We start from the raw sequence: 144,179 nt of genomic DNA on the forward strand, positions 1-144,179 counted from the left end.
CACAACGCGCAATCTTGGCAGTCGGGTCGTGAAACCCCCCCTTTCTCCTTCTTTTGTGCATTTGACCATGAAATTTACTGCTTACAGGTATATGTCCTTGTGACATTTTGGAGGAATTTACTCTTTGACTTGTTCTCCTGTCTGTCATCCGTCCAGATGTTTTTAGGAAAACAAAACCACTGTCACATCACCGGGCCTTGAGCTATTTTGTTCAGTACGCAGCTCGAGTGAACGACGTCCTGCTAGTTCCACCATAGGTGTGATTGGTCCAGCTGAGTGGTCAGTTTTACATTTGCTAAAACAAACTGTGTAAATCATTCCAATATACACCCTAACCACAAACTTTGTTGTATTTAATTTGGACTTTGAATGCTAGACCAACACGAGGCAGTGCAGGGTAAGGTAAAGAATACAGAATGTTTTAAAAAAAGTCCAGTGTCAAACTATTACCAGTTCTTTTTTTCTTCTTCTTTCAACCCTGAGTCTGAAAGGAAGGGGGAGCTTCTGTAAACATTTAATTTCTATATGTCTTTGTGGATTTAGGTGCAGTCAGTTTTTGATGATCGCGCACTGATCTCAGCTAGTCCACTGTAGCTCTGGCTTTATTACCCCATTTACACTACCCTTTTTTAACTGTGCCGAGAACGGTCCGAGCTCGGTAACTGAGATAACAATCGAGTGTAAATGGATCGCAAACTGAACTGAACCGTGCCAGACACAACCGGACCGTGATAAATCTAGACCAGTTCGATGTGTGGGCTCGGCCCGGTTTTTCAATGGCACGGTTCTCAGATAACAAAGAGCGCATGAGCAGACCACGTCATCTCCTTACAGTCAGCTGACTAATTTTGAGGTTTCAGACATTCATAATAATACTAGCTTCCTTACCGTGCCACACGGTTTCCAGTGATGATTCTGCTTAGCAGTGTGATGAACCTCAGCGTCTGTCGTTGTTTCCTGTGTCTGTAAATCCTTTTTAGACGTTCGTTTGTCTTATTCACTTCCCAAAAGCTGACTCTGTCAAGTAAATTTACCAAATGTTGCCGTCTTCGCCTGACTCTCCGCAAACAACGAAGTATCACAATTATAACCAAGCATAACTTCCTGAATGTTACGGGCGCTGCCATTTTGATTTGCTTGAGTCCCTCCTTCAATCCCAGAGAGCAGTAGTACCATAGATTGTCACTATGAGGCGAGGAACCGTGCTAGGGTGATGTGTGAATGGTCGTCATAACCAAGCTTGGCACGGTTAACTGATCCAAGCTCGGACCGAGCTCGGCATGGATCAGGTTAACAAAGGTCAGTGTAAACGGGGCTTATGTTTAGGGTTGTTGTCCTGCTGGAAAGTGAACCTCCACCACAGTCCAGGACTGATCAATCTCCCCATAAACTCTCCCCCTACCAATGAAAATATTCCCCACACCATAATACCGCCATCGCCATGTTTCACTGTGAGTATGGTGCCACTTGAGTTTCCTCTGTCCCCCACATGGCTTGTGGCAAACTGAAAAACACACTTCTTGTGACTTTATTTCAGCAATGCCCTTCTTTCTGCCATTTTCCTATTAAATACCAATGGTTTTCCTGCCAACAGATTCCCTCGCTTGAGCTGGGGCTCTTTGCAGCTCCTCCTCTTAATAATTAAGATGGAAGGTCTGGCGTGTGAAGGCCTCTGTTTTTTTTTGTTTTGTTTTGTTTTTTGTCAGAGAACATTATTGAACATACAGCATCATTAAACCAAGAATCAAGGCAATCAGATCATGGAGAAAGCTGTGGAAAAGCTTTCTTCAGGCAGGGGCAGGTTATAAATCAACATCACAGGCTTTAAACCCGACTCAAAGCACTGTTCAATCCATCGTCTTAAAACGATAAACCTACCAGGGCATCGTGGGGCAATCGAACGCATTCGTCAGCGAAGCAGCCAAGAGATCCAGTTTGCCTCCGGAGCAGCTGCAAAGAGAGTCTGTTGACAGAGCATGACCCAAATGTGGCCATTATACAGGAGTGGCAGCAAGAAGCCGTTGTGAAGTCAGCGCTCTGGATCAGGTTGGGCCAGAACCTCTTGGCCTCCATGCAAAATGCTAAATTGGGTGGAACAAATCTTACATTGCACCCTGAAAACACAGTGATACGCGGTGGTGGCAGCATCGTGCTGTGGGAATGTTTGTCTTGAGAAGGCAGGTAACCTGATTAGTTGCTGGAAGATGGGTATAGATAAATATTGATCAGTCCTGGAACAAAACCATGTCAGAAATGTAAGGATTTATTCAGAAATGCGTTAGAGAAATCAAAGTCAAACACGGAAATACGTTTAGGGAAAGAAGCAGCAAGAAAACCCGAGTCAACTAAAGCAAATACACTCATAAAATGGGACGACATTTTTCTTTCAGTCGTTTCGATGGCGGGGCGAGCCCTACGTTTCTTCTGTAATGCAGGTATTGTGAGGTTAAGGGCTTAGCGGCGGTGGACCAATCACACAGCGATCTGTAGCGGAACCTCAACCATTACCGGTGTCAGTCTTCACAGCATCATGCCATGGTTATTGTGGCTGGCAGGCCAGAGGAGCGTCTCTGCGTGTGAGTGCGCTGACAGGCCTGTGTGACAGCAGGCTTTACTCAGCGGAGGGGTTGGTCTGGGCCGTCATCGCTGCTCATGTTTAATTAATGAGGAGGCAGCGGCCAAGAGGAGGGGGAAAACTGGCTGCTTCTGGTTTCCAGACATAAATACAAAGCCGGGTCTGCGAGGGAGCCACCGAGGCAACAAAGGAGAAGCGGAGAACTCCGAGGGTGTTTTCTATTTTCTTTTTACGCGCAGGGGGAAAAAAAGACCAAGAGAGTAAGGTAAAAAACGACTGCTGTTTATCATAGAGGCGAGAGGGTTTCCGAGCCGGGCGGCGGCGTGTTGCTGCTGTAAAACACCGGGAGAGGGGCTTGTTTACGCGGCCAGGTGTTTGCGATGATGAACGCAAAACAACAACAACAACAACAACAACAAAAAGAAAAAAACGGCGCACAAAGACAGATAAGCTGTGTTCAGCTTGTCTGTCTGATCAAAACAACATCTGACTCTCTGCTGCTGCTGCGTGTAACGGGGCAGAGCGGCTCCGGCTCTGAACGGAAGCGGACTTTCTCAGCCTGCTTTCTGCGCTCCCTTTTCTGTCTCTGTTGACGCGTCACCGGCGCGGCGCGGCGCGGCGTGGCGCGTCTCGGCTTTCAGATGAACTCCTGTGATGTGGTTGGCTTTGTCGGGGTCTGCATCACTGCCTACAGACGTGGCAGCCCTTCGCGGCACAGCTGTTCCAGGCAGCGTCATGAAAAAAAAAAAAAAAAAAAAAACTCTGGTTCCATCTGTCTTTGTTCTGCAGGTTGCGATCTTCTCTCACTTCTTTATTCTGCCGGGGAAAAAGTTTACGCTTCCCACTTTGGTGCGCTTATGCAGTTTTATAGCGCTGCTGTTGCCGGTGTTGCCTTAAAAACGCAGTTAAAACTAACCCGAACGAAGATGTTAGATTACTTAGGATGAAAGCCTTTGATGCAATGTTTTGTTGCCACCTAATAACGTTAGATGGAGCATTTTGATCTTTACTCAGGTCACAGTTCAGCTTAGTAGCATAAACTCATAAACTTCCTCTTTCTTCGTGGATTTTCTCAGCGGGAACCGACGAGTTAAATGAAGAACAAAAAAAAAAAAGGGGGGGGGGGGATCTACAAAAATCAAAACGTTGATATTTTTGTGGTCAAAAACAAATGAGCAGGAACGTAAACGTCTTGTTTGGTTTTGACAATCATCATCATGCAGCTATTGATTTTATTTCTTTCTAAGAGGTAAAGACTGTGATTTAACACTATTACATTAAACTTTGATATTTGCAAACCGGACAAAAATAACACCATTATCACTTTTACTATAGTTTTTCCACTTCCTAATCCGCGATAGCATCAGTAAATCACAATGTAATAAAGGTCTGATTGAATGCTGCTGGACAGGAAATACAATCGTCAAGGCTGCTGCCTTGCAGCAGGAAGATCCTGTTTGAATCACGGAGTTGGCCTGTGCCTGTGCCTGTGCATGCAAGTGCTCTCTCTCTCCATGGTGGGGGTCCATTCAGCTGCTTATGGAGGGGCTTCCACAGCACATCACTGGCAAAGTGGCATGCCTGGACATGTTTGGAGGCGAGACCTCAATTTTTATTGCCCACCAGTTTATTTCTTAATCCCACACTGTATATGTGTTTCCTTGGAATTGGAGATTAGGATGTGGGAGCTCCTCTCAGCAGCTGAGAGTACCGGTGGCAAAGGTTTTAGACCGGATGCCCATCCTGCTGCAACCGGGGATCGACCCCCGGTGCTCTGCATCAAAGAAACAGACTCTGCCTGCTAAACCACAGAGGAACCTCTCCTGACTGTTAAAAGAAATCGTTGGGTGTGAGTGTGCGCCTGGATGTTTGTCCTGTGTGTCTCTGTGCTGCCCTGTGATGGACTGGCGACCTGTCCAGAGTGTATGTTGGCGACCCCTACAGATAGATACCAGCCGCCCTGTGACCGTCCAAGGACAAGCGGGTCTAGACATTCATCGAGAGACGAATGTCAGTTTAACCGGTGAAGCCTGTAATATGTGATTGGGATAGGTTGATTTTTTTTTTTTTTTTTTAAAGCAGTTTTTGTGTTTTTAGGACTCTGTGTGCAGTGACCTACAGCGGCACTCTAAAAATCAGTGAAAAGAAAAAAAAAGAAAGAAAAAAAAGACTGCGGTAAATCTTAAAGTTGATTTATTGATCATCACTTTTATCATTTGCGCAATACATACTGTACCACAAAATGGTTTTTGTGGTACAGTATGTATTGCATTTTTGCATTTACAAAAATAAAAACCCAAACCACTAGCAAAGAGAAATAAAAAAAAATATATTTTGTCCATATAGGAATAAATGTTTTTAACAAGAGAATCACGTTTTGCATGAAGTCATCATGTTCTCCCTGTGAATGTCTGGGTTCTCTCTGGGTACTCTGGCCTCCCTCTGTCCAAAACAACAGTTCGCTGGTCTCTCTGAAGACCCCCTAGGTATGAGTTGTTTGTCCAGTGTCCCTCTGGGTGGCACCCACCCAGGTAAGCAGTGACAGACAATTCATGGTTCACATAAACAAAGGGATCATTTTGTTTTAAAAGTACTAATCATTGTCCAGATTCTTCCAATCTTTTTACAAACGGGTCTGTTTTGCATGCCCCTGTTCATCTGTATTTGTTTTGTGAGAGGAGATTACATCAGACAATGCCTTTGAGCTGCGAACAAGAAACAGCACCCCCTACAGGGGAAGCCTGCTGAGGTCATAGAACCAAGTGCCTGACTAGTATCAAAAATCTCATCAGTCTTTTGTTTCTCTTCATCAGTGATTTTTTATTTATTTTTATTTTGAATATATAAAGGAAAACCAAACCAAATGTAAACTTCTGCTCATCTGTTTTGTCCAACAAACACCTCCCATTTCATTTTGATGTTTAGTATTTGGGGGTGGGAAGCACATTACCAGTTTCTCATGAGAAAATCCAATTTATTTTATTTGTTTTTACTGGCATTCATGCAGGTCCATTTCCCCGAGAAACAGGAGAATGAAAGAAACCTGTTTTTAAAGAAGCAACATTAAGCAACATAATACTGTTGAAAACAAAGACACGGTGCATTGCGTATAGCTACTTAACTGAAAACGTCAACTAAAAGCTGGGGATGTGAGCTACGCTTACTGCATTAAAAACAGGAACAACCAGTCAGGGTCCCTTGTGCCATTGTCGTTGCATAATTTTTGAAAATACTTTAAAATATATTTTTAATGCTATAAAACCATGTATAATGTGCTCTTTCAAGACCAAATGGCACCAGGTTTATATATATATATATATATATATATATATATATATATATATATATATATATATATATATATATATATATATATATATATTACCTTTTAGTTGTGTTAGGACTCATACAGTACAACAGGTATTCTCATTTATGAGAAATGTAAGAAAGAAAGTAGGCGCAAGTCAGAGGATGAAACAGGCAAAAGTTGCAGAAGAGCAATTACGCTATATATGGAACAACAAATTAAGACGTCACTTAATAACGTTATGGCCTACCAAGCAGAAAAGAGCATTAGCATAGGGTCTCCAGCTCAAACTTTGGGGCAAATTAAGCGCGCTCACTCATTCATTTCTCAGTTTTGTTGCTTACGTGCTCTCACTAGAAATCAATTTATTCATCAAAAACTATTTATTTTCTCTTCATGCGGCTTTAAACTGAATCGGCGGCACACATCGGGGGAACATCCGGCGCGGTGCCCCTGCTGCGCAGCTGTGAAGTGCACACGCGGGGGTTTGCGTGCTTCCACTTGATCGCTCCGGTATGGGAAAATCCGCGTCTGGAGAGAAGTGAGGAATGCCTGAAACTTGGCATGCAGCCACAGCACCAAAGTGCAACTTTTTTTTTTTTTTTTTTCATTTAGGGCTGCAGAAACGTCTTGTTTCCACGGCCCCAGTCTCGCGGGGCTGAAAGTGCAGATTTGTGGGAGTGTGCGCGCACGCAGCTGGAAAGAGATGCGTCTGCGGCTGAAAGCAGGGAGGGAAAGCAGTTTGTTGAGAGACAGGAGCTCAGACATAACCATTTAACAGGGTTCCTGTTGAAGGCCAGCCCGGCTCTTTGAGAGCCCACTGGCAGACTCGCTGTTCTGTAAATTGCCATTTCTAGGTCAGTGTTATCCAACCCCCCCTTCCTTTCTCCCTCTCTTCTCCTTGCTTCACCGCAGCCGTCTGTCTAACCAAGGCCAGCCCACGCATTAATCTGCTGTGCCGGTGTAAAGCGTGGAGCGATGACATGTGGTGACTGTATTAACCAGCCGTGGAATTACAAGCAACCACAGATGCACAATCTGTCAGAGGGCAGTGTGTGTGAAAGGCCCGGAGGCTGTTTGCGTCCAGCATGAATCGCCTTACATTGAAATCAGATGATGGTCATTGTATAGAGAAAAGCGATTTCCTTTACATGTTCTGTGAGCCTGGGGTCACTGAATGGTTGAAGCTTTTGTTCACTTTTCCACAGCATGGATGAGAGCAGCTGCTGATGTGATGAGTCACACCTTGTGACACTATAAGGCAGAAGCCCTGAGAGTTGAACAGGGAAGATGCCGCGCCCGAAACAAATGTATTATTCCTTGGAATTCTTGGGGAAAAAAATAAAAATTATTAACCCACGGAGCATTAAATGGCAATGGTTAATTAAATCGGAGTTTCCTACTCAATTTCCCGTTTGGGTTTTCTGAAAAGTTTTGACACACCAATATAGATTTAATATATTTCCAAATCAGTTTAGGAACTTTAATTAACAATGTTCAGAATATTTTTTTTCTGGGCCCTCGTGAATCTTTTATATTAAAGAAAGAGAGTGAGTCAGTGCCTCGATGCAGTCGAGCGTGTTTCATCAATCTGAATAATGAGCAGAAGCTGACTGCATTGTGTCTGAATGCATGTTATTGACTTTGAATCTGCAGATATGATTGGATTTCATTGACTGTATATAAATGGTGTTTTCGTAAAAAAGGCCTCGAGATGACATTTCGCATGAATCGGCACTATATAAGTAAACTAAATTGAATCGATAAGATGCTGCAAAAGAGGAATCTGCTCATTTAAAACAAGTCAAAAACGATCGGGAGTTGAAAATATTTTTTGGGCCCCAGTAAAAACTCATACATGGCTCCCTTGGGCCCCAAATAGGCGAAAGCTAAAGAAAAATGTAATCAAGTTAGTTTCTAATTAAGGATTTTATTGTGTTTTTTTGAAGGTTTTAAAAAAATTCAGAACCATTTTGTTGTGAAAGTTCCCCTTTTTGTTAAGTGAAACATATGCAATATAAAATGTAAGGTTGAGAGTAAACTGTTAGGGGTGTGTTTTATCCAATAATTAATTTTTTTTCCTATGTCATATTTCAAGAAAATACAGCAGAGGGGCTTAATTTTGATCTACATTAGTGCTGCTGTTAAGAACAAATGCTAAAATGCAATATGTTTTCTTGTAATAATGGAAAAATCGTAGAGCTGCAGTTATTATTTTTGCCTTACATTTTCAAGAAAGGCTAAATTGATTGATGGCAGCGCCATATGTGTTTTCAGTTTTCAAAAATACATCTTAAAAATGTGAATGTTGTCACAAATCTCTCTCATTTGAAGACGTTATTTTCCTTACAAACTGAAGGATAAAGGACAACCCGCCTGCATGTCTCACCTGCAGCACCAGTTACATTTCTGACTTTGTTCCAAGGAGCGCAGGGCAAGAAATTAAATTTGCTCCAATTTAAGACAGATGAAAAAGATCCCCCAGCAGTTATAAAGGCCTTTTAATAAAGCTTACAACCTCCTTAAGTTTACTTGATTTCCTTCTCAATATGTTGCTGTTCCAAAAAAACACCCAGAGTCCAACATCATCCCCATATTTACTGTTCTTTGTAGCCCAAGAAAGCCCTCATTCATGTTGTTGTTGTTGTTGTCCTGAGACTTCAGGACTTCAGATACTGGCTGATGTTTAACAGAGATTACACCAGTAACGTGTTAATGACTGAGCTGGATTCAGGCAAAGGGACACAACACAAACCGATACTGTGCTTCATTCCAAACTAAGAGATAACATTGTGTCATTCATCAGGGTTGTTCTAAACTCAACACAATACTAATTTGTGTACTTAGAGATAGTAAATAATCCCAAAGGATTATCTATTCACTGCAGATTGCTAGTAGATTTGTAAACTGTAAAAACAACCTTTTTATGGCTTTATATAATTTCACATTATGATGAAAAAAGGAGAACCACACCACACTGTGGAATAGTATAGAAACATTTACTCAAAGGAGATTAAAATATATCTACACAGCTGCAACAGCTGTCATGATAATTACTGTTTATGCATTTTATTCATTTTTGATCGTCCTATAAACCTGGAGGGCGTTTAAAATGAATTGAGATCCAACATTACGTGCTGACGGCAGCAGATTTTTGGGTTTAGCCCATAGGACAGTGGTCAGCCAAAGCCACAGTTTCAAAGAGGAAGTTATTTCCAGTGAACTGTCTGGGTTATCCATAAATTGACGTCAGAGTTATTTTCACATATGTTTTCCTGAAGTCCTGGTTTGTGGTTTCCCTCTTTCTTCACCAGTCAGATGAATCCTGCTGACTTTTCTGCTGTGGGAGATCACCTACAAATCAGGTGGACATTAGTCAAGATGGCTGTGTCGTGTGTGCATTTGTAGTAAACTGATTTTCAGGTGCTTCTCGGCTGTGAAAATTCACAAAGCCTAGTTTCACATAAACATCGGGGTTCATGTTTGACTCAGAAACTAGTTTGTTTATTCAAATATTTCTGATCTTGGTAATTTTAATTCAGAGGCTCAGCTTTAAGGTAATGACCGCAGCCCCTCTAAAATCTCTTTTATACAAATTTTCCAACTGTTCATATCTACATTCGTTTTTTAGTTGACAAATGAGCAAGAAATGCCTTAAATTATACTGTGGGAAGAACTACAATGTATAAAAAGTATCTGTTTTTTTTTTTTTTTTTTTTTTTAGAAATTAGACTTTACAAGAGTTGTACTGCACATAACTTTTAAATATATGCTTATAGAAAAACGAGTTTATGTAAACCATAAAGTTACAACGCTAGGTTTACAGGTATACTTTATGGTTCTGGGAGTTCTTAAGGGAGTTCTTGATAAAATGTCTACTTCAAATGCCAAAATAAAATCTTGATTAAATTTAGAACTGAATTTTAACCGTAAGATGCATATTTTGATCAGAATTTGACTTTTAACTATTTTACAACATCAATAAATAATGTATAAATGTAGTAATGTAACAATATTGATATTTAGATCAATATGTTGTAAAAAATAAATCATTTAACAGATGCCTACATATTTGAAGAATAGACTTTTGGGTTATTTCCTCTACCAGTTTTTAAAGAAGTAAACCAACAGATGGTACATAAAACAGCAACAACAATTATTATAGCTATTATTTTCAGTGCAACATGTTCGGCTCCCTACGGGGTCCCGTGCTGGGTAGGAGACCCTAACTCAGCGTCTTAGTGCCTGCTTTGCCTTTATTCATAGTACTGGCCTTTCATCAGCCTTACTGGGGTAACGAAGTGAAGTTTTTGGGTGTTTGTGTACTTTTACAGCCTGACAAAGCAGGATTATCTCAAAAGAGTCGACTCCAAACTCATTTCACTGTGGCAATCAGACTTAAATCAGAGGAACCTGGACTTTTGCTCCGTTTTTCTGAAAACATTTCGAAAAGTTTTCAAAAACACTGAGCGGCAGTCCGGTTGCCTCCGATTTAGGTCTGTTTGCTGCTGCCATGATAACTGGGAATTAGCACAGGCACATTTTACAGTGTTTGCTCATGTTGTAGGAAACAGTTCATTGTCAGTCTTTGATAAAAGGGTCTAAATGTTAGTGCTGAGTAAACGTCTATATTAGGTTTTCAGTAAAATGTCGTCCAGTTGTTTTTACACCCAGCTGTCCATACATTCCCGGCAATCGGCCTTGTGCCGGAACAAAAGGTTGGCTGTGTGCTCTTTCTTCACTGGGAACATTGCCGCCTCTCTCTCTCTCTCTGATAAATCTCAGTGTAATTCAGGAGGCTGGAATAAGAAATACTTCATCTTTGTGTACACTCTGTTCTCTGACGGAAATAACACGGCTCTCCAAGGACCTTCTCATTTGGCCCCGTGCTTAATAAACAGTAATAACAAGCTAGGAGACAAAGAAATGTAAACATGTCACCAAATGAAGGCTCCGAATTAACTTAATGATGGTAATAAACCGGGCTTTAAATGTTGGTCATAGCGAGTTGACTGCCAACAAGCAGCACGGAGGGCTGTCAGAGAGGCTTTAGTAGTTGTAGCTTGATAAGCAGCTTGGGACAGCTCCAAGTCAGGCCAAATTATGTTCGTTGAACCTACGGGCGAAATATGTTAAAGGATTAGCTCAGTTAGTGACGACAACCAGCAACAGCAACACCCTCCCACTGCAGCTGGACAAGGTTTTTAAATGCCTGCCCTCATTTCAGTTGGACAAAGTCAAAATGTAGTATTAGGCCTGATGAAGTAATTTAATAATAATAATAATTGAACTTTATTGATCTCACAACGGAGAAATTCACTTCTGCATCTTAACCCATCCCCTTGGGGAGCAGTGGGCTGCCACTGTGCAGCGCCTGGGGAGTAATTGGGGGTTAAGGGTCTTGCTCAGGGACCCAGAATGGCAGCTTGTGGGAGTTAAACTCAGAACCTCTAGGACCGAAGCTTTGTGCTCTAACTACTAGGCCACCACTAATTTAAAGACACAACATCAGCATCAACATGGCTATCCGTAAAACAGCTCATCTTTCTTTTGACAACGGAATCCCCTGAAAATTAAACGCAGGAAATTCTACGTTTGATAACATGTAATGATTATTTGGAGGATTTCTACCAAAATTATCCATAGCCGTCTACCGAATAATGAATATTCTTTCATTAAACCAAAAAATAAATAAAAAATGTAGGCCTATTTATAAACGGAAATAAAACTGACATGTCTAAAGGGATATCTAAGCAAAGAAAATGTTCTATTGCAAAACAAAAATGTTTTTGTTTTTTTAATTACAAAATGCTAAAAAATATTTGTACCATTATTAACCAATTGAGTTTTTGTTTTTATTGACAGTGCAGCAACACTTGCTGGTCATCTTTTTGCATGCTTCCACTGGTGTTTTGATGATTCATCCTGAGCAGAAGGCCGCTTGCATTTGAAGTTAGAAGGCCTCCTTGCCATCACCCTAATCTTTAGCTCCAGCCGCAGATTCCAGTCGGGACTCTGCTTGGGCCATTCCAAAAGGTTAACATTACTTCCCATCCGAAGAAATAAGCTGTTAAGATTACTTCAACCCTAAATCTGCAAAGGATATGAATAACTTTGGGCTTACCTGTAGATCTTAACATGAATAACTGTTGATTGATTTGGTAACCAGATATAACTCGGATGTCGTGATTGCTCACTCTGCTTGTATTTCTCTCCCTCAGACTCAACCGAAAAGGAGCTTAGACGGCATGCAAAGTTGTGAAATTTCCTCAGACAGCACTGATGATCCTCTTAGTAGCGGCCTTCGCCCTCATCGACAGCCTCGAATAGTAGTAATCGGTGCTGGCTTGGCCGGCCTTGCTGCGACAAGAGTCCTACTGAAGAACGGATTCACGGATGTCACGGTCCTAGAAGCGTCAGACCACATCGGTGGGAGAGTTCAGAGCGTTAAGAACGGTGAGAGGACGCGTTGCTGAAACACAAGAACTGTTTAGGATTATCTTCTGTAGAGTTCTACTACGTCTGTGAAGGTTGATTGATGAGAAGTGGTGTGTGTGGCTGTGGACATGTAAACATGACGGCTGTGAGGGTGTTGGTCATTTGCTATTTGGTGCATTTGCTGTTTTGTTGTTTTTGCACTAAAATAAATCCGGAAACTTTTCGTCCATTCCAAGAGTGTTTTTTTTAAACCCGCCTTTCCGTCATTTGATGTCAGGCTTATGAGTGATGATTTAAATGTAAAAACTAATTCTACACAACATAATGACAGACTGCTGCAAGGAAGTATGGTGAAATGACTCCAATAGATATTATTGCCTATTTTGGTTTGATTACTAGTCATATTTTCCTATTTCATAGCTTACTGTCTAAAAGGGAGACCAGAGCCCCAATCAGTGGAAATTAAATGGAATATATTCTTCAGGTATAAAACTATACAATTAACATAAATTACAAGGAACAATTTAAGATTTATATTATTATATATCCCCATAAGCTATCAAGAAAAGAGCAATGGCCTGATTTATACACAATGGTTAAGAACAAGGATACGAAAATGGTTTATTTATGGGGTAAATTGAACATTGAACACTGTTTCACGGTAGGTTTTATGCTTATTTGGAAAACAGTTAATCTAGTTGGTCTTCTATTCACACGGTGGACTACTTCACCGAACATTTGGAATTGGTTTTAAACTCACATGTTTTTTCTAGTGCTGCTGGGTTTACCCCTGAGAAGTGGCTCATATGCAGGTGTTGTGTCAGAGGAATAAAAAAAAAAAACTGGCTTTGGATTTTTCCCAAAAAATAAAACAAAAACTTTCAGGTGGAAAGAACCACCAAGTACAGGGTGCCCTCTGCCCTCAACAATATGGGGGTTGTAGTGACAGTTCATGTATGGAAATCTCCCTCTAGTGTGTTAAAAACAGGGTGAAATGTCCCCATTTTGTAAAGACATTTTTTTAAATGTTACAAAATGTTTTCATTTTTATTTATAGCCGTCGTGTCCAATTCGAACATTTGAGCGCCACACCCTTTAGTTGTTTTTCCTGTTGAACACACCTAAATTAGAACGAAGGGATCTTTAGCAGAGCTTGATGATAAGAAGGGCTGCAATTTGAAACTGTTGTGACAGAGCTCGAAAACATCCGAAACTTAATAGGCCACACCGGATCTAAGGATATAGATACTGTAGATGAATATTAAAAACAGCATATAGTATATCAAAGGTATTCCAGTGAGCTTTTTGTTACCCCGAGTCTTTATAAAGTATATGCATCTCTGTTTATTCAGAGGTTACAACTACATCTGAATAAATTAGAATACCATCAAAAAGTTAAAGCGTCTCTGTTATTGAACTCAAAAAACGCATTTCTGTTCTGGTTGTAGGAAGAGCAACTTTGGAACTTGGAGCTACCTGGATTCATGGTGCCAATGGGAACCCAGTGTACCACCTGGCAGAGGAAAATGGGCTGCTGGAGCACACCACGGACGGAGAGAGGAGTGTGGGACGCATCAGCCTGTACACCAAGAACGGCGTGGCTCACTACCAGACCAACGTGGGCAAAAGGATCCCCAAGGACCTGGTGGAGGAGTTCAGCGACTTGTACAATGAGGTGAGGGCACGCAGACATGGATAGGTGCACATCTGAATTCACATTTCCACGCACAAGTTGTGCTGTGCAGGGTTCAGACTGGAAAGCAACAGAAGAAAACTGTCAGCTAATATCTAAAAAAAAAAAAAAAAACATTCTGCAGGCAGTCACATTGCAGTAAGCAGATTATAGGTCACCAGTTACTTTTACAGTAGGTGACTGTGCTGCGAAACACTGTCAAATCTTTAAACCTTTGTCTAAAGTTTAAAAGGGAAAGTTTCCACAGACGCCACTTGAGCAAGTTTGGCAAAAAAAAAAAGAGAGCTTTAGCAGCAGAAATCTGAAAATGTATGAAAACCAGCCATGTACTGGCAAATAAGGGTATGTTAATACATTTTTCTATTTTTGGAATGAAAGCTGACACGTCACACTCTAGAGCGATAAAAAAAAGATAATACATTTGACAAAGTAATCCTCGCACTAAGTACGTGGCTGCTACCCTTTCCTTTGTGCATTTAATGGAGGATTTCTGATGTATAAATAGGTCATGTCTGAAAAAGCAATTACAGAGAGGAGCTGCCGCGTCCACAGACAGGATTGTGGTTGTGTTCATGGTTGTACGCCATCTTTCCTTTATCCAGTTTATTAAATAGGGGTTTGAAAAAAAAAAAACACATTTTAAAATATGGTTCCTGGAAGCAAGACAGCATCCGTCTGGCAGCGTTAGCCCATCGTCTGATGGTTCAGGATGTTATTGTTCAGTCTAACATGAACAACCTGGGAATAAAATAAAAAAAACATTTTTATATAACATTCAGGGTATCTATACATTTTCATGTCACAATTCCAGACTTTTCCAGACTCACATTTCCAATCTTCTCTCTATGTTTGAGCATTTTTGAAAGACTATAAATACATGGATGGGTGGATAAGTCAATTAGTGAAAGGGTGGATGGTTGTCTTTTTCCATGCTTTAGGTGGAAAATGATTGAATCAAGATCCAAACCGTTCCAGACTGCAAAGGAACCCAGGCTATTGTTAAAGCAACAGCGAATTTGGTCACATTTATTAAAACGTGTATGTAAAAAAATAAAGCTGTGAATCCGATTTCTGTTCTCCTTTAATCCTCACACTGGTCTTTAAAATAATAATAATAAAAAGGTTACATCAGCTTTCCAAAGCCTAATCGCTTTTTTTTTTTTTCATTTTCTCATGAACACAAATACAAAAACCATTCACAAAGTGGATCTTTGCTTAAAAATCCAAACATAATAAACAGTATTGTCAGGTAGTCAAATACCTAGAATTTCAGTTCTGAAGGTTATTATATCACCACATCACCATTTGGGACTGAACTAAAGTATAACTTGCCTGTGTGTGACACATCTGCTGTATGCGGGAGCCAGTGATTCAGGTTATTCTTTGAAGTGAAATCCAGTTTCATTAACTAGAAGTTGACATGGTACACCATGAACTGTTTTCTCTTGAAACATGTTGATGCATAACCGATTCTAGTTCAGAGAAAAGGTGTGTACAGAGGTCTAAATCAGTGTTCGTCATGTATCCTGTCTGCGTATCAGTATTTCTGTTGTTACAACTAGACTTGAGTCGGAAGGACATTTTCACTGCCTGACAAATGTGTAAAAAGAACACAAAGTCATGGTATCAACACAAAATGTTGACCCTACTGTTGTCCTCTTTTTTTTTTTTTTTTGCTGCATTTAATCTCCTTTAGGTGTACGAGCTGACTCAGGAGTTCTTCCAGAACGGGAAGCCAGTTTGTGCTGAGAGCCAGAACAGCGTTGGCATTTTTACTCGAGACCTGGTGCGGAAGAGGATTATGGTGGACCCCGATGATCCCGAAAGCACCAAGAAGCTTAAACTCTCCATGCTTCAACAGTACCTCAAGGTGCGTTCGGGTTCCTCATATTCGTATCGCTGTTTTTTTTTTTTTAACAGTGCCTTTCTCTCCTCCAGTGTGTCCATTCTTTTCTTAATTTCTTAATTTCGAAACTTATGAAGCTCCATTAAATAGAACCTGTCTGACAATATTAGGTTGGCCCAAAATATCTTAAAAAAGAAACAGCTTGCCCCAATTTAACAAGACCATAAAAACAGATGAAAAAGGGCTGCGAAGATTCATCCAAGAGATCACAGATGAACTCAGAACCGCATCTAAAGCACTGCAGGCCCCACTAGCCTCAGTTAAAGTCAGTGTTCAGGAGGTACATTCACACCGAACACGAACAAGGCAAATTTTTTCGTTTTGATTGTTGAACTCGGATCCACCATAAACGTGCATCCACCGCGCCTATTCTCAGTTTCGTGTAAAACACATCGTTCGTATTGCCGACCATTAGTTGGCTCCTGATCCCGCCTTTACAGGGATAACATGTAAATCACTTGCTCCACTTGCCTCGTTCACATTCGGTGTGAACGGACCTTAAGAAAGAAACCGAAGACAAATGGCACCAATGAGGACAAAAACAATACAAATGACAGAAGAACATCTCGATGATCCTCAAGAATTTTAGGTACACGTTTATGGACTGATAGACCTGGATGTGGTATTTAAAATCAAACCAAAATATACAGGAAAGTAAACTTTCTGATTTTAACATTGGGGGTAATTATATTTTCCATGTAGGGCCAGATTGGTTTGGTTACTTTTGTTTGTTTGCTAAATTAATGAAAGCATTACTTGAAAACTGTTTTTTGTATTTTTGCTGGCTTTGCCTGATATAAACATTTGCTTGATGATCTGTAAAACTACAAAGTGTGACAAAATAGAAGAAATCTGTAAGTGCTCTAATACTTGTTCCAGTAGATCTTTTACTCTTTGGTGTTTCCCGTGTGCACACAACATCATAGTTTTGTTGTTTATCACTTGGAACAATGCATGTGTGTTCCAACAAGTTTGAATCTTTTACTTTTGGCCTGTGGCTGTCATGGTAGAAATGTCATTGCTTTCCATTTTTCGTAATAACCGTACAGTAGCTTTTCTTATGTTGTTTCTTATTCTCATGTTTTTTTTTTAATATTTTACAAACGTGGGTATCTGCGTGCTTCTATATGCTTTTCACTTTGCAGCTGGTACAACTAAGTCCCCCACTGTGGGACAATAAAGCATATTTCTATTCTATTGTTGTCAAAGGGATTTAGCAAGTTTGTGCTTGATCTATTCGATTAAATCCTACATGTGGTCTCTCTTTAAGGTGGAGAGCTGTGAGAGCAGCTCTCCCAGCATGGATGAGGTGTCGTTGAGCGAGTTTGGGGAGTGGACAGAAATCCCCGGCGCACATTACGTCATTCCCGAAGGCTTCATGAAGATCGTTGACCTGCTGGCCCAGGACATCCCATCTCACACCATCTGCCTATGCAAACCCATTCGCCGCATCCACTGGAACTACTCTGCCCAGCATCGGGAGGTCATCGGCAAAAGCAGCGACACCAAGAGGGACGACAACCACAACGACAACAACCACGGCCGCCGGGCGAACGAGGACCCCCTGATCCTGGGTCAGCCTATCTGGGTGGAGTGCGAGGACGAGGAGTGGATCCCAGCAGACCACGTCATCATCACGGCTTCCCTTGGCGTGTTGAAGCAGAACCACGAGGTCATGTTCTCCCCGTCTCTCCCCGAAGACAAGGTGCTCGCCATCGAGAAGCTGGGCATCAGCACCACCGACAAGATTTTCCTGGAGTTCGAAGAGCCCTTCTGGAGTCCAGAGTGCAACAGCATCCAGTTCGTATGGGAAGATGAGGCTCAGCTTGAACAGCTGGCCTACCCCGAGGAGCTGTGGTACAAGAAGATCTGCAGCTTCGATGTCCTCTACCCACCTGAGCGCTACGGCTACATGCTGAGCGGCTGGATCTGTGGCCAGGAGGCGCTGCAGATGGAGCGCTGCGATGACGAAACAGTGGCTGAAACCTGCACCGAGCTGCTGAGGCGCTTTACAGGTCAGGGCACGCACATGGAAGCAAAAACGCAGCTGGGCATTATACGATGTTCTGTTTTCTCCCTATATGATGACATAATCTAAGACTAGCACAGTAACCTTAGATAATGTAGAGGCATAATTTCCGCTTAGTGACTCATATAAGGTGTGACTGGGTCATTTTCAGAGAGGCGTTGGTGTAAACTGTGTGATCTAAGCTGATCTAGTGAAACAGTATTCTAAAGATGAAACAGCTGAATGAAAGCTGCAAGTGCTGGGCCCTAAGAAAGTATTTAAAATGTTTTTTTTGTTTTTCATATTGCAATCACAAACTTTAATGTATTTCACTGTGGTTACATAGACAGACATAGGGTGCCTCATAACTGTGAAGTGGAAGAAAGATCATACATAGTTTTTAACATTTTTCACAAAAAATAACTGCCTTCAGAAATCCCTAAATTATTAAATAGAGCCCAATTGGGTGCAATTTAATATATGTATATATATATATATATAAACGATGTTATGTGATGGCGCAGGTTGGAGAATCTGTTGGCGTGTCAACTGTCAGTGGCACCCTCCATAAATCAGGTCTTTATGAAAGAGTGGAGAGAACGTTGTGAGAAGTCCTGTTTACATTTGCCACAAGCCTTGTAGGAAACAGCCAACCTGTGGAAAAAAGATGAGACCAAAGTGGAACTGTTGGCCTTTTTACAACACTGTGTGGTACAAAATTAAAAGTGCACAGCCCTCTGAACACGCCCGCCCTGTGGTGAAACATGGGGCATGGCAGAGTCACTCAGTGGTGAGGATTTTCTTACGCGAGGACATGGAGGTTGTTCAGACTTGATGGGATGATGAACTAAATACAGGGCAAGTCTGAAAGAAAATAAATCTTTTATAGGCTGCGAAAGAGAGAAAGGCAGCTGGATGTGCTGGAATGGCTCAGTCCGAGCCTAAAACACATGTAGAATGTGACAGGACTTTAAAATGAACGCACGCAGATGTTTATCCAAACTTCCTGACCTTGAGATGGCTTAAAAAAAAGGAAAATATTTTATTCTCTGAATGTGTAAATCTAGTTTCAGATATCCCCCTAAAGACTTGAAATAGCAACTGTAGGGAGTGAAGGTTCTCCAGTGTATTGACTCAAGGAAGCTTAGATTAATTTTCCTTCCACTTCTCAGTTATTTACAATTTTGTGTTAGGCTGTCCCACATAATCTCCATAAAAGTAATTAAAGTCTGTTGTAGTAGCAGGAAAAATTGTAGAAACGTTCAAGGAGCATGAGCACTTCAGCGAGACACTCTAAATGTCTGATAAAGCAGGTGCTAACCGGTCCTCTGTCATCACCACAAACAGAGCTGAACACCAAGTATTTATCAATTAGATAAGACAAGCCTTCCACTGTACTTTAACAGAGGAGGGGAAATACCGGGAGGAGTGGCGTAACGGCTCCGAGGTGATTGCAACAGAACATGTAACTTGTTCTCCGGGCTGATTTACTGTGTGCTGGTTGGCAGTAGATCAGGAAGGAAGTGCAGAAAACGTATGGGCTGCTGCCTATGAACTAGGTCAAAGTCCCAGTATAGAGGCTATGAGGGTCACTCCGTGCTAAAGTTAGCGCCCTTCCCACTTATGTACAATGTGAATCACACCAGAGAAAAACATTCCCACTCCCACACCCACATGCATGTCTCATGATTGCTGCGAGGACTTTGAATGGACTTCCATTCATTTTCCATTGATTTCTATGACATAACTCTGACCCTAATCATTACCAGTAACACACCCAGCCTGATCCCAAGACCCCTACCTAAACTCAATCCAGACCTTAGACCTAAACCTAACCCACTTTTTGTCCACTCTGCGTTGTGAGATCCAGGCAAAATGTCGTCAGAATGCTGAATGTCCACGCAACGTCCTTCTGCTGTCAGAAGTGGGCCCACAAGGATAGCTAAACATGCGTGCGCACACACACACACACACACACACTCCTCATTTAGGTCAGTGTGTTGTTTTTTTTTATTCAGCTGTTGTTAAGTAGCCTTACAGGGGCCTCTGTAAGCACACAACGATCCAAGGATACGACTTCAACTCCCAACTTCATCTTTCTTAGTTGGAAGGAGTTTGATCATCAGATGTACTGACATATTAGGGTTAAAATACACTTAATACAACAGAGTAACAGTACAAAAAGCAGTCTCCTCTGTCATGAAGCATGTTTTTAGGAATGTTTAAACATTTTTGGTCAAAGAATCAAACATATGGTAAATATAACTCATCTTTTTTTTTTTTTAAATTGAACTGTTTCTCTTGTACTTCAATCATTTTTGTGATCTGCAGCTCAATTGCAGGTAGTCGTTACTGATTCTGTGTTTCAGGTCTTTTGGAAGCCAACATTAAGGATTGTTATTTATATGACATTTAAACCATGAGTACTGTTTGTTTTCCAGAAGTTATTTCCCTTGTTAATGTTTATTAATATACATAAAACCCTACGCCTTACCTTACCAGCGCCTGAAACGGCCCCTCTTTTAGTTCCAGATAGCTCTCTTGTATGGAAAGCAAACTTTAAATTATTTGTACAAACTGTCTGTAGTTGACGTCTGTGGGCTATGGTGACGGTAGAGGACCTTGTTGTAGAGGTCACCCCTAAAGGAAGAGCCTTGCTGCCAGACAGCATAAAGAAGGAACTTCTGCAGAGGAGGACTAATAGTAATATCTCAATGGTAACTAGTAACTGGTATTTTGTGATCGTTATATAATTCATAGAGCATAAACAACTTGATTATTGTTTAAGTCCTGTTGAACTTACTATTGTATAATTTAGAATGAGGAGACAAAACTTAATAGTAGTAGGTTTTGGATAAGGGGTAGGATTGAAGAAGTTTGTACATCTCCCCAGTAGGGCTGAACGTTATGGACCAAAAATAATATCTGAATATTTTTAAGCTGAATGACGATGTTTATCCCGATATGTTTTCCTTTTCATAAAATAATTATAAAAAGGCATCTCTGATTCTAACATTTAACCCAAATGTCTCACAGGAACATTTCTAACAAACAGCTGTAGGTACATATGTGAAACAGCTGAAAAATAAGATACTGGAATACAAATATAACTGTAACACAACATAGACCATCTCGATATAAATGATATAGTCTCAATTTATATCTCTCTTTTTTTTAATCCCAGTATTTTTTAATCTTGATTATATTGCCCAGCCTTACTCTCAACTCAGTTTAAAATATTTAAATTACAACAGTATTGTTCAATTGTTTTTCTTTTCCTCTTGCTTTGCAATGCATTTTATGGGTATTTATTATTGTTGGGAGATTATTTTGATTATTTTTTTGTTGTTGAATGTTTGAAATATGCTGCTTCACTAACTCTTTCCTTTCCCGTTGCCTGTCGACAGGGAATCCTGACATTCCGAAGCCCAAGCGCATCCTGCGCTCATCCTGGGGCAGCAACCCCTACATCCGAGGCTCCTACTCCTTCACCAGGGTCGGGTCCAGTGGCGAAGACTGTGAAAGGCTGGCCATGCCGCTGCCTTATGCAAACAGCACCAAGGCTCCAGTAAGGCAGCTTCACAAAAACAAATATTAGTTCACTGCTTTTCTCATTTGCCCTTAAACACACCCCTTTTTACCCTTTATGTCACGTTAAAACCTTTAGTGGGTTTTATTTGGATTGTTGTGACGGACCAGGGCGAGACATGGCATAACTGTGAAATGGAGGGAAAGTATTACACTGGTTTCTTAGCAGTAGTCACCTAAATACTAAATGGAGTCTGGCTGTAATTTAAGCTGAGTATAAACCCAGCTGTTGTGTGAAGGCCTCAGAGGTTTGGTAGAGAACATCGGTGAACAAACAGCAGCATTAGAGATCAAGGAGCACAACAGACAGGTCAGAGATAAAGTTATGGAGACAAGCAAATAAGACATGGTCGTCCACCCTAAACTGGCGAAGACAGTTTTAACCAGGGAACAGCCAAAAGGTCTACTGTAACTTTGGAGGAGCTGCAGCGACCCATAGCTCAGGTGCAATACTCTTTTGATGGGACAGCTCCAAAATCTGGCCCCTATGGGGGAGTGGTTATTTGGACAGCCAAGCCATAGGAAGCCCTGTTTAATGTTTGCCACAAGCCAGATAGGAGATACAGCAAAGGTATGGAAAAGACAGTGAACTGCTCAGGACAAACCAAAATGTAAATGTTTGGTCTACACTCAGAATGCTGTTCTCTCACATGAACGCATCGTCCTCATCACATGGTGTTGGCACCATCATGTGGGAAAGCTTGTCAAGGAACTTGACTAGATTTTTGTTGGAAAATGGATTTAGGCACATACAGGACAATCCTTGAGTAAAACCCTTCAGAGGCTGTAAAAGTCTGGAGAGTGGGGCAGAAGTTCATCTCCCAGCACCACAAGCACCTTTAAAATACAGCCAGAGCTACAAGGCAATGGCTTCAAAGCGTACCTATGTGTAGGAATGGCCGAGTGAAAGCCAAAAACTAAAACCAGTTCAAAATCTGTGGAAAACTTGAAGATGGGCATGTAGGACTGTCTCCATCCTATCTGACCATGTTGTCAGATTGGATGGACATAATCTGACAATCTGGCTATTTAGCCCAGGAAACAAGTACAAACTTCTAGATGTTTAAAGTTGATGGAAACATTTCTCAAAAGACTTGCAGGAGGGATTGCAGCAAAACATTTCTTCACCAGAAATTGATTCAGGGGTGCGGGTAGCCTGAATAAAAACACACACCACAACTTTCAGATTTCAGACATTTTCCTTCCATGTTACAATTATGTGCCACTTTGGGTTGGTTTGTAGAACAAAATGCATGTTAAATACATAGAAAAACCCTGGCTGCAACGTGACAATGTGGAAAAGTTCACAAACTCTTCTGAAAGGCTCTGAACTAAGTTATTTTGGCCCCATTCCTTTCGGATGTTGAGATACTGAACTGGGTAAAATGTATGAGTACATCTGATATACAGCAGTTTCTACCGTCACACATTTAAATCAAAATACAGGTGCCTTCAGTGTGGCCATACATGCTGATTGTTACCCAGAAGGCTGGGTTATGAAACCTGATGATTCTGGGTGAAGGGGAAAAGGAGCTAGAGGCTTGTGGGATGGGCGTTCTTCATGTACACTTGACACTGCTGAAGGAACAGCATGACCTCTCTCTGCTGAGAGTCCTTCAGACCAGCCAAGCTGAAATCACACTCAGGACAGCTCCAGCAGCGCTTCAACGTGCAAAGTGCTAACAAGGGAAACATAAATAGAAGCCAGTGCCTAGGGGAAGGCCAAAACCATGTCAGGATGATACTGACGGATGTTGTTTTCAACCTGATTTTGTTCTCTTACATGTTTTCCCTTTTGTCTCTCCCCTCCCCCGCTTTCTGTTGCTCCTTTCTTAGCCGCTGCAGGTCCTGTTTGCTGGAGAAGCCACCCACAGAAAGTACTATTCCACTACCCATGGTGCTTTGCTCTCAGGGCAGAGAGAGGCCACCCGTTTGATCGAGGTGTACCAGGACCACAAGGCCTAAGATATATATATATATATATATATATATATATATATATATATATATATATATATATATATATATATATATATATATATATATATATATATATATAACTGAAATTAAGCCTCGGACTAGTGAAAAAAATACAAATAATTGAGTTAAAGCTTTCTGTCTTCATGATTAGATTCCACTTATAAGCATAGCTTGGGCATTATTACGCTGATAACAAATGAGTATTTTTCACGTACTGTAGATTTTAAAATCATGCTAAACCTTATTTGAAATGTTCTGTCTAAAAGTCATCAACGGTGCTGTAATTTCTTGTCTTGGCCATTCAGTTATGTTCTTAGTTGTTTTTTTTAATCAGGAATCTAATGTTCATAGCAGTAGCATCTTTAATTTACAATTTTTTTATAAGTGCCTTCTGTATTTAATATCATGTTTCTTCAAAAAAAAAAAAATACAAAAAATAAAGGAGATACTTAACAACATTGTGCAAATTTTAACAAAATAAAAGTTCTATGATCCTCCATCAGCTTCGTAACTCTTTGTAGCACGAAACACACATCCGAGGTATGAAAAACATTCTCTTTCACTAAACAGTATTGTCTAAGGGTAATCTCTGACCCTGAGTTTGCTTTATATCCTGTTAAAGTTTACTTGAAGTACTCCTAAAAAGGAATGGCCGCTGGGTACCATCCTTTCCTGAGAAGTCATGAAAACATTACTTCAGTGAACAAATTAAATTGTTTTATTTCTACTTTTTTTATTTTTATATGTGCACGTCAAAAGAAAAAAAAAACATGGGAAAAAAAATAAGTATTTTTAGAGTACTGTCATTAAACCACCAGACACTAGGCTAGATAAGGAGGTGTGTTCATCTTGCTATGATGCATAGTCAGAAGAATACTAGGAAAGATTAAAAACATCGCTAAAGCTAACAAATAGAGAATAAAAGCATAAACTGGCATCTTGGGGTCTCCTTGAAAACAATCAGACACCGTCTATCTACCAATTTGTTTTTATAAAGCATGCTGGGATTTCTTTCCCCATTATAAACAGAAGAGTGGAGTTTCTCAAATTCTGTGGGGACCTTACCTTCAACTTTTCCTTTGGTACGGGTGGAACAGACAAGGAACCTGTGTAATAGCACTTCATGCACAATATTAAGTATGTTGGAGGATGTATAATGCTGTGGGTGTGTTCTTTAAAAAAAGAAAAAAAAAAAGAAAACAATAAAAACTGTGAATTAAACCCTTAAATGATTGTTTAGCATCATGAAAACATTGAAATGCACTAATAAGTTTAATAAAATAGTAAAGGGTCTGAAAAAGTTTTTTTTTTTTTTTTCTGGTCATGCTGAACACTCAAAGTGATTTACGCTGGGGCCAAATTCAACTGTTGCACTCACAAACGTGCACACATTAATACTCAGATACATACATGTAAGTAACTTACGGTTAAATACTTTAATCACATTGAGACGTGGCAAGTGGAACAAAATCAACCAAAAAAAATGGCACAAAAACGACATATATAACAGATATAGTATACCCTTTTAAGACGAATAATGTAGAAAAGACAATATCCTTGATTTTTTTCATAGAACCCTGAGATAAAAATTTACCAGGCATTGAAACACGAGTTAATGCCAGAAATGGTCTGCATTCAGAAATTTTTTTGACTTACCAACAGTTAATACTTATGGTTATTAATAACAACATTTCAGTTCTAGGTGAAAATTCTTCTCCATGAAGCCACTGCAGCTCCAACATGAAGAATCCCTGAACCTTTGTTTTTTTGGGATCTGAATGTTTTCATGGCTGGATCTGCTATAAATTTTCCATCCGTGGAAAACAAAGTAATGAATGGTGAACGACAAAGATGGGAATTTCTAAAGAAGCTAAACTGAAGCAGAAACGCTAGTTTAAGATTACAAAGAGAAGAGTAATACAGGGATATTAGAAGATAAAATGCTGTTATAAAAGAACCGGCTTTTCTTGAACTGAAGAACAAGTTCAGGAAAAGCCTCATCGAACAGCAGAAACTGAAGCAGAGGATGGCTGAAGAATCTGAAGTTTAGGAGGGCCGACAGTCTGAACTAGATAGAATTAAATATCAGATTTTTGCTCGTTTCATTCAAATCCATATGAAAAAAAAATTGCATGAAAGAAGTTTCATGTCACAAAAGTTTAAAAGTTCTAAAATGCAGAAATCACACATGTGAAAGAGATAGAAATTTGGACAATTAAATGGACAAAATAGCAAAACAGTTAAAAATAGATAAATTGTGGCAAATAAATCTGAATGTGAGATTGATGAAGTGAGTGTGATTTAAAATGGGCAGAAAATATATTTAAAATTACAAACTGTATTTACCTGGTATGAGACATAGAACTGGCTGTCACTTGTGTTATATTTACATTACTCATATTGCCAGATTACATTTCATGTCCCTCTTGGTTTTTGGCATTCGGCCAACTAAAATAAAAGTCAACAAATAAAGTTTGTTTTTATAGCACCTCAAAACCAGTTGCTTCATACATTTTAAGGTTTACTGAAGCACTAACAGGAGGCTCTCCTCTCCTTTCTCTCCTCGCCAGGGAGAGAAAGGAGAGGAGCGTCGTTACATGCATAAGTCACAAACACGGAGGAGCTAAAGGAGATATTAGATGACCTATGTGTGATCAGTTCGAAAGCCTCCCAAAATCTAAATTTGTTAACCCTGGTGGTCCTGCTCTGTTATCTCAGAGCATCCAGCTTCAGCGCATTAAGGAGAGTTTAGCCTGTATTTCATGTGTCTGCCGTTCAGGCAGCTGTCACATGTTAACAGTATTCCCGAAAACACTGAAAGAAAACCCTAAGATGGACGTCACGGCAGAAAGTTTTCTCGCAAAAATATTTCCATTTCCATCTGTGCAAAGGTCCACTAAATCTGAGGCCCTGACCAAACCAACATGGTTTTACACGCCATACAAACCATTTTGTAATTTTATTTAGAAAAGACGTTGATTTACTGTAAAACTGCAAAGTTTTAATATTTTCTTTACAAAAAGCAATCTGAAAAGTGTGGCATGCATTTGTATGAATGACCCGGGTCAATTTTGTAGAACCACCTTTTACTACAAGTCTTTGTTGCAGCAGCAAAAAAAGCACACCTGATTCAGTGAAAGCCAGTTAATCAACCCCAGAAGGTGTTTGGACCAACATCTTTTCTTCAGGAAAAGGGAAAACAAATATGTGAAGCAGTGGCAGCGGGTGAAAAAAAATCTTGGTGGGGCTGCCAATAGATTTCCCTGCCTAACCCAGTACATGCATTTAAATTAAAAGTCGGAAAATTACTACGATTCCACAATAAGTATTTAATAAAAAAAAAAAAACATTGTTCACAAAGGATTATTTTCGTGGTTTTGTCTTATTAATCCTTTTCACAGACTCATGCCAGAGGGTTTGCGTACATTGTACATGTACGTATATTATTACGAAACGAACGTTTACGTCTTGACTTAAATATATATCCAAATTTTTTATTTATATAATTATTTAGGTAGAACAATGACTAGTACAAAATTAAGTTGTATTTACCGGAGATGAAGTGTAGACTGCAAATTCTGTCATGGTATGATGGCTCCCATCATACCATGACATGGTATGATGATTGGGATTGTCTGCCTGCATCCTTTTCATTGAAATTATCCATTTCTTTCTTCTTTCTTCGTCCTTCGGTAAACAAAAGAAACGTACATCCGACGATTTGGAATGCCTCTGTGTGCAACAGGGAGCGCAACAAGTAGTAGGCATTGTTTAGATTCCAAAAATAAACTAAAAGCACACTCTAATTCACCCGTTTTGTCACGCTGGTAAGTGAAAACAGTACTGTTTTTGCCTACCCACGGGACCCGGATGTAGCGCGGATATAGCTCGTGACGTCACGCGTGAAGTGCACCTATCACTGTGCAGCTAGGGCTACGACTCCAGGAGCCCCAAACCCATTCATTTTGGCGATGCTGATTGGCCAAATATTTATAAATCTTCCCTAGCAACAGTATACGATTGGTTATTTCGCTACACTTGTAGGGCTCCTTGAGTCACAGCCCCACAAGTGTAGAAGAAGAGAAATGATACGTTCTGTTGGTGGAAATGCGCTGTTAAATGAGAGTTAATTGATATAGTCAATTAGTAGAAGTGTTTCAATAATTCTTATGACATGTAGCCGCGTACTATTAAGTAAAAACTGACATTAATAATACTTTTAAAATCTATATATATTTTGACTTTTCCCCTCCACATCTAGGGAGGGCAGCGCCCGAGCGCCCCCTATGGGCCAGCCGCCACTGATGTGAAGTATCGCTGGCAGGGCCTCAGACACGATTCAAATATACTTGATGCCATTTATAAAGATTCACAGAAGAAAAAGAGGAATTACAATTTTAAAGCAGTTTTATTGATGACATTAAATGAATGAAAATCCATCTATTGCCGTCATCATCGAAGGCTGTCTTTTTGGGAAGGTTTGTCATTTTCGTCAAAACAGAAATCGTGTTGTCACAGGAATTTGGGTGAGTCGCCTGCTGATGGCAGTAAGAAACAAACAAACTAGAAAAAAAAAACAAAAAAAAAAAACGCATTGATAATTGCCCCGTTAAATGTTGAGGTAATGTGTAAAACACACTTCAGATGAATGGGCAGAGTACAATCATTCATACATAAAATATATACAGAGATACATTAGCACTCACACAGTTTGTTTTCTATTGCACGTCATGATAAAACTTGTAACACTTGAGTAAAAAAAAAAAAAAAAAAGAAATGTTACAGTTGAAAGATGATGCTCCAGACTGTAAACAAGATGGAAGTCAAGAACGCAGGTTTTTCCAGTGTCACTGGCCCCTTTACGCTGCAGTTTTAGGGTCCGTCTTCACAACTCAGCGAGTGCACCGTGGTCGTGAGTATGAAATTTACGGGGCAGAAGTCAAACAAAGACGGCAGCAAAAATACAAAGATAAGGTCATACTGGCAACCTAAAAAAAGCACTTAAATGTATTCGAAAGCGTAGTAGTTTCCTGTGTGGGAGACGTTGCCTGTTCTCTTACAGATATATGCGATTTATTACCGTTATTTCCCAACAATCGAGCAACAGACATCCCAGAAACATCTGTCCAAACGGACGGCCGAGAGGCCGGGAAAAGTGTCCGAGAAAGAAAAGTGCATAATCTTTTTTTTTTTTTTTTTTAAATACCCGAAAACATTAAAAACACTCTATAATAAACATCTGAAATAGTTTTTTTTTCTCTATAGTGCAACAACAGACAGGATCAAATGAAGATTATTATTAATCTGCAGGCAATCAAAGCTCTTTAAACATCTAATAGTTGTTCTTTTTTTTTTTTGCCACAGTAGCAGAACAGTTAAAAAGGCAACTCAATGATTGATGCATGAACACAAACATGCCAACATTATACTGTACACAGCGCTCTTTTTATATAGAAATAAATAGCTGAATTATTATCTTTATCCTCTTCTTAAATAATCTCCATCTCTATATGAATCTGATGCACATTTAATATAAAGTATCTAGTACACAACTGCAATTTCAACACTACTGTTAGACATAATATTATTCTCTATGTGTAATCCTTTGTTGGACTCTAAATGAAGACTTGTAAACTTCAGCTTTTCCGACTCGTCACCTCAATATAATAACATCAAATGTTGGTCTTTTTTTCCGGATTTTTTTGTTTTGTTTCTTTTGTTTTTTGTCTTTTATCTACAAACATTATATACAGAGTAGCTGATAACGAATGCCAGGATTGTCTAAAACTTAAAATCAACAAGTGCTTTGGGGGGGTGGGGGTCTCTACAGTGAAGTTTCTCTCCTTTATTGTGAACCTTCCTCCTTCAGCTAAGCCAGCAACCAATCCGGGTCAGAGTGGAGTGAAAGCAGGGAGATCGCGGAGGAATGGAGAGTCACAGCTAACATTTCCAACAAACACATCGTCTAACGTTTGTTCATGGTGTGCATTAAGTGCAGGGTTCCTACACACTTTTTGTTCGAAATTTTCAAATTTCTCATTCGACTTTCAGTCCATTTTTCACGTGAAAGTACAAACACTTTAATAGGATGCGATTCGATTTTTTCAAGCCTGTTTTGGGTTCGGTATTGATGCGTTCTAAGCTTTAAAGAGGCCTGCTCGCGTATCTTGACTATAAAAAGAAAACACACACACACAAAAAAAAACATATATTCGCCTTCAAATAAAACAATAAGCGTTCATCCTGTTTGTGATTCCTTAGTGTTTTTTTTAAAGACTCAAGAAGTTTACACCGTCTGCAATCCGCAGATATAAACATTGCTGTGCCGTCTGCCAGCAGAGTCGAGGAACTGCCAGGAAGTAAGATGGCAACAATTGACGCCGCTGCTGTAAGAGCCAGTAGACCGTCCTGCGATGCCTCGCAGTAAAGTGACAGCTCGATGTGGCTGAAGACCAACCCCACCTACAGGGTTAGGGTTACTTCCTTCTTTTTGCACCTCCGCTGGGTGCTGCTGACTCGCTCGGCTCCATTCCTTCTCCTCGTTTACTCATTGTGTGGCACTTCTGGTCACGGCGTCTTGTTAGGGTAAATGTACACGAAAGTGCTTAGATTACTAGCAAATGGAGCCAAAACAAAGTGTAAAACACAGAAATAATAGGGCTGGCTAATTTATATGCACCTTTATATGCAACGGGAGTGAGCTGCCGGCGCAGAAAGTCGTAAAGTCGTAGTACGTGACTAGGCCCCTTTAAAAGCCTCAAAACACATCTAACCCAGAGTCACAGATAACAGGCACTGGACTGTATGAATATGCACATGTTGGTGGGCATTTCATTTAGCTACTCAAAAAAAGTCTGATTTATTTAGAAATTATGCAGAAACAATTGTTTTTAGACAATCATCCTGCGATAGCAAGATCTTTGTCATCATAATGATTTCATAATCTCAATATGGAGCTGTAATTTTATACAGATAACAAGACTTGAAGCTTGTACTGTCATCATGACTGTCATTGCTAATTTCCTTTAAGATGATGAGTTTCTGTTACGATAAGAGTTTCAATATTTTGAAGATCTCCAGATTGTTTTGCTAATATCTACATTTTTCTTTGTCTTGAGATGACCAGATTTTGAGCTGATCCTATTTTTTTTTTTTAGCAAAAATCTAAATGCTTTTTTCACTCCAAAAATCATCCAGCCCTAAGCAGCTATCAAAGTCCAATAGGTTATTGCAAAGGGAACGTGGTGATGGTGAAACCCAATGAGTCACTCTGAAAACTTTGTTCATAAATAAGGACATAATGTTTATAGCGGCACAAGTACTTTCCCACGCCTAATACTAGTTTCTCCATACTAATCAAGACTTTCAGAACACTAATAGCAAACTCCATACCTGTGGAGACTGTGTAGGAACCCTGTAAGCAACCTCCAGCACAGGAAAAGCAAGCACCGCCATGTTTTGCCTGTAGACTAATTTATTTTTAATCTGCTATCAGATTTTGTGCATTTTTAGTGAATAATAAAATATTGCACGTTATCGACGAAAAACAGTGCATCGGAATGCAAAACTTTTTGGTCCAAAGTAGGGATTACATTCTGCCAAATAATAATAAAAAAAAGTATTCACCTCTTCTTTTTTTTTTAAGGCCTAGTAAACACACACCTATAAACACTCAGAACCTCTAGTTCAAGAGGGGGCCATCGGATGAACAGCTTGATTTGTTCTCCACCATAGTAAAGCAGCACTAGAACCAGAGAAGGAACCCAACAGTGCTGTCTTCAACCTAAAGGGTACTGCTAATCGTAGTTTGTTGAAATTTCAGCCACATCAGGTTCCCCATTCAGAGCAGAGGGAAGGCTGGAGACCTGACCTGCTGCGTCTGAATCTGAAGGGAAACGCTCCCCCCCCCACAATCCCCTCAGGTGTAGGGGTCCGCCCCCTTCACCCCCGCTGTGATGCTGGGTGAAAGAAAACATCAAAACAGGGCGAGACGATGTCAGCCAATGAGCATAAATTAAGAGAATAGCCCCTGTGATGTAAATGGCACTGTTCAGTATGAATGCAAACACTACAACACCTGTACACACCTGGATAATTTTGATTTATAGGAAACACAACACTTTATATTCAGTTGGAGCCGCATTCTGCTCACGGCGAACTCGGGTCCAGCGGTGATTTATGTGGGCGACTTGCCCGGTCCCTCTTCCTTGTCTGATTGGCACAACGGAGAAGGAAACTCTCACTGGAATGACGGTGAACGTCGTACAAATGGCACCGGCGACTCAGGATGCTCCATCCTGTCCTCGTGATGCAAACAGGTCCAGAGACTGCGACAGATATCAAAAAACGTCGGATCCAGATCGGTTGACAGGGGTACGCGCTTACAAGGAAGCAGGGGATGGTACTGGAGGCAAAACCCAGCGCTGCCATGCATTGTGAAGATACCAGAGTGTCTGTGGGTTACAGGGCAGTGGCCCCCCCCTCTTCAGTGCCTGGAAGCAGTACGTGTACACAAACTGGCATTTGGCAAGTTTCAGGGACAGGGCGGGATACGCGTTCGTCTCTCCATCATCCCGGCCAAGCACAAAGCTCCAGTTACGACCATTTAAGAAAAGCCTCCACCTCTTGAGCAAACAGGCGCTTCCTGTACGCCTGTCGAAAAAGTACACACGCATCCTGTACCCGCGGTTGGCATTGAGGCTAGTCTGCATCAAGCGTGATGCGAACGCAGAAAGTAAAAATGCAGCATGTGAGGCTCGGAGCGGCTCCGCCACCGGACTCGGCTCTGCTGGATGAGAAAGTGTACGCTTGGAGAGGATGTGCACGAGAGACGGGTTCGAATTACTGCTGTGTCTCTTGGGGTCAAAGAAGTCTAAACGGGTTCTTCGTCGAACAGCCACTGCCACTGAAGCTCGCCGAACATTTAGCCCATTTTTTTTTTTTTTTTTTATCACATCAGCTGCTGTTTTGTTTCTGATTGTTATCTAGTCGAATATGCTTGGTGATCCTCGGTCTCGGTTCGTCAATTTAGTCTAGCTCGTGTCGGTTTCTTGTGCTGCAAATGCGTTCAACCCCCAGGAGGTGGGCTCAGTCTACCTGCGTCCCCGCGGATCAACTCATGCCACGGCCGCGCTCGTCAGCAAGCTGCACAAAGGATGTTAGCAGAGGCTGTCTGCTTTCACGTGGAGGATTTTGGAGAAACCAGGTCTCTTCTTCAGAGCCTGAGAGGAGAAATAAGAAGAGAGATATAAAGAAAATCAAGCGCTTCTTGTTTCTTCTGCATTTTGACTTCATACGTTTAGAAAGTTGTGTGTTAGACCAATACAAAGCAGACATTACGGGAAAGTTGATGACAAAGACAAATGGTTTCTGAATTGTCTAAACATCTGAAAACTAACGCGTGTAATTGTATCTTCTCCGTCAACTTGGACCAGAACCATCCCCAGATGTATGTACATGTATGCCACAAGTTTAGTTTGGGTCTTTTCTGATCAGAAAAGGTGCAAGATCTACAATCTTGATCTTAAGAGGCTGCGTCTTCTTCCATAATAAAAGAATAAAATAAAAAGGAGCCAGATTGCCAACGGATTCTCCCAGCTTAGCTACGGCTCTCCACAGCGCCTCTTCAGGCACCAAGGGCCTCTTGGCTGCTTCTCTGATCAACACTCCTTGCCCAGTCTGTTAGTTTAGGTGGTATCCGCGTTAGGTTTCTCTCTCCATTTTTGTGTGATATTTAAAGCTTGTCGGAGTAAAGTTGCATCAAACTTCACTGTTCTTTTGTAGAAATAATCGCAAAACATCCAATTTTTCCCAACTATTATCTTGTGTTGGTCCAAATAAAATACACCACTGGCTGTGGGTTTACCGTGACGAAGTGTGGGCAAGTTCAAGCGTCTGTAAGACCACAGTACAGGACACACTCATCATCAGCGGTAAGTCCGACACATGTTTTGGAGAAGTCCCGGCACTGACTTCGTTGCGACACACGTCAGTCTGACGCATCGAAACAAAGCCCTTTATATCGGCAATCGTGTGCGTTATGAAATCCGCTCCCACAGTCAGCCCCACTCATCCAACACCAGTAACCTCAACGATTGAGTCAAAGTTTAATCCTGACGAAAATAGATGCATGGTTTCTGGTTTACAGCAGGAAACTCTTTCTCTCACATCAAGAACCATCCTCTACCATGTAGGAGTTCATCTTTGTAAGAGATTATGAGATTACAGAGGAATGGAAATTACAGATACCAGACTCTGAAGGCAAAGAGTCTGACACACTTGGACTGGAAAGAATGACTGATTAGGGGAAAATGTGTCAGCAAGGACATGTCTGCATTACAGCATGATCTCCACCAACTGGAACGCTGATATCATACTGTGCCCGCCCCTGAATGGGCGGACAAATGCTTCCTATTTAAGGTCTGTGTGCGAGAACAAACAGGGTTCCCAGGTACCGGTTGCGTTGTGTTGTTGTAGGCCAGTTTACACTACACTTTTTTAACCGAGCCGAGACCAGTCCGAGCTCGGTAACAGAGATAACTCATGTGTGTAAATGGTCAGCAGACTGAACCGGACCGCGCTAACTGTAGACCAGTTCCTGAGCAGGTCTCGGCCTGGTTTTTTTTTCTGGCCCGGTTATCTGATAAAGAGCGCATAAGCAGACCGCGTCATCCTGTTACAGTCAGCTGACTGTCCGCGTTTTTTCCGCCGTGTCTGGCTGCACGTCCCGATTCACACTCCAGACAAATTTCAGACAGTCATAATAATACTAGCTTCCTTACCATGCCACACGGTTTCCAGAGATGATTCTACTTAGCAGTGTGATGAACCTCAGAGTCTGTTGTTGTTTCCTGCGTCTGTAAATCCTTATTAGACATTCTTTTGTCTTATCCACGTCCAAAAAGCTGACTCTGTCTAACCATAACATCCTGAATGTTACGGGCGCCGCCATTTTGATTTGCTAGGTCCCGCCTTCAATCTCAGAGAGCAGCAGTACCGCAGATCGCCACTAGGAGGCGAGGAGCAACCAAGGAACCGAGATAGTGTGGTGTGTAAACTGTCGTCTTGGCTTGGTTAACTGATCCAAGCTCAGACTGGTCTCGGCTCAGCTCGGTTAAAAAAGTGTAGTGTAAACGGGCCTTATGAGAACCCAGTACTGAATCTGTAAACGTTCTGCTGTCTTTTAGATTAAATATGGTAAAATATAGTTACTGTTTGAAGAGTAATTTTATTACTACAGAAGTCTACAATGGAAACACCACATTACCAGATAAAAGAACCAGGGGAGACCGCAAACAGGTCAATGGTGCTGGGAAGTGTGGGTGCGCTCCTGTGAGACCCAGAGGTGCTGTTTACCTGCAGCTTGTTGACCATTTCATCAAACAGCTTTCTGGCTTCTGGGCTGTTGGGGTCCTCAAAGTAGTCGTCGATACCGATCTGAACCACGATGGACTTCAGGTTGCGGCAAACACCTGCGGGATTGGGAGGGGGATTTGTGGAGAGGTAATTCACATCTGATCACTTTGTTTATCGGCGCGATACGATCGCTCAAACAAGCTGTAAAGACAACGTTCGTAAAACAGGAAGAAGAGCATAACCGGCTACATGGTGCAGAACTGCGTTAAGAGTCAGTCTCCCGCAAAAAACGTGTTCAACTCACTGTTGAAGTGGAGCAAGGCTTTAGGGGTGACTGGTGTGGATGAGAGCACCAGCATCTCCAGACCCTTCAGACCCTCTCTGCAAACCTCTGCTGCCACCTCCTGGTTGATTTCGCTCACATGGTCCAACTCCAACACCTGGAGGCGCATGCAGTTCCTCGCTGAACAAATGGGACAGAGGAAAAGTCCAAATTAAAACTACGAGGACACAACAGGAACAGTCTGGACATCTCAGTACAACACATTTACCTAGTGGCCTCTTTTATTAGCCGTACTTCTTTTCTATATATCATGAAACAACACAATGCTGGAGTTGGCTTGTGATTCAGCCGTGGTGCAGGGCTGGACCGCTGCTGTTTTATCATATGGACCCGCTTAGATCACACGTTTCTAAATCTAAGATAGACGTCCATCCTGAGCTGGATTATTTTACAATAAATATTGATTTTGAAAAGCCCATCGTTGGATCTTACACATCTTTATTTCTTTGTAAAAATAAAACAAAAATTAGAGTTTCAGCACGTTGTTTGGATGTAAAGTGGAGCAGGTTAGGACTAATGGAGGCAGTTTAAAACCCTCATCTAGAACGGTTCTAGAGGCCAATAGTACTGAAACGGGTCAAAGCCCAAAACAATCAGTGAGCGGGACAAAACTGAAGCCCTGATGTGGCAAAGCTACAACAGGAGATGTCAGCTACGTATAATCAATATAAAAATACTTTTATTTTCCATTAACTCAGATTTAACTTTTAAATACAGCAATGGAATAATGACTGCCATTCTTACTCAGCTATAAACTCTATATAAATAAATAAAACATATAGATAAAACATCATTTAAAAAATGTTGATAAAAAAACGTGTCAGGGTTGTTTTTCCTAACAGGCCGTGTAGAGAGAAGTATGATGTGTAGCATGTGTGTGTGTGTGTGTGTGTGTGTTGTACCACATAGCATTTTGTCATGTAGGCAACAATGTCTCGTTTTGGTCTGTTTTGCCCAGAGAACGTTCTTGCACATGTTCTCTGGGTTTCTCACATGTCTTGTGGCAAACTGGAATAAGGACTTCTTGAGACTCTCTTGGAACAATTTGTTCTTCCCACCCTTCCATAAAAGCCCGATTTGCGGGAAGCACTGCTAAGAGATGTCCTGTCCACAGATGCTCCCAGCTGAGCTCTCAGATTAATATTGTTAATGTTGCCCTGTGGCCAGAGATTAACATATATGCTGATGGACCTCTGAAGGCAGTTCAATGAACTGGTTTTATTTAGAGATATTAGATGCCGTGGTTTTTATATTTTTGTATTTGAATCATATTACTTCCACTTGACAAATATGTAGAAAATAAAAAGTGATATGCCTACTTTTGCAGGGTATTCTGAAAAAAAAAAAAAAAACCACACACAAAAAAAAAAAACAGACTGTATGTGCCATATTTACCCAATGAGGCAAGTCCCTGAATGCCACATCCAGCTCCACCCACACCAAGAGCCCGGAGATGTGGCCAGCATCTTCCAATGGTCTGCAGACATCGGTTACTGAAACGTGCAGGTTGCTGACTGGGAGAAACAAGCACTCTAATCAAAACATGGTCATTTGATTGGTTTTGCTGCTAATAACGTTATGCCCTGGTTGTAATTTATTGTTCCTATAATTTTACCATGGATGCAGGGGCGCCACCTGCAGGGAAATAATGTCTCTACAGCCTGCGCCAAGGGCCCAGATCACTTCCTGGCCAACTGGATCTGTGGCGCTCCTGGAACAAAGTAAATATGCACAATTTAAGAAAACGATGCCCGTCCATCTGGCCACACACGTTTAAAAGCAGCGATAAACACCTTCACCAAATATCAAATAATAGGAGCAAAGCCGCAGTAAAAAAAAAAATCTTGACAGAATTTCACAAAATTAGGATATCATGAAAACGTTATACAAAAAGTTAAACTCACAAACTTCACAACACACACAGCCTCCCTAAGCATTTAGTTATTTTCACGATTACAGCCTACAGACAATAAAGACCCCAAATTAATTTTCTCAGGAAATGAAAATATTACATAAGACCAATAAAAAGGGATCTTAATGCAGAAATGTCACGTTATAGTTCACACAATCATAGGGAAGACAGCGGCCCAGCAGGGCGTCTTTAACACCCTGAACAGCAGTGGTGTCAAAAGTACACACATTTGTTACTTAAGTAGAAGTATAGATACTGTTGTCTAAAAACACTCTGGTAAAAGTTGAAGTATCAACTTGACCTCTTTACTCAAGTAAAAGTGAAAAAGTATGTGCTCTAAAAACTACTTAAAGTATAAAAGTATAAAGTAACCTTTAAAAAAATGCTACTATATGAATTGAAAGCTTAATTTAAACACTGATTAGTTCTACATGTGGCCCAAGACACAACATAATCATTAACCCATTAGTCAAAGACAAAGTCACTCAAGGAGCATGTTCTCTCTCAAACTTTGTTGGAATTCAATTCCAAACAGAGGTAGTATTCAAGCCTGCAGAACATAAATGTGTGAGTTCCATCAAATACCTAAGGTAAACTATACCCTTTGGTGCAAAAACATTCTATGTAGTTTGTGTGGAGAGAGAGAGAGAGAGAGAGAGAGAGAGAGAGAGAGAGAGAGAGAGAGAGAGAGAGAGAGAGAGAGAGAGAGAGAGAGAGAAAAGAAAGAAAGAGAAAGAGAGAGAAAAAGAGAATGGCTATAGAATAGTTAACCAATGAGTGTTTGCGTTATATGACTCATCCAATTACACTAGTTCTCACTAGGTGTGGATGGCGCCAATGATCTGCATTGGATGGCGCATATTACGTGAAATAAATATTTATAAATTTTAAACTGAAGCCAAAAGTAACGAGTAACGTTTGTTTTAAAAATGTAAGGAATAGAAAGTACAGATACTTGTGTGAAAATGTAATGAGTAGAAGTCAGAAGTAGGAAGAAAAATAAGTAATGGAGTAAAGTATAGATACCTAAAAAGTGTACTTAAGTACAGTAACGAAGTATTTGTACTTCGTTACTTGACACCTCTGCTGAACAGAGAGGGTAGGCTACACAAGGTCATCGCTGAAGAAGCTGGCTGTTCACAGAGTTCTGTGTCCAAGCACGTTATTGGAAAGTTGAGTGGAAGGAAGAAGGTAAAACAGTACATGCAAACCTAGTTCGCTGCCTATGATGTCACCGTGCTTGGCTGGCCAGGTAACTTCTTATGACCTTAACAGCAGAGAGAAACTATGGAGCATTGTCAAGAGGAAGATGAGAGACGGCAGACCAAACAATGCAGACGAGCCGAAGGCTGATGTTAAAGCAACCAGGGCCTCCCTCACACCTCAGCAGGGCATCAGACCGCTCGTGCCGCGCAGCACTGAAGGATTATTAAAAAAAAAAAAACTTTCTTTATTCAGATAATCTAATTTTCTCAGAAACTGAATTTGTTGGCTTTCATTAGCCGGAAGCCATAATCATTAAAATCAGCTAAATAAACCCTTGAGATACATCCCTCTTGTGTTTTCTGAATCCATTTAGCCTGAGTTTCACTTTTGGAATCCAAGTACTGAGACACATTTACTTTTCACCAATGTTCTGATTTATCGAGTTGCGCCTTTACGACGAGAAACACAAACGAGAAAAGATTTAAAGTTACAGACCGATTGTTTTCAAATATATCTCTAAACTAAGAAGAGTTAAGTTATATGACCATTTAAACCAGCAAAAAAAAAAAAAACACTGCAAATGGTGCATACAGAACACAATAAGTGAAATAAAATAAGGGAAAAAAACAACAACAATGAGATAAAGTCAAGGTGTGAAGTTTTGAGATAGCCGGGATGTGGTTTACCTGTAGGTCACGGCCTGCAGGGCGCGGCAGTAGCAGCTGGCCAGCCATAGGGAGCGATCCGTCAGCAGGTTGGGACAGTGTGAAATCTTTAGGATCAGCAGGTTACTTCCTGTGGCCTTTAACAACGCCTCCAAGCCTTCCTCAAGACAGCCACTTTGACAGAAATATAAGAGAAGGTCAGGAGAAAAAAAGCCAGACATAGAAATAAAGGTCATTTTTAATCATACCTCACTTCTAACAATGTCAAGACATGCTGCTGGAAGCCCTGCCGCTGCTTTTTGCAGTAATCATCAGCTGTATTCAGCGCATAGCGTTTAAGAGCGCCTTATGCAACGAAATGAGCCTCCTTTATACAAACAACACTCCACTCGAATCAAACCTTGTCGCTTGTTTCCTTCCGGCAAATAAAAACGATATTCCGCATATTAAAGGGATGGAGGGGGAGGGGGGTAATGAAACTGCACAAAATCGTCAGCATTCACCGCTCGCGTTCTCCCCGCTGGCTTTCGCTCTCATCAGTCACTGTTCAGGAAGCGGCTCAGTCCGACCGTTTGGCGAACAATGGGGTTAATCAAGTCGAGGCGACGCAGAGTGTGGAAAATAAACACCTCCGAGCTCCTAAAGCTGTAATCTGGCCCCGAACCGCGACCGCGTCGGCGCCTCACCGTGTGCTTTTCAGGTAGTCCTCCTTGGATTCCTTCTTGCCGCGCTGCCTCGGTTTGAGGTTTTGCAGAATGAGGGAGTGCGTCTGCGTGCACCACTGGGACAACGTGGTCAGAAACTAGAACACATTTTGGTAAATAACGATTACCCTCACCGTCCCACAAGCCTCTCGCTTCAGACGACAGAGACAGAGAGAGAGAGAGCGGAGCGAGCGCTGACAACGCACCTTGGAGGAGACGCGGGCGTTCTCCAGCAGCACCCTGGTCCACACGGCCGGGTGGCGAGCCACGAACCTCCAGTTGCGGCACACCTCGGCGGTTCTCAGCAGGGTTTTAGTGTCCAGGTAGGTGAAGATGCAGAAGAGGGCCGCGCGCATCTTCAGGATCTCCGGACTGATGACCTCGTTGGATTTGGACGGGCTCTTTTCGTGGCGGCAGGGCTTGCTGTAGACCACCTCCGACCGACCTGTGGCGACGGACGCAGCCTTTCAGACCTCTAAGGGCTACTCACAGAGCCTCTTGAACTTTATTAGGTTTTGTCACATTACAAGCACACGGCAGCGTATTTTGACTGGGTTTTCTATAATAAAGCAACACAAGATAGCAGATAATTGCAAATTAGGAGGAAATAATGAACAATACTACATGGGTTTACCACTTTTTAGTACAAATAAAACTGTGCATGTAAACAGCTCCCTTTACTCTGGGATCCTTAAATAAAATTGTACCCAAACAAGGTCATCCATAATCTCAATATTTAGAAACAAGGGAATAACTGCTAACCTGACTCTAGCCAGATTGATATCGCTCCGCCTAGCTTCACTCACATCCATCTGGGACCTCTCCCATAGAGAGTGATTTCTCCAACCTATTTTATTGTCTAGCCAATCAGGATGCAGGGCTGGAGTTTCATAGATGTGACGTAGTGGAGACGCTACCATGAGACTGATTCAGACAATGGCGGCTCGCATTGAGGAAGCAAGCGTTAACATTGATGCTGCTATTGCTTCCATGTTGTCCAATCTACCTAATATTGTTTCATTAAAAGAACATCAGAGAACGGCTCTGAAGGCTTTTGTTGGTGGAAACGATGTTTTCGCCCTTCTCCCGACCGGATTTGGCAAGTTTTGTTTTCTGGGGTGCGTCCGTGGCGGACCGATTAGCATGAACCATATTGGGAGGCCTTTAGTCCTCGACGCGGTCGGCCCAGGATCGACTCCGACCCGCGGCGCTTTGCCGCCTGTCTTCCACCCTCTTCCTCTCAGCTCACGGTCAATGAAATGTGTGCCACTAGAGCCGCTAACACATAAAAAAAAAAAAAAAAAAAAAAAGTTTTGTTTGTTCCTGCACCCTCATCAGCATCACGGGTTAGCTTCGGTGTGATTGGTTGAAATAGCACGTTGATAAAGATGACAGACAAGTGGCTTATCCAATCATATGCAAGGATTTTTGATAAGGCCCAGCCTTCTGAAACGCCATTCCTATGGATCTGTTCCAGATGGATAAGTGGAGCTAGGCGGAGCCAAATCCATATGGCTAGGGTTAGGTTAAATAATTGCAACCCTACCAAGAGATGACGATTAATCTGAACTCACAATATATCTCTGCACATATCGACTGAGACAGGAAAAGTTCGGTCTGATCTGATGTCAGACGGGAAGACGAAAAAAGGCTTTGAGTCTTTTTCTACTGGGCATGTACGCATCTGCTTTCAGCAGATCATGATATAAAAAAAAAACTCTTTGGTTTCTTCACAGCTGGTTTAGGATCACTGTCAGTCTTTAGTGAAAGGGTGAGTTGGATTTTCTGAGGTAACGTTACCAGCAGTAAACAATAATTAGACTGAAATCAGTTTAAAGAACAAGAAGCAATGGTCCCAGTGGAGGAGCCAATGTTTGGTGAGAGTAGGAGTAGTTCCTAATATGATTTTAAACTGAAGACAGGCTGCGATTCACAAAGACAGCTACGCTAATTCACTCTGAAGACAGAGCCGGTTACCAGCGATGTTCATTGTAAATTATTCATTTGACAGGGATCAAACCGATGGGAATTTCCTTCTGTTTCTCCTAACTGAGGATGTTCTGACATCTGCGTACTGCAGGTAAAGTACTGATTGCTATAGAACAAATACGTGAGTCTTTCTCAAACATACCATAATGCTGCCTCAGAGCATTTTACAGCTGATGTCGTATATTTTTGCATAATGAGCCGTTTCAAAGCATGTTTGCGGATTTTCTCCAAATTTTTGATGTTGCAGCTCTTCTGAATGTATTTATTTTCAATACGTATCTAATATGATCCTTATATCCCCGAGCATCATGAGTCCTTTTCATCTGAAGGTAAACTTTGTGTCTACCTTGTGATGAGTGTTAAATAAATGGGGTAGATATCCATGATGCAGTATAAGGTGACTTGTCTTCACTGTCGAATGCATCCTGCGGTAAAGTCTGGTCGTTTGTCACACGGGGGCGCCAGTCTCCAACCGAAGCGCCGCAGAGCAGGGTTGCATAATGAGTTGTTCTTTATTTTATACCTCTTTTTATCCAATCTATTGCTGTTGTTACAGCGCGTCCAATCCCAGCCTGCCTTATCCCTCCCAGCAAAATCGCTCCTCCATGACTCACTTCATCTTTGGCCTTGGAAGGCATCTGCTCACAACCATCAGGACTGTGAACCAATGCATACTATTTGACTTTTTCTCCCTCTCTCTCTCTCTCTCACACACACACACACACACACACACACACACACACACACACACACACACACACACACACACACACACACACACACACACCTCCTACACTCAAGACCGCCGAATGAACTAAAAAACAAGCCTGTGTGCTTGCAGACACATATCGCACAAACAACTTTGGCAGAGACTCTCCTAATAGGGAGAACTGCGTCAGAGCAGAGGGGTGCCAGTAACATGTTACATGAGACATAAAAAAAAAAAAACTTTTTCAGAGGCCAGATCTGCCCATGTGAATTTGTCACCGTGCCCTGGCCCAGTTTTCTGTCAGTTCCAGACTGCAACCGGTCCACCTGATGAGTCCGCAGCAGATGGGAAACGCGGAGCGCAGCAGCAGGGTTTGTAAGGACGTTGGCGCGGGATCACGCTAGCAGAAAAATGCACAATCTGTCGTGCCGCTGAGCTGGGCAGCAACGACTGGCTATCTGGGATGGCTCAACACGGAGCTTCATAGACAAGCGGGGACTGTAAGAGCTGCTTGCAGCTCACCGGTTGCTTTCTGGTGTTTTTGAGAATACAGCTGGTTAAACGGTGAACGTAAGCAGATATAAATACAGCCATGGGCAAAAGTATTTATACCACTGGGCAGCGGCGTCCTCGGAAACTGCTTTTCAGCCGGGGCCCAGTAAAAAATGGGTGGGCCAAACAATTAGAACTGAAAGTAGCTTTATTTGTGAGTTCGACGTTTGACCAATCACCTTTAAGACAACGATAAGTCACAAGCATGGCGAACTAATTCTGGATAATTTAAGCAGTGGCAGCCTGTCAAAGCCATTATTTCCGTTTCTGAGCGCAACGTCACTCAGAAACAGCCGTCGCATCACACTGTTGTGTTTTATGAATAGCAAACTTCTGTTTTTTTTTTGTTTTATCACACCATACATTTAAGAGATAAAAAAGGGGAAAACATGGTTGGTTAGCCTGCAGACATTATATAAAAAAAAAAACGGTTCGACAACATCAAAACAACACAATCTTTTCCTTTAGTTTTTCTGACTTTAATAAATATTATAGTTGACTATAAAGGCACAATCTGAATAATCAGATGAAGATCCAGGCAATGAAAACATCCCTGATTATCATTAATCTACGGGTTCGTTTATCAGCGCAGGTCTGTAACGTAATTTGTCACTATGGCTTAGTTTCATGTCTGTGGTCCCAGTGAGGCAGAGACTCCTGCTTCGCCTTTAACCCACTAGCAATGACCTTTAAGGGCGGGAATAACGCTTTCTTTTATGTGTAACCCCAGATTCTATGAGTATCGGCAGTAGCCCTTTAAGCTCTGCGCCCAAAGGGCAACACCTGGTTCCCAAGTGGCTGTAGAAAAACAAACAATATTTGGGAACCGACTGTCCGGTCCCAGCATAATTTATTCTCAATGATACCGAGTTCAGGCGGTAAGGTGGGCGAAAACATTTTTTCTTTTCAGTGAACAGACAAGCGCGCTTGTAAAAAACAGTAAATGGCTCTTTTCAAAGAGGGAGAGGGAGAAATAAAGGGTTCTGGACTGATCCCCTAATGTTACCCTAAAAATGCCGCTTAAAACTACGCAACAACATTATCATGTGACTAAATTGATGGGCACCTGAATTCAAGCGCAGGGTGACGCAACAGCCCCACGCCCCAATCCCCCCCCACCTCTAATCAGAATCTGCCGCTCTTCTGTTTCTCTGTGCCCACTAGGAGGAGTGTCCCGTTTGGCACACATCATGACAGCATCCAAAACCACTTTCTAGTGATGGCAGTTTCTCAGCAAATGTGATGTTTGCAGCTTATTCTTGCATTTGGCTCAATACAGTCCCGCAGCTCTGAGGCGCATGAATTTCTCTGCATGCCGCCTGTTTCTGAGAGCTAGAACAGGCTGCTCGTTGTTTTCAGGCTTGGAACAAGCTTGGTTTAAATTTCATTCTGTTTCATTTCATTTTATGCTGACTTTAAGTGACATTACTAAATATAAAACAAAATTACATTTTTTTTTAAAAGCCATTTTTTTAAAACCAGGGTGGGCCCTGGTGCAAAGTGGGTGGACCTAAGCCCACCCAGGCCCACCCACAGTCCCACCCAGGCCCACCCACAGTCCCACCCAGGCCCACTCACAGTCCTGCGACTACCTCTAGGTTTTTTTCACATTTTGTTAACTTCCAACCACAAACTTCAACATGTGCCATTTGGATGTCATGTGACAGATCAAACCAAAAACTATCAGAGCGGGAAATGAGAACATTAATAAGAGAAGCAGCCAGGAAGTGACTTTGGAGAAGTTGCAGAGATTCACAGCCCAGAAAGGAGAAACCATAGACACAACCTCTATTGATTGGGACATGAAAAAAATGAGGCCTCTAGGGGCCGTGGAAGAAGAAAGCAGTCATGTAGGGGAAGCAACATGTAGAAGATGGTGAACTGGTCTGAGGAGACCAAATTGCAACTAAGACTACATCACCCTGAACATAAGTGGTGGCAGCATCATGCTGTGGGGATGCTTTCCTTTAGCAGGGACGGGGAAGCTGGATGGAGCAAAATACGATCCAGCAAGAAAATCTACTTGCACAGAGATTTATCCTCCAGCAGGAAAATGGACTAAGAGTGGTACAAAGGAAAGACTCGTCTTCTTGCAATCTTAAAGTTGTGAGTTTGATTCCAGCTCCCTTCCCAACATGATGCGGATGTGCCCCTGAGCGAAGCACTCATCCCCAAATTTTCATTTGATTTGCGCATGAATTTGTGAGCGGGGTTAGGTTGAATGCGGCTCTAGTCTACAGTGCTTTGAGTTAGCTTGACTAGGAAATTGCTCTGAAAGTTCAGTCGATCCCACTATGACTTAAAACATGCAGCCAGAGCTACAGTGGAAGAGTTTGGATCAAAGAACGAACAATCCAGTTAAAGTCCAGACCTAAAACCAATAGAGTCTCTGTGGCGACATTGAAAAATAGATGTTGCTCTCAATCCATTAGAACAGATATTTTACAAAGAAGTCTTCCTCTTACTACAGATTTCCTCTTTCAGGGGTGGCCACGGCAACTAATCTGTCTCCAACTAACCCCACCTTCTGCCTCATGTCCTCTTTAACTTCATCCATACGTCTCCTCTTTGCTCTTCCTCTACCGATGGACTCACTATCCCTCCTCTGCAAATGTCCCACTCATTCCTGATCCTATCCATCCTCGTCACACCCAGTGAGAACCTAAACATCTTCATTTCTACCTCCAGCTCTGCCCCTTGTCTCTTCCTCAGTGCCGCTGTCTCTAAACCGTACGTCTTGTACACCTTTCCTTTCAGTCTTACTGATAATATCTGACACGTTTCTCCACCCGTTCCAACCTGCTCAGACACATTTCCTCACCTCTGTTTAGCAAAAAAGGATCTATCTGCAAAGCTGGCATAGCCCCAAAAGGCTATTCTAAAAAAGCACTGACTAAAGAGGTTTGAATAAAAAATGCTAGGCCTACTTTTCAGATAATTATATAAAGAAAAAATAAAATAGTGAGCATCATTTTCCATCCACTTCACGGTAATGCACTGCCTTGTGATGGTTTATGGCATAAAGGAACTGAAAAGGATGCTGCTCTTGTGTTTGTAACAAAAAAGCAAAATCTAATTAAAGGGATATTTGTAAGGCACGGGGTTTTTCAAGTTGAAGTGTAAATGTTCTGCTCGCTTCCTGTTCAAAATGAATCTACTGGATGAGGTTTTTAGTTGCAAGCGTGCAAACAGAAACACATCTGTGATCGTACCCACATTACTATTACTGTGTATCCGGTTAATTATCTCATAATAATTTTTTTTCTTTTACTAAAGTACTCTTAAATCCAGAGTACTCTTACTTCTTTGGATGATAATTTATAACAGTAGCTCACCCTCTCTTGTTCATAATATTAAGGCTGAAACACAGTTGTTGACCACTTCCCCTTAAAGCGGGAACACCCGGCTTGTTTTTAACCCCTTATTCTGTGAATCCTGAAACCAGCATGAGTGACGGGTGGAAAACCACAGAAGGTAAATTTGCTCAGAACAGAATATTCTGCTGCTTGTAACTATTTTTGCAGACAGCCGTTACCTGTGTTGGGGCGATATGCTGCCCTGCTGTGATGAGGATAGGGTACTGCAGACTGCTGCACCTCAGCCACAGCTCTCCTGTCCTGCTCCCACATCTCCACTTCGGACTCTGTCGTCCGGGAGCCCACGTCCGACACGTCCCCCTCCTCGCCTTCGGTGCTGTTCCTGTACGGTCGCCGCTGCCAGTTCTGAATGGCCTGTTTGCGCAGACCCCAGTTTCTAGACCCGCATCCCGGGGAGCGTTCGTAGCCGCCCTCGCCCATCCGGCACTGCATCTGATAGTATTGCGCCTCGGGACAATCCTCCATGGGATGCATCTCGACCCCGTCGCTGCCGTAGCCTCCAGAACCCTGCGAGACGGACTTTATCCTTCCTGATGCTCTGCAGAGGAACACAGGGTGTTTAACCACTAACATGGGGTTTTATTTGACAGCCAAACACGTCTGGAGTAATCTCAGTCTCAAAGTTCACTTCAGTTCTAATAAAAACAACTAAAATAAGCTTGACTGAAACTCTTCTCATCATGATAAACGTTTCAGAAACATTGAAGAAAAAAAGAAATCCATGCACTTGCAGAGAAATGAATGAGAAGCGACACTTATCTGAAATCTGTGTGTAAAATCTAAAGACACAGTTAAAGAAGGAAAATTAAACTTTTTTTCATCAACCATAGCATGTAAATCTCACTCCTTTGCATGAAAAAGTCAGTGTAAAAATGACAGATTGTGGCTTTAACGGGGGGTTAAGTGAAAAACTGTTTCTTGGACTCACACCATCACCAGAAGTTTGCTTGGCAGCAGAGAGAAACTCTCTCCAGCGAGGCAGGAAGTATCCCTCTAAAACTGTGACTAAACTACCAATTTCAACAACTTGTCATTCCTACACTTTATTCAATTGATTGCTTTATTTTACAAGCCTGTCACTATTATTTAACCTCCATTTAATATGCTTTGCCTCTTCGCTTTTTTTTTTTGCGCAGTGCTTATGAATTATACAGAGACACACAAAGGAGCTGAACCTCATGAGGAAAAAAAAGCTGCCTACTCAACAAATCTCAAAGAAATCAAAGCTCTTAAAAGCCTATTACAATAAAACGCAACACACACAAAAAAAAAACAGTGACTCCTTGCAAAAACTGATAAGATTCAGCTGCGTTTTAGAGGACGAAGAGTTGAATCATGCCAGGCTTTAGCAGACGTGGAGGAATGCATCGTCTCCAGGAGGTTCTGCCGTCAATCCATCACTACAGTGTCCCTGGACACCCTTGCATATGAACGTGAGGGGACTAGAGCCAGCAACGACTCATATGCTTAAAAGCAGCATATTAGTTATTACTAAAGGAGCTTTGGTCACAGTGGCCAAAAGGGATAGGGAGGGATGATGTCCCATTAAGGAACAATATTCTGAAAGGGGCTTATAATAGCTTAAAGCAAAGTAGCAAATCATTTGCATGATCCTTTAGAGATGAACGGGGATGCTAATTTTTTAAGTGCAATTTTCTAGATTTTGTAATATTAAAATATTCTGGACATTTGAGGACACTATATTTACCTAGTTGGGGTTTAACACCTGTAAGTCTCACAAATCATGAAACAAAAAAAAAACAAAAAATGCGGAAGTTGGCTTGTGTTTGACAGTGTGGTAAAGGGCTACTTGACTGCTTTTCAAACATCTAGACCAACACAGATCAGCTCTATTTCAGACTTTATCTGGACTGACTTCTCCAACTTTAAAACACAGATTGTTTAAAGCACAGTTAGATACCAGCATTTAGTTTGAAGATATAAAATAAGTCATTGTGTTGCATCTGAACATGACACTGCTTACCAACTACAGGACCCAGTTAGGAGGGTTTAGAGCCCACAAAGCAATGAAATTGGCCTTTTTTCTTCTTATTTCAGTGTAATTTTATTTGCAGGTTATGTCAGTAACCCAATCAACTGGACTAAACCTAAAGTTTTGTTGTAGCAAATTAAAGATAAAGGGCATCATGCGAATCCCAGAAATCTGGATTTTTTTGTTTTGAATTATAGCATAAGAAATAACATCTAGAAATGGAAACATTATATAGCTTCAATTCACATTAAATGTTGTCTCAAGGCACTTAGACACAATTAAAATTAGAATTTTTCACAATATGTCAAATAGTAAAAGTCATTGCTATATAAATTGTTGCAAAATGAAGTAGATTTTAGGTGCCAAACAAGCAAATCCAGCATGCCAATAATATATCTGATGCGTTGGATGGACTTTCACAGTCCCCAGTGCCACCACATTATGTGTGCTTTCACAAGCTAAGATGCTAAAGCTCATAAAGAACGGTGGCAACATTTTGACGATGCTAAAAGAAAGAACCATAATCAGCAAAGCGGCCACTAATCATAATGGCTCTCATGATCCTAATATTCACCAGTAAAAAAATAAATACATGTGTTCTTGATATTGCGCTACTTTAATCCTTATCCAGACGTGGACAATTATAAAAACTAGACTTTTCTGGATTGCATAACAATCAAGGACAACTCCCCTTCAAGAGAATAACTGATAATAATGTTGATAACACATATCAGAGCATGGAAGCAAGACCACATAAATGTTGAACGTCTCAACATGCCATTATGTGGTTTAATCAGCCCCACAGAGGGCCTACACAATGTGAATAAACATTCAAAATGCAGAGCAGATCAATCCCAGTTATTGTAGCTCGCTACAAGCAGCTAATAAATGATTTATGGCGTGAACACGAAACACAGGAGCTGATGTGAAATGACTGAATCAGCAAACGAGACGTGTTGTCCTGTTTTATCTTGATCACAGGAAATGCCATGTGAAGTGCAGCAAATGTTAAAATATCTTCCAACTCTCTGGCTTATTTTACCAAGTGATGCTTGCCTTGTGAAGTCATATATAATAAGTCACAAAAGCTGCTTCATATCTTCCAAGATGGTGCCTAACAACAGCAAGGCTGGAGAATGTATTGATCCTCAGTGAAGAGCTATTATTAACCAAAGGCAGGAGGCTCAGACGACTGCTGCAACGTGTTTCTTTTCAGCTGTCAGTGATTCAGCGGGGAAGGCCTGACGTCACGACAGGAAATCCATTCACTACCAACTGGGGATGACAGTTGGGTTAGTCAGAGTACTACGGCGTGGCCATGTGTGTGAAGTTGGCGCCAGAGACCCAGAAATACTTCAGTCGCACCTCAGATAGAGACATCCACCCTGAGTCTCAGTGCTGCTGCTAAGGGGGCCGCTTAAATAATAATAATAATAATAATAATAATAATAATAATAATAACATTAATTGAACTTTATTGATCTCACAATGGAAAAATTTACTTCTGTATTTTAACCCATCCCCTTGGGGAGCAGTGGGCTGCCACTGTGTGGCCCCTGGGGAGCAATCGGGGGTTAAGGGTCTTGCTCAGGGACCCAGAGTGCAGGCAGTGGGGATCAAACCGGGTACTTGCAACCTTCTCAGAGTGCAAGCTCACTGCTCTAACCACTAGGCCAACACCTCCAGTTTATACTGGTAAACTCCAGTATACCTCACCTGTCCCAACAAAATACATCACATAGACAACACAAAAATAATAATACAAGTTTTACCAAACACGTTATCACATAACAGCATTGGGTTATTGGTTAAAAATGCACCTTTAATGCTACATTAATGAGCTCTTCATCGAAAAAAAAAAAACATGTTGGGTTGCTGTAAATTTCATTGGCCTCTTGCGACTTTTAAACCCCCTGTTGGTCAACGCATTAGAAAATTTGACATTTCTAATCAGCGACAGCCTTCCTGAGGCTCTGACCTACCCTGTGCTGGGAGAGGAGTGTCTCTCTGACACTTGGTACATTCCTCTTGTGCTTCCCGAGAGGCTGGAATTTCTCTGGAGAGGAAAAAAATACAGCGAGAAAAAACAGAACAGTTTAACACATCTGAGCGTTGTTGTGAGGGAGGACAACAAATGAAGCAAAGTCTTTAAAGAGATTCACTTAATTGTTTTCTTTTTAGCATGAAGATTTAGACATACTTCACATGTTTTCGGATACTCGAAGGTTGGTTTAAGGCAAAACATGAAGATATAGTCTTTGTCCTCATCATTAAAGACCTGAAAACATCTGTTAGGATTTAATGGTTATGGGCCACAGATAAACAAATTCCCACTTAAAAGGGAATAGATTATATTGAATGAAAGAGTTAAATGAAGAGCAAGGTCACTCTTTGAAATAAATGCATTAAAGATGACATTTTAAAGACGAGAAACAAGTGAAAAATAATGCTGTAGTATGTCTAAATTACTTAAGGATATGGATAAGAAGCAACACGTTTTATGGAAGTCTGAACACACAACTTTCAGTTTTAAGTAGTAAAATTTTAATGGTGGACAGTGAAGTAGAACAGCAACCCCATATAAGCTTTTAAGCTTTGTAAAGGCTTTTAGGATTCCTTGCAGCCAGAGGTGTTGGGAGTGTTGTAAAAACAGAATTGATTATTAACACCACAATGTTCATTAGTTGTGGAACCAACAAGCAATATCGTTTAGAGAACTCCTGAGTGCATCAATTTTCAGCATGGCAGCGATTCAAAGCTCACTAAAACTAAAGAGAAAGTGCTGAACATTGGGAACCACTGGACTCTAGAGTCCAGATCTAAACATTATCAAAGCGGAGATCATTTTGAAAGAGAAAACAAATAAAAAATGAGCAACATCTAAGAGTAAGAGATCTGAATATCTTACAAGAAGCCTGGAAAAGTATGAGGGCTAATTTTAGCTGTTAAGGTGTTACAAAACAAAACCGGCTTTAATTTAAGCACACATTACAGATACACTGAAGAATCTCTCAGCCGCTGACCAAAGTTTGCACAATTTTCAGGTTGACTTTCCAATACTGAAGACCCCGCTGGTAAGAAACTCAAAAACACAATCCTTTCATAATCAGTGAACACACCAGACTTGTATCCAAACAGGCTGTTCTAACCACAACACGCTTTAGTGTGGAAGTTGGTAATTACTGCAAGAAGACCACTCAAACTAATGTGCTAACCACATAGCCCTGTGCTTCTTATACTAGCTAGTTGCTAGTATAAGAAGCACAGGGTCATAGGGTAATAGTAACAGAAAAAACTCTGTTGCTCTCTCACAAACACACATTGTGATGTCGCATCTGCCTGCAATATAAATAGTGATCGCTCACGACAGGGAGGCTAGGAAGAAATGTTCGGAAATCTGTTAGTTATGGTTTTAAAGAGAACCCAGAATCAGATGAGCTCTATTGGTCTTTCCATCTAATCTGCACTGGTGGATTAAAGTTCTACAAAAACAGGAAAAAAGAAACTCTGCCTCAAAATTTATGTGGATGCGTATTTAACAGAGCCTTTTTGCTGTGAGGCATCTGAACCATCATGCCGCCCAACGAAGCCTGATATTGAGAAATTGGGAGTAGTTGAAAACATTTTTTTTTTCATTAGCAAGTATGTATTTCTTAATATACAAGCGGCTGAAATGAGCTTCGTCCGGAGGATGGCCGGGCTCATTCTTAGACCTAGGGAGAGGAGCTCTGTCATCTGGGGACAGCTCAATGTAGAGCTGCTGCTTCCCTGAATCAAAGGGAGTCAGTTGAGGAGGTTCATACATCTGACCAGGATGCCGTCTGGGCGTATCCCACGACCCACTGGGAGGAGACCCGGGGGACGGCCCAGAGCTCGTTAGAAGGACTATATATCTATATGTATCCCGGCTGGCCTGGCAACGCCTTGGGGTCCCCCAGAATGAGCTGGAGGATGTCGCTGGGAAGAGGGAAGTCTGGGGATGATGGATGGATGGATGGATGGATGGATGGATGGATGGAATGACTAGCTGAAGATTTCAACAGGATACAAATCCTCATGACAGTATATGAAGAAACTGCTAGAAGAACCAAATACTACCTTTAATGAACTATCGCCAAGGGAAAAAAAAACAAATTCCACCACATGGTTTGTACTGCAGAAGCAGAAGTTAATGTTATTTATTTGCAGGTTTTACAGTCCGACTGTCACGCTGTTTGCTTGGGGACAATTTTTCTCTCGTCACTGTTTCACATCACATGACTCAAGGCTACCAGATCACTGTAGCACTGCCTGTCTGCGCGAGCATACACATGTGTGAGGCAGCACCAGGTGTAGGTCTGTGTATTCACATGCCTGAGAGGAAGGGCAAACACAAGCTGTCCCCCCCTCCCCCCCCCTTTCTTTTCCACTGCTTTCCCCACACCGGCCTGTTTTAAGGCTGAGCGCCAGTGGGAATGGACCATAGAGGAAGTAGACAACACGTCTGAGGCTCTCAGCTCCAGACACGCTAAAAAGGGAAGCCGAATAGGGGCAAATCTTCAAAACATGAATGAAATAATAACGCTTTCATCTAGAGAGCTTTGGAGGAAATCCAAGTATATTTTGAATACCAGCTCTCGTCCTCTTGTTGTAGCAGAGCCAAAAACAATTTCACCAAACAACGACATTTCATTCAAGCTGTGTTCCCTTCGAATCCTGTGAAAAGACTTTCAATCAGCCTGGAATAAAAATCAAAAAAGAGCCGGAAACAAGTCTACTCTGAGTGCCAGCCCTCAAATAAATCTTTGGCTTTGAGTCCCCGTCTCCTCGGATATGAGGGTGGCCCTGCTGACACCGGATGGAGGGATGGAGGGATGGAGGGAGGTAGAGAGGCTGTGAAGGTAGGTGGCTGCTTGGGTGACATCTCCGGGCTTCCCTTCACAGCATTTCAAGGTGCCGAGCAGTTTGAGCGCGACTCCACACCTCTACTCATGCCGACTGGTCAACGTCTGACAACAGCGCACACGCATGCGAACATGAAGCCGAGAGAAATCTTAAAACCTTAACAGAATGCATCTAATTTTTCCATTCTGTTGCGTTTTCTGAGCGTTTATAGTAAAAGCAGAACTGCAACTTTCCAGTTCCATTGGGACATGAGGTTTATTTCTGCAAACAAAAATGGCACTATGCTCTTTTCTCTTCAGCTCAACTGAAGGATCCAGGCGTCGGGACTGGGATGGCCATGGAAGAAGGTTGATTTTGCGTCCAGTGAACCAAATCATTGTTCATTTAACCCAGGGCTTCTCAAATTGTGAACTTATTGCAGGGGGTGGGGCTGGGGGGGGGGAGGATAGGTGTGGGACGCAAGAACAGCCTTGGCTTCTTTTGTCCAGAAAATACAGGCCTTCTAAATCATTCTAAATGTGACAACAGCACCCCCTGCTGTTTGCTCTGTACCTGCCCTCAGTAGTATGATGAATACTCCCATAAAAGTATAAAACATAATGTAGCTGCATTTCAGAACCACTAACTTAACCATATGGTTTAAATAGTTATTGTACAGAAAGACATACAGGCAACATATTTTAATTTGCATGTAGACTGTGTCAGATTCTCTAAAATCTCCTGCTACTTTAAAAAGTTCATGCGTTCGGACAAGGTTCCCAGGGCTCTGTTAGGTGACACTGAGCATCGCATTTTCCACACAATCCCCGCTGGAAAGTTGGTTGCATTTTTTATTTTTACTTTGCTCTCATCTGACCAAAGTGCAAACCGTTTCAGTTAAACTCCCAAACTGAACACGGTAACATTTGTAATGTTAGGTAGCTTTTTGCTGGCATGCGTCCCAAACAACAATTTGGCAGATAGATAGTGTCTAATGGTGGCCCGAAGATACCTCTCTTTGGAGCAGTTTCAGATTAGACGCTACTAAACACTCCTAACACACAAATTTAAAAAAATGCTTCAGTTGCATTTTTAGGGTACCAGTGTTGTTAAAAACAAGTATTTGTTCAACATTCTTTAATCACATTTATCAGAAAATAGCTTGATCATTCCAAGTTAAAGATTGGGAAAATCAATCAGTGCAGAATTTATACTGCATCAAGAACAGCTGAATATGTGGTGAGGATTTATACACATCCTCACAAGGGATGCAAACATAATTGACGGTTTCTGTAGATCGTGAACAATAATAAAACACTGCACTGCGTGTGAGATCAACAATGCCTCTGTGCAGTCGCGGATGGTGTCCCAAGTAAAGGATTTTCACACAGAGTCACTTAAATGAAAAGAGAAAATTGGTCTCAGGCAGATCTGAAGCCCATCTGATTAAAAATCCTGCTAAAACCTTGACGGAAAGCAGGAGTTAGTTTCCATGGTAGCGCACACATTTCCAGAATATGAAGCAGGTCACCTCTTTTTCCACAGGTGTTAGATAATAATTTAAAAAGGTGGCATTTTAAGAACAACCTTTGCCTGCTTTTAGATATGTTTTTTTTTTTTTTTTTTCTGCCATCGTTGTGTAATAAGGCAAAGCACAAGGGGAGAGTAGCGCAGTTCAAGCACTGAGCCTGGAGACAAAAGAGCTGGATGTCAGTTTTAAAGCAAGAGAGGCTCCTCTTTATGCATTACACCCTCTGGTAAGGATAAACCGCAGCAGAGACTCGATGTTCTGACTGATGCGGTGCTGAATGATAAGCAGACAGGGATCATGCTTCCTGTTTCACCATAAAAAAAAAAAACATTCAGATCTACTCTTGTAGTCTCCTTGTTGAGGAATCCTCTGCTTATCAATAGATCCTCACGACTGCTGTTGAAGAAACCTAATTAAAAAAGAAACTCCCTGATCTTACAGTCAAGGAGTTCTGAAGGCTTAAAAAAATATGTCCGCCTGTAAGTGTGTGTGTTGAGTCCAAGCTCGACAGTCCAGAATCCCTAATGAATTTTAATTGGCTTTTAATCGCTGTGGCTGAATTTGTTTTATTTACCCTGCAAACACATAAAAAAAAAAACGTTTAGTGCAGCCATGGGATGAAACATGGACTGAAGTGCACACAAGGAACTAACGAGAGGTAAAAACTCTGAATCCCAGAATGCACAGCAATAAGCCATTTTCATGAGAGCTCCCAGGAAGGGAGAGCCACAGCGGGATTCCCCGTGATGCCATGGAGGTATAAAACCATGAACAGGTCTGAGTTTTTCCCTATTTGACCGCGGCTCTACAAAGGTTGCATCGGGAAACACGCGTGAACGTCTTGATTTCGCCGGCTGCGTAAACGACTGCGTTGCATCCAGCGCTAAGTGCCGTCTGCTGTCTGTGACTTTAGCCCCGCCGAAAATAAGCCTGGACCTGGCTGTCTGAGTTTGTGTAAAAAACAGTCTGAAAGAATGATAGACTCCAGTTAGGAAGACAAGGTGTTTCTAATTACATGAATGCCCTTCATTTCCTCTCACAAACCTGCATGAAATTTGTTTGCATAGTCCTTAGAAACGTTATCCGAGGTAATTCTAGAGCTAAAACCTCGGCTAAGACGACGTTGCCACCATTAGCCGTGCCGTACTTGCTACACTGCTCGTTCTGTTTGTGCTGTGATCGGCCGTAGCACACCTCCAGCGTTCATACACATTAATATATTTATTAATGGAACACGTGGGACTTAGACGGGTTGCTAAGTAGTGCTGTAGCTATCTTCTTTGTCGTTTAGCTGAGTCACCATTTCTGGGAGTGACATCATCAAACCTGCCGTCAAGACAGCCAAATTGTCACTCTATGTCCATTTGTTGCCGCCATCTTACTAGTCTGTCAGTGCATCACTCATTGGTTATTAGTTTGAACTTTATTCTAATTTGTCCTTTTACTACTTTTTCATAGTTTATTAGTCTGAGTTATTCTTAATTTTTTTCTTGTTAATTTAATTGAATGGCACAAGCATAATTAAAGAGTTTATTGACGGAGGTATTGTAACTTGAAGTATTTAACAAATTCTCGTATTTGGAGAGAAGCTGTTTGTGTTTATTCTGTATAGGTGTGTAGGGCTTTCTGTATGAGAATGCCAGTGTGTTATAAACCAATCCAGTCCTTCATGTATTGCTCTATAACACCAGGAAGGTATTCATAAAACAACAACTGGCAGAGACTAAGAGTTGTTTGGCTTTGGGTTTTTTTTTTTGGCTGGTACTCAGGTGGTACGTACCCTGACCTAATACTTCAGATAAAAATTACTAACTTTTTATTTCCTTTGGAACCTATTAATAGTTATTCATATCCAGGTCAAATTTATTCTTGCAAAACAGAACCACACCAAGTCAAATTTAATGCCACTTTTAGACAGTTCCTTCAGTCCGTCCCAACTTAGAAATGTATGTTCAAAGCTCCAAACCTGGCGCCCGGTGCCCTTGGAGGCCTGCAGGCTGCAGCGTCCCAGGCTGCCATTCGGCGTGGTGCCGCAGCTGCTGATGATCTGCAGCTGTTTCTCGGCACGGTCGGCTCGGTCCAGGAGCTCCTCGATGAACTGCTGAAGGCGCACCTTGGCGTTGGCTTCCCGCGCTGCCGTCTCCTGAAGGAACTGGTCAATCTGGGCAACTTCCCTGGAGACACAGGACAGTCTTTATGAGGACAGTCTTTAAACTAGAAGCTACAGTCTGATTTCCCGATGGGACAGAAGTGTTAAAGGACAAGCATCTGACCTGGTAAACCTCAGATACCCTACGTGGGCACAACTGGAGCAACAGCAATTTGTCTTTTTGATACCGCTATCTTAAATTTACGTCACATAGTATTAATTTAAACATTTAAACTGTTCTTTTCCTATGTGAACTAATTATCTTTACTTTGTTTGCTATATTTTCTGTTTAGATGTTGAAATGTTATCCATGTGCATTTCTTTCCTCAAGTGCACAGAAGACCTCTTAAAAGAAAATTCATCAGAGACAGGTAAAGCAGTCATTAAAAATCTTCCAGCCATTACTGGAAAAATAGAAAAAAAAATGGGTCAAAAATCTGTTTGTGAGTATGTTGATCTTTAGTCTGGATTGTTTAGCTTCGATTTCCAACAGTCGCTGCATCAAACCATCATACATCCCAGAATCCACTCCTCAAAAGCACACATAATGAATTTCCCTGAAATGGGGCCATTCGGAGATAAAAATAGGCTGGAGTCTGGCAAAGTTAACTTTGCTAGTCTTCAGGCAAAGATGACAAAAAATAGTGAATCCAAAATTAGTCAAGGTGGCTGAATGTCAGGCGGACGTAAAAGCTGCGTAACAAAACAATGTATCAGCAAATTAAAAGAAAGTTTTCTGACGTGTTTTTTTGTTTTGATAGAAGTTTGGCCATTGAGGTTTCACCTGCTTTGGATGTCCAGGCACAAATTATGTAATTTCCACATATTATTTAATCTTTCAAAAGTTAATATATTTAGGTAGGTCAACTGTAAAACTCAAATATTATATTGCTTTATTTCACACAGGGTGATATATTTCAAATGTATATTTCTGGTAATTGTGAAGTTTATTGCTTACAGCAAATAAAAAGGAAAAATTCAATTTATCAGAAAATTTGAATATTGCATAACACCAACAAAAATATCCAAACAGCATCAATACAGCATTTTGTGCGTGAGTGTGTGTGTGTGTGTGTGTGTGTGTGTGTGTGTGCGTGCAATCTGGCAATGCAGCTTTAAATTTTGTTGTCTTAATGCCAAAACGAGCCCAACACGAGCTAGCTAATTCGAGATGCTGTTGGGCTATCATAACTTTTTGCATATTATCTCATAATATTCTGTAAATAGGCCTGTAATTCTTTCACTGTTTTTCCACAGTTTAACTTCAATGTGTAATTTTATACCTGAGTATTCCATACTGTTAATAATTGTGCAATATTTATTCTATCAGTTTTTACTTTTATTTTTGGCTTTTTTTAATAAACTCATCCTCTGTTGGTACTTAAAGGTACACTTTAGATTAGAGTAGCTTATTTTTGTCATTACTACAATTTGTGTGTAACTCTGTCTTTGCCGCTGTCACGCCGAAATTTCCCTATTGTGGGACAGTAAAGGAAGTTTTTATCCTATCTCATTTTATCTAAATAGCAGACGCAGATTTTTTTCCCCCAATAAGCCCTTAACATTGAGATGAAAATAAGGATTTATTTTCTTTCTTTGGATAGACTACTTAATATCTGGGGTCTATGACTCTTATGAACCTAGTTATTGAAATTTGCTATTTATTTAGTGCAAGTCATTATTTGTGACGTTCACCAATATTATATTGCATATTGAAGTACTCCTAATTTCTTCCATCCATAGTATGAATGCAAATAAATGGTTATCAATTTGTAGTTTCCTATTGTAGTTAGCCTGATCATTGAACACAGCAACTAGCAAATTTGACGGCTTCTCCAATTTGCAGCTGGAACGCAGCACAGCAAATGTATCATTTTCACATTTGAGGTTAAAGTCAAATTTACAAAACATTGGTGTTCTTTGCATTGTCAGAAATGTAATTTTTTTTGGTTATTTAATAATTCAGGAATGAGAACGGGGAATAAAGACTTACCCTGTTTATGTAACCGTATGAAGGCAGCATACATAGCGCATTATCGGGAGTCTTACACAAAGTCATTACAGAGGTGCTTTTTGTATGTAACCTATAACTGAAACCATTTTGTGCTTTGGCATCAGCATATTCATGCAGCTTGTCTTCATCAATTATTCAGCTGTATCAGAAATTTGCTGCACATGAGGATAACCGGAGGAACCAATACAGATGAATGTTTTGTTCTCTCACCGTATGCAAAGGAGGAAATGCCTGGCAGACACCATATCTTTAATCATGCAAAACAACTAACTTAACTGTTCACACACAACTGTTTAATGCTGGTTGACCTTGTTAAGGTACATATTAAGAAACCTGGAAAACAGAAATCCATATTGAGCTTTTGTTCATCCCTATGTGAGAAGTACTATGTGAGGAAGCAGAAGCTGAGAGACAGTGGATTGTGTCTGGTAGAGGCAAAGAGCACAATGACTGGAAAGACAAAAAAAAATGCCAGAGGGGCTGAAACAACAGATGAAAATCTGCAGCCATGTGGAAGCTGAAAACACAGGAGGTTTGTCACTGAAGGGGAGGAAATGAGGAGAAGTACATTCTTCCTTTTTTCAGTCTTTATTTCAACACAAACACACCGACATCTGTATGAACACTTTAAGCTCATAACGATTCATACAGACCTCTTAAATACGCCCAATCATGCATGCTCACACCTTCTTATACAACACTGCTCCATGTCTGGCTTGTGTTTCAGTGAAGCCAGAAGAATGTGGCTTTAGGTAAATTATGCACCAGCAATGCATTTCTAGGCATCTAACTCTGTTGCAGACGTCACGTGATCTCCAGCTAAGTCAGTCTGCCACACTTGTTTTGGACACATGGAAAAATTTTAAAGGTATACTATGCAACCGGGGTTGATTTTCCAGCGAGGCTCACCCCAGAGGGCGAAAGTAAAAGTGCACTGTCGTAATGATGCTCAGCTGTTCTGGTTTCTCCATCAAGCCAGGCGCGGTGGTTTGAGCTTAGCAGACAGGCGAACGCAACGAAAAGTCGAAAAAACGGCAGTACAAGCAATGACTAACACAGTGAAGGTATGAACATCAGGGTTTCCCGCAGCGCTATCTTGGCGAGGCAGCCGCCTTGCCAAACTCACGCTACCGTCTCGCCATCATTAAAAAAAAAAAAAAAACTAAATAAATTAAAAAAAATAAAAATAATAATAATAAGAAAAAAAACTCGATATGCTTGCATGGTTATTTGACGTTAACACGTGGTTCTTTGTTGTTGCTTTCGCGCGTGCATATAGTGAATGGCAGGGCAAAAACACATGGAGTTCTCGCCGTAAAGCAAGACCGACTCTCGCGGTGTTGCACGAGACTTCTGAGCCTGTGTGTGCGGGCCGAGGGCTCCTGCAATTGCAAGTACGGTATTTCCCCCACAGACCCCCAGGGCGGCCGAGAAAACCTTTGTTCGACCTGAAATGACTCATTTAATCATCCAAAACGGTGTGGAACACATTAATTAACTGAAAAATGTTGCATAGTATGCCTTTAATGACAGGATCATTGCAACCCGTCGGCACCACTGCAAATCAAATGTCCCAGCAGTGACTTGATAATAATATAGGTTACTCATTTTCAAGTTACACTACACAGACACACTGTCTGCCCTATTGAAAATTCACTCAACTTGGCATCCTGATTGCTTGAAGTGGCTCCGATTGATGACAGCCTAACCTATTTTGCAATTAGTTCATAATTATTTTACCATGTGGGGGCACTCATATATAGGATAGAGCCTGGAATTTTTAGCCCAAGATGGTCAGGTTATCACCAAGAAGAAGCAAAAACGGGTTTGTGACAGTCCAGCAAAAAGTAATTTACTCCTTATTTAGTAGCACATAATACATTTTAAACTATTTGTTCCAAAACACATAGGCACTTTACAAAACAGGGGTACAGCCAAAAAGTTAGATAACGCGTGATATTTTTTCTTTTGTTCAAGTTTGACCCGTGGAAAACGTGTTCAGCTACGGTAACAGAGGTGGTAAGATAAGGAACAGTGTGACCGTCTAGACACGCAAACCATGTATTGTGGGTAGCATGTGGGTTCCTGGGTTGGTGAAACTTTTCCCAAAAAACATCTGACCGAATAAATATGATCCTCACAAGACTCAAGAACTGTTTGTCAGAGTGATGAGTGATTTCGATTTATGTTTTATTAAAAGTTAAAAAAAATAAAAAAATGCAAACTTTGTCAGAGAAAGACTTCAAACTGCATGAAGCTAGCTAAAGCTAATTCCTTTGTTCGTGTTTTATCAGTTTAAAGCTAAATGTGTTTTAGTTCCTATTTGGATGATAACATCTTTATCTAATTTAACTTTCTTTTTATTATTATTCTTACTTAATATAGACTTGATGAACCTGAACCAAACAACTCAGGAGCAATTTCCTATAGCTATAAGGAACCCCACAATCCTTTGTGTGACATTACGTATACGTACAGCCCACCTCACGGAAATTAACGAAAATGTTCAGATATAAATAGACGTTTCCCAGATGGAGCCCAAGCTTCCTTTGCTCTACCACGCAGCAAACTATAAAGGACAGTAACTGTGACAGAATAGAGGATAAAACCTGAAATGTATGAATGTCCCTCAAAAAATAACCCCACAATACACTTCAAATCCACCAATTAATGGAAAATCTGAAAAAATTATATTTACTAATGCCTTTTGTCTACAATACCCCATTTATTTTAACTTTACTACATATTTTAAAATTTAATGACCTCCACATTTTCTGTATTTATTTCAAGCACATATTTATTTAATAATTAGATTATAATTGTATTACTCTTTAATTTTCTTTCATGTTTTTTTGTACTTATAGGTGCATTGATGTCTCTTTTTTCGTCCACATTTTTTTCGTTTTTCCTTTTCCTCATGAATTTCTGCCTGAATATGCAAATAAAGTGGATGTCCTTCATTGGGTCAGCTCCTCTTTTTTTGTATCCTGCTGGCAGTGTAGCACTCTGAATTGCTTTCTAAGTGCCAAAGAGAGCCCAATAGAGTTTATTTCACAAGTGGAGCATTACTGCTTTCACTATAGTGCTCCACTTGATAAAAACTTTATTGGATATTATTTTGGGATTATTTCAAGTTCAGTGGACACAGAAATGGAAAGGTAAAAAAGAAAGAAAGGAAGAGAAAAAGTTGAGGCAAAATGTTAAAAGTGAGAAAAGGTGCCAAAAATAGAGCAGAGGAAAAAGAGGCTACAAGATAACATCCTCGGAGACTGGAGAGAGATATATAAAAAGAACAGCAGAACAAACAGAAAAGCATCACAGGTACAAACAACCAACCAACACCTTTAATGACATCACTGAAAAATATGCAGTATTGTTTAATACAAGATGTATTTACTGGCAGCCAAAGCTAATTATATGGTTCTTCTGCATGGAAGTGTATCTGTAAGCACCTGAATCCAAGTGCTCTGACCATTTCACTTGTTGTGTCCTTGGGCAAGACACTTCACCCGCTTTGTTGCCGTTGGTGGTCAGAGGGCCTGATGGCGCTGATTGTGAGGGTGCCTCGCTTCTGTCAGTCTGCACCGGGGCAGTGGCTGCAAATGTGGCTTAACACCGTCAGCGTGTGAATGTTTGAGTGGATGGCTGAATGTAGTGTGAACACTGTTGGGTCTTCAGGGCTTGATAAAGTGGCATACTACCACAGGCCATGTACCGCGTGGTCCCTCAAAAGAATGGTACAACGGCACAATCAAGCTGCGCTTTTAAAATATTTTTGTATTTGTACAAAATTATCCTTAACCTTTTTTCTCTTGCTCTGAAGGTTTTCTGTCAATTATAGCTCTGTAATATTAAAATGGCATATTTCTAGTCAAAGTCAGTGTTGCAAAATCAGTTCAGGCTATTAGCGCGAGCTCCAGATGTGAGGGTGAGTGTTTTTGAGCGTGGACATCCTGGCGGGTGTATGCTTTAGGCGTTCATCATGAATTAAGAACATAAGCAGTTCCAGAGTTTCCCTCAAGGGTTGACAGAGCAGAGGCTGCTCATCACGCTGGCAAAGAGCATTTGCTCTGAAGAAACCTCCATCACAGTTTTATTTTTTTCTTTCCTGCCAAATCAGCTCCGGTGCGAAAACTGGCACTGGCTCGGGCGAGTCAAACAAGTGGAAAAATGTGGGACAACAGTGGCATGACAAAAATGGGGAATTTATCCAGAATTATTGGAGGACAAAGAAGAAACTGCTCAGAGAGACTGCCACGAAGCCAGAGGAAACACAGAAGGAGCAAGCACTGGTTGTGTTTGGTATCTGACGACAATATCTTGTATTCTCTGTATGTCTAGCCAGAGGAGGACAAGTGTTTTCTTCAAAAGAAAACATGAATACCCAACTAAACTCTCGCTACACCGTTTTGGGTCTTTTTGAGGTGCATAAGCCAAGCCGGATGTTTTGGACAGCAGTTTCAAAAGTTATGCGCGACACAAAAACAGCCCATGGCGTCACCAAAACACACCCACAGTGAAACATGGTAGCGGCAACAACATGCTCTCGGGTTCACATGTTCAGATGGGCTTTTACTTCCAAATACCTCTGTTTTGATGCAAAGCCTTCAGGTGAAGCTCAAGTGAATTGGGTGAATGAGAAATGTCCTCATAATCAGAGGGATATAAAGAACTCAGCTAAAATGGAGCGGGAAAATATTTGGCGAAATGTGGGACGCGGATACAGTCCAACCAAAGAAGACTAAACCCTGAAACTGAATTAAAAGGTGATTCAGCAACATATTAGTTCAAGGCTTTGCACACTTATGCAACAAGGTTATAGCAGCTCTTTTAGACTTTCTACAGATTTGTTTCATCTTTTCAGTTGTGTTATACAAGGTGAATCTCACATTATAAGCAGAAAAGGTGTGAAAATTATTTATCATCTCAGTTTTCTACAACACACACTATTTCTTCAACAGCAGTGTGTAAACCTATTTCAGAGTTACTAAATACGGCATATGTTAAACTTAAAAACTAAAAAAAATGCCTTACATGAAAGTAAACAACTGGCTTGCATACTATTTGATTCCCTCTCAAAGAGGGGGAATTCAGGCTCCAACAGGAGTATCCATTTCATAAATTCCTCCCCACCATTCAAGCACAGACCAAAGAGCTGTGAAAGGACATCAGGGACAAGACAGAAGATCTCGACATGACTGGAATTGGCTCCCAGAACATCATGTGGAAGCTTGGTGAGAAGGTGACAGCTGGGTTGGAAGAAAAAGTGGGAAAATGAAGAAATACAGTATAAATTAACGACCAGTCATCCTCGGTCTGGAGCCCTGACTAAGGTCTTGAGTCATGGGGCGAGAATAGTCATGAGAAGATTGATGAATCTACCCATGTTGCAGACGGTAAATATGTAGAACCAACAGCTAAGCCACTGTAACCAATGACTGGCTAACTGGTCAAGAAACATTTAGGATGGAATGGATCTGATGTCCGTAGTGAAGTCTATAAGTTGTATTTCAAAATATACCTAATATAAATCCTACTTTGTTTAAACAGACAACACATCATCTATTCCAATTACTTCACAAAAGTAAAAACAAACAATTTTAGAGAGGAGTGAGGACAATTTGCTCTGAAATGATTTCAAACTATTTTTTGGGAGTGTGACGAGTTTGTAAATTTTCGACTTGATTTTTGTAGCTGAAAGGATCATATTTATCACAAAAAGTCAGTTTTATGATGACACTTCATTTTAATTTGACCAAAGTGCAATTGATGTTTAAAGCTTTTTTAATATATTTTAACGGTTACAACACTGGATAAAGTAAAATGGTAGATTTCAATCAGCTAAAAAACTAAAATATTTCCCAGTCCTTTTGGAGTGAATTTTGTTCCAATATTGTCGGAAGCAAAGAACATGTTTTGTAAATGGAAATTTGGAAAAAAAAAATAACTTAAAAAAAAATAAAGGTTTTGAGAGTAACTTTGCTATTTTCCCAGATTTTATTTTATCCAAAAAAATCATATTACATTTTTTTATTTTAGTTTTTCAATATTTTACAAATTTTATATTTTCTAATTTTATTTTTTTCTCTGGAGAGAGCAGCAAAGAGGCATTTCTGTTGGTGTGCATGGACGTCAGCAACCTTTTTATTGGTCAATGTGTGCATTGAGAGCGAGAAGTGAAGAGAATGTGATCTGTAAAACACAATTTGAAAAGAATGCAATTTGCAAAACTCAATCTGAAAAAGAGAAATTCAAAAAACTGAAATTTGAAAGTAAAATCGATAGGAAAAAAATAAAAAACAAATATTGAAAAAATATAATAGAATAACATTTATTGTACCGATCTGTTGTGGTGAAGAGAGAGCTGAGCCAAAAGGCGAAGCTCTCGATTTACCGGTCGATCTACGTTCCTACCCTCATCTATGGTCACGAGCTTTGGGTCGTGACCGAAAGAACGAGATCCCGGATACAAGCGGCTGAAATGAGTTTTCTCCATAGTGTGTCTGGGCTCTCCCTTAGAGATAGGGTGAGGAGCTCAGTCATCCGGGGAGGACTCAGAGTAGAGCCGCTGCTCCTCCACGTCGAGAGGAGCCAGTTGAGGTGGCTCGGGCATCTGGTCAGGATGCCTCCTGGACGCCTCCCTGGAGAGGTGTTCCGGGCACGTCCCACCGGGAGGAGACCCAGGGGAAGACCCAGGACACGCTGGAGGGACTATGTCTCCCGGCTGGCCTGGGAACGCCTTGGGATTCCTCCTGAGGAGCTGGCCCAAGTGGCTGGGGAGAGGGACGTCTGGGCCTCCCTACTGAAGCTGCTACCCCCGCGACCCGACCCCGGATAAGCGGAAGACAACGGACGGACGGACGGACGGAACATTTATTTTTTTATTTTGAAAACATAAAATATGAGAGAACTCTCAAAACCTTTTTTTTATTTAGAAGTTTTGCAAAGTTTAACTTCTCAATTGCATTTTTTTTTATTTCCATTTATAAAACGTGTTCGCCCTGCGACAGACTGGCGACCTGTCCAGGGTGTACCCCGCCTCTCGCCCGGTGATCGCTGGAGATAGGCACCAGCAACCCCCGCGACCCCATGAGGGATAAAGCGGTTTGGAAAATGGATGGATGGATAAAACGTGTTCTTTGCTTGCAACAATAATGGAACAAAATTCACTGCATATTTCTGAATAACTGTGCATCTGCAATACCATCTTAACCTGCTCTTCTTCTCCTCAGGGGGATTGCGCGAAAAAAAATCTCCCAAATCCACTATGGTCTTATTTCTTTCTACTGAGGCCTTCCCCTTCTTCTCATAAATATGAACGCGGTTCTCTTCTTGCGATTCTCAGCCATGTTCAAAGTCTACGGTGAGAGCAGTGGAGCAACAATGAATGGCTAACACCAAAGCTAACCGCTAAGCTAACTGGCTACATAAACACTAGAAGTGTGCAGGCGCAGCTAGCAAATAAAAACTCAGAAGGAACGAGCACGCACACTGGCGTTACGTGAGCATGTTAGAATGATTGACATGTGGGACAACCAATAGATAAAGGGATACCCCCAGAACATGAGGGGGTGTAAGTATATAATGTCTACTATGGGTGAGAACAGGAACAAAAACTCTAACCAATCTTTGCCATTTGGTTCGAAGGGCATGAATTTGTCAATTTTTACAGGTCTGCACCTCCCACAGAGATTGATTTTTTGAACCTCCTTTTTGTGAATGCATAATGTATTAACTACTTTCAGGACAGAAGGACCATTTTACCCAGTATAACAAAAAGTTTCTGAACAGGATTACCAACAATAGCTTTAAACAGAACTCATGTTTATGTCACATCAATCCATCATGTCAATCCTAGTAATGAGGAAAAGAAGGACGACTGGCTGCAGTTGATCCTCTTTTCCTTTTCTCTCTTTTCCAAACGACTCCACAGAATGTGAAGGACCCTCATGTTAGCTTCTTATATCTAACCACAGACATAAACAGTCCTCTGCTCATAAATCCCCATCTAAATGTAGACCAGTATCGACTGAGCCATACATTTGCCTCAGTCTGAGCTATCTATCAGACACGATCACAAGTCCCCTCATCTCGGCACAGGAAACCCGACTGCACTGTCAGCGTACAAAGAGTTGCTATTCACCCAGGATAATTCACTCAAAGCTGTCATGTCTGCAGCTCTATTGTGTAGTCCAGACACAGTTCTGTACCTGCAGGTATACAGGCTGATTAAATGAGGTCTTTTGGTACTTAACACTTGGCGCATAATACTCACAAAATGATTCACAACTAACAACATTGATAATCTAAACATTCCTAAAGAAATTAGTAAAGGTATCTACAAAACAAATTCATCTGTCATCCAAATTCATTAGGGACATGACAAACACAGGTTTGGGCAATATTCTTCATAAAAATCAGCTACATACTTGTCTTACTGCAATTGAGTACTTTTCCAAATATCTGTCCTTAACACCGTAAAAGACACCCCAGCTCTGATTTCCTTCCATAAGCCCTCAGATGTCGTGTTATGCTCCTTTCTCTGAGAGGCTGCTGCTAATGAGGCGACTCTGTCTGAGCCCTGACTGCTTCACTTTGCAGTTCAGATTGTTGCTCAGTAAAATAAAGGCTTTGTTTCTGACAGTCACAGTTCAATACCTCCTGAACTTTTTGACATTTGTCAAGTTACAACCACAAACTTCTATTTCGTTTATTGGGATTTTGGACAAAAAGCAGAACCACAAGTCTCTGGTGTTTTTTTAAACAGGTTTTCTTCGAGGACAGAACTATATTTATCTCTATCCAACTTTCCAACTCCAAACCAACTACCCCTCTCTACTAAAAAAAAAAAAAAATCCAACAGGATGATACAGCCACTACTATGCTTAACTGTGGGGACAGTGCGTCGCTGTTGCAGTTTTACAACACACATCACCTTTTGTTTGATACCTAAAAGAGAAAAATTTGGTCTCATCTGACAAGAGAACCTTCCTCCGTGCATCCTACATGGTTACATACCAGAGCTGTTTGCAGGAATACATCCACCCTCAAAGTCGAGAACTACGCAAGCAACTGTGTGTGTGTGTGTGTGTGTGTGTGTGTGTGTGTGTGTGTGTGTATGCTCCTGTTTATGCACTGGAGTGAGGGCCATTTTTACCAAAGTGAGGGCATTTTGGTGGTCCTCCGTTTGTATTTTGCTAACGGTAAGGGTAGGTCTAAGGTGTGAATTGATTTTAGGTTAAGGTTATGGCTAGGTATGCACTGGTAATGGTTAGGTTTAGGGTTAGTGTCAAGGTTAGGGTATAGAAAGGGTTGAAAATGACTGAGAATTAATGGGAGTTAGATGAGAGAGAGCGAGAGAAAGAGAGAGAGAGAGAGAGTGAGGTCTGCGTTAGATATGAAAATGTTACCGTTCTTTAATCTTCTTCACCATTTGTGCATATGGGTGGAAAAAATATTTTTTACACTGGCACTAGACTAGAGAATGAGAAAAATGAATTTAACATTGACTATCACACCAAATAAATAACAAAGGTTTTATTTTTTTAGCAGAATCCAAAGTAATAACACAAAAAGAGTGCTGTACTCAATTTCCTAAGTATTTCCTCATGTGATATTTTTTCATTTTCCAGATCAATACATTATCTCTTTGTTCTTAGAGCACAACAGCTTTTTGAAGCACCCAGTTTTCAGAGCAGGCAAGTTTTATTTATTTATTTTTTATTCCTTTACAGAACATTCTGTGAGTCTATTAGGGGTGTAGACATGTCTTATACTGATAGAGATACTCTCTAAAGCACTTCACACCAAAGCAATACAAGAATGGCTGCCAATGGTGACACAGAGAAGCATAAAGATCCAGCTGGTTTGGAGTGATTTGGCAGAAGTGGAAAGCAAGTGGCTGAAGAAGAGGAAGCTATCTACTTATATATTTATGCACTTTGCAGCACATGACAGGGTCTAATAAATGCTGTAAAATATGCAACAAGGCTTTTAAAAAGCACCAAAAGGTAATTAACATGCACTGGGTGGCATTTAACTTACACCCGGTGAGCGATGAGAGCTCAATACTTAAGTTAAGCACCTAGATTTTAAGTTGTTCCTGATTTTAACAATAGTACATGCTACTGAGTTATGTTCTGCATTGTTCTGTACGTGAGACGTATGCTTTACAATTAGCGTTAAAATGTTTGATGTGTTGTTGTTTTTTTCACACAAACCACATTTAAATGTAACAGCATTTAGAAGAAGCTGTTTAAATAAAACTCAATTACTATTTAATTTGAACTTTTAAGCATGACTAAGAAGTCTGTTTCTAACAGCCCCAAAATTGTGCTGTTTAATAAATCAGTTCATAGCATCAGAGCAAATTATATCCAATTATGTGATCATTTTTGCTTCCAAAGATTTCGACCATACTTAACATAATTAGCAATTCGCAGACAAATAAAATGAGGCAATTTTTTAAAGTGAGAAGGGTTTTTACAAGCTTAAACAAAGAAAAGCATTCCAGCATTCTTCATTTGTCGTCAGACGTTTTCTTTTTATGATTCCAGCTGTTCTTATTTAATCCAGGCGCTACTAAAACCAGTTAACAGCCAAACCCGAACAACTTCTGCCAGTTTTAAAACAGACACTCATTTTTAGATTATACATTTACAGTGACTGTTAAAATATAAGGAGTGGTTCGTCGGGCATAATGGTTCTGTGAATGCATTTTCCTGCAAAGTTAACTGCACACAGAGAAAGGAATTAAGCCTGAGCTGAAATGAGCAACTGCACCTGAGGCATAGCTTATTGCTGCTAAATGCAAAAAGCAGCTTGAGGAGGCCATTTCTGAATGCAACAAATGACAAATTTAGCGCCTCTGATGTGGATCATAACTCCTGCTTGGAGTCTTGCAGAGCCTTAGCAGCCACTGATGCCTTTGTGGACTTGAGAAACTTTGAAATGACTCAAAGAAAGCGTTGGGCCAAGTTATTTGAAGGCAGTACACCCGTTGGTGTCTGCCTAGCCACTGAGCTGGCAGTAAATTTCCTTACAGTGATGCCCTTTTTCCACCTCAGACCTCTGATGTACTTTAGAGTCTGTATGAGCTCCCTGTTTCAGCGGCAGCTTTTCCTCTGACGCTCTGTGAGTGTGTGTGTGTGTGTGTGTGTGTGTGTGTGTGTGTGTGTGTGTGTGTGTGTGTGTGTGTGTGTGGTGGTCACATTGGCCAGGAAAGGTTTTTAAGGATGTAGTTTCACCATTTCGCTCTGGTCCTGCAAGGAAACATGAGAGCAGCCACTTTAACCTTTTTTATAAGAGGCGTGAGAGAAAAGCACATTTGTTTTTAACTCATTCCAATGCGTGAGAAACTGCTATGTTTCCCAGCGTCACTGGGCTTCATGTATCTCGATCTTTCAGCTACACGTAGCATTTAAAGTGGCAGGTGTATTTGTCTGTTTTCTTTCCCACGGAGCGTTTTTTTTACATGAAACCAAAGGCTGCCTATTAATGTCTCAGCTAAAAGTTGGACAGATTTAATCTGAAAATATAGCGTTGGTAAAGTTGTAGTGAGCAGCTTATTTACACTCATCTACAGGCATGAATATCAAATTGATGAAGTTTTAAAGACATATTTAAAATCGCTCTTTTATCAGGGTTGATTGATTAGACCACTTCTGGAATTATTAAAAGCAAAGATAAGGCGCACAACTTTTCATTTTCAGCATTTTTCTAATCCACACAGGGTGACAGCTAAACATACGGGCTCATTTATTCACATACACCTCTAACTAATAATTTGTGAAATTTCTGACTACATGCTTTTTGCACACATCAATAGGTTTTCATTGTTATTTCTTTACTTGATTTGTTTTATTTATTTATGGTATGGACTTTTTTGTCTCGAAATAAAGACCATCTGCTTATCCGAAATTATGGAGGTTGTTTATATTGGTTGATGCCCTCGGAACCTAAATGGTAAATGCTAATTACCATTTAGGTTCTGGTCTGACGTTCTGTTAACTGTGACATCATCCAGGGAAGACAGATCACCCGCTATTACCATCTAATGTAGAACAGATTACTGGATCAATGTGTGCTTCTGTGCTTTTTTGTCTGTCTTGTCGGTTGAGGCAGATGACCGTTCATACTGAGCCTGGTTCTGCTGGAGGTTTTCCTTCCCGTTAATGGGTGGTTTTTCTTTCCACTGTCGATTCATGCTTGCTCAGTATGAGGGATTGCTGCAAAGCCATGTACAATGCAGACGACTCTCCCTGTGGCTCTGCGCTTCCCCAGGAGTGAATGCTGCTTGTCGGGACTTTGATGCAATCAACTGGTTTCCTTATATAGGAAATTTTTGACCAATCTGTATAATATGATTGATTTTGACTTTGTAAAGTGCCTCGAGATAACATGTTTCATGAATTGGCGCTATATAAATAAAATTGAATTGAATTGAATTGAATTAAATGGACTGAACTAGAACCATTGGAGTCATACTGATGACTCAAAGCGCCTAAAAGCTAAGCTGCCTTCACCCAGGAACACTCACAAACAAAAACTATACCCAATTTTCTTGTGTGTGTCTTCTTGTAATGATAATGCCAGCTGGACCGTACTCAGGTTTCAACCGTCTCAACTAAAGCGTCCTCCAATAAAATGGCTTATCATGTTCACAAATAACCCAGGAACCGCCAAAGCTCAAGCCGATCATAAACTGGACGTTTCTGGAACACCATTGATAATGTTTCTTGGGAAACCAGCGCATCTAAATGCATCACACTGAGCTCTGTGAAACAGGGTCACAGATCTGTGACTACTGGCATTTTATAGACCAAGCAATTAGTTGAAAATAGTCAGCAGATGATACCACTATCTGCTATTTGATGCCGACAACGAGAGCCCGCTATTAATCACCAATAGGCACTAATGTGTTGTGTTCATTTAAATCTCTGTTTACTATCTACATGGTATTTAACGATGCCATTACTGATAGTTGGTAAATAGCATAGGCATTATTTCCAGACACCCTGATACACTGCAGTGATGTGTGAAGCTGTATATGTACGACTGACTCAACTGTTTAATACATCTAGCTAATTTTAATTTAGGAAGAGCTCTATGAATACAGCACAACTAAAATTGAGTACTTTATGATATTGAGCACTTCTATATTTGGATGTGTGGAAAAATCAAGAAAGAGATAACAAGTAAAAAGACCCATGATCTGTCACAGAAAGGATAGATTCTGTATTCCTTCTTCAATTGAGCATTGGGTGTAGAAATACCTCAACTCTGTCCAATATCACAGAGGAGATTATATGTGCAGTTCTTATCTCAGTAACGCACTAAGATAAAGCTCTTTATCCTGGGCCTTTCTTAGGGTAAATAGTTTTGTTCACTTCAGTAAAAATGAACTGTAAAGTTAGAAAGATTTTCCAATCGTTTTAGACATTTTTATGTTATGTCTACCACGATGTCTACCAGTAAATCAGTGCTCAGGAACAACCCACTAAAACAAAAGCTGCTGGTGTCCTTCTAGCGGTGCTCCGTAGAGAGCATCCTCACCCACTGCATCTGTGTGTGGCTCTCCAGCTGCACCGTGGCACATAGGAAAGCACTCCAGAGGGTTGTCACCAAACCCCAAAGGATCATCAGATGCCATCTCCCTTCCCTGGAGGACACCGTACAACATCCAGAGCCTTAAAAAAGCCCCAGAAAATGTCAGTGACCCATCTCATCCCGGACACTCGCTTTTCAAGCGTCTGCCATCTGGCAGATGCTACCCGGCACTGAAAACCTGCACAAACTGTATGAAGAACAGTTTCTATGCCAGAGCCATGGCTGCACTCAACACACCCATGTTACATTATATAACAGTGGAAGTGCAAAATGTTTAATACTTTTTTTCATAAATGTTCATTATTATTTTGGTCTTAAACCTGCAGTTCAATAAGATTTGGCTGCAATCGGTGCTCTAACGTCTCTAAATTCTATTCGCAGAATCTCTTCGTCCAAGTAAAGACAACTAGAGACACACAGAGAACGTGGTTTGTGACCAAAGTTTACGCTACACCAAGTGCCTGGTAAGAAAGACAAAATCAAACTTTCAAAACGTACCAAACCTGATTACAACCAGGTCACCATGACAACAACGCTATTTGCAATGGAAGCTGTAACCGAGGGAAGGCGATTTAACGCAGCTATTTTCAGAATCAGTGAGATTTTAAAAGAAGTAAGAGGAAGCTTCTAGAACAAAACATATATTTCCTAATAAAGTGTGTCCATTGTTTATCCATAATGCTACGAGAGAGCTAGACTAAGCTTTAAACTGATGCTTTTTGGCTCTGGCATGTGACTTGAGTATTTCTACACCCAAGTTACACAAATTCAATGTCTCCCAATAGTATACAGTACATTCATAACGGTTGTTGATTTTTTGCTCTCTGTTGAAATCCCTGTTATAAAACCAAACATTACTTAAATGCACACTTTCCAACAATGGGGGGAAACAAATGTTTTAATAGGAATCTCCTGAACTTAAGGTAGTTTTAAGAAAAGAATGGTTTGATAACTGAATATCTGAGGATAAATGTCTTCCAGGGGCTTTTGTTGTTTTCCTGCATCATTGGATATAATTATACAGATTAAACTTTTCCAGGCTTTCCTAGTTATTGTTTTACAATTAAAATCATGTGAAAGACAAAATAATGTTCTTTTTTTGTTTTGTTTTTTGATTGAGGTAGCAATTTTCTATCCAACAGTAATGGAAGGAATAATTAGTTTTTTTATACAGTACATTTTACAGCATTTGTTTCTAACCTTATTCAATTTCAATTAAACTCAAAGGAGAAGTATACGCTGCTGGTTGATGCATTTGCGAACCAATAACAGGGGAAGTTCTTAGCTTGGATGCAGTTAATGAATAGGACAACAACAAAAAAACTGATTTCCAGCATTCGAACTGACAATCACCAAATAGAGCCCACCACAGGGAACACCATTCCTGGCTAATTGACCAATTGATCAAGGGGTTTGCAGTATTGAAGCAGAATTAATTCCTTAGCTCAGCTACACCTACAATTCACATAACAAATGCAAGGCAATTGGCCAAAGATAAACAAAACAACATTGATGGAAGAAGCAATGAATAAATGGGCTTATAAATTTAACACAAAGCTTAATTTATAAGACCTAGTATGGGAAATCTAGGTGTATTTAAGGTTTTTAGAAGCCTTATAAACCTGGCATAAACCTTATAAATATGGTTTGAAATGTCATCTCTGTAATATTTTTGTTTTTTGAAATAATAACAAAATCCAGTCTTACTGCAGAGTGGTAGGAAAATCCATTGATGTCTCTCATTCCATTGTCTCAGTACGACACCACCGCGTATAAATAATTAATGATGGATTACAGAAAGGCTCATTAAAGATCATGTTTATTCACAGTAAACGAATTAATAATTTAAAAGTTTAACATGTCAGACAGCAAGCTTTTTCCTTTCAAATAATAAATTGATCATGTGAACAATAATGTTGCGACATAATGCGCCCCTATATTTTGGGATGTGCAAAAAAAATTTATAAAAAAAAAACATAATAATGTTTGAGCCATGTTTAGCTTTTTATAGAAGTAAAAGAGATTTGCTGAAATCTTTTCAGTCATGATTTATTGGTAGATGCCTCTGTCCCAAAACCTGGACAATTTTGGTGGATTTTTAGTGATGCAAGGATAAGGTCACAGAGAAACAACTCTGTAACCTTGACCAGTTTCTTTTTTCTATTTTTATGTGTCAAGTCTGGTTGCGTAGCACACATAATTGCTGTCTTTATGCCAAAGAGAGCCCCACAGGTGTACTTGCACAAGTGGAACATTACTGCTTTCGCTATAGTGCGGCGCTTGATATATTTGTATTTATTTTTTTTTTTATATATGTATGCAAAAGACTTTATTGGATATTGTTTTAGGATTATTTAAAGTTCAAAGGACACAGAAACAGAAAGGTAAGTAGAGGAAAAAGCCAGTTTGTGATAATATCCTCAGAGTCTGCTTCTACGCCTGCAGAAAGAGATTTGAAAACAGCAAAACCAACAAAAAAGTATCACAGGTACAAACAACCAACGCCTTTGATACCATCACTGAAAAATATGCAGTATTTAGATGTATTTAGTGACAGCCGAAGCTAACTATAGCGTTTTCTGTACCTATAAGCACCTGGCTGGACCCCAGCACCTTAAGGTGTTTGTGAGAGTGCACTTGAATAAGCAAGGTTTATCCACAAGAAAAATGCTCAATAGTGGCAGTGAGGACACTGGGGAGACCAGAACCCCAGAAATGACACCCAGAACACAGGAGCCCAAGAAGGACCAACACAGGGATAGCTGCCTCCCCCATCTCAGAGAAGAGTCACAGGAAACCCCCAGCAGCCACAGAAGCTCCAGGAGCTGAAGTGACGAGCCCGCAAAGCTCCACCAGCAGCCAGCTACACTGGAGCGGATCCAGTCCTGGGCCCAGAGACCCGGGGTGCCCAGGGGCACACCAACCCCCAGCAGGGCCCCGATAGAGCCAGGGAGCTGAGGCGCTGCAAAGCAGCCACCAGGAGTGACCTTGGCCAGTTTTTTAAAATATAAATATATTTTACCATCAACATTTTATAAATGAGAAAGCCACAAAATAGATTGTTACAATCCTTACAGAGAAATCAGACTTAGTAGGTCACAGCTTTACTAACATTGATGAGTGGAACTTAATCACAAAACCCCAAATATAACTTGATGGATGTTTCTTGAAAAAGTAATTAATCAGACTACACCACACTCTTCCAGACCAATTTTACCAGACCGTTCTCAAGTAAACACAGCACAGCTTCAAACTAAAAATAACACCGGCGTCTGGAAACAGACAATAAATCAGTCTGGGATTAATTTCAATAAAAGCTCTTAGAGCGTTTCAGCTCTCACTTTTTGTGCCAGACTTCCAGAGAGCTCCAAATCATGTTCAACCTGCTCCATAATGCCATGATTTACGTCCAAGTCTATTTGCAGAGCGGCAACGGTACTAGTTCACGATGGCGCTTGGCAGCTTTATGGAGGGACTGGCAGGATGTAGCGAGGCGAGCTCAATGCTACCTGCCCAGCTGCTTCTACGCAACCTGCGCCTCACCAGTCCTGAAGGACAGTGCTACAAAAGAGCTGGATGGATGCAACTCCTCATCCGCTGAATGAAATGGCCACATCCACACATTCCCCATTGACAAAGTGAAAAGAAAATATTTTATATATATATATATATATATATATATATATAGAGATAGATATATATATATATAGATAGATATATATATATATATAGATATATATAGATATATTATATATATATATATATATATATATATATATATATATATTATATATATATATATATATATATATATATATATATATATTTGTCACACCTAAACTGTACTGTGACTGTTTATTATGTCAGCTTTAGTCTTCATGTGAAAACGACTAGCAAGCAGCTGCAATCAGGAGCTCGCCCACACACTTGGTAACTTGCATCAGCGTTAATGATCATTAGCAACAGGGCGCTACTTTGTCCGACAGTCATTACAACTTTCTCTATTTGGTGCGATTAATATTGAATTTTGAGAAATGGATTTAAAGATAAAGACAAAGTGTCAGTAGCAAATGAAATCTGAAAAGTGAAAGCTCCCTCACTGCTGTTTGTGGTTTAGCTCCGCCTCCTTGTTCACCAGGTCCTGCTTGAGGTTGGCCAGCATTTCCACGGAGACGTCCACCTGTCGAGACAGCTCGGAGGCCTTGTCCTCCAGGTCCTGCTTCTCCTGGCTTAGCCGCTCGCTCTCTTGCTTGGCGCGCTCCAGCTCAGAGCTCTTCCTCTCCAGCTCCGCCTGGAGACGGCCCACACGGGCCGCTATTTTCTGCTCCACCTACGGAAAAAGAGGGCCAACAATTGGAGCTGCTTTGCGTCCTTTTGAAATATATATACTTAATGAAACTCCACATAATATCCAGACAAACCAACACAGAGTAATTAACACATTAGTTCATAAAGAGTCCTGTCAGCGAATGTCTCACAAATACCAAACCGATAGCAACTTTTTACTAAATAATAATCAAATCTCTGTTTCAGAATAACAATATGTGCATTGCAATAGTATTAGCACAAAACTGTAAAATTATATTGCAAGCTTTGAACATCTCAAAGAGCACTGTTTGGTCCAAGATCCAAACATCGAAAGATGGTACAACTGTAAATCTACTAAAAACCGACAAACACAGGGCAAGGAGAGGATTAATTAGAAGATTAGCCAATAGGCACATGGTAACTCTGGAGGAGCTGCAGCTGTTGCACAAACCTGTTTACAGGAAACTCCTTAGTCATATACTCCACAGTTCTCACATAAGATTGGAAAAGAAACTCATTGCTAAAAGAAAACCACAAATACTAGTGTTTTCACAAGCCATGTTGGTGGTTCTCTGGTAAAATGAGACCAAAACCAAATTTTTCTGACCTACATACCAAATGTTAGAGACTTCACATGACCCTGAGGGTGCTTTTCTTCAGCAGGGAAACAGAAACTGGTCAGAGGTGATAGAAAGATGGAGAGAGCTAAATAGGAAAATGCATAATCAAAGTACATTTGTGTGTTAGAAAGGCTCAAAGTCCAGTCCTGAATCCAACTGAGGATCCGTAGCAACACTAGAAAACTGCTGTTCACAGACACTCTCTATCCAAACCAACAGAGGTGGAGTTATTTTTCAAAGAAGAATGGACAAAAATATTAATCTCTAAATGTGCAAAGCTTTAAAAGCAAATCCCAAAAGAATAGCGGTAATTATAGTGGAAGATAGAAGATAGTTTGACAAAATACTGCACAGATTCTGAACACAAACGGCACACTTTTCAGATTTGGACTTGTGAAACAGTCCAAATCCAAATGTTGTGGCTGCATGACAAAATAAAAAAAGAGGTTTAAGCTGGGGGTTTCTGGGTTGTGAACAAATATTTAACACAACCGAAATAAAAAAAATAATCAAAAGCCAAATCAAAGTTTTTTATTAAAAGGTGTGGAGATGCTTTGACTCTAACAGGTTACATATTAGCTGCTCTAAGTTTGCTACCTGTAGGACTGGGCTGGATGGCATTCATAGTGGGGCTCTAATGAGCTCATTAGTTTCCTGTCTGCTCAGGGTTCTTCAAAAGCAGAAGAGTGTCAGGAGAAGAGCTGTTGATGGTTTAATGTCCAGCCTAAAGAGGAAGGGATTTAAGTATTTCCCTTGATTGCTTTTGCACTGTGCAACTACCCCCTCCAGAAATCAGGCTTGCACTGGGAGCAGGTGCGTGGCCACTAGAGTGCTGATAAAGTTCATTCTGATAACAGCGGCAATCCCACTTACCTCCTCCGACAGCTTCTCCAGCCTCTCGTCCAGCTCCAGCCGCTCGAACGCCCGCGCCTTTAGCCTGGCCAGGCCCTCCTCATACGCCGCCTCCACCGCACTAGCCGCCACATTTGCAGCCACGGCCACGGCGGTGCTGGGGTTTCCATGGGTGCCCGGATCTGTGGATGTCATCGCTTTCTTCATAAAAATCTCCCCCAGGGGGAACTCCACATTGGGAATGTACCTGGCTGCAGAGTTGGAGTTAGCCGGGGTCAGGCTGAGGTCGTCCGCACAGGGCAGCTCCCTGCACGGGAAGTGCCGCTCCTTTAGAGCTGAAGGCCGGAGCGGTTCGAACGGGTCGTTGTTGTTGGCTGGCGTGAGGAGAGCGCCCTCGGCCACTAGGGGCAGCAGAGCAGCGGCGTCACACACACTGTTGGACTTGGAGAGGACATAAAGGGTCTCGTAGGTGTGGTTGTACTCCAGGTGGGCTCGTAGCGACGAAAGGCTTCGGAAGCGCTTGTGCTCCCCGCAGCGAGGACAGCGGTATGGCAGGTCCAGAGAGGCCATTCCGTGCAGTAACTGCGGGAGGGGAGGGGGGCGCTCATGCGGCACGATGGCAGCGCCAGGATGAGGGCACGGAGGTCATACCTCTCACGGTGAGAACGGGGCAGCCTGGATTAGTCAGCATGAGGACGACAGATTGATCCCACCTTAACATGGAAGAGCCAGGTCAGTCACATGACTGCACAGGGAGGGGCGAGGTCCTGCAGGGAGACAGGGACACACAAGTCAGCTATAGAGCTTCATCAAGTCATTTTGATCACAGTGAGTGGCGCTGGACACAATCTGAAAAGTTTCTGCTTGAGTTGTTCTGACTGGTCAGAACCTTAAAATTCCAACTTTCTCCTGATCAGTGAACGCACCATATGTAGGCGCTACTTTCGAACTCTGCTGGATTTTGAAACGTTGGCTTCTTTTTTATAAATCTGCGAGTTAAAGTTAGGGTCTGTTTTCTGCAGGGAAAGCACACTTAGATGCACTGCTAACTGGACCAGTGATGCTATCCGCTAACATAAAATGCTAAAGACGGATTGAAAATGCCATCTCCACATTGCGTTTATCTTTATTTTAAATTATTAAAAACCTGCCTCAAAGCATCTGTTTCTTCTCTGACATTCTGATATGGTAAATGACCCCTAACAGTGAGAAGGCAAGAGGGTTTTAAATGTAATTAAAATTTTTTTTAAAGTGCTGTGAAGAACTTGCCCCTTAACATATTTCTACTGTTTTTGCTTTTCCGTTGCTCTGAAATGTTTCAAATTTGTCACTCTTTGAACAGCTCAATGTTGAGGACAATAGCTAACTTTGAGCTTTCTTCCCTCAGTGACGACTTTCGCACTAAGGAGTGTTGTTGTTGGAGAGCCTTGGTTGCATTTAGGTATGGTGCATTCACTGACTGAAAAAAAAAAAAGATGCGGTCTCTGAGTTTCTAAACAATTAGTAAAGCTGAACATTGTCGCCCATCAATTTCTCTGTGCTTTCAAAGTTTTAATCTTATAAAAATATCTTCTGTGGTGGATTTTAGTTTAAAATACTAAGTTATTCCCCCTTGTAACCTTAGCATTACCTGACATCAACATTGTTAAAAAACAACAACACATTTTTCTATTTTTGTTAAAAAAAAAGAGGCTTTACTTTTACTTTTACCAATATCATCAGCAAACAGCTACAAATGACGGAAATAAACAATCGTTCTCAAAACAACTGGAACGTCCAGGGTTCAGATAACAATCACTGTTTATACCATTTTATATCTTCAGAGTCAATAACAGCTTACAAATTAAATCGAGCAGATACATGAAAGCCTTAGTTAGAGTTAAACGTCAAACTCCTGATTTTTGTCCTTACATTTCCAGAGGATAACTGTAGATCATGGAAATGGAAATGGCTCCATTTAGGAGAGTGCTCAATCATGCCAACATCATTTTTCTGTCTTGAGCCTCCGTGGTCAAACAAGATGTCATTAAGGCAAAAACAAAAACAAATGTGTCCCTTATCGGATTGGCATACGTCTCAAGAGCTCTTGCTTTGTCCAGCACTTCCATGTAAGTCTTAAACAGTACACTGTGTAAAAAAAAATAAAGTACTCCCATTTTGAAAAAAATCTGAAAATAATTAGTTAATAGGCCACAGACATCATGCCAAACAACAACTCACTAGATTAAGAATCCTATCTTGATATTGATTAACATGCATCTTCATTAACTGAACTGCAGTCCATCAAAATGATTTCATGTTTTTTCCTACTTCTCCTTTCTATATGATACTTTACTGAGATGAGAAGTCTTCGACGTCCTGCCAGAATGCAGTTTCCGGCTCATCACCCAGCTCTCTAAAGCCCCGGTGAAACAGGAATTCCTCCAGCCAATGATCCCTCATACGGAGCCCGAACTAAAGAGCACATTTCTGATCAGGCAAAAACACACCAATGATAAAAAGCTGAGCTTTTAGTTTAGGGACCTGCTGGATATAAAAGCATATGATTTATTAGAATTAAGTATTTTTTATTGAGCCTGTGTCCAGAAATGTGTGTCTTCCTTTGTTGTAACAATCTTTCTTGGCAATAAATCTTATGCCAGTGGAAAGCCTGTTTATTTCCCCTTAAATGGTGCCACGTTCTGCCAGGAAAAGGCATTTGTGGGTCAAGCAGCACAGCGGAGTATGTGGGTTACACCCATGAAAAACTTCCAAAACCGAATCCTCGTTGCCAAACAGCTTTTGGTGGAGGCAGTGTGTTGGTCCAGCCCAAGGCATAAGTGAACTAAGCTGCTGCTGACTAGGGCCTCCAAAACATACATTTTTATATGCTGATTTGACAGTTTCAAAAATAAATTTAAATTAAAAGATTTTAAACTGTTTAACATTTAAATCCAAGATTTAATGGAAGTGACAAGTTTATTTTCTAAAAGTGCAAAGAATAATCATTCTTTGATTTGTTAACACAGCTACAATCTGATGCCATGAGTTTAATCTTTACTTTATGTTGGAGCTGGATCTGTTCACAAATACGTCCCAACTAAAACAGCCAATTATCTTATTGCCTTTTATGTTCAGCCAGTTAAACTTGTCGCCCTCTGCTAGATTTCACCAGATCTGTGTTGAAACGCCGTCGGTTGTGAAAACGATCTTGACAGGGAGATGGGCCCCAAATCAGATTCTGCCCGAGGCCCCATATATGGTGTGAGTCAGTGCCTAAATCCATCATTTGCAGAGGTAGTCTCAGTTTTATTGCCTGATAAAGGACTTGAAGGTGCCTTTAGTGCTAGAACCTTTGTTAATATCTTTACCCAAGTCTATAAATCGTTTGTAACCCTTTATAAAATTGTTGTGCTAGAGACGGCAGGTCTCTTTGGGTCAGTCTGGAGTAATAAACTCCACCCAACGTACTGGTGCTGTCCATGCTTTGTTAGACTTGCTACAAGAGCTGTGCAACATATTGGAACACAATTGTCAGTGCAGTGTGCAATACCACAGTTGGCCTGCTTCACTGCAAATAGGGAACAAAGAGAAAGTAAAATTAGCTTGAAATTAGTGTACTTTCCCCTGTTTAGAGAAGATAGATAAAATAATATGCCAATGGGATAAGACTTTTGCACTTAGACTAGGAAAAACTCATCTCCATCTTCATATTTCAAGTGCAGTACAGTATATCAAGGGGTAAAAATACTCATTCTATTGGAAGAAATCAGTGACAAATACACTAATTTCAAGCAAATTTCACTTACTTTTAGTTCCTTTTATGCAGTGTTGGAAGTAATATTAAGTGAGATGTTATATTTCAGGTGTTCTGCAGCTATGCCCTGCATATTGATAATTATACTTCTCTGTGATCACCTGAAAAACTGGATTTTGTATATAAGGTTGTCTTTGTCTGATATTAAAATTGATTTGCAAACATGCAAAAAATAAATAAATTAAGACATCTCTGAAGGGGAAAATACTTTCACACAGCAGGTTTTCAAGGTAAATTCTGTTCATTATTCAGAGGAGAGACATGCCGTTTCTACCACAACAATTTTGTAAAAGGTTACAGACGGTTTATAGACTTGCCTAAAAATATTCACAAAGGTTCGGCCATTAAAGGCATTTTCAAGTCCTTCATCGGGCAATAAAACAGAGTTTAATACCTAACAGAATCATACTTCAGTTATGGTGTGGAGGATCTGTGATTCCCAATAAAGTCAAGACAAGATCAATATGTAAGGGTCATTCCTACAGGTTAGACAACCTTTCTAAGAATATGTTCACGGAGCTTTAAGTTTTGTTGAATGCAGTTAAATGGGAGCCTTACTTAGCAGGAAAAAAGAAAATCAAGCTGGTTGCATGATATGGATTTCATATATTATAGCAGACATATGACTAAAATGACATTTAGTTAATTTAGTTTCTAGTTTGAAAATAAATGAACTAAAGAATACAAATGACCGCAAGTTCCCAGAACCTGCATTGTTTCTACCAAACATATCCAACCCCATAAGGCCCTCCTGAGAACTACTGCCCAAATGTTTCACCATGCGCTGTTTTTATTTAAAGATTGGCCATTTTAAATCTTGGTAGAAACAGCAATTGACTGGAGCCTGCACCAGTGGAGATTTGTCTGAGCTCTTCCAACAGCAGCTGTGAATGAGGAAAACAGCCACCATTAAGAGTTGAATGACAAGTCACAGATGCAGGCCATTCATGGACTGGAAATCCCCTGAAATGACCAAGACTGTTATTAGACGTCTGGTAAGGTTTGGATCGGGGAGTGAACTGGCAAGATGTGCCCACATATTAAACAGGCAGATTTTCACAGACCTATTCGCCAAGCTGCAAACAGCAGGCATCACCATCCCAAAACCATTACAGATCACTGTATTCCTTTATATTATGACAAATGATGCAGCAGCAGCTCTTTTACATTTTCCTCGACTGTTCCAATTATTCTTGCACAGATATATGAAGGAGGCATAGACGCTGCAGGCATTAACTATTCTAACTCTGTTGTAAAACACCAGGAAGTGCTTAGCTTGGGTGCAACCGAACAGTCAAAATGCTTTAAAGACAAACTGAAATCTTTTCTCTCCTTTAAATTGAGTAAATGGAATAAAAACGATTTGTGCTCAATCTCTGCACTGATAACAGGCCTATTTCTTACTGCGTCAAGGCCACAGTTGCCCTAATCTGAGAAGCAAACAAGCACAAAAATGGCACAATCCCACAAAGCAGCCACCTGGTGGTAAAACTCCCCAATGCATGACACAGTTTGTGTGTATTTGGTCTGGTTGTTTAATACTTGGGCAAACACAAAAACCAAGCAATATTCCCAACTTGTACTACTCACAAATAGAAATGTCCCGAGAACATTTCTAGGCTCTGTGGATATTTAAACAAAGATATTTGTCAAAGCTTGCAAGCTGTCTAATGGTCAAACCAAGCAATAAAATGTATCAAGACATACAGAGACTTACAGGGAAAACCTGTTCCCTGCAGCAAGGTCACAAGTGACACGGATGATATTAAAGGTTCAATAAATGTCTCTTTATCAGCAAACGAGTACATGAGGGCTGTGACCTGGAAAATTGTCAACTCCCAATCCATTTAGCTCACCCAGGGAAGGCTGCTGAAAATAAAAGTGGGGATCAAGGCCTAGCAGCAGCACAAAGAGATGAAAAGTCACAGTCTTGATAAAAAAGAAAGTACACTTTCTTGATTTTACATCAGGACAGGGTAAGAAAGGGCTGTCCTGGGTTGCAGTTGCTAGCACTGTTACCGTGCCCCAAGAAGGTCTCGTATCTCAGTCTGGGGTCTTTCTATATGGAGTTTACAGGTTCTCCTAGGTACGCTAGTTTCCTTTCACGGTCCAAAAACATGCATGTAACACTAACTGGCCACTCTCAATTGCCCTTGGGTGGGTGGGTGGTTGGATGGATGGATGGATGGACGGACGGATGGATGGATGGATGGATGGCTCTAATCTTACATCAGACCACAGATTTATAGAAAGGATCACTCAACATTGCACATTGTATTCATGTGTTGAACAAAAATGAAGCCTAAATGGCTAGAAATGTGTAAAATACCCTGCAATATAACTTATATAGCTACCTTAAGAACCAAGAACGTGAAGCAACATTCTTTACAACATTGCTTATGTTCATTGAAGTTTGTGAGTATTTTTCAATTAATCCTACGAAAGGGGCGGGGCTAGTCCTGCTGTCGTAGATCTGTTCTGTTGATAACCCGATTTAGGCTAAGCATCAGCAGATGGCGTGATCTATGGTCCAATTCATCAAACCAACACAACAATACTTGAAAGGTGATAGAAGATATTTGTGCCGATACGTTGCTTTTCGTTGTCATTAAAAACGACCCTATCAATTATGGCCAAACATCTCTACGCTGACCTCATTGTTTCCGAAGATATTGCTCAAAAAGTCTTGGGGATCACTCGGATGAAGCTTTGGACACCTAAGTTTTTCCGCCATACATCTTCTAAACAAGTCAAACCTTTCTTTTTTTTTGCATTTTACAGTCTAACCGTTGGATTAGTTTGCTTAGAGGTCCACCCTTGACAAGATTGGCAACAGTCTGCAATAGTCTTCATTACATTTCCGGTGGTCTTGTCAACATCTAACTTTTATGATTTCATGTTAATTATTTTCTTAAAATTCCTGACAAAGGTTAAAACTGCTTTCCTCAAAATTGCTTAGTGTGTTAATAGTTCCTGCCCTACAGTCTGCTGGGTCTGGCCGTGCTACCATTTCAAAACAAGCGTGGCAGACAGACTGATCACTCACTAATGAGTCAGGTTACAGATGCTCTTCTGATTATTCAAAGGTCGTAGTGGCCAAAGTATGGAGGTACTCAAGTTACGCGACAATAAACAGAAGTTTGGACGTTCTGCTAGTTTCATGACAAACCAAAAGGCTACTACTGACACGGGGGGTTATAGCTGCTAAATGCTGTGGGATTTAATTGAGTTTCATGTCTTCCTTTTTTCCATTTTGTCGGTACATTTGACAGGTTGACAGCCTGCCTGTCTGTGCTTGGGTGTATTAATTTGCAGAGGCCCAAATCAATGTCACTTTTATATTTATTAAGATAAATGATCTGGATATCTACATGACTCAAATTGAAAAAGACAAATTCCAATATAAAGTATGTTATTAATACACACTAGTCATTTTTAAGTTTTAGTCTCTAATATTACATTTTATTAGAGTTGCACTTAGAAATATGCAATATGCAAAACCTGGAAATCAACCACAATAGGTCTAAGTCTAACTTTAAAGTAAGAAACTTACATTACATTATCAGAGATGCAAAAAATATATATACATTTCTTTTTTTGGTGGAGGAAAAATAATTACTTTCTTTGAAAGAAAGCGCAGCCCTGTTTTCTACTTTCGAGTGAAGAACATAAATTTGTTGGAAAACAACCATTCCATTACTGATGTGCAGCCTTTAGAGGTTCAAAATGTATCAAATTGCAATCATAACAACTAAATAGGACAGCCTGGATACAGCATATGGTATGCTATAACATTCCAGGTGCCAAGCATTAAAATTCCTGCCTGTCATTAAAGTATTTGGCAACTTGAATGGACTTTCACTGTTCTTTTACGCCCACCCTTATGTAGATTTTAGCAGCTGCCACCTGACTGCTAAGTGAAGCATAGACTCCAGCAACAACTGAGACAACTTTATTAGCCGATCAACGTGTTTCTGCCTGTGGCCTTCATCAGGGTCATTACTAAACAGCAAGCAAATTTATGTTTTAGTTAAAAAAAAGTTATCATACAGAGAGAAAATTAAATTAACTAACCACACTAACGATGGGTGATATGGACCAAATATAATATCTCAGGATCTTTAGGCTGAATGCCAATACGCAATATTTATCTCAATGTGTTTTTCTTTCCATTAAGTAATTATAAAATTACTTAATCTCTGAATCAATGCTTTATCCCAAATGTCTCACAGGCCCCCTTTTTTTTTTTTTTTTACAAACAGCTGTAGATGAATATGAGAAATAGCTGAAAAATAACCTACTAAAATACACAAAAGTATAATTATTATGCAACATAGACAATAAACATATAAATGATATAGTCTCATGTTATATCTCTTTTTTTATATCTCGATATTTTAAAAATCTTAATATATTGCCCAGCCCTAAACCACACATTCATCCACAAAAATTCACTCATCGACATTTAAGAGGATGGTGTTTGCTGACAGGTTGAACCAGAGCCCACTTAGGCTCTGGGCTGATCCACTTCAAATCTAAAGGGGGAAATCCCCGCAAACATTTAAAAAGCTGCACAGGAAAATGAAGAGAAGTTGAAATTACTTTTCTGGAGTCTTCCCCTCACCAGATCTTTGTCCGTCTCTGTTAAGTTCACCTTTCAATCCTATAAAAGCAGCTTACTTACTTTCCTTATGCAGCTTTTTCATATTTTCTTCATGTTGTTGAAAATGTGAAATCCCTTTGGTGGATTTTTACCCTTTAAATTAGATCTAAATCAGTCTAGGACGGTAAAGAAAAATATCATTATGCTGTCATACCCTATAGATTCAAAGAGGGAGTCATTTCTTTTTGCTTTGACTGGATGGACAGGCTAAATTGGAAACGGGATTTCAGTACGATAAGCCCAGAAAAAGAGATTTATCTGAATCCATAAAGATAGAGAGTAATTTAAAAAAAAAAGCAAACAACAAAACAGCATAAAATATTCTGAGAACAATGTGACGGTAGCTTATCAAGAGATAAACATTCGTTCTGATCAAACAGTCTGAATACAGTTTTCATCTTTGAATGGCAGTGTAAAATTACACAAAGGGGTAATTTCTTTCTAAATGCAGAATGTAAAGGTTGTCACCAGTAAAAGCGGCGTGGAGCAGCAGTCTCTGTGTTAGAGACATTTATTTACAATAAACCCATGAAGTAGGCCAAATTAATTTGGATCAAACGCAAATTTCTTAAGTAACATCAATTTAACCCCCCCCCCCTCAAATTCAAAACTTTTTTTAACAATCAAAACTGACACCATGAAAACCACTGCTGTCTCTGCTTTCACTGAAAACTCAACGGTAGGCGTTTTCATAATCAAATATGGAACAGAAAGAGAAAACCCTCCCGCCTTACAGCCGGACCTTCTCTGATCGTCAGGTGCTTCAGGTTATTGCAAAAAGGAAAATTTAAAAGGGAGAGAAAATTTCCAAAAGATCCCAAACCGCCCCCGTTAGTGGTGCAGGTTCCCGTTCTCCCTGACTGGTCCCTGTATGCTTTTAAACACTTTACTTGTGTTCAGGACCTAGAACTTTACTTTATTGTCTGGGTAAACACTTAGTAGCCTTCCAAACATTTTGACCTTTATTTTGAGCCCCATGTTATTCTGCTAACTTCATTTACCGCAGGAAACCTCCACCCTTTTTGGCAACAGCTATTTGTACCCATGTTGAAATTGGCTCTACTAAAAACAAGCTCTTAATAATGTCTTGCTTTGATGAGAACTTAGTAGCTCTTTTCTTCTTTACAATTGCAAAAATAAAGGTACGTAAATTATTTCTGACTCAAAGTTTTGTACAATCAATAATCTTACATTAATTGCCAATATATCCTGTGCATCTCATTATACCAGGGGTCACCAGCATGGTGCCCCCCCCCCCAGGACCACATGTGGTGCCCTCAAGCCTGTTCAAAGAAATAGCACAACCTTCCAGTGAGCTGCATTTAAAATGCTATTTTATTCAGTTGCTCTTCCTTTTTAATCATACTTTACATAGATTTAAAAATGAAAAAAAAAAACATTAAAAATATATTTATATTGCGTAAAGTTAAGGTGTGCTTGGACTCTTATAGTTCAAAGACACGATATTGATGAAGTAGCTCTCAGTTTCAAAAAGGTTGGTGACCCCTGGATCATACTGTAGCTCAAGTGAACTCACAATAACAAGAATGGTAATATTTCTTATATTGTATCCAGGAAATGCTGTATTTATTTACAGTTACTCGTATTTAGCCAAAAGCCTATTGCTTTGGTTTCTATTGTAGGTGTTAAAAGAAAGCTATGCCACTCTGTTTCCTACACTCTCCGTTTAGCACTCTCTCTCTCTCTCTGCAGTTTCATCACCCAGTCAGGTGAGATTTATTTCTGCGAGCCAGCGCTCTCTGACACAGATTTGTTTTGTTTGGGGGTGTGAGAAGGAAAGTGACTCAAGGTGCATCACAGCCAGCATGCCAGGCCCCTGCAAAGCTTCACCCAGACGTGCTGCAGCTCTCTACCGGCACGTTGCAGTGCAACACCGGAGGTGGCGAGCGTTTATGGAGAGGTGCGACACGACCGTCGTCCCACAAACGGCAACCGTTTTCCCAGCTGGCTCTTCCAGTTTGGAAATGAAGCCCCTCACACTAATTCTTTTTTTTTTTTTGTAGTCAATTTCAAGATAATAAAATGATCGGGATAGGAATATTCTCTTATCTGATGTATTCTCTAGTACAACTGATACATAAAAGCAGAACAGTGGACCTTTTTAATATGAAATTTGATATGTATGACAATCCTCCAGAGCTTTGACCCGCTGCCAAGATATTTCACTTTACATTATAGAAAAGATTATACGAACAAATGGCTAAAGTAAAAGCTCTTTTTGTCCTCTCCATAATACAGTAGTCTTAGAGAGTAACCTTTGAATCTCTGAAGCCTGGAAGATTATTTCTCCATCGGAGGAAGTGTAACGTTACAATATGATTTTAAACACTAGTGGCCTGTGTATATGTGTGCCTTTCTGTGTGTCCGTGTGTGTGTTTTTTACAGGATTATTTGTTCTACAAACACCAGCAATTTCTTGCTTGAGGATTTATTTTTATTATGGTTGCTGTTATTCATCAGTATAAAGTATTTCAACACATTCAAAGTGAAAATTGATGGCTGCAAGGTACAAATGAGCAAATAAACCCCTAATATTCCTCCTTACGGTGCTGTGAAATGGTACTTGGCGCCTTACATATTAACAAACAAAATTTAATAACAGATGCAGGTACCCCGAATAATTACAAAATGCAGCTTTTAAATTCTAATTTAGTTTATTAAGAAACAAAATGCTTTTGAAACCAACCTGGTCTTTTGTAGATAACGAACCACTCTTGCCATCACCAAAATTGTGAATAACCAGTGATTAGCTATATTTCTTTTAGGAAAGCTGAGTTCAATACCAGTAGTCATACACTGGGCTTCTGCCTTAGATGCATAAATAAGAAATCACTTAAACAGAACCTGTCTGACAGCATGAAGTAGACTAAAAATATCTCAAAACGCAGCACGTTATGCCTCAATCTAAGAAAAAAAATATATCAAGAACATTGACATCTATCGGTCTGGAAAGGGTTACAAAGCCCTTTCTACGGCTTTGGGACTCCAGCGGATAGGGAGAGCCACTATACACAGATGGAAAAAAAAAAAACATTGAATGATGCTGGATCCTTCTCAGGAGTGGTCAGCCAACCAACTTTGCTCCAAGAGTGCATCAACAACTCATCCAGGAGGTTAAGAAAGAACCCAGAACAACATCTAAAGCACTACAGGCCTGTCTTGCCTCTGTTAAGATCATTATTCAGGATTCAGCAACAGGAAAGAAGCTGGATAGAAATGTCATTCAATGGGGGAAAAAACACTGATGACCACTTGGGTTATAACAGAAAACAACAATCTGAAGCTCAATAGCAAGTCCTTCTTTGATTGGAACAACAACCTAGTCAAAGTTCAAACTTAAACCTGTTGAGATGCATTGGCATGACCTTAAACAGACCATTCATGCTAATTCACCTCCAATGTGGCTGAATTAAATTATTTCCGTAAAACATTTATTGCCAGTTTTTGCAAGTGCTTGATGGTCATTGTAACGACCAAGAATTTCCCAACCAATTTTTAGGGCATTCATTCACATAAGACCTGGATGATCAAACAACAGTAGGAGGGCAATTAGAGCGCTTTTCCCTAGATGGTTCAGGATTAAAATGGCTTATTACTCATCATTGTCACTCTCCTAAAGCTTAATGTAGTTGTTATTATCATATTATTATGAGTCTGAGATATGAAGGTGAGTGTTTTAAGCTTAACATACCTCTGCAACTATGATGTAAACGCTGATGTTGAAGTAAAACAGGAGGTTGTTCTTGAGACTATAACAAGAGACTGATATTGTAAAGTTGTTCGTGTTGGGTCTGCCGACGAGACAACAGCAACACTTTACAAATGTTTACTGTCCACCACTTTAGGCAGGCTACTGGGTGCAAAACAAAAGCAGCGAAAGAGTGACGGACACAATACAAACGATTTCCAAGTAGTTAGTGAGTACCTCGACCGGCTAATCGCCAGCCGCTAATCACGTCAAAGCTTCCCATTTGTGCAAAACTAAATGACCGTTCCGTAGTTTTTAATAAGGCTGGTGTAGTGGATTTGATCCACTCTAGATGAAAATCTAAAATACTTTTATGCCAAACAGAAATTCGTCTAAACATAATCGCCTAGTGTGCTTCATGTATCGTTGTATCATTAAACAATAGCTAATGCCCAGAGGAGTTAAGGCCATGTTTTATGCCGTCCGCTAACTAACTTCCCCAGTAAAAGCAGGAAGCTGTTTAATATCCAGATAAGGTTTATCATAAAAGGGTAAACTTTTTGTATATGTGGCACTTAAAGAGATGCTAGGGCTGGGAGATAAATTGATTTTACCGATTAATTTGAAATCTGCACCTCCTGGAGATTTAATTTTGGAAAAAAAAAAAAATCAAGATTTAAAAAAATGTTTTTTGGTTGTTTTTTTGGCCAATGCTTTATCCTGGGCATGGATGAAACTTTTCACTATATTGATCCCGAAAGGGGAAATTCTTTTGGCAATAGCATGCAACGTTGAATATATGTTTAGGTAAATAAATTGTCAAAATACTAAAACTTTTTATCCTAAGACGAGGCACTTCAATTTATTCATGTACTTATTGTTTTAAGTTGGTGTGAAGTTACACATATGAAGCCTGTGTAATACAACTAGCAGCAAATATTTTGTGTTATATTTTCATTATTTACTGTAGCGGGACCGGCCACCTTGTTTTATAAAGCTCATATTAAGTTGCACATTGAATTCAGGTCAACTCCCACATCAGATTATTGAAATAAAATACGTTTTAAAATAATTTCAACAATTTGCTTTTTTGAAACAAAAAGGAAGAAAGTGGATTCATCGGATTCGGTTACAAATCCGAGATCTTACTTTAAAGCCATATCGCCCAGCCCTATGATATGCGTCTTTTTGAACCTTTACTGCTGGATTTTCAACAGAAAATTATCTAATACATCTCTAGATCCCATGTGATTTTAAAGAGCTTTATTAAAATATGGTTTATGTTGATGTCTGCAATTTTTGTACAGCCCCATTTTTCTTACAGAACCGGTTTCAGCATCAGAAGAGAGGAACAAAAGCTTTGTAAAAATGACCTGCACATATGGAGAGAATATCAGCTAAAGAGAAAGTTGCAAAAACAAAAGGCTACCTTTCAAAGGTATAGAGGAGATTTTTTAAAACACCTTTCTAGCTGAATGCAAAGTTGCAACAAAAGCACTTTGTCGGTTTGTGCTTTTTGGGATGCTGGTGGCACTGGGAGATACAATGTTTGCAGAGTTTCAGTCATGGCACAATAACGGAAAATAACAAAAGAAACACATAGTGAAAAATCCAAACCCGTTTCTTTCTGACAACACTAAAAACTCACACCGAATGCTCTTGTGTAATGAAATCAAACACGAGGTATATTAGATTCACTTCCTTTGGTTCAAAACTAAACATTGCACTCAACACAAAATGGTGTCTCCTGTGACATTACCACAGCCAGAAAAGAGCTACACAGGCCAAATTAAACTGATCAGAGTTAACAATATGGCAGATAAAGTAAGATGCCCTACTGAGCTATTCATTTCCCAGTGTTCTGCGGGGAAAAGTCGCATGAATGTTATTCTCACACTTGTTAACGAACTAAAAATCTCTGAACTTATCATCTAGATGGGAACAGCTCCCGGTCCAGAGCAGCAGAACCTGCTTAGGAAGGGGACCCAGGCTCAACAGTCGATCTGGTCTCCAAACTTCCCAGAAACCAACGCCAGCAGGAAACTCAGACCCAGAGGGCTCAGACAGTCTGACATCCCAGAACCAAAACTCCCAGGGGATCTCCAGAGGATATTTGTTCATAATATGATCTATCAGAGGTATTTTGGACCGCCCCGGCATTTGAAGAATCGACCTATCATCATGACGGTGTAAACTGTTCTAGATCCTATTAAAGATTAGAAAACATCAGGTGAATCGTTACAAAAGGCACACAGAGCCTGGCAAAAGTATTCATACTTGATGTTCTTAATTTTTCTGTCCCTTTACAATCATAAACTGTAATGTATTTTAATGGGAATCTTTTGCTATAGACAAACCTAAAGTAGTGCATAGGTATAGTTCCCGATGCAGCTGTCCCGGGTCCGATTCCTGACTCGGGCCATTTACTGAATGTCTTCCCCTTCTAGCAGTGTCTTTTTTTTTCTGTCCAGCTTTTAATGAATTAGGACAAATAGTGCCACAAAACTGCTGGAAAACCTTTTAAAAGTAGTCCATAAATGTGAAGTTGAAGAATAATTAAACATATTTTCTTATTTCCTTACAAGCAGGAATGAAAAAATTATGCCATGCCATGCTGGTGAAGGTTCTCAGTCATCCAGGTCATGGTCATTCCAAAAAAAGTAAAAAACAAAGCAACTGGACTTGTTTTCCGTAGTTGCTTTGTTTCACTTCCTCTCCAGGAAGCTTTCTCAATTAGAAAAGTCTGGTTGAATTTGCATGTTATCTAAGCCATTACAAGGCCTTTGTTTTGGGCAGTAGTATAAAGCTTGGTACTCCACATTACTCCAGACTTTATGAGTTGAGAAAGCTTCCTGGAGAGAAAGCGAAACGTCTTCAACTACGGAAAACAAGTCCAGTTGCTTTGTTTTTTACTTTTTTTTGGAATGCCATGCCATATTCAGGCCCCCTAAGGTTATATTTTTAAGAATTACCTTTCATTGCTATCACAGATGCATGTCTTTTTCTGTATGTGTATACCAGTTTCGCCCATTTAGACGCTGACATTTTCCCCCCATTCTTGTTTGCAAAACAGCTCAAGGTTAGTCAGATCTTATGGAGAGTGTCCGTAGACTCCTGGACCCCAGTCTCATGTGTTTTGTAGCCTTCCAGCAATTTTTCTAGAGGACCCTGAAGATAATCATCCTCACAGCATGACACTGCCACCAGCATGTTTTTCATGGTAGGGCTGGTGTGTTATGGGTAAAATTCTGTTCTGGTTTTCCACCACACACAATACTTTCTAGTAGTGCTGGGCGATATGGACCAAAAATAACATCTTCATATTTTTAGGCTGAATGGCAATACACAATACTTATCTAACTATGTTTTTCTTATCATAAAGTAATAATAAAAAGGCATCTCTGAATCAAAGCTTTATCTCAAATGTCTCTGCAGGGAAAAAATTTTTAACAAACAGTTGTAGATAAATATGAGAAACGGCTGGAAAATAACCATCTGGTATCCATAAAAGTATAATAATAACACAACATAGACCATCTCAATAAAAATGATCTAGTCTCGTCTTACATCTCGTAACACTTTCCTCGATTTTGAAGCCAAAATTATGAGATTTAGTAAAATATCAAAATAAGGGAATGACTAAAGAACGAAAATGTCATGGCTTCAAATAGCAGTACTTGTACTACTAACTCTTCTTATTTTCACAAAAATAATTAGAGCTTTGGAATAATTGGCAAACAATTTTGGTTGCTTAAAAAAAAGAGAGAGAAAAATGTGTTTCATATTTCATTAAAAACTTTAACAATATCAATATTTAGTGGGTCTGAATGGATCAATAGTACATCTATAAAGCAATTAGCCATTTAAATGTTAGTAAAGCAAATCTTTTTGTGCACAGTTTTAGATTTCCTACAAGCACATTTTAAGAATTGGGTGGAAATAGTTCTGTACAACTGTTTAAGATTGTTAACCAGTGTTTAACCACATACAGGCTTAAATTGGAGGCAGCCGAACTGTCACTCATTTTGTTTTTCTGAAATAGTTTCGACACCAATCCAGGAGTCTTGCAATTAAGCAACCTATAATAGAAATCATCCATGGTATCTCAAAACACTTTGGGAATAATGGCCAATAGCATAATTCTCCTGTAATCATCAGTCTATAATTATTTAAATAGTGATTGTAAATTTCAAGCAGAGATTGACGGGGCATAAGTCTCTCAAATTGTTATTTTAGGGGTCAGAAGTTACAGCAGCTCCAGACACAAAGATTGGCACAAAAATCTGCCATCAGCTGAGCTAAACCAACTAATTCTGGATTCGTGTCTAGGACCAGAACAAAGTTAATAGCAATTTCCATAAATGTGTTATCAGAACATTTCTGTGTAATCAAACATAAAGCTTCTGAAATATTCTTATCCATATAAAAATGACAAAACTGTCCCAACTTACACATCTTCATTGATGTGAATAATAACCAAGGAAAATAAACACGCTTTTGATTAATAAAAATCCTCTCTAGAAAAGAGGGTTAGCCTAGCCTGGCTTTGGTACCAGAAGAGGAAAAAGCTTCAGACACCAAACCAGACTCACCAATATGCTGATGAATCTGAGTTATCGCATAGACTCATCCTCTGGCTCACCACTGTCTCCTATTGATCCAGACAGTTGTTCACTGAGAAAATGACACTCGACTATATCCAGATGAACAAAGTATTCCAGCAGAAGAGAAGAAGCTGTGGTCCCCGCTTTGATCATTTAGACTCCGAAACGCATCACATTTGTTGGATACGGCTATATTTAGTTTGCTTATTTGCACAGAAGTTATCGAAGCTGTGTGCGCATCTACTGCACATCTGTCACCCCGTGCTACCGGAGCAGGATGAGATGCATCCTTAGCGCCTCATGTCACACGCACGCTTTTATTTAAATTACGGTAGCTTTTAGACACTGTGAACATAAGGAATATTTAATACGCCGTGTTAAAAATAAAAATACATATTTGATGGGGACAGTTTGTTCTAACCCCAGGCAGTTTCATATCCTGCATTTCTGAAAGTCTTTGACTAACCCAGGCCTGGCACAGGAGCCTGATCCCTCCTCTTTACATGATGGCTGGATGGACATTCCTTTTACAACCAGATGCTACAGTCAAGGAGCAGTCTGCGGGGCGCCAGAGGCAGCTGTGCATAAAAAATAGTCTATAATTGATGTAATTGCTGAGAGTAAGTGGAGACATAATGACAGGCAGCCATAACAACAATAAAATGATTGGGGGTATTGGTTTGTTGTGTCTGTGAGGTGTTCCTCTCTCTCTCTCTATCTCAGCTAGAGGTTTCCCTGGCGGGCGGAGATGAACGTTTCACTCCAGTTCACCTGCGTCTAGTCAACCTCATCTCCTGGAGCTTAGCGCAGCTGGCTGCAGGTCATTTGACACCTGAGTGTACAACCTATGTGGCACCTCTAGCCCATTTGAGCATTGCTCTAAGTTACTTCCTTGTGTCTCCTTGCTCATGCCAAACCTGATTTCACTGCCTTCCTCTGTGGTTAGATCCTGAGTTCTCCCCTGGACCTTGTTCTCTTTGCTTCCTTCCTGGATTCAAAGCTCAAATCTCCTTGTACCCTAACCTCTAAGGTTAGGGTACGGGGTTCCTCTATCCCTCATGCTTCCAGCATAACCTGTCCGCCCGCCAACGCTCCACCACTGGACTCTGCTTCCCCCTCCCTGACTTCAAACTCCACTCATAACCAGTAAGGTTAACCCTCAGCTGTCATCTCATAACTTTCTAGTCCGGCATTCGTTTTTTATAAACTGTTGAATAAACTGTTGAACTTTGATTGTTGTCTCCTGGCAGTTTCCTTGTATGTGGGTCAGAACCTTAACACAAAACATGACACAAATAACATGTGCGTCAGGTACAGAGGTGCACAAAGTGGTCTCAATCTCCTAATGTTTGTTTTCTCCATCTTCGAAATCAATCCTCAGAGACTAAACATCAGAATAAGGTTGAAAGTTTAAGGAAACTTGGATTTGGGCGCAAACGGCTCACGTCTTATGAATGGGAGATGTGTTCAAAACAGGTTACATCAAACTGGGCCGCAGGTATGCAGGTTATAGCTTTTCCACATCTTTTCAATGTTCTAACCACCAACTTCATTATGTTTTAATGAGGTTTTCCATAAAAGACCTCACACATAGTAGTGCATACGCGTGAAGCAGAAAGAAAAGCTTACTGGGTTTTTCTCAACTAAAGAACTCTTAGTTAATAAGCTCTGCTCCCTGAGCCAGTACGTTGTAGAACCAGATTTTGTAGCCGTCGGAGCTGCAGCACATCTAGAGATTTAATTGATATTACCATTCTTCTTTGCAAAATATCTCAAACTCATCCAGATCGGATGAAGCATCTGAGAAAATCAGTTTTTAATTCTTGCCACAGATTCTTAACTGGATTTAGTTCCGAACTGTGAATCGTTCTATGTCTTCCTCGCTATTCTCCTGCTTGAAGGTGAGCCATCCCCTCATAGTTGTCATTTTTCTAGCTCTCTCCAGCCTACAAACAACTCGGATCAGCTTCCATGACCCAGCAGAGAACAGAAAAGCAATACCCACAGGATAATGCTGCCGGCACCATGTTTCACAGTGGGGATGGTGAGTCCACGGTGCAGTAAAGGGATATTTTTCTACCAACTATAGGTTTTTACATATAGACCAAAAGATTCAGCTTTCTATATGTGCAGTATCCTCTACATGGCTACATGGCAAACTGTAAATGAGACTTTGTGAAGCTTTCCATCCACAAGAGAGCGTGACAAATAGATGTGTTGTTGAAACATTTCTCCGATCTTGAGCTATGGATCTCTGCTGCTCTCCTAAAGTTAACACTTCTGATTAATTCTCAAAGTTAGTGATATTGTTTTATACAAAATAAAACAATATCATTTTAAATATACAAAATAAAATAATTTCCCACTGCTTTAAACGTCTTCATAGAACTATAAACAGAGGTGAGCTCTGTGTATCAGGTGAATTCTGACACAAATTGCCTGCACTAGATTTTAATTAGCAGTATCAGAGTAAACGATACTGAATACAAATAGCCTCTAATCTTTTCCAGTATTTCTTTAAAAGAATTTTAGAAAATCATACAGTATAGATTTTTTCCCCTCATTCCATAATTGTGGGCTGGCTTGTGTTGGTCTAGCTCATAAAACCCCAATAAAATACATTGAAGTTTGTGTCTGGAGGCGAATTAAAACGAGGGGTAGTGAATATGAGGCACTGTAACCGCATGCAGTCATAACAAAAAAATAATAAATGCAGTGGTTACAGAGTTTACACAAAGAGGTCCAGATCTTGCCTACGCCATACGTTTCTGGTCCAAAGATTCATCTGCTAGTGCTAAACATCACAACCAGGCGGCTACGTTTGACATGCTTGGATGAATTAGGGCTCCATCGCAGTTTGATCTATACGGTTGGCTATAAGACATCCAGCTGCTGAACGGTAAGTAAAGAGAGGGAGAGAAATGCATTCCTGTCCAAATGCCTCATGTTATCAATATTTGCATCATCAGAGAGGTTTTCATGGCACAACAGGTTCAAGTCTTTCTAAGGCCGGTGAACGACCCGTTTATTTGAGGTTCTGCACGCATACATGTATGTTGTGTCCTGCCGTGGTGCACACAGTACGTTTTACCTATTTTACAGTCACATCTGGTTTGATCTTGACCTGAAGCAGTGGCCCTTTTTGCATAAATGGCGCTCCAGGCAAGGCCCTCCTTCTGCTGCACCCCCTCCCACCAAAGTGCTCGAAAATATCTGAATTCTGGAACAGGATAAAATGCAGCGAAGTCCACAGCACATGGCACGTAAAATAGTCCCCCTATTCTTAGCAGACGGCAGGCTGTGAGCGTGCCAGCTCCTCATTGATTGCAAAAGCAATAAAAAGACCCTTATTTAAGGTGCAATTGAAAGTTAAGTTTTATACACACACACACACACATATATATATATATATATATATATATATATATATATATATATATATATATATATATATATATAGTGCTTGAGCACCCCTGTTTGTAACACCACCCCCAGGGCAACTGCTTATAGGGCCCAAAACCAAAGCCACCATTGAGCTGAAGCATAGATTTTGCAGCATTCCCTTTTGTTTTCTGCAGGAATACTGCGACTTTTGTGTAAGTGTGACTTCTCCCACAGAGGGATTTAAGGCCCACTAGTCATATGACGGTTTCCGAAACTCCAGCAGCTTGGCTTGTTCATTTATCAATAGTGTGTAACCCCCAACAGCCAAAAGCTGACTGGGACAGTGTGAGGAGTCCCGTGGGAGAATCACAGTACGAATATCACAGAGTCCTGCAGTCTTGTTATTCTTTTTATCCATGTCAACGACAATGGCTCACGTTGGGGATAAAGCAGCCGAAAAACGAGTGTACAAAGTGCGACGTCAAACTGATGCACAGAATTAAACTTGCACATATTGTGCAGAGGATCAAGTCCTCCTCCTACCAGCGCACAGGCCGTGCAGACCGGCCCCAGTCCCCCCTGTGAACAGACTGACAGCAGCTAAACGGCTCAGGGTAAACACTGCCACATTCAGTGGTTTTTTTTAAAAAAAACTACACTCACACACACCCATCGATCCTCATATCTGCACTGCACACAGATCAATCACAAGCAGCCCGATCGGGTGGGTGTGGACGAGCGGCATCACCTCCCTGATGCTACAGCAGAAAGCCGCCGTAATGACAGGACGCGCAAACAGGCCGGCAGGCAGGTTAATTCACAGCCATGCTGATCGCAGCAGGCTGCGCTCCCCTGGGAGGAGAGAGAGAGAGACCCAAAAAAAAAAAAAGGGCGACAACCTGGCGTGTCCCTGATCCTCTCCCCGGTCCTCGCAGCGGCTTTGGATCATCGCTGGACAGGACGCCGCAAATCAAAGCCTTGCACAGAGGCAGCGGCGGCGTGAAGGGGGCCGACGGCTACCAAACCCGCACCCGGTGTCAACGATGGAGGAGGCAGCGAGGTTTTAGCAAGGAGAAGGAAAACATGCATCCTACTCACCTCACAATCTTCTCCCCATTTTTCTCCCCCCCTGCTCCAACCAACGAGCCGCTGGAGCCGCCAGTGACGTCACGAAGCCCCTTCTCTGCAGCAGAGAGCGGTAAGGCCTGCAGAGGAGGACCAGACCCGAGGTAAGGCAGGCCGTTTTAGGATTTAATCCACCTCGACGCCACGTTCACGCAGCAAAGCGTGACATCCAGCGCTGTTCAAGTTAAGCCTCGACAGTAACTAGTTTTTAGTTAATTTGTCACACCCGGAACTGAAAGAGTTCATCTGTCTATTTTTCCTTTGATTCAAACCATTCCAAATAGATAAAACTCTGATGTTTTGTTGTGTGAATCAAGTAAAAATACTTCTGTAGAAGTAGAAGTATCAACTCAAACTTTTTACTCAATTAAAAGTATAAAGGTACCGAATTCAAAACCAGTTAAAGCATTAAAATAAAAGTAATTTAAGTAAAGAAATGCCACTAAGGACAAAATCTTATCCCACACCACAGGGGCCTACAATGCACTACTAATATGTGTATTTGAAATACACACATCTCAAATATGTTTTAAATATGTGTATTTTTGTGTATTTTTATGTGTATATGTTTGAAAAATAATTCACATATTTCAGGCCATTATTTCTATGATCGTATAGCATGATATTAATGTTTCAAAAAAAGTTGGGATTGGCTGTTTCATGCTCATGACCATTGAAAACGAACCATTTAGTATAATGCAAATATATTAAAGGTCCATATAGGTGCAATTGTGAGCATCAACAGCAGAAAATCTGATGTCTGGTTGCATATAAGTATAAGTGCAAAATGTCAAACTTCAGAGACATATTATCAATAACCTTTTAGTTGTTAATATTGGAATGTAAATTAGCATCCAAAAGTAGCTACAGGAATTTTTTTTTGTTTTTGTTTTTTGCTGAGCCAGAACGAAAACAAGCTGAAATAAAATAGAAGTAATGAGACTACTTTCAAAATGTAAGGAGCAGAAAGTACAGATAGTTGCATGAAAATGTATGAAAAAGAAGTAAAATGTAGATTGAAAAAATAACTACTCCGGTAAAGTATAAATTACCAAAATTTCTACTTAAGTAAGGCAACAAAGTATGTGCACTTAGTTACTTGACACCTAATATAGTAATAGTAATAGTAATCTGCATATACTTCTCATATTTCTGCTACTTTCTTCTATCACTATACAATTTTGCAGTATGTGCTGTTATTTGTGCCTTTGAATTTATTTTCCATGTTTATTTTTCTCTTCATAGAAGCTACATCTGATCTGGTGCTCTGTTTAGGTGTGACACTTTCCGTGAGAGGGCACTGGCTGAGTCGCTGCTGCCAATGACTTCATGTTCGCTGCCTACTGAACACAAATCTGTCTCCCAAACGAAGGACTTTTGGTGTACCTCACTGTTTGTTGCCACAACTAACTGTGTGACTTCAAAGGTTGCTTAGAGCTTATCTGTTAATTGTGCTTCTCTCCTAGATGTATCCGCTAAAGAAGATGTTCTGCCATTAACTCTTTACTTTTCCTTTAGCATAGAGCGAATTCTATTTAAAAATGAGACAGAAATGTGAGCTGGATGAAAAGTATGCTTAATACCCGCTTTAAGGGTTGTTGTTGTTTTTTTCAAGTTACTTTTAATCTGAAAAACAACCCTCCCTCATCAGAAGGCATATTTTAATGTATTGAATTGGACTGTATTTCAGAATATCCCGAGCTCAAAGTCTAATACCCAGCAATGAGACATTTGTGTCATTTGTTCCCAAAAGAACAATACTTGAGACATCTGAAATGCTGAATGTTGACAGGACGAATGCAAGCTGACATACTTCTTTTGACAGGAAAGAGCGGAGAATATTTGATTTGAAGTTCTCTAAGAAATACATCATAAGACAGCTTGCCATAATCAGAGACCAGAGGAGAGGCAGAGGAAGGAGGCAGAGTCCTTAAAAGCAGTCCAGCTTTCCTTCATCAGGAGGAGGATATTTTAGATGGATCGATTACATCTGCCCACCACAGATAGAAGAGACAGAGAGATATTCCTCCTGCATTACATTAAAAGAGAGACAAACTGGTGTTTTCTGGTCTGTTTGCTGCCTGATTCAATTATCAAGGCAGTTGGGATTGCTGGGATTGAGGTGTGATGAACTTTGTCTATGGCTAGATCACTGAGGAAAAGCAATAGAGCAGGAGTTTTATCATACTTTAAATGTTTTGGCAGATTATAATAGGACTATTGTTTGAGAAATAGACTTTATACAATAAAAAGAGATACCAAGCAAGAATACATTGGAAATAAACATTTTTAAAGACATAAACTGAAGGAAATGCAGAAAAATTAAAATATACAAACCAGAGAAAAGGTAATGCCAACTACGGGAAGATACAAAAATGACTAGAATTTCATGAATATTAACACAAAAAGAATCAAGAACATGAGACACCTGAGACAGCAAGAATGTGTTAAAGATTTTAAAAAGCTTTCAGCTTTCCCTTTCAGTGGTCGCCCCAGCAAGTCATTTGTCTTTGGTGTGCAGATGATCTTATTGTTTGCAAAGGTTTTACACCCTTCCTGACACAACTCTCTGCATTTATCCAGGTTTGGGACCAGAACGAAGGGGACACAGGACACTGTGCCCCTTTTTAAGGTTCCATTCCTTACATCTTAAGAACCTGGCATCAAAAACAAAACAAATAAAACAACAGCAAAAAAAATAATGAAGAAAGTAGAGGTTGAAACACCAGAATTACCAAATGACTCTTTTTACCAAAACGTGATATGCTTCAAGTTAAAAAAAAAAAAGCCTAACACTGACAGAAACCATTTTAAAATACCACTGTCACCTGCAAGTCTAGCACAACTAACAACATGTTTTATTTTTTCTGGACTTCCTAAAAAGATATAGGTTTTTAAAAAATATATAATTAAAAAACAAAAGACCATTGATGTCTGTTTCTAAGACATCAATGGCCTACTCGGTTAAATCATCTCTGTGCTAATGTGTAAAAGGATAGTTGGAAGCCTCTTTAAAATGTAAAGTCTTGTGGTTTTGACCAGGAGATGCTGTAGACCTCTGTATCAGTTTTCATTTTGACCTGTTAAGGGTGTACGTACCCATCAAACACTGGAAATAGGCACTGACCATCCATGACCGTCACAAGAAAAAAGAAGGTATTGTAATGGTTCTGGCCTGTTCCTGCCGAGATGCTGCAGTCCCATGACATAATTTCCTGTTTCCTGTGATTCACCTGCAATTAGTACAGCTCTGATTACCGGGAGCTGTTGCACTTGGGAGGAGCACTATATATTCCTGGTCCTCCCAGTGTGTAAGCGCCAGATTCTTGAAAGCCATTGTGTGAGTAGACCATCCAGCGTTCCTTGTTCTGATCCAGTGTTCCTTGTTCTGATCACCCGTGTTTGACCTGTTTTTTTTCCTGTTTCTCCTGCCCCCCTAGCCCCTGTCTGGATTCTCCTGTCAATCGGTAACGAACCAAGCCTGGACCTCGGTCCTGTCTCCTATCTCTGCCCCGCTTGGATACCTCTGCGGTGTGTGTGTGTGTGTGTGTGTGTGTGTGTGTGTGTGTGTGTGTGTGCCGCCTGTTACCAATTCTCTCGCCTGGACCACGAATTGCCCTCTTGCCTAGGTCTTCTGTAAATCTCTGCCCTGTGGACTGTCCATCTGTGTATGATCCCCCCAAACTGACTATGGCTCCTTCCGAATACCCTTAAAAATAGATTCTAGCTGCTGCTCCTTGACCTTTCACAGCATCAACAGTAAGAACTCTATCAGACATTTTTGTTGATTTCCGTGAGGGTGCTGGGCTGATACGTCATGTCATTCAAAGAACTGTGGGATACTTAAAGTGTTGTCAGCAACAGTAAGGGACGACGCAGGGTTCCCAGAAAAAACAAGCCACGGGGAGAGAGCATACAGGCTACTTTTCCTGCCTCCTTCCTCACTGACTGCACTATTCGGACAGCACTTATCATGGCAACCGCTGAAGCACCACGTTGACTAAAGAGTCCTTACTCTATAAAGGTATTCGGAGTGAGTCCATGCCTTCCCTGCTAGAGCTTGCCCTGCCTAACATCGGCAAGAACCAAATCAGTCATTCAGATCCCCAAGACAGAGCCATCTGGTTCAATCTTCAGAGTCAGTGCAACCTCCCGGCATCTGAAAAGGTTAGTAGAGATTATTCAGTGTCTCTACACTTTCACTGAGTATTCCCTGGCCACTAAGCTTGCTCTCCTCTTTACAGTGATCCTGATACGGTCTCCAGTTAGTTCCTGTTCCAGCAACACCAGTTTTAAAATAAACTCTTTTAAACATTCATCTCTTGTGTTAGCTGAATTATCGGGTCTCCAGATTCTGAGGGTGAAACCTCACGGGTATTGATAACGGGGCTGTGTTAAACTAGAGTCACACTGTTCTGTATCTTACTATGTATTTAGAAATATCTAAAATGCATTGTGTGGCTCCGAATCTAAATCTAAACATCAAGGCTTGTTATCTTCATAAAGTATTTTGATGCACCCCTTCTGAATATATTAAAGGTTTATTGGGATAACAGGTATATAATTATTCTTTACTGCATCAGAATGGAGCAGCATTTGTTGTTGGCATTACTAGTCTTCAATATCTAACGATGAGCTAAACATATCAGAAGAAAAGCACATTGCTCTGTATGGTGCACAACCTGTGAATGCACCAAAATGGTCAGATAATTTCTTGCTGTTTTGTTTATTTGACTTCTCAGAGATGTGATACTAATACCCAGGAACTTTACTACATGTTCAAGAAAATCTTCCTGTTTAACAAGAGATCAAAGTCTGTATGAAGCAGTATCAGATATAGTGTGTAGGACGATGATGCTGGAGCATTATTTATCAAAGGCAGCTGATCTTTTACACAACTGAAACGTGGGACAGATGTGCAAAAGTGTGATGAGAGCAGAAGTGGAAAGAGTACCGAACCAATGCACTAAAGTAAAAGTACACTTTGATCATATTTTACTTAAATAAAAGTAAAGTTACCAGTGTAAAGTGTTATTCAAGTACAAGTAAAAAAAAATACCAGATCAAAAGTTTACTTTATGTGAAAGTTTCTTCGCAACAATTTTTTTTAATGAGAATAAGAAAGTTCCTCTTGTGCATTTCACAAAGAAAAGAGGAGAGGAGTTTGATCCCAAACTGTTTTTAATTTTATACTTTTTTTTTTGCTAGCTACCGTCACTAACATCTGATTGACATGTCTACATTTTGGGATCTGGTAACTCTGACCTCAAACCCAGCCGACGGATCACTGCCATTACGTCCAATATTTTTATCTTTATTATTTACTCGGTAATAGATGTGATTTCAAATGTAACTGAGAAAAATATTATATTATTATATTATATTATAAATCATACTCAAGTACAAGTTCAACTTTTGAGACCTACTTTAACAAGTACAAAATACACACAAATTGTGCCTAATTACAGTAAATGTAACTAGTTACATTCCACCCGTGGATGAGAGTATTAAAGGTGCATAGCCACGTTATTTGACTTTCCTTTTAATTTATACGTTAGTAGATCACTGTGGTTGCATACAAAGTTTTTATGAAAGATTTTCACGTCCTGCGAACATATTAGTTGTTATTTTGGTGTTTTATGCTTTGTTCTTGCTCAGTTTTGTAGTAAATAAAGCCTTTCATGTTTATTTACAACTTTAACAGAAGTACGTACTGCGCAAGCGCAGCAGGGGTTAACATAAGGAAGCGGCTAACGGCTACTAGCATATCCCAGCGCAAAAACAAAAATCATTACTATTATTATTATTATAAGAGGGAAAAGACTGGGATGTCATTGGGAATGCAGTTCACTGTAGCAGCCGCTAAATCTGCCGATAACTCAGATGTGACCGCAGAGTTCATTGACATGAGCAAATGTTCTGAAATGAGGCTGTTAAAGTTGTGGTGTATTTAATTAATAACGGTTGGTCTTCAATCACACAGATGAATGCCTCTCAATGAAGCTGCCGCCTTATTGAGAGGCATTGCAGAGGGTCAGGCTTGGTCTGGCATTATTTACAGTTGATTTTTAAATTAAGCAAACCGGCATTATGATAGTTCTGCGATACTGTCGCTAGATGTCACCACGTCTGTTTATATTTGTCAATCGCGCCCGGTGCTGGGGCTATTTTTATCCACAAAAAGGGCCATCAAAACACTATCAAGATGGAGGCTTGGTGTGTATATCCTTATTTTATCATTATCACGTGTTTTTTTTTTTTTTTTTGCCTTTTGTATATGCATATTATGTGGCTATATACCTTTAATTTACACTTTCCCACCCCCGATGTTAGATTAAGAATCCAGACATACACAGATCCAGTCCACAGATGCTGGTTTAAAGCATGTTTTAGAAATGTCTCCAGTTCAAACACACCTGATTCAACAGAAGAGCCAACTCAACTTGTCACAAGGTTCTGCTGGAACTCAATTCATTTAAATCAGATGATTTTAACCGGGGTAAACATCAATAACATGCAGGATTCTGGCCACTGAGGACACTCTAAATCAGTCATCCTTGCCCTCAGCCGCCTGTCATTTGTTTCAAATTATTGTGTTTCGGTTATTTGTAATCTGTTGTGACCAAACCTAGGGCCTTTGTCTGTTTTCTCCTAAAGATTCCAACATCTTCATGTCCAACATCAAGACAGCAGTTTGGTTTCTCATTTAAAAAGATCCTTCTTCTCATTAATTTTTTGTTTTTTTCTACTTCTGGTCTTTGTCTCCCTACTCTGGCATGTAACGTGTTGCTATCTCTTTGAAACTAGTATAACGGGTATGAATCACATTGGAAAAAACTGCTCCAAAAGAAGGTACTACTTAGTTTTTGAAGTCTCAGTTTAAAAGCTAAGGGCAGGGTAAGAAGCAGAGTCTTGGTAAAGTATTTTAATTGGGAAGGGAGTCGTTGGTAATAAGTATGACTGTTCAATTTAGGGAAAGGGGCATTCAGGATCCCAAGGAATCCTATGTAAGCGCTTAAGCACCACTCCCTGGTCAAAGAGAAGTAGTGCACCTCCCATTAAAAAATATAAAACATGTTAAATGCAGTATAGACCGCAATAAATTATCATTATTTTATTTTAAGGCTAAGTACATTTAGGAAGTATGGAAGTACATTTCATACAGCCAAAAATAAAAGTCCACAGATTTATGAAAATGTTTTTTGCTAGTATGCTTTTTCACATTTCATTAATGGTCATTAGTCATTAAAAATAAATAACATAAACAAACACTTTTAGTGCTATATCACATAACATGAACAAATTAACTAATCAGAATATAATAAATGAAGTAATATCTTATCCAGGGTCTTTATTGCACCTTGTAAATCATGTATGTGACATATATTGCATATTGAATTTTTGTTTTCTTCTGGTTATAATACAGTGGAAACATTTATCATAAAATTATTATTTTGAAGTCACACATCCCTGTGCAGCACAAACAAAGAGAGTCCGCGTGTTTGTCTTCTCCCCCACATGCAGTGAGTCATCTGATCTTTGCTGGGTTGGTTAATATTTGTTTAATACAAACAGACAACAAACAAGCTTTTATTCAAAAGAAGGACCAGTTTTGCAGCATATGCTGTTGTGGCTCTAAGAGAGCCGAGAGCTCAACATCATGGACTCCTGTGGATTTACAAGATGATCCTGATAAAGGCCACACGCCGAAACACATTGGTCAGAAAATAAAGTTGTTTCCACGTGTTGCTGGAGTCCTCACTTCACCACATCTTTCACCCTCTCCATGCATCTTGGAAGTCAGTGAAGTAGTGCCAAAAAAGAGTCAGAACATGTGGGGAGTTTCTTCCCACCAGGGAAGAATTAAATACTCAAATGTGTTTGTAATTTTACCCTTATTATCTTTATAGAATGATTTCAAGTTAGTCTCACAGTTAGTATCACAGATATAGTAAGTTTTATAACAGACAAATAGATAAAAAAACAACAAAAAAACCAATGGACATTCTTTAGATGCAGGTCCATTTACCATTGGTGTCCTCATGGGTGTGTCCTCAGACCCATCCTCTTCTCACTATTTGTCATCATTAATTAATCGATAAGATTTAAAATATTACCATAGTTTTTTACTAAACTGCTTTGATGACGTCAAATCTTGGGCGAATTTCAGTTCTCCTTCTCTAAATGATAACAAAACTGAGATGATTTTTGTTTCTGGATCAGCTGTTTCAGAAAATAACCCAGAGTATTTTTTTTTTTTTTTTGGGACAAAGTTTTTCTAAAAACTTGGTTTGAGAATTGATGGTCATTTTAAATTAACTCTTAATTAAGTCTGACAAGCTGTAAAATCAGGTTGACTGTTTACATAATGTATGATGCCTAATGGAAACGATTAATCCGCCAGTATGATGAAACAGGAGCAGTTCTTACATAGAGGGGCACTGGTGTACGATCTAATAGGACTCCACTTCTTCCTACTCAATTTTGAACATAACCTTAAGCTATTATACTGTAAAAAGTGTGAGATCTCTGTTATTTATTATTCTCTATTGATTTTGGTTTCTCTTATTTTCCGACCATTTTTAAAAAATAAACCAAGAAGTTACCAATGCCAGACAGTGAGATAAACTTAATGTATCTTATATGCAGATTTGAGCTTTTAACCTGTTGAGCCTGTCCATTCCAGTATGACCAAAGCCACACCCATTTTATCATGCTTTAATTGTTCATCCTGGTCCCAGTCATTCCTCTCAGAGATGTTCATGTCCTCCACCGTGCATCCAAAACTTACATAACAGATTTATTTTTTTGCTTTACAAATTCAGTGCTTGATATCCTCATACTTTTACTTCCATTTTAAAGGCATTTGATAAATAATCATCAGCCAATGTGAGCAGGTCTATAAAAGTGGGTATCTCATTAGTTTACTACACACAAGGGAAGGTTAAAATACCTTCCCCAAATAGTTGAAAAGAAGTAACAGCTAAGAAATGATATTTTGGACACGTTTAGCTATGCTTACTGAAGACCAAACAGCATGTCAGCACAAACACCTACCAACTATTGAGCATGGTTGTGGATGGAGTGATGCTTTAAGCTTGTTTTGCAGCCACAACGTTTGGGCAAAAAGCCAATTTAGAGTTAAATGTCTTAAAAGAAAACAATTCAGAGGAGGCAACGGATCAGTCATAGAACAATGTGCTTAAACAGACATAAGCAAGTCTCTAATACCTGAAATAACTAATTTAGAGTGAACGCAAGCTAAAAAAAAATAATAATTGGGGAGATCAATGCTTGATGCTTTCATTCATACACATCTGATTACTTCAGGTCATTCCTGCCCTAGAAGGTTCGATTCAATTCAATTTTATTTATATAGCGCCAATTCATGAAGCATGTCATCTCAAGGCACTTTCCAAAGTCAAATTCAATCAGATTATACAGATTGGTCAAAATAATTTCCTATCTAAGACAAGCAGGTATATCCTAAAAGAGGCACGTTTTAACCTGACAGACCCTGTGGAGAGTCTAGGCACTGTTACAACTCTAAAATTGATGCATATTCATTCCTTCTGATGACATGTTTTTTTTTTTTTTATCCAAGACTGCAGCTGACCAGATATTTGTTTTCAATTACCCCACATGTATAAAACATTTGAACCTAGAAAATTGAGTGTACTTATGTTTTACTTACATATGATTTTGAGCCTGTAAAATTCTCCTCACTATTTTTTTTTTTTTTTTTTAGGTAAAACATCTAAACCTGTTACATCTGTTCCCTACCCCTCTACGCCCTCTACATGCCGCACTCATCCAGCCATGACAGAGAAAGACTGACACACAAAAGCTTTAACATTCTCTGCCTCGGGAGATTTTGATAGGATGAATGTGATGCTGGGCCATTTTTTTTTTCCCCCTCTCGCTCTCACGTCAAAAAAGCCCTGGCAAATTTAGACCGAACACCTTTATCCGTCCCCCCTCATTCATATGTATGAGAGGTGACTGACAAACTTATTGTTGGGTAATTACAGTGTGGTGAACCTTCATTGTCTTTAGATTGGTAGAGACTGAGACGTGCTGTGCTTTGGCTTGCTGCACTAATGCAAACCTCTTCCATGTAGATATTATTAGTCAGTTTGCTTAGCAACCGCAGCACATGTCTGCAATTGTTGTACAAGGAAAGTGTTTCGCCTGGGGTTCAGTTTATTTTGGTTGTGTGAAGACAGAATATAAAAATGGATAGAAGATTATTATTACTATCATTAGTGTATTATACCTTTTATTGAAATAGTTTGCTCTTCCTTCACTATCTCATTCGTACGGTGCATTGCCAAATACCCATAGCCCTAGAACCTGTTTACATTTTGTCACAGAAAGGTATTTTACTCTTTTTTTTTTACCTGATAGACCGACGTGAAGTAGATTAGAATTGTGAATGTGAAGGAAAACAACTTTCTGCAAATGCTTTTTGTAAATATAAGTCTGAATATTGTGCAGGTGCATCTCTGCACATTAGAATACAAACAAAAATGTAATTATTACAGCTATTTTATGCAAGAATTAAAAGCCATTTTTATATAGATTCACAATGTTTCATATATTATGCTTTATTTCTGTTAATCTTGTGAATCATGTCCAAAACAAGATCTGCAGCTGTCACATTTCAAGTGTTTCAGCCACTGCTGAGGTAGAAACACCAGCAGTTGTTTCCTTACCTGAGCTAAAGGGGGGAAAAAACTGTTGTGCAGTGGTCCAAAGTCCTCAGTGGCTTTCAAAAGTATTCACACCCCTTGAACTTTTCCACACATTGTCATATTACAACCACAAACGTAAATATATTTTATTGGAATTTTATGTGAAAGACCAACAAAAAGTGGTATACAGTTATTAAGTAGAAACAAATTTTTAAATTATATATTTGAACTGAAAAGGGGATAGTGCAAAGGTATTCAACCCCGCCTGAGTCAATACTTCTTGGAACCTCCTTTCGCTGCAATTACAGCTACAGGTATTTTAGGGTGTGTCTCTAACAGCTTTGCATATGTAGTGACTGATTTTATTTGCCCATTCTTCTTTGCAAAACACCTCAAATCCAGATTAGATGGAGAGTGTTTGTGAACAGCAGTTTTCAGATCTTGCCACAGATTCACAATTGGGTTTAGGTCTGGACTTTGACTAGGCCATTCTAACACATGAATATGTTTTGCTTTAAATCATTCCTTGTAGCTCTGGCTTTATGTTTAGGGTCATTGTCCTGCTGGAAGGTGAACCTCCGCCTCAGTCTCAGGTCTTTTGCAGACTTCAACAGGTTTTCTTCAAAGACTGTCCTGCATTTGCCTCCATCCATCTTCCCATCAACTCTGACCATCTTCCCTGTCCCTGCTGAAGAGAAGCCCCCCCCCCAGAGCATGATGCTGCCACCATCATATCTGACAGTGGGGATGGTGTGTTCAGATGTGCAGTGTTAGTTCTCCTCCACACACGTGTTGAGGGGTTTTGGTCTCGTCTGACCAAAGCTCCTTCCTCCACAGGTTTTCTGTGTCCCCAACATGGCTTCTGGCAAACTGCAACCAGGACTTCTGATGGTTTCCTTTTAATGATGCCTTTCTTCTTGCCTCTCTTCCATAAAGACCAAATGTGTGCAGTGCACGACTAATAGTTGTCCTGTGGACAGATTCCTCCACCTGAGCTGTGGATCTCTGCAGTTCATCCAGAGTCACCATGGCCTCTTGGCTGCATCTCTGATCAGTGCTCTCCCTCTTCAGCCTCTAGGTTTAGGTGGACGGTCTTGTCTTGGTAGGTTTACAGTTGTGCCGTACTCTTTCCATTTCAGGATGATGGATTGAACATTGTGCTCTGTGAGATCTTCAAAGCCTAAGCGTGCTGTAAACCTCTCCACAACTTTATCCCTGACCTGTCTGGTGTGTTCCTTGGACTTCATGATGCTGTTTGCTCCCCAATATTCTCTTAACCAGCCTCTGAGGCCGTCACACAGCAGCCGTCTTTGTACTGAGGTTAGATTACACACAGGTGGACTCTATTCAGGCATCAGCAATCATCAGGCAACGTCTGAAGGCAACTGGTTGCACTCAGAGAAAAGGGGGCTGAATACTTTAGGACACGCCACACTTTTCAATTGTTTATCTGTAAAAATGTTTTTAACCCGCTTATAACTGCTAGCAGTTCTAGTTATGTTTATGGTTGCAATGTGACAAAACTTGGAAAAGTTCAAGGGGTATGAAAACTTTTGCACCCCACTGTAAACATAAATTTTGCATCTCATTTGGAAATCATGGTCACAGAGTCTGGAGGATGAGCGGAGCGGCACAGAATCCAAGTTACTTGAGGGCCAGTGGGAAGTATCCAGAATCAGGTATGATTTGGGGTGCCTTCTCATCTACTGGTGTTGGTCAGCATTGTTTTGCTGCGGTCCAAATTTAGTGCAGCCGTGTAGCAGGAAATCTTAGAGAACTTTAGGCTTCCCTCTGCTGGCAAGCTTCATATTAATGTACATTTCACTTTTACATGTACAGCTCTTTACAAAAAGCAAGTGCTGCACAGCAAGAACAACTTAATAATAATTTGAAGTTCTTAAAATGTCAAACTCTGTTTTATTCAAAAGCCAATGATTAGTGATCGATTTCTAAAAGTAAATTAGAAGTCCCAAGAGTATGAGCGGCCTTTATGTGGATCGATAGGTTGTTCCACCATTTTCTGGAGAAGCACAGAGAAGACACAATCACCTCTACTTTTCTGATCTGACCTCTAAGAGCATGTGGTGACATTAGTATTCTTATTGATATGTGGTGTTTTAGAAGACACTTACCATTGGTTTTAAAATCAATCCTGTGATGGAAAGGAAACCAGCAGGGTAAAGCCAGAGCTGGACTGATATGTTTGCATTATATATCTCCTCTTAACAGATCTGCAAGAAGTCAAGGGATGAATAATCTTAGCCAACATAAGGGGAAAAACAATAATCTAGACAAGTTCATATGAAGTTCCAGTAGATGCTTCTTTCATTTCCCAGTAGGACTTGGTACCTGTCCACACTGGCAAATTAACAAATACCTGCCATGGACCATGGGGTCCATTGGTCAGAAAACTGCCATGATCAAAACATCGTTCACAATGTCTGCATAACGTCAAGACGAAGATCAGAGACACTAGGCTCAAGAAGGCAGATGACCTGAAGGCAGCTATCAAAGCAACCTGGGCTTCCTTACACCTCAGCAGAACCACAGGTGGATCACCTCCATGCTATGCTGTCTTGATTTCTGTGGGACATCTCTTCAAACTTAGCCTGACCCAAGAGAAGGTTCCATTGTTGTGGAAGACCTCCTGCTATGTTCCTGTACCAAAGAAACCTTACCCTTTAGTCATTACCGACTATGGACATGTTGCGCTGACATTCCACATCATGAAGGTCCTGGAAAGACTCCCTTTAGTCCACCTGAGTATGCAGACAAGCAGACTATCAGGACCCCCTGCAGTTTGCTTATCTCCGTGGACTTGGAGTGGAAGACGGTATCATGCACCTGCTTCAACAAACCCACTGTCATCTGGACAAAGCAGGCGGCACTGTGAGGATTATGTTCTTTGATGTCTCCAGTGCATTTAACGCAATTCAGCCTGATTTGCTTTGACAGAATCTCCAGAAGACTCAGGGGGAGGCCTCAACAATCACCTGGATCGATGACTACTTGACAATCAGAGATGGACACCAAGCTGAGTCCAGAGATCTAGTGGACCGCTTTGTGGCATGGTGTGGGAACAATCATCTCATCTTGAATGTGAGCAATACAATGAGATGTTTGCAGATTTCAGGAGAAACAGGGTTAGCTCAAACCGTATTTCCATCATTCAAATTCAATTCAGCCCCGGAGATGATAATGTCACGAAGGGTTCTTCATAAAATCAAGAAAATGATGGACAACCTTGACCATCCTCTTCGTGAGACTGTCTTCAGTCAGAGGCCTCTTCAAATTCGCTGCAATACAGACCGCTACCAGAGATGTTTCCTGCCAACAGCCATCCCTATCTGCAATAACTCTCTGAAGAATTTGGATTAATATGTGTTACAACGACATTTAATTTCCCGTTGGGATCAATAAAATATTTTTGAATTTGAATTTGAATGAAGGCTGAAAAAAAAACATCCTTTTTAAAACCAATTTGATGTCTTGTTGAGAAACTGAACTATGGAGGGTTTTTTTTTTTAGCTCTAAGACATGATCATCAAAATTAAAATAACTAAATACCTGAAATACAACCCTGTGTGTGATGGACTGTATGATTTTCACTTATTTACTTATCAGAATAACTTTTGGTGATAAGCGGGTATAGACAGATGAGCTGGTATAGACAAGGGATACATAGTTTGATGGATGATATTCTAATTTTTGAGATGACCCTGATGACACCTTTACTTTGAAATCCCTAAATTAAATCTGGCTAAATTAAGTACCTCCCTTTTTCTTGTACTTGCTTTCGACCCTCGATTCTTCTGTCATCCAGAGCTTTTCGTTTTATCAGCTGTTGGACACAAGGTTACCTGTGCCTGCATTAATTTCACAAATGTGGAAGGCCTTGGGTGAAAAGTGAAAACCTAAATTCATAGTTAATTAGTCATAACTGAAGGGACCCATAAATTCACTTTAAATCTTTCAAATTAAATTAGGTCTTGAGGAAAATGTGCACTGAGAACACATACAGTACTACCCGCTGAGCTACTGTATTACTAAGGCGAAGCTCTTAGAAATAGAGAGTTTCATGCTGTGAACAGTAGAGGGCACTAGCAATATATCTGTTTTCACAAGAAACAAAAGTACTGTGCAGTTGTCAGGAGCAGATCACAAATCAAACATTTCTGGAGGACTGAAGATATTTAGCAATACCATCTTAAAATTAATTATATTCAATATTCAATTTGTATGAATGACTTGACTTCAATATCCATTAGCTCTTAAAGCAGAGCAGATTTTTTTTTCTTTTTTTTTTTTTTTTTTACAAATCAATGCGTTGACTGTACTCAGAGACCACACACTGTGCAAAATGACAGCCTGTTTGGCTTCCTCGGCTCATGAGAAAATACTTGCTTCATCACGAGGTCAAACGGGCTTTTTTGCTGTCTGTTAACACTCAGAGTAACACAATGGAATAACACACAGCCCGTGGGAGCTCGGCCAATATCAATACATCACCTCGAGAGGCAATTATAGTCATTAAAGGGATAAAATGTGATGAAACTGCAGGCTAACAGCTTGAAAGTCATTATCACATTCACCACACAACAATGCCAGTTCACTGTGAGTATGCCATATATAACCAAAGCAGTCCAGCTCGTAAAATGCAAAATCAGAAGCAAATGGTCAAATACAATAAATCTCTAAATGACTTCTACCTGCGTAATTTTCTCCCTGATTCATAGCCGTTTTGCCAACGTTAAGACCAGATAACAACAAATTAAATTCTCAACTTCACACTTAAAGTGCGTTTTGAATGATTTCTCCTCGTTAGAATAATTGACCGTTTTTTTTCTCCCACTCATTGTCAGGTTGTCTTTATTCGGTTCCTGGAGTGAGGGGGGGGGGGGGGGGGGGGTCTTTTAAAGCTGATGTGAGCTGTTGGGTTTGGTTTGTACTTACCCTTCAATCCGACTCATTTTATTTATACAGCACCACAATGTCAACAATATTCAATTAAATTCAATTTTATTTATATACCGCCAATTCACAGCACGTCATCTCAAGGCACTTTGCAGAGTCAAATTCGATCAAATCTTACAGATTGGTCAAAAAGTTTCCTATCTAAGGAAACCCAGCAGATTGCATCAATTCTTGACAAGCAGCATTCACTCCTCATGTAGAGCTAAAGGTGACAGTCGTCTGCATTGTCGACAATATGTGATCTAAAGCAACTTTCTAACCAGGTCTGATGCCCGGGGAGTTGCATAGATAGCAAATCAATTAATTTCATTCCAATGCAATCCAGTTATATGGTCAAACTCAGCTGCAACTCCACACAATTCAACAAGACCATTGATATAACACAGTAGTATTAAAATCATCTGATTATATAATGCCACTGGTTAAATCAATAAGGTCATGTGCTTTTCAGATACTACTGTATGCAAATCTGAAAACAATGTCAAGATGTTATTTTATTTATTTATTTATTTATTTTTGCGGTGCAGAAAAAGTCCACAGAAAAAGGTTCTTGACGTAGACTTTGCAGAGAACTGTCACCATTCGACCGTATTAGCCAATGAGACGCGCAGCTCACACCTGCACAAGCAGGAATCTGTCTTAATTTTAAATAAAAGTACACTGGTAGGTGAAAAGTGCCGTGTGCAGCTCAGTGCTGTACATCCCTGCAGTCACTTTTGAATTTCTGAATGGAATGTGGCCCCCGTGGGCTGCAAACAGCATCATCGTCCGAGCACAAACATTGAATGCATCACGGTGACAACGATTATCCAAATCTCTGCATTCTTAGCTTGAGCCATGGATGTTGTCATAGAAACACGAGTATGTCTTATCAAGTACAGCCCTTGTGATTTTTTTCCCATTTTTTTTTTTCCACTGCAACTTATTTAGGCTGTTCACTGTAGGTATGACAACAGGCTATTAGGAGGTGTTGCATTCATTTCCATGCTAATAGACTTAACAGCCATTGTGTGTTAGCTTAACCTTTGATCTTGCCTTGTCAAATTGTTGTCAGCTTATATTAAATTAGACCTTTCTATGTAAATGATGTAAAATGCTTTGAAAACTATAAATAGGCATAATTCAGCTGAGAGCTGATGCGGCGGTTGCCGTGATATCAAAACATTGTTGGGGCACTTTAACAGTCAGATTGTGCAAATCCATTTACGATGCGTGGTGTTCAGAGGCGCCGGGGTTAAATGTTAATCTGGCGCGGCGTATTCACGCTCATGCATTTTCGGTTTCTTAAATGCTTAAAATATTCAATTGAAAAAAAAAAAAGTAAAGTTCCAGATTGTATTGTGGACAATAACGACACACAATCTCACCAGACAAGAGGATACACGGCACTTTCATGTCCGAAGCCTTTTGCTTGGATAGTACAAATAGTAGTGCTGATTTTCTTCTTCTTCTTCTTCTTCTTTTTTTTTTTTATGTATTTGAACTTGGAAGTTACTTTGTAGCTCCAACTGGTCGCACACTTGCGCTCCCTCCCTTGTTGAAAATAATGAGGCCGTTTGATGTGTGACCACTATGGGCCGTAATGAGAGGAGTAGACTGTTCAGGACACATGAAAGCCCTTCAGTCCATTTGGGCCGCGAGCGACCATTAACGGAACGGGTGCCGAGACGCGACGGAGGTGTGCCGACTTCATGAAGGGGTGCAGGTTTTAATGATGGAGGCGACAGTTGAGTCTTTTACCCTTTTGACATCTGGTGGAAGGAGGGAGACAATATTTGGGAGGCGTGAAAAAAAAAACAGAGAGACCTACTATGGTCATAAATACCGTAAATTACAGTGCCGTGCAAACGGATTATTGCCCCCTGAACTTTTTTTTTCACATTTTGTCACATTGCAACCTCCGGACCTCGATTCATTTCATTGGAATTTTATGTGATAATGCAGTTCAGTGAAGTGTGGGTACATTTGTATTCAGCCGCCCCAGGTCAGTTTATTGTACATCCTCCTTTTTGCTGCATTTACAGGAATAAAGCAGGGCGTGTAATCGGCAGCATCCAACAGGTTTTCTTTCAGAATTGCCCCTATCTGTAGCTCTATCTATCTTTATGTCAACTCTGACCAGCTTCGCTATACCTGCTGAAGGAATGCATCTCAAAATCAAGATGCTGCCACCACTATGCGTCACAGTGGTATTGGCCTGGTCAGGGTATTGTCTTGTGTTAGTTTCCTGAACACATGTAGTTTTGGTCTCATCTGATTACAGCGCCTTACAAACATTTATTATGTCCCTATATGGCAGGGATCACCAACATGGTGTCAGCGGGCACCAGGTAGCCCCCAAGGACCACACGTGGTGCCCTAAAAACGCCAGTTAAAAAGCCAGTTAAAAAAATAGCACAACCCTCCAGTGAGCTGCATCTAAAATGTTATTTTATTTAGTTTCTTTTTTTAATCATACTTGTATTTACATAGATCTAAAATGATAAATACATCAGAAACTTTATGTAATAATATATTACATAAAGTTAAGGTAAACTCTGACTCTTCTAAGCTCAGTACAGGTAGACCTTCGTACCAATGAAGTAGCTCTCGACTTCTAAAAGGTTGGTGATCCCTGCTCTATGGCTTTTGTTAAACAGCAAAATTCATTTTTAAGCATTTCATTTTCAATAGTTTTCTTCTTGCCACTCATCCATAAAGGCCAGGTTTGCAGGGTGCACAACTAACGTTTGTCCCTGTAGCGGATTATCCCTCCTGAGATGTGCAGCTCTTCCAGAGTCACCAGGGGCCTCTTGGACACTCTGATTCACGCTCCACATTCCTGGCCTGGTACTTTAGGTTGACGAATATGTCTTGGATGATTTGCAGTTGCCATGTTTACCTCTTTCTGTTTTATGATGAAGAATAAAAAAAAAATAACTTTGACAGCTTTGGGCATTGTAAGATGTTTTATAACCTAACGCTGCCTTGAACAACCTTATGCCTGACCCATCTGCTGCATTCCTCGTTTTTATTGATGCTGTTTGTTCAGTAATGTCTCTAATACACTTCTAAGCCAGATACAGAAAAGTTGTATTTTTACCGATAATAGATTACAGACAGGCGGACTCTGTTTAGGTATTAGGCGACTGCTGAAGACAAATGTTGGCACTCGATTGCATTTAGGGGTCTTAGAATGGGGCATGATGCATATGCATGCCATACTTTTCGGATTTGCATCCTCACATCATCGTGACCAGCTTCCCTGTTCCATGATACTGCCACCACCATGTTTCATCAGGAAGATTACGCGTTCTGCATAATTCACAGTGTTGGTTTTCCAGCACCCACAGCTATCTGCATGTAAGCCAGAAAGTTTAGTTTTGGCTTCATCCACTTGTTTGCTAGGTCCACTACATTGCTTGTGGCAAACAAGGCTTGTTATGGTTTTCTTTCAAAGTTAGGGTTTCTTCTATCCACAAACGTCCCACAAACGTCGGGTTTCTGTCTGCAGGTTGTTTCCTCTGTGACACAAAGGGAATCACAAGCTTTCTAAACATTTTATTTGTAAAGTATTTTGAAAACCATTTAGATTTTTTCTTCCACTTCACAACAATACACTACTCTGTGTTAGTGTGTCACATAAAAAAACATTAAATTACACTTAAATGTGTAGTCGTAGCGTGATGAAACGTTTCAAAATTTAGCGGGAATTAATACTTTTTCGAGGCACCGTAATGAATAACGCATAAAAGCTTGTGTGCACCACATTTACAGGAAGAAGGGGACACAAATGTAGAGAATATGCTCCATGAATTAAAACCCTTGATTGTGCCGGCTCTATTTAAGTGATTGTTCAACTTCAATCACACTTCTGGATTCGTTCATAATGATAATTTCTCTGAGGGCTTTTCTTTGTTAAAAAAAAAAAAAAAGCTGTTTTTATGACCTGCAAAGTGATGAGTCCATAAATTATCACTCTCTCGTCCGCAGCCAGGAAGCAGCACATGAACCTCTCTTCATATCAATCTCTTCCTCCTTTACAAGACGCCACCGTGTCAGAAGTGCCTGAAGAGACCCGAACGCTGTGAGTGAATGAGTGGGAGGAAGGAGAAGTTGATGGTGATGGAACGATCAGCATCTCTTCATTTATCCGCGGGCCCGACGGAGGAAGAGCCCCAGCTGAGGTGGGGTTAATATTTCTCCATCCTGAAAGTTCTGCATGGACTTTGCGATTTGTCACCGCGGTAGTAAGGCCTGGGTGTCAGGAATAGAGTTAATGGTTAGACGCAGGCATCCCCTCCACACGCCGACAAAGGAAGGTCCGCCTCAGCCAGGGAGCGCTGCAGAGGAACAGGGACCCTGTCACTATCTGTCTCCTCAAAAAGATGGCAGTTCCTGACCAGTTAATGGTTAACAGACATGCGGACGCGTCAATCTTCAGGAGTGACAAGGAGCATAAACGCACAAACCCACAGACAGTGGGAGCCCAGTGCTGATGCTGTAAACATATCTTGTTAACAGGAAGCAGACCCTATGCCGCAGCAGCACTGAGTGACAGGATCGCAGATGACTAACAACAGCAGCACTCACTCTTTTTTTTTTTCTCTTTCCCCCCTCTGCTGTTTCTACCTGCGAGTTTCTGCCGCTAAGTCTTCAAAACATAATTTGGAGTCATTCGAATCAGAGGAAAAGCGACGTTGGGGGAAGAAAAAAAAAGAATTCATTTGGAAATTTGCACGTTGGAAAAATCTCTCGCAGCTATAGGCAACAAACGGAGCTCTAAAAACCACCGAATCGCTTTACATATTCACACGGTGGTTGCTTGCAATACAAGACATGGGGATTTGGGGACCCACAGTGAGAGAAACTGTTTTGATTTTAAATGTGAGCTGCTGATCTGACTCATCCATATGAAAGGGCTGCATTTAAAGCACGAAGAATCACAGGAGAGGAGGGAAGAAAAGGGAGAAAAAAAAAATAATAATCAGAACGAAAGAAAGCCAGATCTCTTTAGATTTCCGACACTCTACAGGTTTGAGATCAGAGACGGCTTCCGTCTGATACAACCGGCTCTTCAAGGCTCGGGAACGCATACTGTATCTGATACACTCCTGTGTAACCTCAGCAGGGCTCCTATACACTCAGACAGGGAGGGACGTTGTTCTCCGCCAGCCCCCACCGCTGGAGAGAGTGACAGTCAATCACCGGCTAAAAGCCACCTTGTCGGAGAAGTGGTGAGCTGGCTATTATGAACAGCTGGGGGAGGGGGGGGGGGGGGGGGGGGGGGGGGGGGGGGGGGGGAGGAAGTTGGTGAGATGCAACAGCTCTGCTATAGTGTTAAAAGAAGGATGTATGGAGACCTGCAGAGGAAATGAAGTGTTTTTCCAAGAAAGTTTTTTCCGCCTGCTATTCCGTCCTCCAATAGTCATGTGTTTTAATTATTTAATGGATCACTGCTGCAGTAATTGCAGGAATAAACAAACAAAACGCACAAGGTCTGAAACATAATACTAGTGTATTTCAAACCAAATGAAACTAAATTAATATTTATAAAAGTGCATTAATCAAAACACACAACTTTTTTTTTTTTTTACTAGTCTCACGTCAATCAAAATCCATCTTTCTTTATTTGTCGAGCCAAAAATAATGCACACCATACAGTAAGGCAATACATACATACATACATACATACATACATACATACATACATACATACATACAGTGGCTTGCAAAAGCATTCATAGCCCATGAACGTTTCCATATTTTTTCACATTACAGCTACAAACATGTATAATTTGTTACAGTCAATATATTTTATTTAAATCTTATGTGGAAACCAACAAAATATATATATACAATTATGACGTACAAAGAAATTTATACAATGTAAAACATTATTTACAAATAAAAAACTGAACGGTATTCAGCCCCCTTTTCTCTGAGTGCCACCAGTTGCCTTCAGACGTTGCCTGATGATTGCTGATGCCTGAATAGAGTCCACCTGTGTGTAATCTAACCTCAGTACAAAGACGGCTGCTCTGTGACGGCCTCAGCGGCTGGTTAAGAGAATATTGGGAAGCAAACAGCATCATGAAGTCCAAGGAACACACCAGTCAGGTCAGGGATAAAGTTGTGGAGAGGTTTACAGCACGCTTAGGCTTTGAAGATCTCACGGAGCACAATGTTCAATCCATCATCCTGAAATGGAAAGAGTACGGCACAACTGTAAACCTACCAAGACAAGACCGTCCACCTGAACCTAGAGGCTGAAGAGGGAGAGCACTGATCAGAGATGCAGCCAAGAGGCCAATGGTGACTCTGGATGAACTGCAGAGATCCACAGCTCAGGTGGAGGAATCTGTCCACAGGACAACTATCAGTCCTGCACTGCACAAATGTGGTCTTTATGGAAGAGAGGCAAGAAGAAAGTCATCGTAAAAGGAAACCATCAGAAGTCCTGGTTGCAGTTTGCCAGAAGCCATGTTGGAGACACAGAAAACCTGTGGAGGAAGGAGCTTTGGTCAGACGAGACCAAAACCCCTCAACACGTGTGTGATGGAGAACTAACACTGCACATCTGAACACACCATCCCCACTGTGAGATATGGTGGTGGCAGCATCATGCTCTGGGGGGGCTTCTCTTCAGCAGGGACAGGGAAGATGGTCAGAGTTGATGGGAAGATGGATGGAGGCAAACGCAGGGCAGTCTTTGAGGAAAACCTGTTGGAGTCTGCAAAACCCAATCGAGAAACTGTGGCAAGATCTCAAAACTGATGTTCACAAACGCTCCCCATCTAATCTGGATTTGAGGTGTTTTGCAAAGAAGAATGGGCAAAAAAAATCAGTCACTAGATGTGCAGAGCTGGTAGAGACACACCCTAAAATACCTGTAGCTGTAATTGCAGCGAAAGGAGGTTCCAAGAAGTATTGACTCAGGGGGCCTGAATGCTTTTGCACAATGCCCTTTAATTTATGTATATATATATATATATATATATATATATATATATATATATATATATATATATATATATATATATATATATATATATATATATATATATATATATATATATGTGTGTGTGTGTGTGTGTGTGTGTGTGTGTGTAACTTATTATATATATAAACATATATATATATATATATATATATATATATATATATATATATATATATATATATATATATATATATATATAGATAGATAGATAGATAGATAGATAGATAGATAGATAGATAGAATTTAAAAATCTCCAAAGCTACAGATTTCCAGCACTACAGGTTTGAGGTTTCTTTATCTTTTTCTATATTTTGATAATAATGTGATAATAATGTTAAAGGGAAGGATATTTGTCATGAGTTACTTAGTAATTCACATATTAGCAATTAAACTAATGTATCTGAGTGAAGAGTGATATAGTAGAGTGGCATAGCAATTACTTGAATAATGACCCTGAAAGTAACTGAGATTGAAAATTCAGTGTACCATTTGCCAATTAATGATTTAACGGCATTAAAAATGTCTCTATTTATCTTTCTATCTGTACATAGACTTCTAAACCCCTGTCTTGACTTTAAAGAGCAGTTTGAAAGGAAAAGCATGGATTAACTTCAAGTAAGTTACCTTTTGTCAATCAGCTCTTACCACATTGAACCCCCATGAGAAACTGATAAGAGGTAGACTCTACTGACAGTAAACACCCTCGACGCCGAGCGGTTCCTCTCCTGGCACTTGCCGCTCATTTTTATTGGTCGTTTCCTCCTTTGGACTTCTGAACCAAACTGTAAACAATCCAAAAATGGATCTCGCTGGATATGCTGGGTCTTCTCTCTACCAAAGGTAAAACAAAGCAATCTTGCTGGACCCTCAAAGATTAGACGGTGTGCCGGTGTGCTGGTTCGGTTGTTTTTCCCTCATTCTGTATCAGTCCAGCACTCTCTGCCGTTCGTCTTCTGAGTCATCATTAGCCAGCACATCTGAGGTTGCAACCACAGAAATAAGGAAAGTGTGCAGCATCATTATTCAAAACGTTTTGTCTGCGTTTTCTGACAGCTCCAAAACAAAGCTTGGCAAGAATATCGCTTGCTTGAGATGGTTAATTTTCAAGGTCTGCACTGAAATACAACAACCAGCGACAGACAAGGATGCATTCACTTTATAAGGATACAGAGTGCCAAATTCAAACAAACAAACAAAAAAATAAACAAAAAACATGATTATTTAATAGCTTAAGGTGACATGTGTTGACATGCATCTAAATAATAAAGTGTTATTACTTGCTTCAGGGTCAAAAAGCTTGCAATTGGACATTGTTTAACAGTCTATGGATTATTATCTGCAAAAACAGATTATTTTAGTTCATTCTAATGCCAGGATGGAGGCCTTTGGGACTCTAGGTCAGAGGGAAATGTATATATATGTATTGGTGTTAGTGTAGGAATATGAATATAAAAAAAAATCCAGATTTCTGAGGGTTTCATGATGCTATGACAAACCTAAAACCCTCCCCTCGTGTAGTGCCTTGCAAACACGGCCCCTAGACTCCTTGAACGTTTAACACATTTTGTGAACCTAAAACTTTAATGTATTTTTTTTTATATGTAACATGGTGTATGAACACAAAATACTATGTAATTGTGAAGTGGAGGGAAAATGCTAAGTGCTTTTTTTTTAAGTATTTTTAAAGCAAATAAAATATGCAAACATGTTGACAAGACAACTATTTGTCAGAAACTTCACGAATCTGCTCTTTATGGAAGGAAAGCAAAAACAAAAGCTTTTGTTGAAAAGGGAGGCAAGTGTTGTTTGCAGTTTGGCACGAGCCTTGAAGGAGCCAATGCACAAATGAGGTAGAAGGAGCTCTACTGAGATGAGGACAGACTTTCTGGCCTTCATGCGAGATGAAACAAGGTGGTGGCGGCATCATGCTATGTCATGCTAGAAGAAAACCTGTTGTGCAAAAGACTTTGAGACTGGAAGAGAGGTTCACCTTCAAACAAGACCAGGAGCCTAAACATACAGCCAGAGCTACCCAAGCATGTTTATATATTAGAATGATCCGTTTAAAGTTTATTCCTAATTCCAACTGAGAAGCTATGGCAAGGCTTCAACATTTATGTTTACAGATGGTCTTCATCCAGTTTGACTGAGGTTGAGCTAGTTTGCAAAGAAGAATGAATGAAGGTTTCAGTCTCCAGATGTCCAAAGCTATTAGACAATAAGTGAAGCTACGCAGGAAAAGATAGCTGTACAATGTTTTGACTCAGGGGGGGAATATAAATGCTTAACGTTCATATTTCTATAATGTAAAAACAAAATAATGATAAAAACCATGTATTACTCTTCTTCCGTTTTTTTTAGTTATGCGCTATGTTGTGTTGTTTTTTTTTCCACATAAAAATACCAACACTCTACACTGAAATCTTTCTTGGTAAAAAGTTCAAGGTGTATAAATCCTTTCACTCGGCACTGTAAAGTGTGTGCTTCTCTTCCTAATGAGCCCGATCTGAGTTAATCTTCGCTAATGCTTCCACTTCACAGCTGTGGCAATTCGGCTGGGACTGAAACAACAGTTATGGCGGAGGAAACAAGCTGCCGCTGAAGTAGCTACATTTTGCATACATTTCACAGCGCTCCAAAGAGCCAACGCTTGATTTTTCCCTGGTTAATTTAGATGCAGAATAGACGGCGAGGCTGCTGTTGCGGCTGGTGTGCACATGCAAATCGTCGCCCTGCTTGACTTGACAGGAGGGTGGACTGTATGAGCGAGTTCGGCCCACTCATTTTTATACTCCTAGTCTTTATGTCCCAAGCCAGCCTCCTCTTCCAGTCTCTGATTCCATCTTGGCAATGACAGGCATGAGTGCGCACGCAAGCACGCACACGCGCGCACACACACACACACACACACACACACAAACACACACACACAAACACCAAAAAAAACTTCACATAGGCTCTCGATGGGCCTCGCTCACTCACTTCCTTTCTAAAACACACATGCGCACAGTTGTCTGAGACTTCAACACGTTCCCTCTGCTTCACCACTGGGTGAGCCATCATTATCTAGAAAGAATGCCAGTGTTTGGCCACACTGTGCCTCCCTACTCAGTGTTGAACTGAGCAGCTGAGACATAGGCTGCTGGTGGTGACACGACTGTCAGAGACATGCCTCATTACAGCTGTTGCAAATGTCAAAGCACTAAACTAATCACTCACAGCCCTACAGGATGCACGGTCGCATACAGTAGTAATTTATTCCATGGTAAGAGGGGTTAACAGTTGCAAGTATATAAAATCGTAATAATATAGGTAGGTGGACGCAAGACTTTTTTTTTTTTTTTGTTGTTTGTTTGAGATGCATGCTAATTTGACAGCAAATTTCCAGATATTTACAACAAGTAATAGCCCTGTGGACATTTTTATACACAAACTTCCGTCAAAGTTATTTCTGTCAACAATCCGAGATTTGCACAGTGCTGTGCAAAAGTTTTAATGCACCTCTCTCTTTCTATTCATTTTACTTTCAAATGAGCTACAGTTTCCTTCCAATGCTTTTAAGTTGACTTGGACAATCATTTTTAGGAATTGAAAAAGCTCTTTTGAAGGTTTTCCGCTGACTTTAGCGCCATTGTCAACCATTTTCAGAGCTTTTTGTTTATTATTGCAATTAAATCTGATCTTTAAGACCATTCAGGCATAAAAAGGACTCCTCTACTCAACGGATGAACTGGTAGCAGTTTGACCCACAACAGACAACTCGGAGAAACTACTTAACATTGGACCTTTTGTCACCTTATTCTTAGAAGCCAGTCAAAAAGACTGTTTGTTCCAAAACAGAAATTTTGTATCAAGGAGGTGATCTCTGTGGTTTTCTTTGCTGACAACATGACATGTTTTAGATGACTGACTGACAGATGATATGTCTCCCAGGTCCTCTGCCAGTTATGTGCTGAGTTTTTCACAAAGACATAACTTCCTGTCGTTGTTCACGGTGACACATTTTTGCTTTGAGTTTATATTTTTCTATCCTCCACTTTATTCATCATCAAGACAGGGAGATCCAAAGATGAGGCTAAACAATTTTAGTGAAGAAGATAGAAGAGGAAGACCTCAGGGAACACCAGTAACCCATTTGGGTCTAAAAGCTCACCACAACAATCTTCCAGAACAAAAACCTAGATTTATCTCAGATATCCAACAAAGTGATAATGAGTTTTACCTTCACCAGACCCTGATACGATTCACATTTACTGGCTGAAGAAACTGCAAGTGTTCCATGAACACCTACAAGCACAAATTGGTTTGGACCCAAGGACGGAAAGTTCTAGTCACAAAAGACCCCTGAAAACTGAGTACATCCACTTACTGACATATAACATAACTATCCACAGTATCTAAACTTTTGTTGGGTCTCATAATAGCCAATCTGTATACACACATCGGTCCATGAAACTGCACATCAACGGGGCTATGAAAGCCTTCAGCAGGAACTCATTGGAAATGTGGAGGGCAACCATGGAAAAAATTCAAATGTTACAAATGTTTAAGACAGCTTCATATACCTTGGGATTCCAGAGGAAAACAGCAACCTTGACAAGGTCACAAGGAAATCAACTACGACCAGGTACCTAAGAGGAGCGAGGCAACTCCGGAAGAGCCTGCTGAAAAGGGAAAACAAGGTACAAGACAGTAATGCTTATGTTCTGCCAGTCTGACTAGTATGTTGATATGTTGTAATGGCATAAAACCACTCATATACTGAAACTCCTGAGTTCACTACACTAACACTCTTAAAATAGAAGTAGAAAGATGGGTGGCTAGGGACTGTAAGAACCAACATCCAAGATAAAACAGCAACAAGTCTGGATTGTATCAGCAACAAACATTTAGACAAATACCTCAAGCGTAACATGTACCACTGATAGATTGAGAAAGTGGCTGGTATTGAAAACTTGAGGGCCTGACAACAGAAAAACACATAAGTGTTTATCGTGGAAACACAGGAACATCTATCACATCAGAAAGGACTAAAAAATGCAAGCTATGCAGATTTCTGTGAAACAGTCCACCACCTAATAACTGGGTGTACGGATCTGGTAGGGAAAGCGTACGTGGGACACATTAACCAAGCGAGTGGAAAAGTTTACAGGAACACTTGTATGGGCTGGAGGTCAAATGGTTAAAAGGGGAGGCACCACTAAAGAGTGGATGATGAATAAAGATCCTGTGGGATTTCCAGATCCAGACTGTTACACAAAGTAGGCAAGAGTGGTGGTTATAGATGTAGGTATCCCAAATAATAGTGATATCTATGAAAATAAACATGTGAAAAGGGCTAATTAAGGGAATGAGTTTTGGGAAGTTAGGGCCTCATGGTTGCCAGTGGTCATTGGACATTCAGTACTATGACTCCCAAGTTGTGAGAGTGCCCACAACAGATCCCAGGAACAACCTGTGAGATCTCTGACCAGACGACAGCAGTACTAGGAACAATTAAGATACTGGGATGAACTTTCAAGCTTGAAGTGGTGTTATATCCTCAGGGTTGTGTGCAGGATTGGGAGTATGTGTATGCTCACCTCATCTGATTGCAAGGTGTGACTGGCAGGTGTGTCAATTCAGATAAAGCTCATTTGGACCAAATAGGAGGAGCATATGGGTGAGTGGATTCCCTTAGACCAACGCCAGATAATTCTCACTTTCATAGGGGAAGAAACATTGTTCCAGCCCACAGGGCTCTCTCTGGTTTCCAGTCCTTCTTCCTTGTTCCCTGGAACTCCTTCTTGTCTTAATATCCAAAGCCTGAGTTTCATCTAGAAAGTCTCTTTACCCCCCTTCTGATTGCGCTCTCCGGGATCTACTGCTCAGACCCCACCACAAACCAACAATCCATCGCTCCACTACTTTACTCCTGGAATAAGAATGGAAACATCATCAGAATCTGTTCTATACACATCCAGCCCGTCAACCTCAACTCCTGTGCATATCCTTACCTCCTCCCCTAGATCCTCACCCTCTCTATCAACGAATAAGCCTCCATTCATACTCAAAGAACTCTTTACAGACTCCAGTATTATTTTTTGACATAATTACTTGACCTCCTAAGTGTCATCCTGGAACCCGGTCCTGAGCCTGGAAGAAATACTTACAAATACTTACATTACTTTGTCAATAAATCATTTAAACCTTTAAACATTTAAATCTGTTGTCCGCAGTACCAGGGTCTCAATGACAGGCGCCAGCCAAGGCATGACTATTTGGCCAATAAGACCTTGCGGTAGGGCTGGACGATAATTCAAAACCAATATGTATCGATCGATGGAAGTATGGTTCAATTCAAAAACAGGGGTCAATAAAAAGTTCAATAAAAGAACAGTGCATTCTAGCCTGTCGTGTAGGTTTATACTACAGTCATTGCATCCTCCCAACCAATCACAAACCCAGGAAAGCGCCATCAGCCTTCAGAGAGTACGTGTTCTTACAGTTTTAACTTACAGTTTTCGTAAAAAGATGTTTGAATAAAGGGTTGTGTTTGAATCAATTTATTTAAAAATAGGACATTAAGCAACAGCATAAAATGGCAAGGGCTGCACTTATGTATATGTATATTTTGATTTTTTTAATAATTATCAATATCGATCAATATGATTTCTATTTTATCGATATGCTTTTATTCTATATCGTCCAGCCCTACCTTGCGTTACAAGGTAGGGCTGGACCGCCCTTACTGAACAAGGCGTTTTCCTCAACCATTACGATTCTTTGAACTAGTCTTTAGCAAACAGAACAGAACAGTTGCTCAGGTCCTGGATATAGTAAGCAAACAGAATAATCAGCTGTTCCCCTGACTTCTGGATTCCTGCACTAACTCAACCCCATCTGCTATCTCCTCAGTGCCTTCTTGGTTCCACCCTCCTTCCCATGTTGCAAGAGACCGTCCACCTGACACCCAAACACTATTCAGGTGAGATTGATAATTGTTTAGGTTTCCTGCTCCAATATGCTCTGGTGTTCGTCACTCTCCCCGTTTTGTTGCCTGAAGGCACAAGTAAGATCTTGTACTGAATGTCATTGGCTTACTCCAGGATAAGGCTTTCAAGTGTGCAGAGGCTGTACCCAATGAAGCTACCATTCATTTATCTATGCACAATAACTGTATTAGATCATTAAAGTAGGCCTTTTACCAAGGAATCAGAGAGTAAAAACTTTGGATATAAAGACAAAGAAAGAGATATGTTTCTCAGCCAGCTGCTGGGTTCTGAACCTTTGTGACAGAATCTGGATGGAACTCCCCTACTCAATAAGGAGCATTTCTCAATGCACTCAGTGAGAAATTGAAAGATGAGCTTGAATGTAGAGACAAAGTCCAGCCCTTTGAGGATTTATTCATGTTATCTTTCCTCTTTTGATGGTCATTCTCTCGAAATCATCACACAGCAAACAGAACTTATCCAAATTCTTATATGAGAAAATCACCACAAGAATATATTTTTTGTCTTCCTTACTAAGGACTTCCACGTTTAGGTTACCCTTGGCTCCGGAGCCATAACCATCACATCAATTGGGCAGAGTCATGCATTAAATCATGATGAGCTCACTATTTATCATCCATTTTACTGTTCGCTATTCTCTCTATTAGTCCCAAATCCACAAGAACCTCACCTCCCCTTGACCTGTACAACATGCCACCCGAATATCTGAATCTCCAGTGAATTTTGGCTCTGTCTATAACTCTGTATCACCCAATGGACAATCCAGCATATGACTGCACGTGGATCTCCTTCCTGGTGCATTTCTCCCGTCTGGGCAACTCAGTGATCGCTCACACCCTGGATTGCTTAGTACATTCATAAGTCTCTTAATGCCCATATTCTATGTCCCTCTTCCTCTCCTGTTGGAGCTTGTTTTTTTAGAGGGTCAAAGATAACACCCTTTGACTCTGCATATATTCTGCTCATTCAAATAACTATTAAAATTGAAACTTTTCAGTTTGCAACTTTCTCCCTCATCTTGTCAGCCTACCAGTTCAACAAGCCACTATCTTTTCCAAGTTAGATCCTAATGCTTATCACTTTGTCCAGATTTGTTAGGGAGATGAGAGGAAAACAGCCTCCAAGACACAAATCAGACATTTTGAGTATTTGGTCATCCATTGAGTACTGGTAGCAAAAACTCACCAGCGTCTATATAAACAGAAGAGCTTGAGAGGTTCTTTTTGATCTACCACGATGACATCCTCATTTTTCTTATATACCCCAGAAGAACACTGAAATCATGTCGGACATGTACTCCAACAACTCCTAGAAAACAGTCAAACAGTCTCTTCATCAAGGATGAAAAGTCTGAGCTTCATAAAACATTCCTAACATTTTTTGGTTACATCTTTGAGGACGGACAGGTCAAGTTTGGTCCAAAAAAATGTCAGTTTTAGTTTGGCACACACCTACCACCAGACAACAGATTCAGCATTTTAGGATTTGCCAAGTTTTATAGACAGTTTATCAGAGATTTCAGCGTGGTTGCCGCCCCCCCTCGCCACATTAACCTCTAAAAGACTCTTCTTGGTCCAAAGAAGCAGAGCAAGCTTTTGTCAAGTTAAAGAGAAGGTTCACTGAAGCCCCCATTCTCATTAACCCTGATCCAGCTGCCCAGTTCGTATTGGAGATGGATGCCTCAAATTGTGAGGTTGGCAAGGTCATTTCTCAAAGATCACCATCTAATGGAAAACTTTACCCTTGTGCATTCAATTCTATGAAACAAAGTGAACATGAGCTCTGGTGTTTCCTCTTGTTTCTATTTATTAAAATGAACTAAATCTAAAGGTGTTTAATTTCTAACTACATTTTCTTATTTCACTGGCAATAGTTGCTTTCTGGAGGTGCTGAAAGCAGCAGAATCAAGTTTCTAATTATCATTTACAATTGCAATCAAAATATTACACCCTCTCAAGATAAAGAACGTTTGACCAAGGTGAGCAAAAGGCAATCAAAGCACATCAGCCACTGCAAAATCTTGTGATCAGTCAAACAACAGTTATGGTTGGATATTAAAGGGATTTCAGAACACAACGATCAGCTTAAAAATTGAGAGAAATAAGAGAGAAAACAAATATATTGTATATTTTATGAATTCTATTGAGTTGTACAAATTCTTTCTGATTTTTAACAAGATTTTGGAATAGAATATGGCTATTTGACAGGGACTTTGCACAATAATAGCATCACTGCAAATGTACCAAAAGGTTGCTTTTCATCTGCACTCCCTTTGGAAATGTTCGTGTTTTCCCAATGAAGAGCTTTCAGTGGGATTCAATTCCAGAGGCTGAGGTGGCTTTCAAACTCATTGAATATACAACTCATGATCACATTTTCAGTTTTATCTTGTTATGTAGATGTAAAACATCTTTTTTTCATGTATCCCGTCTATTGATTTGGTAAATGGCCTGTACTTGCATCACACTTTATCAAGTCCTAGGACTCCAAAGAGCTTCACACTACAATCAGTCATTCACCCATTAATGGTAGTAAGCATCATTCTAGCCACAGCTGCCCTGGGGCAGACTGACAGAAGTGGGGCTGCCATACAATCCGCGCTGCAGGCAAGGCAGGTGAAGTGTGGCCAAGGACACGACTGAGACGGACAGAGTGGGAGTTCGACCCAGCAACCCACCAGTTACAGGACGAACTCTTACTTCCTGAGCCACTGTCGCCCCACAAAGCCAGTGCTGCTTCATTTGCGTAAATTAATTAAATTCTACATTATCCCTAAAAAGGAATATATATCCAAATCACAAGTTTAAAAAAAAAAAAATCTTTTAACCTAAGAATTGTAAGGTGAAATGTTTATAACCATTTTATAATTTAGTTTTATATGAAAACGTGTTCAAATTGCTTCCAGTTTATGCTTTTTAATTTTTGGACTGCTCATAATGTCCTGAAGACATCTTTCCTATACTTGTCTATTTAACATGATACCTTTAAAAAAGACTCTTATGAGCTTAAAAAATATTAGAAGTCAAAGAGAAACCAAACTGCTTATTCAAATCAAATATATGCAGATACAGTAAATCTAAAAAAATAGATACAATTAGAATATTGTGAAAAAGTTCAATATCACTCATTTTGGAAAGTTAAAATCTATTTAGTAGATTTATTATAATTATGGGTCAAAAATAATGACAGCCTGAAATTCAGCATCTTAGCAATTAGAATACTGCATAAGACCAAGAAAGATATTTCAACAGGAAATGTCAGACTTCTGAAATTGGTTGGGCCTCGTTTGGGATGAATCACTGCATCGGTGCGGTGTGGCATGGAAATGATCCATCTGTGAAACTGTTAAGACGTAATGGAAGCCCAGTTTGTTGTGATAACAGCCCTCAGGTCACCTACATTGAAGGGTCTGGCATCTCTCATCGTCCTCCTGGGGTTGATTGGCCAGCCTCTCAGGGCTTCCTTGCTGGACCACCTTTTCCTGCCAAACTTTAACTTTCACCTCAAGTTAACGTTTCTATGAATACGCTTTGATACAGCACTCTTTGAAAAGCCAACTTCTTCTTTCCCCTCCTTGTCGAGGGTGTCAGTTGCTATGTTTCCATCCAATTGTCATGCAAATTATTAATGAACTTTTAAAATGCAAATTAGGGGTGTTCCATTTGCTGGTTTTCTGAGACGCTGAATTTGGGGTTTTCATTATCAGTAAGCTATAAGAAACAAAGGCCTAACATATTTGACTCTATCCGTAATGAATCCATGCCCTGTGATCGACTGGCGACTTGTTCAGGGTGTACCCCACCAGACCCCCACACCCACCTGCACAGATAGCTGGGTATAATTAGTGGGTGGATGATTGTAATGACTCTATGTATTATAGTTAAACCTTCTGCAATGAGTGACAAAAATATTGACTTCTTTCACAACATTCTAGTTTCTGTAGGGCATTCCCCTGGACATGCCAGCTAAACAAAGCTCACAATACATCTGGGCTTTGGAACGGCACCCAGTGTGCCTCCTGCTGCGACTCGGACACATGCCACTTGCAAACTACCCTCAGCAACTTACATAACACAACCACTCAGGAGCCAGTCAACTTTAAAGAGTCTTTAGGAGCTGGACTTGCTGGTGTGCTTCACATCATTGCCCTGCTGGAGGTGTGCCCGTGTTTAAGGTCAGAAACTGGTGGTCAGATGTTCTCCTTGAGGATTTTGTGCTGGAGAGTATAATTCATCGACTCAATCCACAACAGCTAGTCCTCCAGGTCCTGAAACATCCCCAGACAATCACACCACCATGTTTGACTGTAAATATGATGCTCTTTGTTCTGTTTTGGCCAGTGTGAGACGGGTCTTTGTTTTTCTTTTGCTCATCAGTATGTGTTGCATTGAAACTCTTTCATTGGTGCCATGTTTTACCAGTCTCTCATTCTGTCAAATCATGAACTCAGACCCTAGCTGAGGCAAGGGTGGCATGAGGTGCGCTGTGGCCTCCTGGATGAGCTTTCCTGTTTTGCATCTCTTCTTTTTGAATCCCTTTAGATCGGAGCAGTAGGTGTTGCAGTTTGAGAAACATTAGCCTACTTCATGTCATCAGATAGGATTAGATATTCCTTGATTGTGTGGGTCTAGCAGCGATCTGGAAGTTTTAAGGTTGGAACTACAAACTCAGGGGGGATTCTGTTTGATTCTTTCCACATAGACCTTGGAAAATTCAACTGACGGGAAAAAATGTATGGCACCATTTGTACGGAGAAACTAAATAGTTCTGATTGCAGAGTTGAGCAGCTATTGTCTCTCAGGATGAGGGGCCGGATCGTTTTAAAAGCCCTTGCAAGTCAAAATTCACCAAACATCCTGGAAAGTGTCCTTCACTTCACTGCATCCTTCACCCCCACTGCACTCCTGATAAACTGGAGTGAGTCCACTGCATCAGCAACCTCTGGCCTTAGGAAACGAAGGACCAGGCGTTCCAGGATCTTCATACAGTGCGATATTAAGACCGATGGTCTGCAGAGGTGGGAACAGCCAACCAAAAGGTTAGCTTCACAAACTTCACAGGCAATAATTTTAGCGTCACAATAGTAAAAGCGATGATAAATAAGGACATTTAAGAGGGCAAACACTAGCTTCCTCAACCGATAACCAACAGCCGTCACTCAGTCTGTGTCCCATGTCTTCAGACAAAATGTGCTCCACGCACCCAGGGCACACATAAAACATGCACAGCGCTGCGTGTTCGAGGGGATAGATGTTTAGTTCAGAGTAAATGACTTTTAAATTATAACTCTTACACGCCCGTGGAAGCATTTGAGAAGAATATTCTATCTCTCTGTTCCAGCTTTTAAAAACTGTGTGAGTGTGGGCAGCTAGTGTTTCCAGTTCCTGTGAGAGAAACAAGCAACCAGCTCTGTGAAAACAAACAAAACACTTCCTACCGAATACGTTTTTACTCTACCTTGAGTAATTTCTTGTTCTACTTTTTACTTTTACTTGAGTAAAAATATGTTGAAGTGGTGCCCTTTTTGACGACTCTACCCACCTCTGCTTATAATAAATCAATCTAGCAAAATAGCTGGAAGCGTGAAACACAGTTTAGGACTGAGAATTACCAGAGGGACCTGCTCAGTCCCCTCTGCGCGAGTCATCAGACTTTTTACTAAACATGCAATAAATCATGAATTTTTGGGTTATTTATTGTTGTAACATCAATGATATCAATATTGTTATAGTTCATGTGCACTGCTTTTTAATTTGAAAGTATAAATAAAGATTGGTTTCATCATTGCTGTGTCGAAACAATTTTTTCCATTCTTATACATGCTGGTTAAATGTCTCTCAAGGATTGCCATAGTGTAGGCAATAAGCCAGCAGGTGTTCTGCATGGAAGCGTTGGAAAAATAAAACAGTCCTGCTGAGCCACTGGGTGACCCAAAAGCCCAGCTCTGAGTCCAGTCTCCTCCCACCTCACATGGTACCGGTCACATACACAGAAAGCTTGGCTACTCTAACAATTAAAGGGTTAGTGTCACGCAGGAAACAGGTAGAAAAAAATACTGATACCGGTGTCTTTAAAATAAAAAGTTTCAAAACATTATACAAAATATCAGTGGGCATAGAAACCTGGGCTGAAATGCAGATGTTAGGGCTAGGGTTTTATATATATATATATATATATATATATATATATATATATATATATATATATATATATGTGTGTGTGTGTGTGTGTGTGTGTGTGTGTGTGTGTGTGTGTGTGTGTGTGTGTGTGTGTGTAATGGTTACTTACATGCTTGTTCAATAAATAAAAGTAAATCTAAATCTCAAGCTGTTTTGGGATGAAATATCTGTTGCCTGTAAGAAAGGCAGTTAGGCAAGACTCCTGCTTCCTGAACATCTTTAGTCAGTGAGTTCAATCCAATCCAACTTTATTTATGCAGCACTAAAAACACAGAGACCAAATTGCTGTTAAAAAAAAAACCCTACAAATTTAAACGCCATTGAATTAAGTAAAATTGATAAAACAACGTAGGAGAATAAACATAGAATGGCATAAAATCAACAAACACCAACATTCTGCTGCATATTAAAAGCCAAAGAGGCTTAATTCGTTTCCACATGAGTCTATAAAAGAGATTTAAAAATGGTCAAAGAGGAAGCCTGCATGATATGCAGCAGCAAATCGTTAAAAAGTTTGGGTCATAGAGTTCAGCAAAATACAGATGAAATGTCATCTTATTTTACTACACTTTAAAGCTACCATGCTTTCAACCCCATAAAAGGCGTTGGTTTTATTGCTCCTCAGGTGTCAATGAATGCCTCCTCCTGTAAGACTTGGACCGGTAATTGGGACAAAAATGTAATCAGGACGTGTTGAATGTAACCAAATAGAGAAGCTGTCACTGAAAGTTGTTAAGTGTAAAAGGAAAAAAAAAATGTTTACACAAATGCAGTTTTCTTGGTCTTTACACTGTATTGCAGCGTATACTTCTTGATTGAGCTTTACATGTTCCTCTATGCAATATGTGTTCCACATAGAAGAAATATTGCGACAGACTTCAGCCAAACCTTTTATTCAGTTTTGGTGATCATAGACTTCCATCAGACAGACATAACATTATGTCTGTCTGACAGGAGAAGTGAATAACACTGATTATCTCCTCATGACACCTGTTAGTAGGTGCTGTGCTATTTTTAAAGATTGGAGCAGTTTAAAGATGGCAGAAATTTGCTTTTGCACAGGCCCTGCTCTGGCAAGCTGTTAGCTCGACTCTCTGGGGAGAATACAGCTACCTGATGCACGTAAGACAAAACCTACTCACCGCAGCCCCAGAGGTGTCCACTTTCCAGACAAACTAAGGGCATATAACCTCCTTTTTGGTGTTAGTTGTTGACAGGCTAACTGTTTTTTTTTTGTTAGTTTTTTTTGTTTGTTTCCAGGCCTGAAACAAAGCAGTCCCGGACCATTACAACCCCTATGTTTGACTATGATGTTCTTTTTATTAAATGCTCTGTTAGTTTCACCCCCGCTGTAAAAGGACGCAAACCTTAAGAAAACGTCCACAGGTTACTTCCCCAGAAGTCTAGCGGATCAAAAGGATGTTTTTGGCAAACGTGAGAAGGTCGTGTGTCTTGTTTTAGGTTAGTGGTGTCCTTTCCCGATCTCTGTTTCATTGTTAAATCATAAACAATTACCTTTACTGAGGCAATTCAATCCTGCAGTCCTTTGGATATTTGCCTTGGGTTATTTTCTCACACCCTGGATGAGTCGTCGATGTACTTTTAATTAATCGTAATTTGGGTAGGTCAGCTACTCTGACTCTGTAGTCCTTTACAGACCAATAGATGTCAATGACTTTGTCCTTTTCTCTTGAATTTGTTCAGATTGGGGCATGATCCTTGAGACCTTGGTTGGCCTCTTTGCTTTTGCCAGACGGGTTCTATTTGATTTCTTGATTTTACAAGTCTAGCCGTAATCAGGTCTGGGCGTGGTTAGGCAAACAGCTAACGGTGGTCAATCAGAGTTCATTTGTAATTAAAAAGGGAAGCAATTACATTTTCCCTTTGTGGTAAATTGTTCCCCTTAATAAATTCAATAATCATTGAAAACAGTTTCTTACAATCAGTCAGGTTACGTTTGACTGACCTTAAATTAGTTTAGTGATCTGAAATGTGGGGCTGCACTGTGGCACAGTTGGTAGCAAGAAGGTCTGGGGATCAAATCCCATCCTGGGGTCTTTTTGTATGGAGTTCGCATGTTCTCCCTGTGCATGTGTGGGTTTACTCCGGCTTCCTGCCACAGCTCAAAAACATGACCCAGCGACCGCTGGAGATAGGCACCAGCCCCACAGCGACCCTGCATGGAAAAGCGGGCATAGAAAATGGATGGATGGATCTGAAATGTTTGCATGTGCCAAACACACAACAACAGAAGAAATCTATAAGTTGGCAAATACTTTTTTCAATGCACTATATAAATACTGCAAACAGGCTATTTGCAAGCACTGAAATGATCTTTTACACTGACTATCCAGGTTTATGCAGGTTGTCACACAGTATAAAAAAAATCTGCTGTGGCAACATCGCAAGGAACCAGATCCACAATGTTCCAAGGGCAGCTATGAATTTTCCTAACGAGATGGCAATGAAGGTGTTCATTATGCTACGGCGTATTCACAGTTTAGCATTCACTTCAGCTGCATCATACGCGCTACCTTTCACAGACAGATCTAGTGCACAAATTTATTAAAAAAAAAAAAGGAAAAAAAGGATGGCTGCAGGGACTCCTTGACCTCAGAGTTGACTTCTAATTTCTGAAGGAGAGAGGAGAAAGTTACTCTCTCAGCCTCGCGCGTTGCCTGATCAGTTATACAAATGAAGAATTTGGGAGCGAGAGCAAAAGGAAAGAATTGGGCACTTTAAAATGTTTGCATAACGAGCACCTTCTCAACGTGCTGGTTCTCTTCTTTTTTTTAATCACCTGCCCTCTCCAGACCACCTACACCCTTCTTCATGATCAGATACCGGACCGACGGGCTGATGCATGATCCGAGGAATTAATCTGCTAAAGCCTGATTGCCATTACCGCCATGCGATTATGCACCTTGATTACCGAGCCCACCCCAAGGACCATGACGTGCCCGGGTGCACATTTCAAAGGTGCGCATAAAATTATGCGGTGATTACCCCTACAATGGATCAATCCCGCACGAGAACGAGACTGTGCAGCCATATAGACTGTCTCAAGTAGGACTGTGATTATTAATAGGTGCTTGAGGTGACCTGATATCTGAAGCTCAAGCTGTTAAGACTGCCTGTGATCTTTGGTATGAGCAAACAAATTCATTTTTCAAACATTCTGAAAAAAGTCATTATTGGATTATTGTTGTAGAGGTAGAATTGTTTGGAGTTCAAGCATGCATAAATGGGATGCTTCACCGGCAACTGAAGATGCACTTATTGCTCTCAAGGTAGCCTTCAGAGATTTTAAGGCAGCACAGTCGTGGACAGACGGCAAGGAGAGCAATATGTTTTACGGGTAAATCTCAATAAGTCAGAAACTGAAAGGGTAATTCATTTCAATAATTCATTTCAAAGAGTTAAACTCGTACATTATATAGATTCGTTACTCACACGGTGATTTATTTCAAGTGTTTACTTTTGTTCGTTTTGATGCTCATGGCTAAACGTTAATGAAAATACCAAATTGGCAGAATTCATAATATTTTAATCGTGTAAAATAGGCAGTATAAATACATAAAAATCTATTCTTGTACAGAAATGTCAGCTTGCTCAAAAGTAGCTCCATGTACAGTACAGTTTAACCACTCAACATGCGAGCTGGGCTCCGTTTTCACAAAATAAGGCATAAATGCATGAAGACAATCAGCCAGCAGCTCTGCTGAGGTGTTAGGAAAATGCAGGTTGCTTTAACAGCGGCTTTCAGCTCATTTATATTGTTGGGTCTGCTGTCACTCATCCCTTTGCCAACAATCCTTAGATTCTCTGTGGGGTTCAGGTCAAAAACCCCTAATATCCAACCGATATCGAGGTCATTAAAGCAGATATTTGTATTTTTGGCACTGGGGGCGGGTGTCAAGCACTCAGCAGAAGGATGCATGAAAAAGTTTCAAATTTCCAGGTAGATTCCTGCACTGACTTTGGATGTGATAAAACACGGAGAACCACAGCCAATAGATGTTGTGGCTCCCCAAATCATCCCAACTTCCCACAGGACCTCCAGTAACTTGGATCATGACCTTTTTTTCATTTTATTCCAGACTCTGGGGCCTTTAATTTCAAATGAAAAGCAAAACTGAGTTTCATTTGACAAAAGAAGACTTAAGACCAACGGCCCAGTCCTTTGCTTCTTAGCCCAAGTAGGATGCCTCTGAGACTTCCTGAGATTCAGGTAGTGGCTTAAGACAAGGAATGGGGCAGATGTCGCTCAGGTCCTGGGCATGTCTGTGTTTTATAGCTCTTTAAGCTTTCCCTGCATCAAAGTTCACACCTCGTGAATCACCTTCAAACTCTTGAATGGACTTCTTTCCCCATGATACTCTGAAAGCTAAAGCTATCCCTGTTCCTTGTAGTCTTTCCCCACACTTTTTCTTTCCACTCAGCTTTCCGATAACTCATTAAAGCCTGATACTGATAATTGTGATGAAATTCCACAAAAAGAAAAAGAAAAAAGAAAAAAAATCTTTTTTGGTTGATTTTAAAAATAAAAATAAAATGTCAGGCTTTCGAATTTTCTTTGTATCGTAATTAATATATTAGACTAAAAAATAAATTTTCCTCACATTTTCTGCATTTTTTTACGGGGTGTGTGAAAGATTTTCATTTGTATGTTGTAAATTGTATGTTCAAAAAAATACGGACTTTGTTGAAGAGGTAGAGGTCTCAGAAGTATTTGTATCAAAATGATACATTTGTAATTAAAGTGCATGGATAGAGCTAGCTTCTTTAGCATTGATCTTTTGTGGCCTACCCTCCTTATGAGTGGAATCACTGACTGTCTGCTGACCAGCAGCGTTACCCATCATTCAGTTCACCATAGCATGACTGTAACGAGACATTTCAGTCTTATGGTATTTTCCAATGTTCTAAGAAACAAAGTTTTGGGGTTTTTTCATTTGACTTTAGCCAACCTGCTCAAAATTAAGGGAGATGAATGCTTGAAATTTGCCATTGTGTGTGTCAGGAATCTATATAATACATGAGTTCCATCATTTCTAAATGACCAAGGAAAATAAATCAACTTCTTGGTGATATTCTAATTTATTAAGATAGACCTGTACGTATCAAACTTTGTTATTAGTTAGCCATTTTATATATTGAGAAAAATAAATTGGAACAAATATTTAGGACAGACTGCTGATCCTAATTTACCTATACATCCAGTCTCCAGTGCCTTTTCGGCGCTAGCATCTTTTACCAACTGTTGAAATGCATATGTAGTTATTAGCCTCTATCATCTATGGATTAGTTTTTCAAGTGTGCATGATGTAAAAAATAAAGATGTGTCTGCTTTACCGTTCAAGAGCAAAAATAAATAAATAAAAAGGTTCAGCAGGTAAAAAGGCCAGCTGACTAACTGAAAACCAATCCAATATCGAACAATTTCTGCGGATCAGATGAAGATAAAATACATCATGTTCATCTGTTTCTCCCCGGTTGCTTTTGAAACATATGATTCAGACAGACATACAGATTACCTCGGATAAACACCCTGTTGCAACAACTCTAATGTTAACATCTTAGCATTAGTAATGCCTTGGCAAAGGATTTAATGGACTTGATATGCCATCATTCGCAGCGATCTGCTTTCTTAGAGAGCCTGGTTCTCAGCGCTCCTGCAAAATTACTTAATGGCCTCAGGTATTTTGCATATCTACAGGAGCAAAAGCCATAAATGTCACTCAGCTGAAAGGAAATGATTTATGTCTTTTGTCTCTATCAGGGGCTTTTGTTAAAACCGGGTAAACATATACTGCCGTGCCGCAGATACATCAAGGACCATTTACTGTATGCAAATGTGAATTTGAGCTCACCAAATGTACAATTGCAGAAATTCCATCAGTAGCCAGAGTTCAATGCCTCTTCAGTCTTCAAGTGTGCGGATAATGGTCACTGTGACTGCACATCGCTGCAATTCAAAATCTCATCTGCTCCATCACTGGGAAATGTTTGCCACTAAAATAACACAGATAAAGGCAGGCCCTGTTGATGCCGGTTGGGCTCCGAGCTATTGTAGGAGATGATGAATGATAGACAGCAGAAGATGGGTACATACTATTCACAGTGCTCCATGTGGCAGCTTGCATTTTCACACTGGTACAGTATGTTTGTCAGCTACAGACAGCTCAGGCACTTACGCACTGACGTGGGCAAGCAGGGTAGTGTTCTGCCAGCCGACTGCGTCATGGACACATGCATGTCCTACGTACCACCGTGGAGACCCTCTTATACGTGCCTGCATGAGCTGCAGGGACAGATTGGATGGTCTTGGTATCGTAACGAAAAAAAAAAAAAAAGGGAGAGGCACACACCAGAAAGCCCCTCTGAATTGCAACCGTTAAATTTCCTGCAGACGCACTTTGCAATAAAACGGTGCCACGTTTGAATGCTTGAAACATGATCTGCAACATGTTAAAAATTAGGGTTCTGGTTTTTGCAAAAGCATTCATGTCCCTTTAACTTTACATGGCTTTAATTACCTGTAATGGCCACAAACTTCAGTGTGTATTAGTTTGGTTTTGTGTGACCAACACAACACATTGCATAATTGTGAAGTGGAAGGAAAAGGATACATAGCATCCAGAAATGTTTCTAAAAGAAAGTTGTGTGTGCATTTGTGTTCAGCTGCCCCTCACTCAATACTTTATAGAACTATCTTTTGGTGCAATTACTGAAGCAGACTGTCTCCAGCATGTTTTTTTTTTTTTTTTGCCCATGCTTCTTGCAAAACAACTCAAGCTAAGTCAGATTGGAAGTAGCGTCTGTAATTTTCTCATTTGATTCAGATCCTTACTTTAACTGGCCTTTGGTTTAAACCTTTCTGTTGCAGCACTGGCCTTTTAAGCACTATTGTGCTGGAAGGTCAACCGCTGCCCTAGTCTTAAGTACTTTCCAGCTTCTAACAGGTTTTCTTCCTACGTTGTTTTGCATTTAGCTCCGTCCATCCTCCTATAAGTTCTGAAAAGCTTTGCTTTCTTCTGAAGACCAGAATGATGCTGCCATCACCATGTTTCATGAAAGGAATGTTGTGTTCAGGGAGCTCCCCACTGTTGTGTGCTGCTTGCTATGCTCCCCACCACATAAATTGTTTTGCATCTGGACCAGAGTTTAATTTTGGTGTAATATGGGCACATTCCTCCAGATGTTTGCTGTTTCTCTTACATGGCTTGTGACTAACAGCAAACAATACTATTTAGGGTTTTCTTCCATAAATGTGAGATTTAGGATTGCGCAACAACTTTTCCTGTTAACAGATTCTCCTGTCTGACCCAATGACCTGCAGCTACGCCAGAGTAAGTATGAGTGCCATCCAACCCCCCCCCCCCCCCCCCCCCCCCGAGAATGTATTTGTTATTGAATGTGTATGGAAAAGACAATGGTACATTCTGTCTAAAGAGTATAAACTTGTGCTTGACAATTGAAAATGTGACTATGTCTATTGATGTTTAAGCTTATTTTTAAAGCTGACTGGGGTTGATGAACGGGGCCAGCCAAGCCTGACTTGGCTCTCCTTTTATTTAAATTTGGACAGGATCTATGGGCTAAAAGGTGATATTTTCACCATATTTTTATGGGTTGAATAAAGACCAGAACTGGCCAACCTTAGATGGCCGGTTAAAAAGCTGGGCATGGACACAGGGAGTATTTAGAGGGTTGGCTTCTGCTCAAATTATTTCTTTTCTTGGGTAGTTTAGGTGGGGGCCAATGTTTGGGTAGGTTTGTGGTTGAATTGGTGGAATAACCTTTTTTTAGGGTATCATAGTAAATGCTGCTGTTGATATATATATATATATATATATATATATATATATATATATATATATATATATATATATATATATATATATATATATATATATATATATAAACACACTATTTAGATTTTAATTAACATTTTTCCTTCATCTTTACAATCATAAACTGCTCTATGTCGGCCCATCACATGAATCCTGCATGAAATTCAGATTGGCGGTTGCAAAATTCTAGCTTTAAAGGGTTCAAAAACTTATGCAAGGCTCTGTAGCTTGGTTAAATTCTTCTCCTAGCAGAAAAAGAAATAAAAGCCCAGGGAGCTGTTTTATTCACAGTCAGCTTTCACGCTCTTGGTAAGACCTAAGTACAGATATTATTACCTGAATTTACTGGAATCCAAGGGCAGTTTTGACAAGAGGAGACAAGGAAATGAATCAAACTGGAGCATCAGATCACTTCCCTGACAGGGCAGGAAAACGTCCTGATTAACAAGACCACAGAGGCAATCATGGTGTTACATCAAGAGAAAATCTTTGAAACATTAAAAGGGATTCACGTGAAATATGTCTGAGCTCTGTGAGTCACAGAGCGGAGCTGTGATGTCTAACATTGGGCCTGCAGCGAGGAGCCACAGGTGGCCTGTTCTAATGTGTATTTTGGGAAGTGACACACTCGTCCATGGCGCTCGAATAGGGGGGTCTCGGAGCCGAGTGGCTTTAGATAGGCTGAAGTAAAACAGGAAAACACAAGAAAGTTTTTGTTTTGCTTCTTCAAGACACACACAGTAAACTTAGAGCTTCCAGAAAATGTTTATTTTATTCATAAACTTTTAATAAAAATAACAACATCAATATTAATGTAATATATTGTAGAAATCATCTATGTACAAAACCTTTATTTGAACAGTTAATATAACTTAAGGCGAGTTAAATTATTTGTTTTTGCAATACCCTGTTGGTGACAATTTCACCAAACGCTTCAACATTTTTATCGTATTCGTTTTTTTTTTATATTTCA

The 144,179-nt window shown here is 40.3% G+C and overlaps 2 protein-coding genes across 6 annotated transcripts; one reads left to right on the forward strand and one right to left on the reverse strand.

Annotated features, from left to right (window-relative positions):
• The first annotated feature begins 2,682 nt into the window (after window positions 1-2,682).
• Window positions 2,683-23,500, forward strand: smox (spermine oxidase). 4 transcript variants are annotated; one of them, XM_021308456.2, is made up of 8 exons: window positions 2,686-2,840; window positions 11,748-11,918; window positions 12,104-12,338; window positions 13,769-13,995; window positions 15,710-15,883; window positions 17,190-17,934; window positions 21,335-21,495; window positions 23,352-23,500. In XM_021308456.2, exons 3-8 carry the CDS (start codon window positions 12,131-12,133, stop codon window positions 23,478-23,480), a joined length of 1,644 nt encoding a protein of 547 aa, XP_021164131.1. In that variant the 5' UTR covers window positions 2,686-2,840; window positions 11,748-11,918; window positions 12,104-12,130; the 3' UTR covers window positions 23,481-23,500. The 4 variants fall into 4 exon arrangements, with proteins under 4 accessions (XP_021164133.1, XP_021164131.1, XP_021164132.1 ...); XM_021308457.2 differs by having other exon boundaries at window positions 11,753-11,918; XM_021308458.2 differs by lacking the exon at window positions 11,748-11,918 and having other exon boundaries at window positions 2,683-2,840; window positions 23,361-23,500.
• A 4,384-nt stretch (window positions 23,501-27,884) lies between these two features.
• Window positions 27,885-99,687, reverse strand: fbxo41 (F-box protein 41). 2 transcript variants are annotated; one of them, XM_012882224.3, is made up of 14 exons: window positions 99,500-99,687; window positions 78,267-79,012; window positions 76,566-76,795; window positions 56,661-56,868; window positions 50,283-50,356; window positions 46,466-46,845; window positions 39,887-40,125; window positions 39,663-39,778; window positions 38,998-39,150; window positions 36,809-36,904; window positions 36,589-36,707; window positions 35,155-35,313; window positions 34,851-34,966; window positions 27,885-32,716 (listed from the first exon to the last, which is right to left on the reverse strand). In XM_012882224.3, exons 2-14 carry the CDS (start codon window positions 78,813-78,815, stop codon window positions 32,654-32,656), a joined length of 2,502 nt encoding a protein of 833 aa, XP_012737678.1. In that variant the 5' UTR covers window positions 78,816-79,012; window positions 99,500-99,687; the 3' UTR covers window positions 27,885-32,653. The 2 variants fall into 2 exon arrangements, with proteins under 2 accessions (XP_012737678.1, XP_035992928.1); XM_036137035.1 differs by having other exon boundaries at window positions 99,301-99,687.
• Window positions 99,688-144,179: the final 44,492 nt, after the last annotated feature.

This window comes from Fundulus heteroclitus, chromosome 5 (genome assembly GCF_011125445.2).
Source record: "Fundulus heteroclitus isolate FHET01 chromosome 5, MU-UCD_Fhet_4.1, whole genome shotgun sequence".
NCBI lineage: Eukaryota > Metazoa > Chordata > Actinopteri > Cyprinodontiformes > Fundulidae > Fundulus > Fundulus heteroclitus.

Excerpts from the sequence above, each read along its gene's own strand:
- fbxo41 (XM_012882224.3), bottom strand. The coding sequence starts at position 78,815 with ATGGCCTCTCTGGACCTGCCATACCGCTGTCCTCGCTGCGGGGAGCAC. Across the intron at positions 76,796-78,266 it reads TGGAGAAGCTGTCGGAGGAG|GTGGAGCAGAAAATAGCGGC; the intron begins GTAAGTGGGATT and ends CTTTTTCCGTAG. Across the intron at positions 36,905-38,997 it reads CTGCAGGCCGTGACCTACAG|GAGCGCCACAGATCCAGTTG; the intron begins GTAAACCACATC and ends ACTTTGTTCCAG.
- smox (XM_021308456.2), top strand. The coding sequence starts at position 12,131 with ATGCAAAGTTGTGAAATTTCCTCAGACAGCACTGATGATCCTCTTAGT. Across the intron at positions 12,339-13,768 it reads AGTTCAGAGCGTTAAGAACG|GAAGAGCAACTTTGGAACTT; the intron begins GTGAGAGGACGC and ends TTCTGGTTGTAG. Across the intron at positions 17,935-21,334 it reads GCTGCTGAGGCGCTTTACAG|GGAATCCTGACATTCCGAAG; the intron begins GTCAGGGCACGC and ends GCCTGTCGACAG.